The sequence below is a fragment of the Panicum virgatum genome, chromosome 2K (assembly GCF_016808335.1).
Source record: "Panicum virgatum strain AP13 chromosome 2K, P.virgatum_v5, whole genome shotgun sequence".
Taxonomy (NCBI): domain Eukaryota; kingdom Viridiplantae; phylum Streptophyta; class Magnoliopsida; order Poales; family Poaceae; genus Panicum; species Panicum virgatum.
Window position 1 is genome coordinate 17,139,612 of NC_053137.1, and position 144,179 is coordinate 17,283,790.

At 43.2% G+C, this 144,179-nt stretch overlaps 6 protein-coding genes, 3 long non-coding RNA genes and 1 pseudogene across 25 annotated transcripts; all 10 read right to left on the bottom strand.

Annotated features, from left to right (window-relative positions):
- Nucleotides 1–3,041: 3,041 nt before the first annotated feature.
- On the bottom strand, nt 3,042–3,930 carry LOC120669557 (glutathione S-transferase T3-like). Its single transcript, XM_039949336.1, has 2 exons — nt 3,823–3,930; nt 3,042–3,748 (listed from the first exon to the last, which is right to left on the bottom strand). The coding sequence occupies exons 1-2, from the start codon at nt 3,913–3,915 to the stop codon at nt 3,368–3,370; spliced, it is 474 nt and encodes a 157-aa protein (XP_039805270.1). The 5' UTR covers nt 3,916–3,930; the 3' UTR covers nt 3,042–3,367.
- Nucleotides 3,931–7,822: 3,892 nt separating this feature from the next.
- Nucleotides 7,823–15,613, bottom strand: LOC120669541 (sterol 3-beta-glucosyltransferase UGT80A2-like). Its single transcript, XM_039949315.1, has 5 exons — nt 15,359–15,613; nt 15,189–15,265; nt 14,611–14,658; nt 14,375–14,524; nt 7,823–8,355 (listed from the first exon to the last, which is right to left on the bottom strand). Exons 1-5 carry the CDS (start codon nt 15,477–15,479, stop codon nt 8,146–8,148), a joined length of 606 nt encoding a protein of 201 aa, XP_039805249.1. The 5' UTR covers nt 15,480–15,613; the 3' UTR covers nt 7,823–8,145.
- On the bottom strand, nt 9,077–13,448 carry LOC120669532 (zinc finger BED domain-containing protein DAYSLEEPER-like). Its single transcript, XM_039949304.1, has 5 exons — nt 13,260–13,448; nt 12,262–12,429; nt 10,171–12,142; nt 10,042–10,083; nt 9,077–9,353 (listed from the first exon to the last, which is right to left on the bottom strand). Exons 1-5 carry the CDS (start codon nt 13,419–13,421, stop codon nt 9,325–9,327), a joined length of 2,373 nt encoding a protein of 790 aa, XP_039805238.1. The 5' UTR covers nt 13,422–13,448; the 3' UTR covers nt 9,077–9,324.
- Nucleotides 15,614–23,134: 7,521 nt separating the features above from the next.
- On the bottom strand, nt 23,135–45,960 carry LOC120669527 (myosin-8-like). 2 transcript variants are annotated; one of them, XM_039949280.1, is made up of 39 exons: nt 45,590–45,960; nt 44,606–44,734; nt 44,169–44,312; nt 43,632–43,777; nt 43,390–43,546; nt 42,775–42,833; nt 42,498–42,657; nt 39,147–39,296; nt 38,928–39,064; nt 38,712–38,858; nt 38,509–38,610; nt 37,538–37,595; nt 37,328–37,429; nt 36,959–36,996; nt 36,760–36,886; nt 35,364–35,531; nt 35,151–35,282; nt 34,797–34,906; nt 34,664–34,724; nt 33,915–34,092; nt 33,602–33,807; nt 33,178–33,297; nt 32,638–32,736; nt 29,282–29,491; nt 28,092–28,231; nt 27,877–27,985; nt 27,676–27,711; nt 27,508–27,588; nt 27,244–27,414; nt 26,967–27,116; nt 26,473–26,646; nt 26,057–26,209; nt 25,911–25,981; nt 25,717–25,816; nt 25,104–25,160; nt 24,249–24,305; nt 24,096–24,176; nt 23,713–23,798; nt 23,135–23,638 (listed from the first exon to the last, which is right to left on the bottom strand). In XM_039949280.1, exons 1-39 carry the CDS (start codon nt 45,590–45,592, stop codon nt 23,524–23,526), a joined length of 4,524 nt encoding a protein of 1,507 aa, XP_039805214.1. In that variant the 5' UTR covers nt 45,593–45,960; the 3' UTR covers nt 23,135–23,523. The 2 variants fall into 2 exon arrangements, with proteins under 2 accessions (XP_039805214.1, XP_039805225.1); XM_039949291.1 differs by lacking the exon at nt 27,244–27,414 and having other exon boundaries at nt 45,590–45,941.
- A 1,370-nt stretch (nt 45,961–47,330) lies between these two features.
- On the bottom strand, nt 47,331–47,812 carry LOC120669582. The gene is made up of 2 exons (XR_005672711.1): nt 47,735–47,812; nt 47,331–47,663 (listed from the first exon to the last, which is right to left on the bottom strand). It is a non-coding gene; the product is annotated as an uncharacterized LOC120669582 (long non-coding RNA).
- Nucleotides 47,813–49,124: 1,312 nt separating this feature from the next.
- On the bottom strand, nt 49,125–49,850 carry LOC120669549 (protein MAIN-LIKE 2-like). Its single transcript, XM_039949325.1, has 2 exons — nt 49,618–49,850; nt 49,125–49,524 (listed from the first exon to the last, which is right to left on the bottom strand). The coding sequence occupies exons 1-2, from the start codon at nt 49,819–49,821 to the stop codon at nt 49,174–49,176; spliced, it is 555 nt and encodes a 184-aa protein (XP_039805259.1). The 5' UTR covers nt 49,822–49,850; the 3' UTR covers nt 49,125–49,173.
- A 208-nt stretch (nt 49,851–50,058) lies between these two features.
- Nucleotides 50,059–54,557, bottom strand: LOC120669561. 7 transcript variants are annotated; one of them, XR_005672707.1, is made up of 6 exons: nt 53,939–54,557; nt 53,506–53,559; nt 52,676–53,425; nt 52,294–52,541; nt 50,806–52,207; nt 50,059–50,201 (listed from the first exon to the last, which is right to left on the bottom strand). It is a non-coding gene; the product is annotated as an uncharacterized LOC120669561 (long non-coding RNA). The 7 variants fall into 7 exon arrangements; XR_005672706.1 differs by having other exon boundaries at nt 50,060–50,201; nt 53,520–53,559; XR_005672702.1 differs by lacking the exon at nt 53,506–53,559 and having other exon boundaries at nt 50,061–50,201; nt 50,806–51,696; nt 52,136–52,207; nt 53,939–54,556.
- Nucleotides 54,558–58,123: 3,566 nt separating this feature from the next.
- On the bottom strand, nt 58,124–59,609 carry LOC120669588 (annotated as a pseudogene).
- A 22,648-nt stretch (nt 59,610–82,257) lies between these two features.
- On the bottom strand, nt 82,258–83,789 carry LOC120669598. Its single transcript, XR_005672712.1, has 2 exons — nt 82,791–83,789; nt 82,258–82,597 (listed from the first exon to the last, which is right to left on the bottom strand). It is a non-coding gene; the product is annotated as an uncharacterized LOC120669598 (long non-coding RNA).
- A 10,165-nt stretch (nt 83,790–93,954) lies between these two features.
- LOC120669603 lies at nt 93,955–102,186 on the bottom strand. Of its 10 annotated transcripts, none has more exons than XR_005672724.1 (10): nt 101,090–102,186; nt 100,269–100,293; nt 100,096–100,166; nt 99,461–99,543; nt 99,262–99,329; nt 99,085–99,174; nt 98,826–98,996; nt 97,998–98,384; nt 96,871–97,888; nt 93,955–94,389 (listed from the first exon to the last, which is right to left on the bottom strand). XR_005672724.1 is itself a non-coding variant. In XM_039949425.1 (8 exons), the coding sequence occupies exons 1-7, from the start codon at nt 101,250–101,252 to the stop codon at nt 98,864–98,866; spliced, it is 633 nt and encodes a 210-aa protein (XP_039805359.1). In that variant the 5' UTR covers nt 101,253–102,186; the 3' UTR covers nt 97,997–98,384; nt 98,826–98,863. The 10 variants fall into 10 exon arrangements, 3 of the variants coding, with proteins under 3 accessions (XP_039805359.1, XP_039805366.1, XP_039805372.1); XR_005672715.1 differs by having other exon boundaries at nt 96,871–97,891; XR_005672719.1 differs by having other exon boundaries at nt 93,955–94,392; nt 96,871–97,891.
- Nucleotides 102,187–144,179: the final 41,993 nt, after the last annotated feature.

Consider the following 144,179-nt stretch of genomic DNA (forward strand, 5'->3'; position numbering starts at 1 on the left):
TCTATACACCGGTTTAACCGGCGCTCTCATTTTTCTATACGTCGGTTAAACGAAGTCACAAGAGTCTGGACAAATTCAATACACCGGTTAAACCGACGTGTTTGAATTTAACGTCGGTGCATTAGTCCAGAGTTGGTTTTTCCAGGGTATTTCAAGTTCTATACACCGGTTAAACCGACGATGTTTGAATCAGGACGTCGGTGTAATTGACCAGTGAGATGGTTTTCTCAATGTAATTCAGAAGTTGTACTCACCGGTTAAACCGACGATAGGTTTGAGTTAACGTCGGTGCAGTTGTCCAGAGACTTGGTTTTTCAGTTGATCAGTGGACAACTACACTCACCGGTTAAACCGATGATACGTCGGTTAATCTGCCCAAGTTGTAACGGCTAGTTTTCAGAAGAGGCAGTTTACATTCACCGGTTAAACCAACGATGACTATTGGAGGGACGTCGGATTAACCGGCGCTACGCAGTTTTCTGGCAGCTTTTCTCCAACGGCTCTATTTGTGTGAGCTGCCTATATATACCCCTCCAATGGGTCATTTCGTCCACTCTTGACACCAGGCAACATCCATACACTCATACTATAGTCAAGAGCCACATTGAGCTTCATCATTCACATACTTGTGCATTCAATCAATCAAGAAGCAAGATTAAGGACTTGAGTAGAGAGAAGCTAGTGTGCATCCGTTCTTGGTGATCGGTTCTTGCTCAAGTGAAGGCCTTAGCTTGTTACTCTTGGTGATTGGCATCACCTAGGCGATCTTGGTGATCGAGGTGTTTCTCGCGGAGCTTGCCAAGGATTGTGGGAGCCCGGAGAAGAAGATTGTACGTGGCTTGAGCTCCACCACGCCGGGATGGTGAACGGAGACTCTTAGTGAGCGCCCAAGTCTCGGTGACATGGGAGGTGACAAGACTCTTTGTGAGTGTCACAACGTGGATTAGGGGTGTGTGCCAACACATCGATACCACGGGAAAAAATCCGGTCGTCTCTTGTCCACTCTCTTTATTCAAGCATTTTCTTTCATGCAATTTATTCATGTGCTTGACTTAGAGATCATAACTTAGCTCTACCTTACTAGGCTTTACTTTGTTTTTATCTCTCTTAGCTTGTGTAGGTAGCTTAGTTATCCGGTTGGTGAATTGGTGCCCTACTAGCATTGCATAGGTTAAGGTTGCTTTACCTTGTTTTAGAAATTGAAAAAGGCCCAATTCACCCCCCCTCTTGGTCCATCGATCCTTACACACGTTGTAGGCAGCGAACGCGACGCGACCATCGGCCAGGAACTGACCGAGGATATGGGCACTACGCACGCTGGCCTTTGTGAGCTGGAAGATGAGGTCCATGTTGCTGGTGGTCTGCTTTTTTTTTCTCCTCAGTGCAAGATTTACTTCGCTTTGACTTTGCTAATCTCAGTCCCACAAATTTTCTTATCTTTTCCCTCAAAAAGAATTTTTTTATCTTTTAGCCATACTGTAAATTCCTAGGAAGAAACAAAGGCCACGCTAATTTGTAGGGGGATTACCATACCAGCATCATATATGCGTTCGTTTTAGAGATGATAATGCTCTCAACCAACAGCATGTAAGATGAACAAAAGGTGTAAAAATTATTCTCTTTTGCCTCTAGACACGGAAAATAAAAGGTTCCAAAATAGAGAACGATATGTGTGAGTGATTCTAGGGTTCCAGAGGTCAATTAGTGACAAATTTGTTTTATTCAAAAATCCATCATTTCATATTTTTCAACAAATCTTGATCCATATAATACTACATTCTCTCTATTGTGTTTTATTTAAATTTTTTTACATCTTTTAGTCATAGTTTATCGAAAAATTCGCTCAAATCCTGCAGCAACACGCGAAAAATCATTTAGTTTTATTAAAAAAAGATCTTGAAGTCTTCTATCGTAGAAGAGCTCTCAGCCATCCGATTGTTGTACCATGAGTTGCTATTCATGAGAGCTGGATAAAAAGCTCGTGGGTGGCTCGGTAGCTTGTTCGGCTCAGCTCGATACGCTAACAGCGAGCTCGAGCTGTCATACCAGCTTGTTTGAATAACGACGAGCGAGCTCGTGCAGCTCGCAAGCCGGATCGCGTGCTTAACGAGCCGGAGTAAATATTAACAGGCCTAGGTTAGACCGGCAATTCCAAAGGGCTCTACTGCTCAAGGCCCAGTATGACCTATTTGGCCTGCTAGCCTCTGCTCGACCAAACATCGGAACCATCTGTGGGATGCGCCGGTGCCGGCGGCGGCACGCCGCCACGGCTCAGTCCGTCTCCGACTAGCCTCGTCCGTCGTCCGCGTCTTCAGCTCCAGCGCGCGCCCCCGCTGCACGTGCCTATCCGCGTGGCCGCACCGGCGTCTGCAACGAAGCCGCTGCCGCCGCGCGAACGAGCAGCTGCCACCCACGCTCGTGGAGTCAGGCGACTGTCGCCGGATGCAGGTGTGTTTAGATAGCGAAAACGTTTGAGTTTTGACATTGTAGTATATTTCGTTGTTACTTGACAAATAATATCAAATCATAGACTAATTAGACTTAAAAGATTCATCTCGTACTAATCAGTGAGACTATGTAATTAGGTTAATCCCAGTGCAAGTTTCATGTTGCAGTTTCCAAGGGTGCCACATCATCTCAGAAGAATGAAACTGGTGAATGAAACTGGGACTCCCAGTGGACAGTTTCATTTCACAATTTCTTAGGCCATCCATGACATTTACTCAAGCACTAGAATACTACTAGAACAATGATTAACAAGCATCATGTTGTTTCACACTACGAAAGAAGAAGAAAACATTCACACTAAAGTGTTATTCACAGTAAGCATGACACAGATCATAGATGGTTAAACAAGGTAACACTGATAGATAGCATGCTTACACAAGCATGACCGATATCAATGATGGTTAAACAAGATACAAGCATACCGTCAATGGTCACACAAGCATGACACAGATCATAGATGGTTAAACAAAGTACAATGATAGATAGCATGCTCACACAAGCATGTTAGATTGACTCTAAAACTAAACCTCATCATTGTTACTGAATAGTTTCTTCTCCATCATCGCCAAAATCTTATCCCTTCTAGCCTTTGATTCTTCTGTCATTTGGCTTATGTCTTGCTGCAGCAATGAATTATAAACTAACAACATATTTGCTTCCTTTTTCTTTTCTGCTGTCTTGAGTTTTATCCTTGAGATTTCAAGGTGCGCACCTGTGGCGTGCTTACGTTCTTGCGTCAATGCAACTATCTTGTTTATATTTTCTCCTAAGATTGCAAGACCTTCAGTAATCTCTTCAGCCTTGCGCTTGCCATTGCGTTGTGCCTTGGCTGAATCTCTCCCCATTGGACGCTCCGAGCCTATGTCATCATTAACAGGTACGGGAACATGTGATTGCTGCTTTTCTTTCTCCAGCTGGGTTGGTTCTTGAGAGTCCTCCACCAATGAATCAGAGTGAAAGGCTTCTTAAATCGGACTTCAAACAATTTAAGTGACTCATCCATCAACTGATCATCAGACGCTCCACTCTTATTCACTCTAGTCGCCTGAGTCCAACATCCATTGAAGTCATTGATAACTGTTTTCAAGCGTGACCAGTGAATCTTCAGCTGATTAGTGTCCCTTTGACGATCTGCCGGTGCGTTGCTGTTAAACTCTGCAGTGATATCCTTCCAAAATGTATCACCCTTCTTGCCATTCCCTTGTATTGAGTCATTAGAATTGTTCAGCCAAGCACTCGCCTATAAAAATGAAATACAGTCAACTTATTGAAAGGGAACACATCTATAATAATTTTTGAACCAAAGATTTTTACCAATCGAACTTCCTCTTCATGTGACCAATGCCTTCTCTTAGCTGTCCGATTTGTCTCGACAGAAATTTGCAGTAGAGATACATTTATAGACATGACTATTCTCACTGCCACTAATTTGACTAATCCCAAATTGGCAACCAATGAACACTTTATTTATCATTTGTTCTGATTTATTTTTGACAAAGTAACCATTGTCGATTTGCTGCTAGAAGCAACGTATCTGAATATTGATAGCGCACAGCCAAATAAAAGTAGCATAATTTGCACACAGGATCTATCTCAAATAAGATGCTAATCCAGACTATGACATTCTAATGATGCTAAATTCTAAATAATTCAAACCATATCCGTGAGCTATCTTGATTTAAGATATTCTTTCGCTTTTCATCAATTGGAGTAGCTATCTGTTCATAACGTATTGTCTACTGCGAAAGTCAAAGAACAGAGACATACCAGGGATGTAGTGGTGACTGCAGTGGCATTCCAGGACCTGGTGTTGGATAGGGCGGCGGCGCGTGTTGATCCACCGGCGGATGCGGCGGCGGCGCAGCACGAGGCACCGGCCTTGGCGGAACAGCAGGAGCCTTCCTCTTGGTCGCACCTCCTTTCTTCTCTCGGCTCAACATCTTGGTGCTCCAGGAGCAATTGGTGGCTGCAGCAGAAAGGAAGGGGAGGTGAAATAAATAAACAGGCAAAAGAAATCGGCGGGAGATGAGCACGGGGGGCGGGAGATGAGCGCGGGAGCGGTGTGCGAGGGCGGGAGAAGACGCGCGGGCGCGAGAGAGAGAGCGCGGGGAGCTCTGCCACCTCGCCACATCCGGGATTTGCGGAGGAAACGAATCCCCCCAGTGCGGTTTCATTCTTTTTCCTAGGACTCGGTAACGGTGCCGGACTCGTTTCGTCTGGATGAAACATGACCTTCTCTTTCTTCTTCTATTCCTTGCTAGGTCATGCTTTTTGTTGATGTGTCACCGCATGAAACACCTGTGAAATGGCCATTGGGACTGGCCTTAGTTATTTTTTCAACTATATTTAATGCTCCATGCATGTGTCTAAAAATTTAATGTGACGGGTATTGTAGGAAAAATTTTGGGAACTATATTCCATGATCCTCCGCGGGGTGTTTGATTCTTTTGTGTTGGTCTTGTGTGTTCCCTCCATTTTTTAATCTTTCTTCCCGAATCAATCGCAAGATTCAGGTACTGCTAGAACTCACAGATTTACTCTATCGTTTCTTTGCCCTTTCTCGTGCGGACAATTTCTTTGGTTGCTGCTCGATTCAGGCTATAACTTTGCTCCAACACGCATTGCTCGCCGGCTCGCTGCATGACATTCCGAAGGCCCTCGCTCGCTCGCAGGCTCGCAGCGCAGCCTATCGGCCTCGCATCCTCCTCACCCTCAGCTCGCGAGCTAAAACGAGCTGGCTCGAGCTAGCAGCGAGTCGAGCCGAGCTGCGTTTGCTGCTTGTTTAGATAACGAGCCGAGCCGAGCCAGCTTGTTACGTGAACGAGCTAGAGCGAGCCGAGCCGGCTCGGCATCCACATGATAGCTGCTCACTTTTTAGTTATGTACTAGAAACCACAGCGCGGCCGTGCCGCCGCGCTAACATTGGAGGGAGCCAGTGTTCTACTGGCGGTGCACTTTGGAGTATATTTGCACTGGGTCCTTCTAGTATAGCAGTATGTATATTGAATATGTTGATAGTCAAGCATTATTCCATCACTTCAAATAATTTCGTTGTGCTTGCTATGATTAATTCATGCTGAGAAGAGAAGCGTTTGCGCGGCGTATATGAGAGGAAGGCCAGCGAGGGAAGCAGCATGAATTGAACTTAAGATAATATAATCCAATTGAACATCTTACTATTTAAGTCTGATCACCCGGCGCTTACTCAAGCAGTATGAAATCCATTTAGATTTAGCATCCAAAGACAATGGTAGCGTGAGCTTGCTGGCCTCACAAATGGTCCCAGGAGTAAAGAATTTGATATTGAACTTAGATATAAACCTAAATTGTAAGTCACTATCCTTGAATTATATTTCAATCACATCCACTATATTGATCATCTTTAATTGTATTTTCCTTGTTACTAATCAAAGTGGCGATAGATAACTGTCTTTGTAGTTTGTACTTACCGACCAATACTTTCAACTTTTTGGCAGCAACACCCCTAGCCATAGGAAAATACAAAGTCTCATGGGTAATTAATCAAACAGGTTTGATAATGCGACCATGTAGGTAAATTGACAAAACTACTAAAGTTCATGGTAATAGCAGCACTCAAGAGGTCAGTGGCAAAAATGGAAAGCAATGCTGTTAATACTACAAGATAAACAAACAGAACATGAAAATATGTTTGTGCGTGATGCAAATAAACATATACTAGCTAATTATTTCTTTTCAAAGATAGAAACATAATTCCTTGTTGAAATGTTGAGCAAATTTCTTAATTTGGGACATTAATCTAAGGACAGCTCCAAGGGGAAAATCGTCAGGATAAATAGGACAAAGAAATGATATCAGAATGACATAACTGGCAGTTGTAACTCTTGATCAGAAGCTACAACTCTCCACATGGATGTTTGTCAGGCAAATAGAATGTTTACACCATGACACGAGGAAATCAATGTATGAAATCCTAAATTTCATTATCCATATAGTAATAACTAATGATTCTTTGCGGATATATTAAGCCTAGAAGTTCAAGCATGAAGCCAATTTGATTATCAACAATCATGAGGATCTTATATGAGTTGCAAGCCAAACTGTAAACTTCTTTCTTTTATATTCCAAATGTAGCAAGTGATTTTATAGGATTCACCTTAAAACGATTCAATAAACACAAAACACAATGGCTGGTGTCTGGTGAACTTCTTGACACAGAGCACTACCTCGAGCTGCCTTACCGATTTATTTGCAGATTTGGCCGCTGCCTTGACAGAGAGTACTATCTCGTCTTGTCATCATCTATTTGCAGATTTGGTTGCTGTTGTTCTGCGAGACCTTGAGTGATGCAACGATATTATCAGACCTGCAATAACTTGAATATGACCTTTGGCAGCCATGAGCATAAGAATTTATGCTCCTTGAGCAAATTTCATCAAACACATGTAAGATATTTTAGTTGACTGTTCTGGTAGCAAAACAATTGGCCAAGTCATCATTAATCAAGCTGCTGCAAGATAATCAAGGACTATGGCATTGGAATCAAAACAAATGAGACAAAAGGATCACAGTTCTGTTTCGTCCAATGCTTTGCTTCTGGTTGTGGTAGGGAAGAAAGACCCGAGCAAGCCTTGGAATCAAAGCATTAGAATCAATTATTCAAAGCAATACCGACGATTCTGCCTACCCTCTTGGAGAGGAAGGCGAGGCTGCTATCATCATTATCAGGGACATGGGAGAGGGGCACAAGGTTGTCCCCATGGTGCCGGTGAGGAAACGAAGGTGCGGCGCCTTAGGAAATTCTGGCCGGTGGAGACGGGTGAGTATGAGCAGGAGGGTCAGGTCGGATCCGGAGTGTGCGAGCCCATCGATGGATGCAGCAGTGAGAGGGGAACGGCGACAGGAGGAAGAGTGAGGCAAGCTTTGGCCCCTGCGCCGTGGCTTGTGTTGTGAGCATTCATTGATTCAAGTACGAGGAACAATGGAGGAGCTGACCTGCTCGCGAAGAGTCGGGAGGATGCCAGAGCGGGACGCCTAGACTAACGGCCCGATTTAACAGAGCAGTAAAACGAACGGCCAATAAATTCAGGTGACGTGGCCCAATCTGTGCTAAAAAACTTCACCGTATTTAGGTCTTTAAAGATTATCTAGAGGTGATAAATAGTATATAAATAATCCATTATTTCAGTTTTGTTGTAACCCTAAAAAGGTGACTATAATACTTGGTGCACTACCTCTTTTGATTTAACCGTCGTTTGCTATAGCAAAGAGGAAAAAAGGAAGAAAAAGACTAAAAGAGGGTGATAACAAACAGCCCGTCAGGACTCAGGAACCATGTCTCAAGTTAGAATACCCTGTACACGCAAATCACAGGCTATACGTACATCAAAAGGGAACATCAAATAATTACAGTATATATGAAGAACGAAATACCCTACACTAGGCAAACGGAACAATTGTAAAGGTTGAAAAAGGGCAGCCGATTGGCCGGTGGTGGTGTCCTTGTTGGTTGTTGTGGTGCCCTGGACATTGTTTCTTTTTTTTAATATAATCGGCAGCTCTCCTGCCTAATTAGTTTCAAAAAGAAAAAGGGCAGCCGATGTTGGTGACTTCCCCATTAGCATGTGGCGCAACAGCAGTTGCTGTAACATCACAGGATCAAAGTATGAAAATGCAGAGATAGGAAGCAATGCCAAAACATCTCTTTACAGGGAGAAGTAAGGGGTGCATGAAGGTTGATGGTTGTTCAGTTGGCATCGTCTCAGAATTTCTTTGTTGTGGAAGATGTTTCAGAAAGGATCTAACAGCCCCATCAACACCGTCCTCTGATTCAATTGCTTTTGCTAGCTCAACAGCTCGTTCCTTTACCTGTCGCCAAATAAAGCGAAATACAAATTGTAACTTTCTAGAGATTTCACCTGTTATCCTGGAACTTCTATGCATCGTCACAAATGCTACTTCTCACAAATGGATGAGTTGTCCTTCTCAATACAGTATAAATGAAGGAGAATTTGACTACTTTCTCAATCTTCGTGCATAAAAGTCTAAACTACCTACTTTTGCAAGAGTGTATTGGATAATGGATAATACATGTTATATCCACTTAGTTTACAGTTTAATGTCGAAGTGCAGACACTGGACTGCAGGTAGCCTATGCATTATTTTCAAGCACAAGGTTGTTTATATGATCCTTAAGCTTCCCATCCTATATCTAGAATTCTAGGTAATGCTAAACTCGCCCTGTTCATGGGCCGGGTTTTCCGGTTTTCGGTTTCTTTCCGGACCAGCCCAAGAGAAGTCTGTTGGTCCGGGATGGGTTGGCTTCACATGGGTCGATGGCGGGTTAAACACTATATCAGGTTGGGTTGGTTTGCGGTTTTACGGTTTGACAGGCCGGATTCAATCCTCTCGAAGCATGCCAGGCTTGTCGGTTGGATGAGCATGTTACTTACGTTCGTTGTTCACACTCAAAGAAAAAAAAAGTTACATTCGTTGCTTCTATACTTGATTTGGCAATAAAACAAGCTGCAAATAAACATATATAAAATATTTTTCAAGTGGAGAAACTCAGGAATATTAACAATAACAATACCAAGTTCAAGGAAAAACACTGATTTAGTCAGAGATGCCAGTAATTTAATTTATACAGAATTTAGCCTAGTGTGGAAAGAAAACATGGCTATGTTCATGTCGTATATGTGAGATATCTGCCAGCTCAATTCACGTTTTCTGATAGCAAAGGGCCCAAACAATGATTTGACATAACCAAAAATAGACAAAACTGAGCTGCCTTTAGACCAGTATAACCAATAATACTCTCATACTTGCATCAAATGGCTATGTGTCCAGCTCAATGAAATCTGTATCTGTAGAATAACAAAGAAAAGAAGCTTTGTCAGTATAACAATCAGCATAACAAAGAAATCTGCAGCTAAATGAAATCTACATAATGCAGCAGGTGTTAAACAACCTTGACTGACCCACCCTGCTAACTGAACCTGACTAAGCTAGCAGACTAACAGACTGACATGAGTATTGCTCACTGAAGAACCAGACATGGAAGAAAAAGAAATCCATCGACACAAGAAGGATAAAAATCAAAGAATGACAACATACATGCAGGCTTTGGTATTGCTCACTGAATAAATACTACTATGAATGTGCAGGATATATGAACCATAATATTGGTATTGCGCCCAAGCTGGACAGGGCATCACCAGCAGCAGTAGGAGGTGTTCCAACAAAATCGGGCAGCTAATGCATTCAAACATGTTGCTTTGCTTTGTTAAAATAGTACTACAATTTTGTGTTAATTCAATAATTAATTCACGACTCCAGACTCAAGAGTTTGTTCTGTACACAAGTGTGGATTAGGTTGAGATGCTGCTGCTATCAGCTACTATCATGATACACATAATTAGCAGCAAAATAAAGTCGCATTACGATTTAAGGCAGGCATGCAGTGGCCACAGTTGTAGTAGTTGCTACAACAATAAATAAATGTTATAGAAAACTGAATCACCACAGTTCAGTTCACTGGTACAAGGGACATACCGATCTGTTGTTGGTTATCTACACAGTCCTTTGAAAGAAATTCTGAATAAAAAGAAAAGAACACTGTTAGCAATTGTGACACACATAAGGCAGCACTTCTACTCAACTACAAGAAGTAAAGAACTATACCTTCTCTAATCTCCTCATAAGTTTGAATGTCTTCAGCAGCCTCTCTTGCACTCACTTTATTTTGAGATGTCTGTAACCAACTTTGTGTGCAAATCAAAGCTTCCACCGTGCTAGTTGATAAACTGCAGCGAAGAGGATCTATGATATGTCCACCCGTGCTAAAAGCTGACTCCGAAGGAACCGTAGAAGCCGGAACAGCAAGCACATCCTTTGCCAACAGGGAGAGTATAGGATACTTATTCGAGCTCACTTTCCAATAATCTAAAATGTCAAACTCTTTAGTTCTCTTCTCTCGCTTATCAGCTAGATATCTTGACAACTCTGAATCATTTGGTTCCGTCTCAACCTCCTCCATGTGTCGCTCAAATTGAGATGCTAGCATATCCCAAGGATTCTCTTCATCCTCCTCATCTACATTGATGTGAACTAGATATTGATTTGAACCTCTATTTCTAGAAGAAGAGGCGTTAACAGATTCAACATAGCAACCAAACAATTCATTAAGAGCTGATTCAATTTTCTCAGCTAGTTCTTTGCCTTCATCTGGTCCATACATAAGTTCCAAGCAAAATACCAAATATTGAAGCTTGTATCTAGGATCCAAAATGACAGCAATAAATAATAAGTAGTTCAGATTGCCTTCTTGTTTCCAGTACTTGTCAAATTTGATTTTCATGAGATATGCCATTGAAGATAATGTTGGATCTTCACCTCCAGCAATCTCAATTAATTTTGAACGCATCAACATTATGTCATGGAAAACAATGCTTGAAGTTACATGTAAAGAGGCTGAGAGACGAGTTGTGACCTTTTCAAATAGTTTCAAGAAACACAATATTCGCCTTGCAGTTTGCCAATCATCTAGATCGGGAGGATCTCTGTTTGGGAAGTATTCTTTGAATGGCTTGCACACTTTTGCTAGTCTTGCAAAAGCTTTCTCAAACCTTTCAGCATGCTCCAACATGAAATAAGTAGCATTCCATCTTGTCTCCAAGTCCAAGGTCAAAAGACTTTTGCTGGATATTTTCTCTAATTCTGCGCATTTCTTGAAGATTTTCAATCTTGATGGTGAAGACCTCACAAATTTAACTGCAGTTCTTATCTTCTCGATAGAGTGATTGTGTTCTTCAAGTCCACTCTTCACAACTAAGTTGACTATATGGGCGCAGCACCTCACATGAAGAAATTTGTTCTTTAACACAACTCCATTCCAGTCTTCGCACACACTCTTCAAGTATTCAATTAGCTTGTCATTGGAGGATGCATTGTCAACCGTGACTGTGAATAGGCGATCAATACCCCAGTCCAGCAAACATTCTTCGACCCGTTTTCCAAGTGTCTCCCCTTTGTGATCTGCAATTGAACAGAAATTGAGGATCCGTTTCTGAAGCTTCCAATGATCATCAATCCAATGGGCTGTTAGACTCATATAATTTATGTTTTGACTTGAGGTCCAAGTGTCTGTTGTTAGACAGATTCTATGGTTCTTCAAAATCTTTTTCAGTTTGGGCTTTTCTTCAATATATCGTTGCATGCAATCCCTTGCTACTGTGATTCTAGAAGGTGGGTCAAACCTTGGCTGTAGCACTTTGGAATACCTTCTGAATCCTTCACCTTCAATAGATCTAAAAGGCATCTCATCAATTATTACCATCTCAGCAAGCGCTTTGCGGCAATCTTCAATACTGTAAGACTGTTTTGGTGTCCCTTGGCCCTTCCTTTGCATGTCCTGACCTTTGAGTGGCTCTTTTGGGCATAAGGATCTTAGATGGTACCATAAGGTGCTAGTTCCATGAGTAGATCTATCACATGCATATATTTGTCCACAATATTTGCACACTGCAACAGGATCTTGCCCCCTCAATCCTGTATCAAAATGCTTCCATACTAGTGATTTTTTTGAACCAACTCTTTTCGTTCTTTTCTGAACTGGGGAGACTCGAGTGGGAGAGCTAGTTAACTGAGTATCCAACTGCAATAATAATAGGAGTAATAAATAAGATATTGTAGTAAATTGATTATCCAGCTGCAATACTAATCTAACTGAATGTTTGTGCTACTCTAAATTCAGATTGGTATAAAAAAGCTTACATGTACAGAATTTGATGTGTGAACCGATGAAATTGATCTCTTTCGCTTCTGTGCTTCCAATAACCTTTTCTGCATAACAATTAACCTATTCATTCTCTCGTTGCTATCTTCTAGGGGATTTGCAACAGCAGGTACTTCCAAAGAATGTTCTTCAGCATCCAGTATAACCTAAAATAATTATAATCAGCATTATCCCAAGAATGCTTTGTGGTGATGAAAAAATTCTGATGAAAGATTTGGTGCTGTAAAATAAACTATCATGTAACTAGATTAACCTCACTATGACTTAAAAAGCTCACTATAAGTTACCTCATCACAGATTCCATGGTTTTGTTCTGTAAAATAAACTATTCAATGTTTTTGTGTATGTACAATTAATTGATGAGGTATGTTTGAGCTATATATATTCATAATTAACTTAATAGCAGAAAGATCAAACATGGCCTTAAGAAATGTATGAATTGTATGAATTCAAACCATGTGCTACAGTGTAAGAAATGTGGTTGCAAATGTGCTCAGAGATGTTGCTATAGGTAGCATGCATATAACACCTACTTGACCACCAAAAGATTATGTGCTACAGTTGTTGTTACGAATAAGCTCTAATAATTCCTGAGTTTCACTCCCATCTAAATGTCAATGATTTTTTGCTTGCTTGGTCAGGTTATTGGGAAAACATCAGTACTTGACGAGATAATTAATTCCCATGCGAGCAATGGAGTTGAAGCATTTCCATCCAAAGATGCAAGTCAACTTTTAAAATTGATGTGAAGTACCAAGATCTGCCTATCGATTCTTCAAAGATACAGTTCTGGAATTTCCACACCCAAATTCCTAACAAGAACTGAGAACGGATTATTATTTCTATGGATGAATCTTGCACTCATCCCTTTCTTGGCAAACTAAACCTAATCTCAATCTGAGCTAGGGTTCATGGCTGAATACAATCGAGGAAAAGAGTAATGGAACAACCGATAGAAGAAGGATAGAAGGGAAACCTGATTAGCAAGGGTCTCCATGGGAAGATGCGGTGGCGAATCCACATCCATGTCCAATGACCCAGCAGCCATGGATGCGACAGCCTCCCTTAGTTCCCATGTTGCCTCCGCAGAGAGCGCAGCCTCCACCTCGAGGCCTCGAGCAAGGCAGTCGCGCGGCATCTTCGTCCTGGCCGCCGGCCGTCGCTGCTGGCCGCCAGCCGTCGCTGCTGGCCGCCGGCCATCGCTGCTGGCCGCCGCCACAGGCCGTCCGTCTCAGCGGCCGCCTCCACCCTTTGTTGTTGTTTCGATCTATACTGGTCTCCGTGGGTTTCACGGCCTGGACCCGTAAACCGGCAGACCGGTCTTCCGTCGCATGGGTCCACAGTGGTCCGGGCTCCAACCCGGGCTAGAGACCGAAACATCGGGTCCATGTGGGTTCGGCGCGGGTTGGTACCCGATTTTGCCGCACCGACGAACAGGGCGATGCTAAACTACAGTAGTTTTGTAGGAGATTCTTTTTTGAAACAAAATAATTTGATAGGAGCCATTAGTAGTAATAGGAACACATACATATTCCAAAACCATCTTACATGGTGTGTGTTGTGAAACTACAACGATAGTTTGTGTCCAAGGTTGGTGAACCGAGGGGTGCATGGGCGAGGCCCCTTAATTTACTTTGAAAAAAACGAGATGAGTAGATGATGTTTTTTTTATTTATTGCAAATTTGTGGTTTCTATGATGTGTATTAAATCCTTGCCGTGCTGGGGTGCCACCATCACCATATGGGGCGGTAAACTCATAAAACTAACCACAGCAAGCTTTTGGTACCACATAAAACCTGTAGTGCAGAACCTGTAGGGTGGTTTATGCAAAAAAAAAACCTTGCAAACAGTTAATGATCAAAACACATATCAAATTTTGCATTTTATCTCTTCAAATTAGTGAGTGCATAGGATTTTTTTTCCTTTTTGAGTAAGAGTGCATAGGATTTTTTTTGAGTAAGAGTGCATAGGATTAAGCAATTAGGTCAAGACAGATGATAGTAGATGTTGCACAAAGGCCTCCCTGTAACAACAACGTTAATGCATAACTTGACATAACAACAAATGCTAATCAGCATTACAATGTTTACCTTTGGATCAATCATAAATTTGATTGCATCAACCAGTGAATTCAATTGTAATTGCTCCACAGGTACAGGTGGTGCTCCCAATCCTCTGGCTTGCACCATGCTGCCCCAAAAGAATTGATCACCAAAGAATGGGATGATGGTAGTGGGACACTGCAAATTAGTGGTAATAAACATCAGAAGAACACAAACAGAGTACCGTGGCAAATTAGTGGTAACTAGTGAGAGGGAGGGAGTACCGCAGCTTTAAGACCTGCTGCAGTGGTTCCAGCACCACCATGGTGTACCTGAAAAGGACAAGATGACTGCATTATTTAAACAGTGTCATATCATAGCACATAAGAAATGTCAAGCACTTTCACTGTCACATGGTATAAAATATTTCAGTCACAAGTGCGCAAAAAATATAAGGAACATTTGACTAACTCTGTGGCTCCATTGAATTAAATGGCCAGAATTCAGATTTTAATCTTTGTGTAATCCCTGATTCAACACATTACAATGCCAAATATGTAGCACATGCATTGTGTTCTTGTGAGTGGGGGTGTTGGGTGGGGTGGGGGGGGGGGGGGGGTGTCCTGACATGACACTCAGCTCCTGTGTCGTTCGAGAAAAGAAAGAATGCCAAATATGAATTCCAACAGAACATAACCTAGCGCCCTAACATGTAACAATGAAGGTATATTATACACATGATTTGCAAACAGTAGAGCTCATCAATAATTCTTCCCCAGCTTCATCTGCATAAGCTTTGCTTCATGTTAAACCACCATACTTGATTTTGGCAAATAAACATACTGAAAAGAACAAGCCTTACCACAGCCTTGCATTGCAAAAAGAGCCAATCATGTGGAACGTTGTCAAGTACATATACAAAATCCTTTGATTCTTCCACTAGAAGAAAGAAACATATATTTATATATGCAAAAGATATGAAACTGTGGAACAAGCTAATATATCAAAAGCCAAGGAACTATTATAACTTACAATTTCCAAGCCCACCCCAACCCTTATTAATGATTCCTCTCTGTCCAGTAATTTCTAGTGCTTGCACAATGATTTTTGTCAACTTATCTGGTTCTGGAATCGGCTGGAAACATGGAGTCATCAGTAATAAACCAGAAGTGACAAAAAAAACATGTAGTAATAATTATCCACAAGGCCAAAGTGTCACAAGATAACGGAAACAAAATAATAACGAGATTTTCTCTTGACATGGAGTAACAAATGATTCCTGGTAGGTATTGTACAGCAACAAATATCCATGATGAAAGCAAATATGGCACGGGAAATTGGTGATTGATTAACGAGAGTACATGGGGTACATTATATAGGCAAGGATCGGTATCTAGGGTTTATAGAACACACCCAATCAACGGAGATCCTTGCCTAATCGAGATCAATTACCATAACCCATCTAAAACCCTAGCCGCCTAGGCTGGGCGCCAAGGCCCAAAGGCCGGCCCACTATAAGCCTCGCTAACACGCCCCCGCAGTCTGATCGTTAGCCACCGCGCACGTTCAGACTGGACCTGAACTCCATGAACACAGAAGAAGGAAGGCCCTTGGTGAAGATATCGGCATACTGTGAGGAAGTTGGCACATGAAGAACTCGAAGATCACCAACGGAAACCCGCTCCCGGACGAAGTGGAGATCAATCTCAATATGCTTGGTTCGCTGATGCTGAACCGGGTTGGAGGACATGTAGACGGCGCTGATGTTGTCACAATACACCAGCGTAGCTCGGCGAAGAGGGGCATGAAGCTCTTGAAGCAGCTGGCGCAGCCAAGTAGCCTCGGCGACACCGTTGGCCACGGCGCGATACTCAGCCTCGGCACTGGATCTGGAGACAGTAGTCTGACGCTTGGAGGACCACGAGATGAGATTGTCCCCGAGAAACACAGCATAGCCCGAGGTGGACTTGCGCGTATCCGGACAACCAGCCCAGTCAGCATCAGTATATACCACAACATCAGTCGAGGAAGACGGTCGCAGCAGAAGGCCGAGGTCGAGAGTGCCACGAACATAGCGAAGGATGCGCTTCAGAGCCGCCAAGTGAGGTGCCCGAGGATCATGCATGTGGAGGCAGACCTGCTGAACATCATAGGCAATGTCTGGCCTTGTGAAGGTCAAATACTGTAAAGCGCCAGCTAGACTACGAAAATCAGAGGCATCGTCCGCAGGAGCACTATCAGCTACGGCCACCTTGGGGTTTGTATCAACTGGAGTTGAGCACGGTTTGCAATCAGCCATGCCAGCCCTGTCCAGAATGTCCAACATATACTGCCGCTGAGAGAGAAGTAAGCCATCACCGCATAGCTGAACATGCATACCAAGGAAGTGATGCAGTTCGCCAAGATCCTTCATGGAGAACTTATGCTGAAGTGCTGCAATAATCCACTGAAGGAGAGCCTGAGAGGAAGCAGTGAGGACAATATCATCAACGTATAGTAGCAAGTAGACAAGATCTGAAGCCCTCTGGTAGACAAAGAGCGACGTGTATGTCTTGGCTTCAACAAAACACAGAGACAAGAGGAATGTGGCAAACCGACTGTACCAAGCACGGGGAGCCTGCTTCAATACATACAGGGACTTGTTGAGGCGGCAAACGAAGTCCGGATGGGCGGAATCCTCGAAACCAGACGGCTGAGCACAATAAACTGTCTCTGACAAGGTGTCATGCAGGAAGGCATTCTTCACATCCAACTGATGAATGGGCCAGCGCCGAGAGAGTGCCAGAGAGAGAATAGTCCGGACAGTGGCGGGCTTGACGACCGGGCTGAAAGTCTATGCAAAATCCACACCAGGATGCTAAGTGAAACCTCGAAGCACCCAACGCGCTTTGTAGCGATCCAGAGTCCCGTCGGCGTTGAACTTGTGCTTGAAGATCCACTTGCCGGTGACGATATTGGCTCACGGAGGATGAGGCACAAGATCCCAAGTGTGGTTCTTCATCAGAGCGTCATGTTCTTCTACCATAGCAGCTCGCCAATTTGGGTCGGCAAGAGCACTATGGTAGGTCTTCGGGATGGCGGAGAGGGGCGCGGCGTGGTACAGTGCAGGCATTCGAAAGCCACTCTTGGCTCTCGTCTGCATGGCGTGCTGATTGGACGGCGGCGGTACCACAACAGCACCAGGCGGCGCCGGACCAGCACCAATGAGGGGCTGCGGTGGCGGTGGCGGTGCCGGCCCAGCACCAGGGGGCGGCTGCGGTGATCCAGCAGGCCGCGGCCGGCGCGTGTACACATGGGTGATCACGCGCTGGGGGGGCACGAACGTCGAAGGAGGCGTCGTGGAATCCAAGCGCGCCAGGACTGTGGGCGCACAATCAGGCGCCGAGGAAGCTGGAGCCGAGCAGGAGGGCAACGACGCAAACCCCGGGGTTGCTGGGATTTAATGAAAGAAAAAGAAAGAGAAAGAAAAAAACATGTACATGAGAAGATAGTAATGCCCCTGTAACCTTATCTCATTTCACCTCCTTTTACCTGAGTTCACTTTGGCCTCGCATCACCACAATCCCGAATTCCCGATAGGGTTTGAAGGGCCACCGCCCCCCTCGACCCCTCCCAGTCGCCCTCAGGGCGTGCCCCGCCAGCGGCGCCCCTCCGGCGGCCATCCACGGTGGAGGTTGCAGCGCAGGACGGCAAGGTCACGGCGGGCCTCCCACACCCCTCCGGTGGCCATCCACGGCGGCGCACCAGCCCGCGTCACGCCCCTTTACTACATATTTTAGTAACTTTACTAACATAATTCTACTATTTTTTCATATAAAGTGCAACTGCATCAGCAAGGCCGCAAGGGGAACAAGGAGCGGAAGAGGAGCAACTTTTGGGAGGCTTGCTACTTTGTTAGGTTTCAATGCTTGATATGTACCTCACTACTAGTTGTTCAGGAAACCCACTACTAGTACCTACTTTTGTTTAACATGTCATTTAGACCTATGTGTTGGTGTTTGACATGTTCTGTGGTGTGACACCTCCGATGTTTAGCACTGTTTAAAACATGCAATCAACATAAAATGACACATTAAACCCCCAAAATTCTCAATTACTTAAAAGCCCGAAATCCATTTAAATGAACCAAAAAGTCAACTCTCACACCTTGGCTCAAATGAACTTTTGCCCAAAACGAAAGTTGTAGAGTTTGACAAGATAAACAACTTTTGTATTCAAAGTTTTTCAAGTTATAACATGAAATTTGGAGTTAACCCCGAAAAACAGTGGGTTCATTAAACTTGAATTCAAATTTTTAAACTTTCAAATCGTTGCTCAAACGAAGTTTTGCCCGAAAGGAAAGTTGTAGGAAATTGAATTTTGAACAACTTTCGTGTTCAAAATTTCTCGAGTTCCCATGGAAAATTTTGAGTTTGGATCAAGTCAAAACGTTGACTCTCTCTTTCTCTCTCTACTCTCTTTCTCTCTCCCCTCTCTCTCTCTCCCTCGCTCTCCCTGTTCCCCCTTGAGCGCGCTGGGCACTCGAGCATGCACGCGCGCGCTCGCTGCGCCGCTGCCGCCCCTTCATTGCGCCTGCTGCCGCCGCGCTGCTGCCTTGCCGAGGGCGCGCCATCAACACGCGCTCGAGTGCGCACGCCCCCGAGCCGTCCTCGCTGCGCCTCTGCTCAGCTCCGCTGACGCTCCGCGAAGCCGCCGTGGCGACAACCGCACACGCCAGGGCGCACGCCGCGGCCGGCCTTCAATGCCACGCCGCCCGCTGCGGCACCCCGCCCCTCCTCTCTGCGCCCCTGAGCCGGCCGTGCTGCTGCTCGGCGAGCACGCCACCGCACGCCGCGCACGCGCCGAGCTCGCTCTTCTACTATGCCCCCCTTCCTGCCGAGCTCCCCCTCCCCATTTGCTTCGCCGAGGGGCGTTCCACCCTCCCGCTCCACTCCCCTTCCCTCACCAAGCTGAGCCGACCCGCCCCGGTGCCAGAACGGCGCCACCACCCCGCCATTGGCGCCGCTGCTCGAGCTCACCATGGAGCCCTTACCTCCGGTACTCCTCGGTCCCAACTGTACCCCGGAACGGGACCTCCTCGCCGCGGTGAAGCTCTGCGGCTAGGACTCACCCATCCCCAACACCGCCGGGCACCGCCGTCGCAGGCAGAGCCGCCGCCGGCCGCCGCCCGCCGCGGAACCCCCTCCTCCGCCCCACCTCGACCCAAATAGACCCCCGAGATAGCTTCCTCATGGCACCGTGAAGCTCCCCGGCCAGCCCTTGCCCTCCCTCTCACGCCGGAGCGCCGCCACCGCAGCTCGGCACCATCGCCGGCCGTGCTGCTACGCTGCCGACCCCGCTCCCAATTCTTTCCAAGGGCCTAGATGCAAGATCTCGTTTCCTTTTTCTTTTGTTTTGAAAAACAGCAAACTTGTAAATTCGTTTAAAACTCGTAGAAAAATAAAAAAAAATGCAAACTCAACTGTTATGGAATCTTTGCAAAGAGATCTACAACTTTTGTTACATGCACTTTTTCTTTTGCTCAATAGTTATTGCTTTGTTTAAAACACAAGGAAAATATAGCTTTTATTAGATCTCAAGTTACATGCATGATCTGTTGGCCATTTTTGGTTAGTGTGTTACATGTTATATTCATAGCCTTGTGTAAAAGTTTCGCAGTCAGTTATCATGCCTAGCTATATATTTACTTAGGTCTTGCTTTATGCCTAGGTTAAATAGTTTTATTTATCCAAGTTGTTCTGATTTGATTCATGAGCTGAAACCTTTACAGTTGCTCTATATAGATGCATGTATTCTTCAGAAAAAGTTTGGTAATTTTTAGCTAAGTCAAACTGGTCCAAATAATTTATGGTGGGAAGAAATGTACTAAATCATGAAAAATAGTTACTGTGACTGGAAAAATCTAATATTTTTAATACAGTCTTTAATTCAGTTTGGAACCATTGTTATAAATTTTAAGGCTCAGAATCTTGGCATAACAGTCTGTGGAATTTAGTTTTGATCCATGCATCTATACATTGTGCTATTTTTCATGCCTTGTGTAATTATTAGTTAAATCTGAAATTTTTACAGTAGACTTACCATAAGTTGAGGAATACTACGTAAAAATTGTAGCATCTTTATTTGTAGGGTTTGCTCTGTATAAATGAATCTTAATCCTAACAGTAGCTGTTTAATGTATTTTTTATAATTAATATGATCAATGAAAATAGTTGAAAATTTTATGGCAAGTTTGTAGTTAATTAATTGACTCTCCATAAAAATTTCATCTTCATAAGCTATACCCATCACCTGTTTGGAATTTTCCATGCTTGCACTTGAAGATAACCTTTCTAAAAATAACAAAACCCTCACTTACTTAATAAGAAATAGTTAATCTAGATAATACTCTATAAATGATTGCCCAAGGAGCTGTAAAGAAAATATTTTACAACTCTATAGTGAATTAAATTAAGTTTGTCACCATCACCACAACTCACGCATATGCATTCATGTAGATTTGACTAATCTCGCTGACGGTATGTACGAGCTGGTGCCGGAGTCCGAGAGTGAGAAGCGTGAAGATCAAGTTAATCTAACTGAAATTACTGAAGACTTGAACCAAGGTTCAAAAGAGCCCAAGGCTAGCTCCGCTCAGGAAGGCAAGCCCCGGAGCATGTCCTACCTAATTTAAATTTATGCAACTGCTTATATTCCTATCTACTTGTGCATTTAAGTTTGTAGGAATTGTTTGGAACCTTAGTTGCATGATCCTAGGTACCTATGCTTGAACCCTAGTATGTGTAGGTCGCTAGTTGGCTATGCTAATGATTCGGTAGAAGTCGAGTGATTTCCTATCACTCGTGAGAATTATAGGAGTTGGATGTTCACTACACACTGCAATATAAGGTTTACGGGCGGGGTTGTTGTACTTGTGATACCCCGTCTGTTTAGTGAAAATGGATAAGGCCGCGGTGTGTGGTGGTGGTGGTTAAGCGTTTGAACGTACTAATCACATGCCGAGAAATATGGTAATCGGTAAGCTTAAGTACCTGATCGGACCGGGGAGTGGACTTTTCCCTCACCCTCTTGGAACGTTGTTTCTCATGCGGCCACATGCAGGTGCAAGCGTGGTCACGACCCGGCGTCGACCGTGGCGTGGGGCTCTTGTAGTCGAAGGGGGTGACCCTGATCCACAAGCCGGAAAGAAAGGGGAAATGTTGCGTGGGGACTCGGTTCCCATGCGTGTGTTTAGGTCTGTCTGGCCAGGTTAACAAATTCGATTCGAATCGTCCGCCTCTCACGGATTTTGGGACTGCTTAACCCTTTTGCCACATAGAGTAAGAAGTGGAACATTGATTATGAGGGATATGGTTGAATGATGAAAAATAATTGTTTTTCACCATGCATGCTATTGGATAGATGCTAATGTAGAATGGTTAATCAAACTAGAACTTGAAAGCTAAAATAGGAAAATAAGGACTTACTCTTTATTGCTTTTCGGCAAAAACAAACCCCTCAAGCCAAAAGCCTTGCATGTCTAGTTAGAGGGCTAAGTATATCCTAGTCGGATAAGCCTTGCTGAGTATTAGTATACTCAGCCTTGCTTGTGGCTCAACTTTGTTTTTAGGTGATACGTTTGAAGATCAGATAGCTAGCTTGACTTGGCCGTGTACTTTACCCCCCTGGTTGGTCGGTGGAGTGGGATTCGACTCCGGCCAACGATGACAATGCCGAGTGATGTCATGTACGGGCTTCATCATGACATCGTGTATCGTCGTTTAGATCTCGCTTTATTTCCGCTGCAGTTGAACCCTGAACTACTTTCAATTTGAACTTCAAGTACCTTTCTGAGTTTTCGAACTTGGTTTGTAATAATTAAGTTAAGACTCGGTAATGTAATATATTGTGAAATATTGTACTCTCTGGACCCACCTTCGTGTGGGTTATATGTAAGCTTTGGGTTCAATCGACGCTCAGGTGGATTCTTCGGGACTTTACCCACAGCCATGCCGGATTACTCCGTTTGAAGTGCGTGTTAGCCGGGATTACCTTTAGGGTGATGGTTAGCGCACTTGAGCCGGATTAATTTGGGAGGTGCTGCCACATGTGGACCTCTATGTTGTCGTCAAACATGATACTAAGATGGCATGTTATATGTATTTGGTTTGTTGTTGTTAATGCAATATTTCTCAAATTAGTTTGTTGTGTAATATTTAATTATATATATATGGAATGTCAGTTGAAATTTCTACAATTATGTATTCAAAATGTCAAGTTGCTGATCTAAAACAGGGGTAAAAACACAATTATCCGAAGAAACAGGGGTAAAAATGCATGGGCAAAGTTGTCCATTTGTCCAAAGATTAACACCGTTAGTGGAACTTCACAGAGTAGGGGTAAAGTCTGCCTTCGTTTTCAAATAGCTGGGGTAAAATCACAAAGTTTAAAAAATAAGGGCGAAATCACCATTTCGATGCAAAACAAGGGTAGAAACGCTTTTGCCTCTCAAAATAACAAGCATCTTGGTAGCAGTTTTTGCTACGTGAGTATGATCCCGAAAAGGCTGTACCAACACAAAGTCAGCAGCCGAAGCTCAATAGACAATAATAACACAGAGGTGATGCGCTGATTGAATATATGAAAATTCATCTGAGATCCAGTAAAAATACAAGTTAAGCTATTAAGGTCACATAAACTTTTTCTCACTTTTCACCACTTAAAAAAGGTTTCAGCTGTTCAAAGCTTGGGGCTATACAAGTAATAATCCGTAGTAAAATCATTCCACCACGTAAAAAAAGTTTTAAGAAAATGAAAACACACAGAACAGACAAGTCCAAAACACATTATTTCCTTCAAAAATAATTTGACTATACAAGTTATTCACATTGTTATGCAGAACCAAATCCGACAAAATTTGGATAAAAGAATGATTTTCAAGGAATTCCTAGCTGCTACCATGAGAAAAATGATGCTTTCAGTCTATGAATACTGCACACATGCATTTCGGGAGGGCAGAACGAAAAAAGCTATTCCCAACCCAGCCAACTAAAACTTGAGAACAGCAAACCAACCTACCTAGACAAAAAAAAAATTACATAGCACAACAGGGGGAAAGGAAACCCTAGGTTGAATTTACATCATCTGATGGAAGAATGCAGATGCCCATGCAGCAACGTATTGTGAGGAAAAGGAAGTGTGTTTGGCCCTTTGAGGGCTCAGCTCTTCAAGAATTGGAAGGCAGGCATTGAAGTAAGTTCTTGTGGCGGGGTGACATTCTGAAATTCTTTGGCATCCATAGAATCTGCTATCTCTTCAAGTGATATGGGCATGCTGCAATGAGTAAAGGTCAAAAGTTAAGTATATTCTCAGAATTTCACAAGCAGCACATTATTTTTTTTACACACCTAATTTCGTCATCCAGTAAAAAGGTGTTCTCCAGATTGTCCAGGTTCGATTCCTTGGTTATCAGTGTTCGCATCTCCTCAAGGACCTACAGTCAAGAAGAGAATCAATCAGTTCCCCTAGTAATTGGCCGCTCTATGTTCTATGAATGAGGAAAAAGCAAATTCAAAGTGCAGAACCAGGAAACAGGTAAAATGGTGAAGAGTTGGAGGTATCAATTAGATTCAAAACTCAAGTGGCATTCCATAATACAAGAGCTGTTGAATCCAGCTAAATTCCCCATTTTGCAGAAATTGTGCTAATGCCATTCCATGTGCATCCAGGGTAAAATGAGACTGAATATGACTATATCTGTGAGCATTAAAAAAATAAATTATCTTATTACCTCTTCTGACACGCTCTCTGTGTTATATTTGTCATCCCAGTACTGAGTGCATATTTTGTAGAGCTGCTGTACACTTAGTACCTGCATGATACCAGAATAGAGTTAGTTGGTTAGTGTGCGCTGTTGTGCGTGTGCAAGGGAGGGAACACTTACTGGGCAGAGATCATTGACTATCTCATCATATGAAATCCTGAACTTTTTGAATATGACCTAGACAACATAAATATCTCATAAGTATTGAAAATTCATATTGCAAGTCCTTTAAGGAGCCATAAAATACAATCATCAACTGCAATAAATGCCTCCATTAAATTTACCAAACGGAAAAGATCAGTTAGGACCATCCTCAAACTTACAATCTATCCTAATAACATCCAACTAATGCGCCAGGGCCACCCACCTGGTGTGATGCACTGCTACTAACAGCCGCACAGGAGTGCCTACTAGGGTTGGTAAAGGGCTCTTATCTCATACAATTTTGAGCTAAAAATACATAAGGGACAAATTGGATTGTGAAGAGATCACGAGGGTCATGATCCATTACCACCCCTAGTGCCTACTGACATGACCCTAAAAAGCAACCAGAACAGGACATAGGTAACTTTCATTTTCTCCAATGCAAAAAAAAAAAAATCCATTCTAGGAAGCTACCATGCTAATTTCCCTCTATCCAGGTATCTTGTAAAAAGTGACATCTTAGACAATCTGGAAACAGTAGAACTACATTAATATCTGTGATAGATTTAGAAACTACATTAAATTCCATGATATATTTTACACTAACCATGAGCAAGTTAAATATTATAGCTTTCTTATAACTACCTCCACTCGGAAAACGATGACACATTTGACAGCCAAAATGATCTAATTGCAAGTCAATTGGGCTGTTGGGGAATACTTGTTTAACAACTTCTGTACTTCAGTTCTCCCAATAGCTAACCATGTTATAGACACCTTGATGACAATCTATAAGCATAGGTGTGAACAAATTGCTCAGGTATCACATACCAAGAAACCAACAGCTTGCCTGATATGCCTGAGTTCATCCAATGCAGATCCTGCATACTGTTAACATTCAATAGTTAGGTACGAGCAAAAGAAACAAAATGCATACTTAATGCTGATAGTTGCACTTCAAAATTCAGCCACAAAAAATACAAAAATATGATAGTCCTGTGAAAAGAAAGCAACATTAGAGGGAAAATAGAGGGGTTTTACATGATGAGCATATAGTGAGTGTTAGATGTATATGTACCTTTTGTAGTTTCCCCATTGTATAAGGGGTTTTGTGCATATTTCCTAATGCATGTACATGTATATATTCGGGCCTAGAGCCCTCATATTGAATACAAGTGCTATTCATAACAGTGAGATGCTAGAGCGTAATGGACAATTTGGCTCCATGTCACAAGAGAGCCCCTCTATAACATAAAATTCCGCAAAAAGATATGCATCAGTTGGGTGCCATAGGAATCCAGAACTCATTTAACTTTTAGCATTACAGCTTTACTGGACTAATGCCGAGTAGAAAAAAAAAGGTTCCAACAATGTGCATCCAAGGAAAATGGTACAAAAAGAACTCAGGTTTTGATATATGGTGCAACTGCGTGTTTAAGATTACCTCTGGCTTGACTTCTCCACACCATGCCTCTAGTTGTGCCAATCCTTGTTTCACATACTCTCCATTACTGAAAGAGCAGCACTCATGACGTACAAGAAGGCTGCAGAGCAATTTAATGACATAGTAAGCAAGCAATTTATGCATTGGTGAAAATGACAAAGCACTAGATAAACTGGAATCAGAACATAATTTACCTATTGAAAAGTTGTGCATTGATAAATGAGAAAACCTGGGTAAATATCTTCCGGATAAAAATAGATGGGACCTAGAATTTCAACAGAATGTTTAGAACAATACCCAGTAGTTATGGGGAAGGTACGTCAAATAAATTTAAACTTACACAATTGTCTTGCAAAATTTTCAAGAGTTCATTCAAATTATCGACCATTGCCTGCCAATAACTAGCTTGATTTGAAAATGAACGTCCCCTTGGCAAACTTGATGATCCAAAAGAACGCCCTCTCACCATACTAGCTTTAACAGTTCTTGGGACCTGAGATCACAACATGATCCAAAAATCAAAACCAATGAAAACACTAAAACACTGTGAGTACATGCAAGTGAAGGCAAGGAAACAGAAAGATAACTGGGAGCAGTAAATGTCAACCTAGTCAATAAAAAATGTGGATTTTTCGAAACAAAGGCGTACATTATAAAAGAACGTTCTTATACATTCATATGCATAGTAACCTAAACAGTGTGTGTGAAATCAACTGACATGAGGTTAGCAAAAATGAAGATCACATGGTATGATACCTGAATAGCATATGATAGCAACGAAGAAAGATCTTTCTTCAAATTGTCACAGATCATTCCATATAAGCCTTCGACAAATGCTGAAAGTTGCTGCTTAAAAAGAAAAGCAGGGTACTTGGCCTCGATTTGGCGCACAAGGTCCATATCAACAGTGATGTTTGAAGAGCGGAATACCTGAAAAATGGACAACAGCAGATGTGATCATCAAGTACTGATAATGTAAAAGAGAACAACTAAACTATGCCATGTCAAATTCAGGACAATTCTTCTCCTACAGATGCAATATGAAGTGTGGATCACAACAAATTATGCCTCCTCCAAACAGAAAAAAAAAATGCACCAGAGCAAGGTGTTCCGAATTATCGTAACCCACACCTCCTTTTCGTTCGACGAAAACTCTTTATTTTGACACAAGTGTACTAAAAAAATTACAATGCAGAATCTTGTTGGGACAGATGTGTGACTCCACTCCAAGAGTAACCGTTGAAACATACCATCCTCCCAAGAAATGATGATTGAGTCTGTGGTCTCTTCAGTGGACTACTTCCTGTTGTGCCAGCTGCTTTTAGGCTCTTTTGAAGCATGATCAATAAAGTCGATGAATTCGATAACCAGTATGCAAGATCCTCATTGCTATCGTGTTTCTGAAATGCACACAATGTCAATTGTTTAAGAGCTAAATCAATGGAGCGATACCAGGAACAAATGTTTGTGGAACATGGGGTCCATGTAAAAAAAAAACATAGAGACTCAACACAAAGCAGAAAATACCTGCATTGCAGAACCAAAAATTTGAATAAGACAATCAAAAACACTTGTTTTTTCTGTTTCAAAGATCTTCCAATGCACAAGACACTTATATATGGTTACTGCAGCAACTGGCTTTCCTTCACTAAAGCCAATATTTTCACTAACACAGTTTATAAGGGCATCAACACTCTCCTGCAGGAAGTATATTGTTAAAGTGAAGCTTCATAGTCCTATAACTTCATTAAATAACTTACAAAACACACAGATATAAACATTTTAACATACATGCTGCCTTTCAAAAAAGGATGCCCTAGGTTGTGCAAAGCTCCCATATTCCTTGGGAGCTGGAGGGGTGCCATGAGGTGTCTGCAGACAACGACTGAATTAGATTCAAACAAATAAAAAACTAGTAATTAGCAATTTAACATATTGTATAAGATAATTGCTTCTGACCATTTGTTCACTACGTGGACTGCCATTAGTCAAATTCTGCAAAGTAGAAAGACAGAAGTATTTCAGAAATAAAAATGTGTAGATTAAAATTTTAACAAGCAAAATGTGCAAAGTAGCAATATAGAAAACAGTGAAGGAAACACCAGTGGACCAATATTTGTACTAAAATGCTATGACATGAGGAATGGAGAGATGACATACATATTTTGGAGATGAATTCTCGGGTATTGTTCTAACAGGAGTACGCAACAGTGCCTGCTGGCGAAGTAATTGATTTTCTGCTTCCATAGTGGTTACCTTTTCTTGAAAACTACTCATCAAGCAGAAGAAACATTTTTCAGAAGGTAATCAGCAAAAGAACAGATGTATACGATGCACCAACACCAAAAGAGATTACATATATAAACAGTGCTGACCTTAGCATTGTGTTGGTTAGTTCATTTATCTTTGACTCGGCATCTGCAGCTTTCTTCATCCACTCTTCCCTAGTTTTCTTCATTTCTTCAAACTTCTGTTCTGTTTCATCAATTTTGGTCTCAAGAGAGCCCACTAAAGCCTAAAAGTATAGAAGAAATACAAAGGATCATGTCAGCATCTTTTGTTCTAATACAAAGGAAAAATAGGAGACGTAAATGGAAGAAAAACGAGTTGATAGGGCCAGATGATATCCCAAGTCTCATTGAAAGAATTAAGATGGATTAGGCTAGGCAGCACTTCCAATCATATGTTAGCTTTTCTAAAAGCATGTTCTACTAGGAAAAGATGACTATCACCATGATCATTTGTTAGAATTTAACAGATAAGTTTGGCAAGCTTTTCTAAGGCCATCTTATGAGTTAAGATGGTTGAAGGCTGTAGTTAGTTTGGTGTTCAAATCATGTTGAGGCACCAAAAATATAGTAGGCTAATAGATGTGTATTACAGAAAAGCACCTGAAGATGGTTATAATGGATTAAAAATCAAAAAATGTTTATCAACATCAACATCAGCATCAACAAAGCCTTTTAATCCCAAGCAAGTTGGGGTAGGCTAGAGTTGAAACCCAACAAAGACCATTATTCAAAATCAAAAAATGTTTATGCTGTAAAAAAATCCAAAATATGTTAACAATTCAAAGTTTAGCTTAAACAATGCTTATGTTCCAAGTTCCGGACCACTGAAGTTACTAGGCTAACTCATATAAACAATATTAAAGCACATTACCACGACTTGTAGCAACATTGTTTTGTTCAAATAATATGGTTCCATACGGTTCAAGCCCCAATCAATACGTGTAAAACTAAATTATCCCCATATCAGGATTAAAGTTTTCGGCCCTGGTCAAGGTAGAAGCATGATCAACCATATGGAGGATCAGATGCTTGGGGGCATAGCTCATTAGCATTTGCTCATAGTTTGAATATTGTGCTCTGTAAACTGTACTTCAATTAATGCAATATAGAGATTAGAGACTCGAAACATCCCTTAATGTAACTATGAACTACCATGATGCATTTAGCTCATCCTGAAGGTTTTGATAATTTTACCACAATAGTTGATAGACAGACTAATGCAACAAATGTAATGCAGTGGACATCAAAATCATTTATCATACTTATGGACTTACCTTTAGATTCTCATTTTCAGCAGTGAGTTTATCAATAAGAGTTGTATCAACTTTGACCTCTGGTACTAAGGCAGCTTTCTCCAGTGCTTCTTTTGCAACTTCTTGTTCCCTTTTCAACAGATCTTTTGTCTCCTTGGATTGTAATTGTAGTTCCTGCAATTGTTGTTGCAACTTCCTATTTTCTTGTGTCTTAGCTTCTTCCATGTCAGTCTGCAAGCAAGGAAATTGCAGATCAGGTACTTGCAACAGCGACACAGCATTAGATGAAGCAAACTAATATGAATGTCCATAGTAACACAGGTTGTACCAACAGTAATAATCCATGTTACAGAGCTACATATCTTATTTATGAATTGAGTTTGCAAGAAAGTGTATTGTTTGCATATTCAGTAAACATTGCATATTCACTTCCTAATTCATATGATGTATTGTTTGCATATTCAGTAAACAAAATGAGATAATGAGAAATTTGACAAACTGAGCCACTTGCATTCCTAGATTACAATTAGCTTCAAACTGGACTGGAACTGGAAAGGAATTAGTTGGGCTTAGAAGTTCATCTCATAGTATAGAATGATAAATAAAAAGGGGCATTTGTGTTCTTGCCCCTACTTTGAAGTGTAATTGTGATTTTGCCCTCATTTTTTTAACTTTGTGATTTTTCCCTTTACTATTCACAAGTCAATGCGATTTCAACCCTAGTTAAGACCAAGGGCAAAATCACATTGAATTGTGAAAAGTAAAGGGCAAAATCACAAAGTTAAAGAAAATGAGGGCAAAACCACATTGCACTTCAAAGCAGAGGCAAGAAAACCAAAATACTAGAGTAACAACTGAAAGCAATGAAAATTGCGTGGAATCGATGTCGCCGGTGTCCAACCAGCACGGGATGACCACTCGTGCAAAGAGTGGGCTTCGCTTCCCGTCCATCTAAACCGCCTCGTCGCTCTCTCCGGTTCCCCGCTCATACCGTGGGGGCCTCACCGACCCCAATTGGCGTGCTGCCATGCAGGAGGAGTACGATACACTGTTGATGAACCACACTTGGGACTTGGTTCCGCGACCGCCGCAGTCCAATGTTGTTAGCGGCAAATGGGTGTTCAAGCACAAGTTCAAGGCAGATGGTACGCTAGAACGGTACAAGGCCCGTTGGGTGCTTCGTGGCTTCACACAACGCCCAGGTATTGATTTTGATGAGACCTTCAGTCCGGTTGTCAAACCTGCTACTGTCCGTACAGTTCTGTCCTTGGCACTCTCTCGTAGCTGGCCGATTCATCAGTTGGATGTCAAAAATGCCTTTCTCCATGGCAATCTGTCCGAGACAGTATACTGCTCCCAGCCTACTGGTTTTGAGGATAGCGCTCATCCAGACTATGTGTGCCGGCTTAATCGATCCCTTTATGGTCTTAAGCAAGCCCCGCGCGCATGGTACAGCCGCTTCGCCTCATACATCATTCATCTTGGTTTTGTAGAAGCCAAGACCGACACCTCATTGTTCGTCTATCACCAGGGCACCGACACTGCTTATCTATTGCTATACGTGGATGACATTGTGCTCACTGCATCGTCTCCTCAGTTGCTTCGCCGTGTCATCAGTGCTTTACAGCAGGAGTTCTCTATGAAGGACCTTGGTGAGCTCCATTATTTCCTGGGGATGCATGTGCAGCGGTCTGGTGCTGGTCTTCTACTCTTTCAGCGGCAGTATATGATGGATATTCTTGAGCGAGCTGGTATGTCTGATTGCAAGCCATGTGCCACTCCAGTTGACATGAATCCGAAGCTTTCTGCCGATGGTGGTGTTCCAGTTGCAGATCCTACGGATTTTCGCAGTCTCGCCGGCGCCTTGCAGTACCTGACCTTCACTCGTCCAGATATTGCATATGCAGTACAGCAGGTTTATCTTCACATGCATGATCCTCGGGAGCCGCTGCTCTCAAGCGGACCTTGCGATACATCCGAGGGACTCTACACCTAGGTCTTCTGTTGCGACCGTCTCGTCAGGCTGATCTTTTGGTCTACTCAGATGTAGATTGGGCTGGTTGTCCTGACACTCGCAAGTCTACCTCAGGTTATGCTGTCTTTCTTGGTGACAATCCCATCTCTTGGTCCTCCAAGCGTCAGACTGCTGTCTCTCGTTCGAGCGCCGAGGCGGAGTATCGAGTTGTTGCCAATGCCGTGGCCGAGGTGTCCTGGTTGCGCCAACTCCTAGTTGAGCTGCATGTTCCTCTCAGTAAGGCTGCCTTGGTTTACTGCGATAATATCAGCACTGTCTACATGTCTGCCAACCCTGTTCAGCATCAGCGCACCAAGCACGTCGAGATTGATCTCCACTTTGTTCGGGAGCGTGTTGCTACAGGAGCTGTCCGCGTTCTTCGTGTTCCTACCAGTTCTCAGTACGCCGACATCTTCACCAAAGGCCTGCCGTCTTTGGTGTTCACGGAGTTTCGGTCCAGTCTGAACGTCCAGGCTGCAGACGATCAGACTGCGGGGGGTGTTAGACATTGTATATGTGTGTGTTGCGTGATGGGCCCTGGCGTGTACTGTACCTAGGCCATGACCGGCCATTGTGGCAAGGCCCGGTTGATTAGGTCGGCAGGAGTCTGCCTTTAGGGTTTAGGCTTCCAGCCTATATATTTGTAACCCTTGCTTTACCCTAATCAACCGGGCCTTGCCACAATGGCCGGCCATGGCCCAAGTACAGTACACGCCAGGGCCCATCACGCAACACACACATATACAATGTCTAACACCCTCCCGGCTCTGATACCATGAAAGCAATGAAGATTGCGTGGAATTGATTGATTGATTAGGATAAAGCAAGGGTTACAAATATATAGGCTAGAAGCCTAAACCCTAAAGGCAGACTCCTGCCGACCTAATCAACCGGGCCTTGCCACAATGGCCGGCCATGGCCCAGGTACAGTACACGCCAGGGCCCATCACGCAACACACACATATACAATGTCTAACAACAACAATATGCAAAAATCCATTTAAATGCATTTATGTGCTTAAGTCACAATATTAAAAGGTTAGTAGGATATTTTTTCTCGAACACCATTACCATATTGATGTTGTCCCTTGCTCTCATTAAATTCATTAGATTATTCAGTTATCCATCACAATCAATCAATAAAGGGACTTGTGTATTGTTGTACATAATTACATGGTTAAAGGACAAAGGTGCACATTTGGAAAATGCAGGTATATTTATTTTTTAAATCTTATTACATGAAATTAAAATTACACTTTTAAAACTCACATTTAGTAAAAAAAATGTGGTAGTATTTATGAAATTAGCAAGTGTATATCAATCATATGCCCATATGCAAAAATAAAATAATACAGAACTTTACCCTGATGCGTTTCTCTAGTTGCAGACGCCAGGTGAGCTCCTCCACTTGCTTCTCTAATTTATTCTTGGCAGCTTGGAGAGCACCAGTTTCTTTAGCAGCCTGAAAATACAAGAAAGCATGAAGATGATAATATTATAACTTAAACAATGACGATTTTACCAAACTCTGGCTAAGCTTTAATTTTTTATCCAGATTTTGGAGTACCAGAAGTGTGAGAGCTAGATTATGGCTGTTAGGTAAACTTGCAAATGGAGTTAGCCATAATGACCATAGCTTTTAACTGACCATAAGGAGTAGACCCAAAAATTAGGGTTGGCACAAAAAAATATGACCTTATTTGTGTGTGAATACCCAGTTGTCAATCAATAACATTTTTTCTCGAAAGCATCAATCAAAAACATCATAAAGAGTACACCTTTGTTGATAATCAACTGATGACTTGTGTTATGCATAGCACTGTAATTAAAAAGATACTGCAATAACATGCCAAAGAAAATTACAGTAAAATATACTCAGGCCATATACACAGGCGGTTCTTACCATTTTAAGTTTCCGGAGTTCTTTTCTGGCAACTCTTCCTCTCCAAGCACATTGTGTAGTAACAGCTGCCTTCTTCAAGCTCGTGTACCGAGAGCGTGCTACATAACTACGCCAGAAACTCTGTGGAGAATAAAATGAATAAAGTGACGTTAAAATATTGTATCATAAATGGAACTAACAGGAGCAAATACACAAAGAGAGATTAGTACGAAATGGATACAGTTGCATAGGCTTGAACTTTAATCTAGTTAGATAAAGATACCTGAAGAAATAAAGCTTGTCAAATTTTTGTAAAAAGAATACCTATTTATAGCTTAGAGTCAACACATAAGAAAGTACTAGAACTTGTATTTAATATGAAAGTATACTCGTAAAGGTAAATACAAACTTGTTCGGGAACTGCAAGGTTCAGAAAAACGTATACCTGAATAATCACCACAGCTTTTGTTTGCCGACGGAAATGGAGTTCGTTGCGAGCAGCCATACCACGTAGACCAGATTGGATAGTAGTTGATGCGGAACAGAGATTTCTGTAGTTCTTCCTTGCAAAGTGCATGCGATAGTAGGCTTGTATTGTTAATGAAGCAGCCTCCCTGCGGAGATCTTCATAATGATGTCTTGCAATTTGTCCTTCAGTTATCACATTTCAACAATCATTATCTCCATTTCAAAATCATAAAGAATACTAAAATATGTTTCTTTTTTTTTAAAAAAATAAGACTAACAAGAAAAGATACCTCTGCAAATAGCCTGAAGATGGGTAGCAGATATTCGAAGTTGAATGAAATTTTTGCGAGCCAGGTAAGACCGAACTTTTCTCTGGATTTTGGTAGCAGAGCGGCCCAACACCTCAGTTCTCAGAGCATCTAACTCAGCCATTTGACCAGCCCGCAGAAACACTTTAGTTTTCCCTATCTGTAAATTGCACATGAGAACATAACATAGTTCGAACTTCAGAAGCAGCAACTTGTCCAGATAAGGATAGAGATTGACTTGCACTTAGTGCTTCTCTAAGTAGTTCCTATAATGCATTTGTAGTGTTTCTCTTACAAGTAATTCCTATAATCCATTTGACAAGATATATACAAGGTTGTCCTAAAGCTTGTCAGGAATTGCAATTTTTTTTTCTCATGATATCAAGACAACAGGTCCACTGACTGGGTTGAAACAGAACAAGTGCTTAGCCATCAATCTATATAACTAATGTAGAACTAACTTCTGTCATCGAATCCTACGTACAGAATACATGACTTTCAATCTTTTTAGAATATTTAAAGCAAAATGTAAAACAAAGTATACACCATTCAACTAAATCTGCTAACCAGAGTGTCCTTTTCAGTTGTTACAAGATTAGGGGAGTGAAGGATATATGCTGTAAGCCTTCATAATAGAGGGAAAGAAAGACAAAATCTAGTACAAGTAAAAAAATTAAAATAGATTTGATTTAAAGACATAAAGACTACATATTTCACCAACCAGCACTAACCTGATAGCCTGTCATATTGGCTTTCTCAAGGAGCATGTTTGTAGCAGTAACTTCATCATAACTGCCAATGTAACAGTAAGGACAAGCTGCAAGGCCAAAATGCAAAATACTAGATCAAGATAGTCTAGATTACCTTTCACCAAGTACTTCAGGTAGTAAGACACCAAAACGATCAACAAATTCATCAAATCTACGCCTCGTTGGATATCCTAGACAGCTTATTCTTATCGCCTCTAATACACCCTGTTTACAAGGTTAGATAACGTATCAATTTAGCATCTCTATCTTCAACAGTTAGTTAATACAAACTACATCAAGAACAAGATTTATCAGCAATTCAGCATAAAAATCCCCGGGCATACCACCACCATGTGTACAACTTACAGTTCTATTTTACCAGTGTAAAGTCTGCCTTAATATTTTGACTCGACCTTTTTATCCATAAAAATATGTACTTCCAGTAAAATGACTCAGCACAATGTCTTACCCCACATCGTAGTTGCTGAAGAACACTACTGTTCTCGAAAATTGCTGGCTTGAGAGCATTATTGGGCTTTATGCAGCGTATATAATGTGGTTCTGTTGCACTCAGTGTTTCCAGCAAAGCTTGTAATTGTTGCTGTGATGTTACCAGAAATGATAAATTTCCTGATACAGAAGCTATACAGGTTTATGTCTGACAAGCAACAAACTCTTTTACCTTAAAGCTCGAACCTATTGATGTAAATTTCGTGGATTTAGTTGATTCTTCAGAAGGTGGGAAAAGACTTGAAACAAATGAACATCTAGAAGCATTTAGTAAAACTTGATGCTCATTCACAGCATAATCAATGTTCTTATCCAAGAACAGATCTGTTTGATATGTAACCTGCAGAAGAAGAAAATGATCATTATAACACATGCACCCCGTACTCTGTCCCAAAATTCCCAATTATAGAAAGATATAATGGCAGTAGGGCACCACAAAACTAATTCATCTCCAGATTAGACAAATGGATCATCTGCAGCAAGTAAATCATCTTGCTATGATGGGAACAAAGCATATGCTGCAAAGTGTGTTACTAACATGCTAGGAAAACAGCAATTCAATTCTAAACTTACATGTGTTCATCAATACCTAACTTGCGTTTATGCACTCATCCACCTTGAAACATTGGTGCATGTACATTTCAAAACATGTATACCTGGAAAAACATCTCCTTATGTGCAGTTGTGCACTATGTAAAAAGAAAAAGAAGAACATGTATGCCACAACTTCTCTTTCATCACCTTTTCTTCTGGTGCAATGCATATCTGATTATATATCGCACAAATTTATGAATATGTTACATGACATGATGTACATGTATATGTTCTTTACTTCTTTCAGAATTATTTTTAAGACGTAAAACATAGGTTTAAAAGAACTTAGGTTCAGAAAAATTGTGTCAATTAGAAAAATGATCACTTAGTTTTCACCAATCAAAAATTCACATATTGATGATCCTTGCATACCCATTTATCCTATCCAATAATGGCAAGTCCATAGACCAGAAATCTTCTTCAGCCATTAAGCTTTTGGGCTTCAAATTGATAAATGTAAAACTCAACGGAAGTTACAGTTGTCAATCCAATTATGGGACAGACCTATCTGTAGTTTTTTGTTCTACTCAATTATATCATCCTCTATGATGCTCCTACTAATATACAACTATTTTTTTTTACAACGAATAATCAAAATTCAGTGAGCAACAACTGGTATGACTGGCTGGAATGTTCATTTCACATAAGGCATCTGTCAAACCCTACTTGTATTTACAGGCTACATGAGTAAAGGTTGACTTATTGAGTTGCGTATATACACCAAGCATGGATTGACATTTTTTGCAGTATATAAGACTGCCAAGTTGTGACCCACTACCAGGGACCAGTATATTATTTGCATTACAACATATAATATAATGCGTGCGACCACATGTGTCAACATGTGTCACTGTCACAAGTTCCTAGTTATTGCATCATGTATCACCAGTGGCAAGCCAAAATACGCTGTACATAGTGTAAAGAATTATTCTTTCAAATGATAGTAGGGCAAACAGAAAAAATGCGCTACTTACATTTCCAGCGTAGTGATGAATAGTGAAATCAGACCGCGCGAATTTTGGCCTACTGAAGTGTGGGTTCCCTTTAAATTTTTGATAAAGCTTTTCAGCAAATATTTCATGGGTTGAATTTCGCAACATGCTGAAGTACAAAACAAGAATGTTATAAAGGGTCAGGACTACAAACAAAACAAGATATTCACGGCTTACTTACCAAGTCTCATCCAGTAGAGCAATTATACCCCCTGGTTTCTGTATTAAAAGAAATCAGAAGTCAAAAATGCAAATCCCATCGCATGGATAAATTGCAATTGAAATTAGTAACTAATATCTCTAGATGGTTAAAATGCTCATGGCACTCAGACCCATTTAGATTATTCAGTAATTCTGAGTACCAGATAATTCTACATTCAATCTTAAAGTTCATTAGTCTAAAAGTAACCAAAAAAGACAATAACTTGCTGAAGGCAGATGAAAGAAAATGTCATGTATTCAAGGTAGTGCTGAAAGCAGATCATATAAGTGCAAAAATGAAATATTGATAATAAAGAAAACACTGCATAGGATACTGTATGTTATTCACCTTCTCAATAAGATCAAGAATCTCTTGGTTATCCACAAACTGGATATAACTCCAATCAATTTCTTCCTTTGTATATTCTTCTTGTTCCATCTTAAACACATGCTGCTCACAGAACATATACAAAGAATGATTAAACACATAATTTTTTTTTGCTTGACCAGCTAAAACATAGATTGCAGAACATTCTCAAGAAATGAGACTTTCTCTGACCTGATTAAAGTGTTGCTGCAGCTTCTCATTAGTTAAGTTGATACAGAACTGCTCGAAACTGAGGCATAGCAAAACATCACCAAATAACATTTATCTTTCATATCATCAAAAGGTAACAAAATAGATCATGAAATACAGTACCAATTACTTCGCATATTGCTATGCATTTACTGTAACTAGTGAAGGCATTTGCTAAAGAAACTACATGCAACAGCTATATAAAGAAGAGAACATATTTCAGCCAAATTTTGTACCAACAGACCCCATTCATGTTGACAGCATGGTAAGAGTTTCCATGAAGGTATTCTTCTTCCTTGGTTAAGTGTTGAGAGTACCATTCCTACAGGTCTTTTTTTTTCCTTTTCAATATATGCAATTACCACGCTTTTTGATATGTGAATTTGATTCAGTATGTTTCAGACATATTTTCACATATATGAAATAAATTGAACTCAACATACATATTGAATGATTCTCACAATGTGCAGTATGGTCATCGTTCATGTATTTGTAGTTCCCGTAAAAATGTTGCAAACGAAAAGTCGACTATAGACAAAAGTACATTGGGAGAAAATTTCCTAAGATATGCTGATATTACAACAAGATTTTTAGTTAAAATGCAGAAAAGTCATGTCTGTTTTCTAAGCACATCAAGATCATTGTTTTCAATAATACGCTGGCATAGTAAGATATACGTGTTGCATAATCAATCATTTCCATTTTGAACAAATTCCCAAGACTTGAGATACACAGTGAAACAAATAATCCTAATACAAGGAAAGCCATTTATATTCAAAATAGATTGATTAGCTCTGTGTTGCAGTAAACAAAGTTGAACATGTTGAGCCCGCTATGAGTGACATACACTATCCAATAAAAAAAATCCTTGCTGCTGTTCTTTTGTTACACTCTATTAAAGCATTGATAAAGATAAACAGATGATTAAATGCAAAGGCATACCAGTTAAGCACCTGTTTGTCTTGAAACTCTCAAAACCATATATATCCAGCACACCAATCAGAAGCTTTGAGCTCAGATCTTGTCCTATTGAAGTATTGATCTTATTTACAAGCCTAAAAAGCAGAAACATAAATGTGAATCATCTTTTTTGCTATGGAAGTAATATAATAGAAAGCAACATGACAATAAACTACTGGCTAATGTCAGAACTTACCAATCAAACAAACGAGAGTAAACAATTCTGGCCAATGCATCTCTACTAAGAGCTGCTGCTCGTGCATCTAAATTTTTCACAATACTTTCACCACGTGTTGCCATAACACGCTTACACAAAGATTCTTCAAGACCCTTTTCATCACACCTGTAAAATGTTGTCAAATGCATGTTCCACCAAAGACAATATCGAGGGAACGCAAGGAAGGACTAATACATGAAAAGCTCTGCAGCTGTCTTAAGATGGAACTGGGATTTTTCATCTTTGGGTACAGAAGAATCTGCTTCACTCCCTTCTGTAAATTCCACATTGCCCAAATGGAGAATAGCAGCTACAACTCTAAATATCGCATCCTGCATGAAATGCCAATGGAAGTTTAAAGCAAATATTTTATCTTTCAACTGAATATTAATTTCAACCATGCCCTTGCGGTACCTGTTCATCAGAATTAATGCCCACAATATCCATCGCCCTCCTAGTTGTGATATATTCTGAGGCATCATCCATCGCATTAAGTTTAATGCAACTGGATTGATTAAGATAGTGAAATGACGCAGCATCTCCTAATTTATATCTCTCACGGTCCTGCAAAAGCAACATTCGAGAACAGATCAATAGGTGTAGACTACAGACTCAAATAGATAAGGGTAAACAAATGGAAACAAAATGTTATGTTAGAGAACAATTACAACAGCCATGACAGGAAGAATACAAGCCAAAAATGCAATGTATTGCATATATTGTGTTTTCCATTGATGGATAAGTCTTTGTGCTGGATGGATAAGGCATAGGGTCCTTGCAAGGACCAGAGCATCTATTCCTTTAGCACATTTCAGTTTGCTAGGACAATCAGTTTGCTAGGACAATCAGTCTGCTAGGACAGCATCGACGAAGGGCGAGGATGGGCGTGGGACAAGGCGGTGGACGATGGCTCGGCTCCGACGTACGACGACTTCACCATCGAGTACGTTCACTTCGAGGGAGCTGGGGGAGTAGGCAGCTCTTCTTCGATGAGCGTGCCTACCCCAGTCCCCGAGCCTCCACCGACTCCGGCGCCCGCAACACCGACAGCACCACGCTCTCTAGCCACGACTCCGGCTGCGACGAGTCCCTCGCCTGCACCACCACAGCCGGCGACGCCACGCACTCTAGTACCGACAGCCACTCCTCCGGGCACGTCTACTCCGACACCTGCTCGTGCTAAGCACAACCCGGTGGAGTTCGCTACTCCGCTCTCTCACGACGAGGAGCGCGTCGACGCATACCACGACGGCGAGCCGTTGCGGTACCGTACGATGGAGGACCTTCTCGGCGATCAGCCGGTGCCGGGACTGGTGCCTCACGACCTGGAGGTGCAGTTGCACCTCGCGTGCGACGACGGCGAGCCTCGGTCTTTCGCAGAGGCCGAGGGACACGCGGCATGGCGTGCCGCGATGCAGTCAGAGATGGACGCGGTTGAGAAGAACCGCACTTGGGAGCTTGCTGATCTCCCTCGTGGTCACCGCGCGATCACCCTTAAGTGGGTGTTCAAGCTGAAGAGGGATGAAGCCGGCACCGTCGTCAAGCACAAGGCTCGCCTGGTGGCACGAGGTTTCGTGCAGCAGGAGGGAGTCGACTTCGACGATGCCTTCGCTCCTGTGGCACGAATGGAGCCCGTGCGACTCCTCCTCGCGCTGGCTGCCCAGGAGGGCTGGTGCGTCCATCACATGGACGTCAAGTCGGCGTTTCTCAACGGCGACTTGAAGGAGGAGGTCTACGTGCACCAGCCGCCGGGATTCGCGATCCCCGGCGGGCAAGGTGCTACGCCTGCGCAAGGCCCTCTATGGCTTGCGGCAGGCACCACGGGCGTAGAATGCCAAGTTGGATTCCACGCTCAAGGGGGATGGGCTTCGAGCAAAGCCCGCACGAGGCGGCCATCTACCGGCGGGGCAATGGAGCAAATGCCCTGCTGGTGGGTGTCTACGTCGACGACTTGGTGATCACCGGCACCAAGGATGCGGAGGTGGCGACGTTCAAGGAAGAGATGAAGGCCACCTTCCAGATGAGCGACCTGGGGCCTCTCTCCTTCTAACTAGGGATCGAGGTGCACCAGGACGACTCCGGGATCACGCTTCGACAGACCGCCTACGCCAAGCGCGTCGTTGAGCTAGCTGGGCTCACCGATTGCAACCCAGCTCTCACTCCGATGGAGGAGAGGCTGAAGCTGAGCCGTGACAGCACGGCGGAGGAGGTGGACGCCACCCAGTACCGGCACCTTGTGGGGAGCCTTCGCTACCTCGCCCACACACAGCCGGACTTGGCGTTCTCCGTCGGCTACGTTAGTCGGTTCATGCAGCGACCGACGACGGAGTACCAGCAGGATGTGAAGAGGATCGTCCGCTACGTTGCGGGGACTCTCGACCACGGCCTCCACTACCCAAGGTGCCCTGGGGCGTTACACTTCATCGGGTACAGCGACAGCGACCACGCCGGCGACATCGACACCAGCAAGAGCACAATCGGGATCCTCTTCTTCCTCGGCGAGTGCCTCGTTAGCTGGCAGTCGGTCAAGCAGCAGGTGGTGGCTCTGTCCAGCTGCGAGGCTAAGTACATAGCGGTCTCCACCGCTTCGACTCAGGCGCTCTGGCTCGCTCGACTGCTTGGTGATCTCCTCAGCAGAGATACTGAAGCGGTGGAGCTCAGGGTGGACAGCAAGTCCGCTCTGGCCCTGGCAAAGAACCCCGTTTTCCATGAACGGAGCAAGCACATCCGGGTGAGGTACCACTTCATCCGAGGCTGCTTGGAGGACGGGAGCATCAAGGTGAGCTACATCAAAACCAAGGACCAGCTTGCGGACCTGCTCACCAAGCCCCTTGGGAGGATCAAGTTCCTTGAGCTTTGCTCCAGGACCGGGATGGTCCAATCTTCCCACAAGACGACGCACAAGACTTAGGGGGAGAATGATGGATAAGTCTTTGTGCTGGATGGATAAGGCATAGGGTCCTTGCAAGGACCAGAGCATCTATTCCTTTAGCACATTTCAATTTGCTAGGACAGTCAGTTTGCTAGGACAATCAGTCTGCTAGGACAGCATCTAGCTTTAGTTCTTTTGACTAGCATCTTAGACTAGCATTCAGCATTTGCTTGACTGCTGCCCCGCAGCAGCTATAAGTATGTATCCCCAGCCCCTTGGGTTGCGGCTTTGAGTTTGTGAATATGAGAAAACCAGAAAATTGCCCCAAGTTCACTGTCATCCTCTCAGCTCAATGAGAGTTAGGATTGAGCTGCTAACATCCATTAGATGTATGAAGCTTTAAACAACAGACAGAGCTAAGTGATAGCTCGGTTGGTAAAGCCTCCAATTGAGAGGCCACCCACCCAGGTTCAAACCTAGGTGCATGCATAGTGTGGTTACCTCCCTTAGAACTGGTTTCAGTAAGTTTCTAGCCATCCAGGTTTCGGTAGTCCCATTATTTAAGATGCAGCCAGCAGCATGATTTCTTCCCATGGTCAAGTTTTTGTCATAATAGAAGGTATAACAATTTACTGAGAATCTGGCATATTTACTGCTAAAGTGGTCAACCAGCAATTATAACATGATAATCTCTAACTGCAGAGATTTTATGTACTAATGTGGGGTTTCATTTACAAAAGGTGTCCATAGATGTGCAGTATTTATTTCGAAGTAATATAGATCCACAATGTTCCGGCTCCAGATACCCAAACTTGATCCTTTTTATGCGTTAAAAAAAATTAGTACTAACATGTTGAAAGCTGGCAAGATAGAATTCCACATATATTAGTTACCTCAGGTGGTGCAGCACAAAGCATGTAAAAGCAGTGATAGTTCCTTTCTGGATCAGATATTTGACAGACACGAGATCTTTCAAGGAGGTAAGTCCTTATGGCAGCTCCTGAAATCTTCCCATTCTGGTCAAACTGGATTTCAACAAATTTGCCGAAACGACTGGATAATAAGATAAAAGAAAGCCGTAAACTATGAGGAAAAATAGAAAGCTGTGATAAATAAGCAAACAATAACTACTGAAACAAAGAAAAGCATAAGTTTCATTGAAGGTCTTACCTCGAATTGTTATTCCTGACTGTTTTTGCATTTCCAAATGCCTCAAGAACAGGATTGGACTGTGTCAAACAAACAGAAAGATTGGATAGCATAAGACACTAGAATGACATCAAGATGATGAAATATGAATTTGATACAATCCAGAGAAATAATCAGCTCGCTTCTTTATGCACATTCCAAGATGACAGCTCATAATCCATGTCTAGTACTTATAGTTGCTCTTATGCCCAAGAGTATACCTGATTATGAGCAACCCGACCCAACCCGCCCCAAAAAACCCGACCTGACCCGCCCCAAAAAACCCAACCCGATTAATGCATGGGCCAGGCTCGGGCCGACATTTTCGACCCGACACAAAAAACAGGCCGGGTATGGGCCGAATTTCTTGACCCAAAACCCGACCCAACCGAATTTTATACACAAAAAATCAGGTTTGACCCAACCCAACCCGAGCACGTGTCAGATTGGGATCAGGCCAAAAAAATCCAGCCCAATGATCAGGTCGGGCCGGGTCCAGGCTGAAGAAAAAAGTACTGGTTTTTTTTTACCCAACCCGATAAATGATCCGGTCTACCCAAGAGTAAGGGCACCAATAGAACAAATGGGAGCCCTCACCTCCAGTACTTGTTGTTGCACTGACCTTCCTCCAGATTGAGCCTTGCCACCCATAAATGCAAGATACTGCATAAGACTTTTAGTGCTTTCTGTCTTACCAGCTCCACTTTCGCCACTCACTAATATGGCTTGGCTTTTACCATAATTAATCATAAGCCTGCATGGCCAATATGTCAGATACATGCACCGTAATTAATGCACAAAACATTCAAAAAAGTTTTCTTGTGTGTGCTGAAACACACCTATATGCACGGTCCGCGATGGCAAAAGGATGTGGACTCAGGTCGCCGAATTCTGCTCCTTTATAAATTCCCATCATGTGATTGTTGTAAAGGTGTGGAAGTCTTTGAAATGGGTTGACAGCTATTAATATGTTACCAGTATAAGTCTACAAGGACAAATAACATTAAGCCATTAGATCAGGCCAAAAAGGTTGTTCAGTACAGTGGAGGATATCATAAAACATATTGTTGCAATGTTGAAACAGTAAACACCATTACAGTAACTTCAGCAATGAAACATAAACACTATAAAGGAAGGTGTACTGTTGAACAAGTAATTGTACTAGCATCCTGAGAGAACGTATTAGAATACGGCAAAGAAACATAAACACTATACAGGAAGGAGGTGTAATTTGAACAAGTAATTGTACTAGCATCCTAGAAAATGTATTAGAATAAAAAATTTAGAGCATCCAAGAACTCATAGGAATGGACCCAATCATGAATGAACAAATAGCACAAAAAATGAGAGCTAATATGCTGAACAACTCAACTTACATATATTTCATTCATTGCATATCTAGACTTCAAGTTTTGTAGAACCCCTGGTTCATTCAGATAAGCCAGCCTTGTCATATCCTCAACACCACAGCGCTTTGCTTCTGCATCCTTAGGATACACACTTGAGACATTGGCAGTAACCTGTAACCAAAATATAAATATGTTTATCTATTATGCAACAATAAAAGGCTATGTTGTTGTTGTATTATGCAACAATAGGACTATATTATGGCACTCATGAATTAACAGTTTCAGACTTAAAAAAGCAATTAACATGAGGACTAAAAAAGAATTTTAGGATAAAAGTGTTGCCAAAGCCCCAGTTAAGCATGAATAGAAAGTGTTGCCCCATTAGTCATTAGGACTACACAAACTACCAAAAGTTCACTTTGGGCGGAAAATAAAAGGAAGCTACCACGGAATTAGTAACTGACCTTCTTCCCAGAACTGCAGTTTATTATTAATTCATCTCCCTGGACCTCCTCCACCAGCCCATCAATCCAAGCCACATCCGCGTCCTCAACCCAAACTTGAGAACCCACTGTAAAACGGACTTTGGATGCCTGCAAGAGAAAACACACAAGCAAATGGCTAATGCCAGTTAACCAGTGCTTGCGGCAAATTGAATAATACGAAGGACTAGCAAAAAAGAGAGTAACAACTGCAACATCTAAATCCGAAAATCACAATCCGGGAGCAACATATACATATACTGATGAAATAATAGTTGAGAAGTTCCTGAATATCAAATCCTTCCACTTGTGTTTGAACTTCAAACACGTGCAATACAAAGATCCACATTTGGTGATAACAAAAACATAGGCTAAGTTTCACTCTCCACAGAACAAAATTCAAACTAAAAGAGAAAAGAAGTTTAGCAAACATCAAAAGACACTGCCCCATGATTTAGGTGTCAATGTCTGCCACTGATTGCAAGTAATGAAACGCCAAGCAGAGTATAAGGCTCCTGATTTCCCTAATTGATGCTGGCTCACCAACATTTACATTCACACAAGCCTATAACAAATTCCACGATATGATCAGACCCCACATCTCCGTAAAGGAGAGCCTTAGTGAGTCAAATTGGACGGAATCTACCATAACACAGAGTTTGAGCCTGAAGCCAGAGCCCCAACCTCGCCACATTGCACAATCACGGCCAGAAGGAAGGACAGCAAACAGCTCCACCGATTCATATCCTACAGGTACCATTCCCTAGAACAACGCCGTTCATCCGAACGATCTCGCCGCACGGCTGCTTCAACTAAACGGGATCACCGGGTGCGAAACGGAAACACCCCGAACCGAGCGGGCATTTCGGCGCCGTCACCTAGCGGCCCATCCCCGGCCAGCACGCACGCTACTCCCCAAACAAACAACCAAGCGCAAATTCCGATCGGGCAAATCGCAGCACGTACCATTCCGATGGCGGGGTCGGATCAGGCCCGGCGGCGCCGAGGGCGAAGAGGCGGCTTCGCTGGCGCGATCGCAGCCGCACCCGCCGCCCTCCTCCCGCGCGCCGCCGCGAAGGGGGGAGGAGGTGGCGCCGGAGTTGCCGACGCGCGCGAGCGCAAGGCGGGATCGCCGCCGCCGCCGCCGCGGGAGTGGTTGGGGGTGAAGGCCGCGAGATCGCGACGCGGGCGCTAGATTTGGATTCGGACCTGCTGTGTGTTTCGTGTCTGTCTGTTTTTCTCTCGTCCACGGGAGGGAGGGAGGCGACGCGAGGAGGCGAGGACCGAGTCGACGGGGGAGGGAAGGGAAGGGAGCTGGGCACCAGTGCGAAGTGGGCAAGGGAGTGGCGAGATTAAACAATTGCCGAGAGGAAGGGAGACTCGCGCGCTGCTGCGGGCTGCGGCACGGCTCGGCTGTCAGTCAAACTGCAGGCGGGCGGGTTGCGGCCGGCCACAAACCCTCACAGCTCGTGCAAACATTTTTTTTGCGGGTTTGAGGCTGCCCACAAGGTTCAGGCGGTTTTTTATTTTTTATTTTCATTTTTTACAAAAATATATTTTCGATATGGAAATTTACAGAAATATACCCCGGCCGCCCCGCTGACGGGCGGCCGGGACCTGCCCGCCCGGCTGCCGGGCGGCAGGGGCTTATCTGCAAAAAAAGAGGAAAACAAATTGCGGACAGGTTCCTGGGAACCGGCCGCCCGGCAGCTGGGCGGCCGGCCCCCCAGGCCGCCCGGCTGCGGGGCGGCCGGCATTTTTTTTTGCAATTTAGCTTTTTTCGCGAAATAATTTCACATATGTGCTATTTTTCTAACTTTTTGCAGAAATAGACCCTAGGGATGGGCACTGTAATATGTGGCGCCGAGATAACACGTCTTGGCGCCACAGATCACGGCGCCGAGGTGCCACGCACGCACAAGCAATCTAGTGAATCTTCGAACTTGCCTTTAATATTTTCGGACATTTTCATGAGACTAGAATACTGTGAACCACACATCAAATATAACGGTAAGAATTAAGAACTAAAAACTGTATTACACAATATAAACCACATGAATTACATCATAATACAACGTTAATGAAACACACATCAGACATGTAGTGGCATGACAGACCCCGTTGCAACTACGGTAAACTTCGGAGTATTTATAGGCGCACAAAGGTCTGATACCCGGAGTGTGGAGTGTAAATGGACCTGAAAAGCCTACATGACAACACAGTGAAGAGGCTAGCTGACCGAACACTGAAAAAAGTTAGATTCAATTATCGAACTGACTACTCGATGCATCTCTGTGCATGTAGAATGACAGTTCCGTCGTCCTCGCCCGAGAGACTGCTTTAAATGTGAGCTGTGGTGGTTGCCGTGTTGTCACATCTTTTTGAAATGGTGAAAGGGCACTACTATTGGGCTGTCGTCTTTTGTCACGTTTGTCTGGACAAACAATGCGAGATATGCGAAACCTGTGATCGCCGTGCTGAGCAGTGGCAACCTGTGATCTCGTACTCGCAGATAGATACACTATGGTCCCTATTTTGAGCTATACGAGCGTGGCACAAAGTTTACTCTGTATGCGGTAGTCGTCATCATCGTCGGCGGGATCTCGGCCGCTAACTCCTCCCGCAACTAACTGTCCTTCATTAAATCACGGAAAAAATTCGCAAAAGATTCCCTTATTTCACGAGCATTATGGAATCCACAAAAACATAACAAGTTCACATCAATAATATCTATAGAAACAAATGACAAGTAAACTAACACAATCATAAACAATCATAATCCGAACAGTCGAAACAGTCCATAATGCCGCCGGAGAAACAAGTGGAAACAACTAACGACCCCTACCATTCCGACCTCTCTTACGTTGTGCGTGTACGTGATCTGTAGGGTAGTTATGACGTTCCAATGGCCCCACGTTTCTGGCAGGACGGCGTAACTGAGCCAGAGGTGTATGCAAGCTAGGATCATCGTCCTGGGCAAGCGTAGCAAACAACCGTGTAAACTCGTCCAAGGAGGCCGCGGTGTTGTCTTCAGGCCACCCTACAGATCACAAAAAAAATTAAGTAACATTCAAAAAGTGAATGCAATTCCGTACAAATTATTGTACGTACCCTGTGTTGGAGGAGGTGGTGGTGGTGGATAGGAAGAAACTCCTTCATATCCTCCTGGTGACGGCATAGGGTGATACGAAGACGGCCCCACTCCGGTGAACTGTTGTGATCCTGAGTATAAATAATAAAGTATGAGCCTTCGACCATAAAACATAAGCAAATAAAATTATGCACCACATATTTACCTAAAGTCCCTCCAGCATGTGGCATAGAGGTAAACTGGGTTCCATGAAATGGAGCCCCGCGAGGCACCTGGCCCTCCATAGGGCTGAGAACCGGGTACCCGTACCCTGTGTGGAGTCGTATTTAAATAATGCATATAAACATACGGATCGGTAAATATCACACCATACCTTCTGCCTGTCGATGGTATAAGGGAGGCTGCTGCCATGCGGGACCACAAGGAACCGACGTCGACGCTTGCGACGATCCGTAGGAATTCTCGTACTCCGTCCGCGTACCAAAGGCCTGAAGCATACCTCGAGCTCTATCACGTTGAGTGGTCCAGGCCTCGAGTTGTGCCGGCACGCTCATCGTAGACCCGCCATGAAGCCTCATTACATTCAGTGAGCAATCTAATTCAAGCAGCCTGCATGCCTCGAACTGCAACCAAAAAAACTTAGTATACAAATATTAAAAGAATGAAAATGCCGTCAAAATTTACTCACCGCCCCAGCTAATGCCTCATCCCTGTGTCGTGCATACCGATCCTGCGAAGTCGCAACATGCGGCTGTGGATGCATGTCAACATACGTCAAACGGCAACGAGTCTTCGGTTCGTACCAGGTCAGGTACGCCCGAAACGAAGGCTCAGTGTGTGGACCGGTATCCTCAGCTAACTGCTCGTCTGCATCATCCCACGCAGCCACCCATGGTTGTAATCTAGTGACCCACATTGTTGAGAAAGGATGCCCAGCCCTTAATAAACTGCACGTTAAATAGAAATTAGTTTCACGTTATTAGTACATGGGTGCTCATACATTTTTGTTACCTATGATCGTGACGCTGAACACGATCCAACGCTGAAGACACAGGGAAAGACTGGCGTCGACCGAACTGCCTCATGACTCTATCCGGGCAGTGGGCCTCAACTGCAACGTCGTACACCAAAGCTGTAGTAGTCATCCATAGGACCTGGTCCTGTGTGCACACCGAAGATATCCCCAGCGGTGCACGTGCGGCTATAGCCGAAGGACTGTATGGCTCCCACACAATGTCTTCTGGGGTCAATCGATCAAATTCGGCAACAAACTCAGGATAAGACCGCCGGGTCTGTACATGTGCCCATGTTTTCTGCAAAAATAAAAATTATGTGTCCATAAGAAAGGTATTGAGTGAACAATGTATGACCATAGTATGCATAGAATATAAATTTTTATCGGGTCCATACCTGTCGAGAGTACCAGAGAGTCCCTATGGTGGGTCTGTCGTCCTCCATGTCACCGTACATACGGTGACTGGTCAATCATGGGACGACCGATCGCAATCCTCTTGTAAGACCAAAGCTGTAGCAGAATTGGGCACCCCGTTAGGACAGCATTCCTATCATTCTGTCGTGATGCCTTGCAGAGTCCATGATATGTGCATGCAAGAGCCGCTGAACCCCAACTATATAAGGGTATGGCATCCTCATCTACATTGGCGATCTCCTGTGCGTATGGCAGAAGCACCCTATCCACACAGTGCCCGTGTGAGTTGTTGAACAGGATGTACTCAAATAACCACAGCAGGTATGCCTCGAGTGATCTAGTCACGCTGTAGTCATCAGCATGGGCTGCCAACAGATCCGGCTGCAATGAAGTACGAACATTGAGAATAAGAAACACATGAGTTATTTCAAAGCCATAAAATACATCAACACATCGTTTTGTACGAAATTGTACCTGAAACTGTAGGAGCCATGACTTGGAAGGGCCTTTTGACTGTGAGTGCTCATTGAAATCTTCAGGATCAATCGTGGTGGCAACACCTGCAAAACGTTCCTCAAAATCCTCCAGCCACGTAGAAGGTACCACGCGGGGCCCGACAGCGTCTCCGGTGATAGGAAGACCAAGCAGCATCGCAACGTCCTGCAGGGTCGGTGCCATCTCCCCACAAGGGAGGTGGAACGTGTGTGTCTCAGGTCTCCATCTGTCTCCATCTGTCAACGAGAGCTGAAAGTAGAGACATGTCTAGCTTCACCAAAGCACTCTCAGCAAGACGAGCCACTGTGAGAAGACCTGCCTCGCTCAGCCTGCATCATACAGTGCTCAAATGTTAATACATTATATAACGAAATGTATAACGGATAAAAACAGAAAATATACGACATATCACCTGGGCACCCATCGTGGGTCTACAGCAACCAACTCTGCAGGTGGACGTGGACGCAGCACATTTAGTTCTTGGTGCTGAAGCTTCGCAAGGAAGGACCGGTGACCCGAGTCTATTGTTGGGTCTAGCAACGCAGGGGTAACCCCGGCCATACCTACCACGTAAGATCAAAACAATACAATACAATCACACACATGTAAATATTTCTAATATTTCCTAAATAATTTATAAGATTTTCTAACCATTAATAATAATTTCTAATATTTTGTAACATTTTAGAAATTTTCTAATATTATCTTGCAATTTTTAAGATTAATTAATTAGATTGCTAATGTACTATATCAACGCTAATCACTACAATTAACTACACCTAAATGTACCACTAATCAGTCCTAATAATAATTAAAATAATTGCTAATCTACTGTTTCAACAAAATAGTTTCTATAATTTTTTTATAATTTTCTAACATTCTCTACAATTTTCTAACATTCTCTACAATTTTCTAGAATTTTCTAACATTTTCTACAATTTTCTAATATTATCTTGCATTTTCTAATACTTCTCTAACAATTTTCTAATATTTTCTAATACTAAATCTAACACTTAATGTACTATATCAATGCTAATCACTATAAGTAAATATACCTAAATGTACCATTAATCACTCCTAACAATAATTGAACTGATTGGTAATCTACTGTTTCAAAAAAGTAATTACAACATAATCTATTTATAAAATGTGGAAAAATTTAGTTACCTAAAGTCGCCGGCTTGAAAATCCGACAAGGCTTCGCCGCTTTGCCTCTCCCTCACCCCTCATCTCCCTCCCTCCCTCTCTTTTCTTTTTTCTGGATTTTTAGCAAGGCAAATGAGGGGGGAGGGGCAGCTAACACCCTTATATAGGGGTGGGGGGCCGGCCTCCCCCCAGCCGGGCGGCTTGGGAGGCTGGCCGCCCGGCTGCCGGTTCCCAGGGACCTGTCTGCAATTTGTTTTCCTCTTTTTTACAGATAAGCCCCTGCCGCCCAGCAGCCGGGCGGCCAGGTCCCGGCCGCCCGGCAGCGGGGCGGCCGGGATATATTTCTGTAAATTTCCATATCGAAAATATATTTTTATAAAAAACAGAAATAAAAAATATAAAAATATAAAAAACCGCCAAGGTTCAGCACGCGGGCAACTAGCAGTTTGTGGGCTTTGCGGCCACAAACTCTAAACCCGCATGTCCCGCATGGACAGACAGCTAGCTCCCTCGCTCCGACAGGCAGCTAGCTTGCTTGCCCAGTACTAGTCCATTTAATCAACTAATAAGTACCGTCTATATTTACTGAAAAACAATATAAAATAGTGAATGAAAACAAAAGCCAAAACAAGGGCATTAATAATTAGAACAACTGGGTCGTCCTATCATCAATCAGATTAGGATTAGATTACATCATTAAAAGTAAACAAAAAATATTAACTCTTCCCAAAAAATATTTGGATAACCAAACTAGGACTTTTTTCAGCAAGTCATATTCATCAATCTGAGTTTAACCACATCTAATTAGCTTCTTTCAGCAAGGGAACACCGTATTTCACAAGGACTTTAAAGTTTAAAAAAATAAAGAGTAACTGCTGCAAAGCTGCTTCTTTCAAGCGGACTCCTTCAAATCTGGAAGCACCTCGAAATGAAAATAAAAATTTAGATAAGAATGTGATGTGAAATCTTAACTACGCACCAATGAAGAAAGTGTACTGGTTACTACTGCTGACATCTGAATATTATTTTCAGAGTTGAGAATATAGACAACAAGATCAATAAAACAAATTATTAACAAGGTTTGACAAAGCCAACTGATTTTCAGTATAAACAAATTACAAATATGACATGAATATTATTTTTAGTAGATTAACTTGCTATGCAGTGAAGACGATTAGAGGTCACGGCAATAGAAAAGTTAACTAACAGCTACAAGGTTTCTCTCATGTTCAAAGTAGGACAACATAAGCAACTCTGCTGCATACATATGTTCATCCATTTACTGTGATCAAGCCAGGTTTTAGACAGTTTTGTAAAAAGTAAATGACAAGAGTATTCAAGAAGAAAATACTTGTTAGCTTTTATACTAACTGACCCTCATCATCGCTAATATCACCTTTTGCAATCTTGAAGTTAGTATGACCTGAAATAAGATGAAGAGGTCAACATATATTTTAGAATTACAATCATGAACAAGTGTGTTACTAAAAACAATTAACATAAGGTTACCTTCTGCTCTCAATCAGTCCTTACTGGGGACTTTCGTCTCAACAATGACTGTATTCTTAACACGCTGCTTGCTGCTGCAGTTGAAGGATCCTGTAGTCCTGTTTGCATACCTATCTGCTGTTCACTTTCTTGACTAACCCGCTCTATTGGCGCAGCCTCATATGGCAGAGTTGATATCTGATTTCCTGCATAACTAGAGATAGACAATACGAGTACTTTGCGCGCGCCTTGGCGCGCCCGTCCTGTCCCTGTTAGTTGAAGAAGACGCACATTAAAAATTACATTAAGATAACATGGAAATAGGGTGATCAGTAAGAAACAGAATCCCAACTGTATTGTAAGAAAAATAACAATGCACGACAATAGTAACAGTCATCCTGACCTTCCTGGGAACTCAATGACATCGAGCCCATAATTAATGAGTGGTTTCAGGCATCTAAAAATAAGGTGGCTGCACAAAGCGAAGTCTTACACGGCCAAGAAATGGCCAGCTCCGAACAAACTTCTCATGGAGGTAAACATTGGTGGATTCCTTCATAAAGTACAATGCTCCTGTACACTTGCTTTGCTCTGTAGAATAACCAGATCAAGTGAGCTATCTGGTATCGACGGATGGTAATGGCTAATTGCAGAAATTAAATGGTCATTGACTTAAAATAAATATTGTTCAAGTGGCAGTATTACGTAAAATATCACAAAATGGAGCACATGAATTATAAAATCAAGACACAAAAAGGGAACTGTACAATCGTCCAAGGTTTGAACTTATTCCAGAACCACGGTACAATAGGCCGTAGAAGTTGTAAAATGATCTTGTCCATACAGACAGGCCACATCTTGTCGATTGCATGGTTTAACCACCATACTGACTTTGCATCAGAAAGGAGGTGATAGATAAAAATAATATGAGCTGAATGTGCATAAGCGGGAAAAGTCATCTAAATCTAAATGGAAACAAAAGGGAGAAAATGGAATTGACAGCCTAGTCAAACAGGTTTATCCTTGCATCATTTTACAAGCGAAAATCTTGGATTGGATCACAGGAAAAGGTGAATACTCTTCGTTGGTAGGTAGATTTCATCTCCTCATGTTGTATCCTCTTTCACAGTTTCATTGCACACCGAGCATTTATCTACAACAAGAAGGAGCATTTTCATTAATCAATTTATCTGGTCGTGATGTAATTGCACATCTTGCATTTTACCTACGAACATTTAGATCATGACCTGTAAGGATTCGGAAGGTAATTTATCCAGAAAGGTAGAACTTGGAATGGGACATAGGTGACGTACGGTAAGTGCAACGACAAGATGAGGAAGTAAATAAACAGGGAAAAAGAAACAGTGTGGTTCGAGAAAAAAATTGAAGCAGCTTGCAGGGTTCGAATTGTCTAGGAAAAATTGCGAACTCCTAGAATCATCCAGAAGATTATACCAAGCGGAGTGAAGAAAAGGCAAGTCCCAATCAGAGCATGTGTGCTCGATCTATGGGCCTTTGCTGGAATTTAGTTGAAAATGAATCGAAAAAAGGTGACAGATGAAAGTGAGGAAATGTAAAAGAGAGGCGGCAGCGAGAGGCGGGGTGGCGAGGGAGGCATGCAGAAGCCGGCGTGCGCGAGGAAGATAGTGGGGGCGGCGAGGCTCACCCACAGCTCGAACGGCGGGAAGCGACGGTGCAGAGGCGGCCCGACGGAGGACGGCAACGGCGGGCGGACGTGGTCGCCGGGAGCTCTGTGCGGCGAAGAAATCGAGGGGGAGACGAGCACCTGGCCTCCAACGACGGCGATGGCCGGCGGCGAGCCCCCAGAGCGTTGGGAGGGCGCTCTCCTCGCCGCGGCTGGCTGGTCGGCCTCACCTCACCTCCACCGCGCTTCCCTGTCCACGGCTTGATCTCGCCTCCCGTGCCGCCTCTGGTGACCCAGCCGGTTCTCGCTCTCCCGGCACAGTTCTCGTCACAGGCCGAGGAGCTCCGCGCGGTGAGTATAAGCTCGGCGCCGACGCACTGGATCTCGGAAGCAGGATAGGCAAGCAAGAGAGGCGAGAGGTATAGCGGGAGGCAGCGTAGTGAACGGCACGGCGGCCGGACGTGGCAGAGGCGACCGGGTTGGAGAGCACGGAGACGACGGGGACAGGGACGGCGAGGAGGCCATGGCGCGGATCCGGCCGGCCGGGCGGCGCGGATCAGAGGCAGCGCCAGGGCGGGCTGCGCGGCGGAGGCAGCGACGCGAGGCGAGGCTCAAGGAAAGTTCTGGGACCGTTCGATGCACATCACGTGGTCCATTTTTTTTTTTTTGCAACGCGAAAAAGCGTGGGTCTTTGACATTTGACATTTAGAAATTTGGTGACCTCATTCTGCTCTTCCTCATTTTTGAAGAGCTGAGTATAAAATGATGCAGATAGGGACACCACAAAAACTACTCTGAACATGCTAACAAGCCAATGCCATATCTGCAACTCTCCATACTAATACTTTTTAGCAAACAGTACTCTGAAATAGGGAATCACACACCAATTTCTAGTGAAGCTAAGAAATTAAACCATTCTACAGTTCTACATACTACACTACAGTTCTACACACCAAGATTGGGTGATCAGTACTAACCATAGAATCTAAACCCTACTGTCAAATGATTTATTGCATACCAACTCTTACTATAAAGTATAAACTAATTCTGGCAAGCAAAAACAATATATGCTACATTGATTAATCAATCTATGCTTACACTTCTTGGTGAGATTGAGTTGGCTGAAGTGGAATTCGAGTTGGGCGAACTCGGCCTCCTGTTTGCGATCCCCGTTGCTGATCCAATCCAGCACCACCCGGTCGAAGGATCCAATTCGTCGAAGCAGGGGTCCCGGTCAGAGCCCTCCTTCCCATCCTCCCCGTCCTCTAGCATCACCATGGAGGAATGCCGGCTGAACAGGTCGGCTCCATCTGCTGCCTCCATCTGGTGCTGTTGGAGTAATAGCGGCGGCGGATGCGGTGATGCGGCGCCGGCGGGCGGGTGGAGATGCGTCGAGCCGAGCTGCGGATGCGGTGGGGATTGCGGTGCGGGAGGGTGGGAAGTCGACGGTGGCGGCGGATGGGGGGTCATCGCACCACTCGCTGTTCCCCTCACCCGACGGTGGCGGGTGGAGACGTCGACGGTGGCGGCGGCGGCTGCCACTAGGTTACGTGAGATGAGAGGAGCCGAGCGTTGCGGGTCTTGCGGGTTTCTTCATTTGTTCACGAGCTTTGGCGGGCTGTGTGATGTTGGGCCACAAAGAATTTGCAGCTGGGCCGCATTGTCCAAGAGACGTAATTTTGCGGGGCGGGTAAGCGGGTTCGTTTAAGAACCCGCCCCGCCTACAACCTGAGCTGTCAGACTGTGGTGCCGCACGCCGCGGCGGCTGGAATGGGTGGGGTCTCAACAGCGACAAGGGTGGCTGACTGGGTGTCGAGCTGGACCCGGCCGTTTCACCATCGCGTCAGCTGTGGCGAGAACCAGCACCGGAGAACCCACATCACGTTAGGCTCTAGCAGAGGTGCAAACAACTGGCCCTGTTTAGTTAAAAAAATTCTACAGTACCCGTCACATCGAATGTTCGGACACATGTATGAAGAATTAAATGCAATTAAAAAAATAACTAATTATATAGTCTAACTGATTATTATGAGATGAATTTTTTAAGTCCAATTAGTCCATGATTAGATATTATTTGTCAAGTAACAACGAAATATGCTACAGTACAAAATCAACAACTTTTTAGCAACTAAACAGCGCCTGAAGACACGATCAGATCGATCTTGGGAATGGATCATTACACATATTAGTTTCCTTGTGTGGATTAAACCGTATGCACCTGTTTTGAAATTAATTTCAATAAGATTCCTAGTTCCCTTTGTAGCTTGATAAGAAGACAAACCGTTTTTACGTTTTTTTCACATCTGTAACAACTTTAGCTGGAGTATGTATTTATTATGCATGATTTCAAACTTTTTTGAAAAATAAATCAACTATTTGCAAAATACTTTAACCGATGGATAGCACATTCGACCCTAACAGAGTTCAGAAATCGGCCCATCTATAAGCCCAGCAAGACATCTATGGGCTTAGAATCAAACATAACACGGTCCAACCAGGAATTTTACCAAGTCATTTGCTACCAAAAAAAATTGCGGCCCAGCCGGCTTTTCACTTGCTGAGCAAAAAGCCGCAGCCGACTCCGAGCGGCCTCCGGAATCCGATCCACCGCCGCCGGAGTCCTAGCTGTAGGCCCATGGCTCTACGCTCTCTGCTCCAACAGATTCCAGGCGAAGAACACAACCAAGTTCACGATGGCGGCTGTGGCTCGTGACGAGGCTAGCAATTTCTTAGGAGTCTGGGCACTGGTGATGAAAGGTATAACTGATTCGGAGATAGCAGAGGTGATGGCATGCCGTGAAGGGATGGCGCTGGCTAGCGATCTAGTGCTCCAGAAATTCAAGCTGGCGTCGAATTGCCTGAACGTGGTTCGAAATTTGCAAGGAACCGCAATGGGAGCTTATGAACATATTATTCGCAAAATCAAGACAAGAGCGGAGGACTTCACTGAGATCAGGTTTACTCATGAAGGTAGGGAAGCTAATGGAGATGCTCATAGATTAGCTAAAAGGTCGGTGCATGAGAATTTTGGTAGATATGTGTGGTTTATCACTCCACCAGATGGAGTTTGTACTGCTGTAAACACTCTTTAATATAAGCAGTATGCCTTTTCAAAAAAAAAAAACAGATTCCAGGCGCTGCCCTCCCGTCGCCATCGGGTCCCCACTTCTCACCGGTGGCGGGGACAGCCTCCGGATTCATGGGGAGCCGATCTGAGGTTCGTCCAATTGATCCCCCGTCTCAGTGTGTGTGAGCAACAGAGTGGTGTATGTTTCTGAGTGCCACCATCGAGAGATAGGCTGGATGCGATAGCAATAGAAATCTGGATTGAGGAGAGAGTACAGAAGGAGGAGGGTTTTAGGAGGATCCAAAAGCTTCTATACAGCGGATTAGGGAGAGGAAGAGTAGTACAGGCGAAAGAGAGGAATAGGTTGCATGGAACATTCCTAGCCGGATTGCTTGCCAAATTTATGGGAAAAATTGGATCTGTTCCGGTATACATGTCTAATTTTGGGATCTTTTAATGATATAGATACAGATCCAATTTTTCCTAATTTATATGACCTTTGATTAGGTGGAACGATTCCTGGATGGATTCCTAAGGAAACTAGCCGTGCCCATGTGCGGCACGCACATGTTTTTAAAAAAATAAAAAAGGCACAATATTGTGTTTTGTGGAATTCTAGAGTATTGTTTTCTTGAACTGATGAGAAATTTTACATAACCTTATATCAATAGGATATAACAGATCCTCCAATATTTCTTTGTGATAAACCTTGCCAACATGCACAGAACATATTAGGATATTAAAAATACAGTCTACCTCTGTCAACAGCTAACATAATAAAGAATTCGTCAGTAAGAAAAAACCATAGAAAGAATGCTCAATTGTATTAAATGTTGCTCATAGCCTTCGGAAGATAATATAGCTCGCAAACAACCCACAATATTGTGTTATGCAGCTCAAAAGTTGAAATATTCTAACGAGGATATCCCAGAAGCATTCAATGCAGACAGGCCACAATATTGTGTTATGCCGCTCGAAAGTTGGAGACAGTTTTTTCAATAGTGTAATGAGTGTTCCTGCAGCTCTAGATGTTATTAATCCCAGAACATTCACCGGGATTTTCATGTTTCCTATGATTCGAAAATCAAATGAAGGATTAGAAGCCCCCATAGGGCTATTCGTCATCATCTCCTAGAACATCTGGAAACAAAGAATGGCCACATTTTTCAGACAAATCAGGACTGCATTACAAAATCGAGAAGTTGAATTCACCAAGCCTCTTTGCAGTTACATAGAATCAGAGCTGTTTCAGACCTATCCTTTTCTTCTTGGCTCAATGCCCTTGTACAGCTGTTACACGCACACACCACCACCATCAAAGGGGTTTAGCTACTATTGTCGCTCAAAAAAAATCAACCACCAAGGTAGTCCCATTTACATATTTTCCTGCAAACAAATTACTAAATATGTCAAATGGCTGAGTTTCAGGTGAATTTAAACCATTCTTTGCTTTATTAATTTTTTTAGACACATGATTACACCTAAACCAGCAAAAATACACAATGTAGACCTAATTAAATCTATTAGCTGTGTGGAAAAGCTCTTCGGTATGACCTTTAGGTAAGCGGTGCACATCACTTATTAGGAAACATACAGAATAGAACCAACCTGCATCAGAAAGCAAGGTAGAGTGAAACCATTGCTATGTCCCGTTTCTCCCCAAACTTGAACAATGGTATCATTTCCCGATTCCCCTTGCTCATTTCCTCAGGCGCAAGCTTCCTCAGTCCCGGTGTACCTTGAATTGGTCCAAGTGCAATCCCGTTGAGTCTAATGTCATAATCAGTTCCCCATTCCATAGCCAGTGATCTTGTGATGCTATCAACACCTGCCTATACAAGCCAATCCATCAGGACAAATATGGTTATTCCAATTATTCTCCTGTCGAGTGGTTCAGAGAAGATCCAGATACCTTAGCAGCAGAGACATGAATTTGGTACCAAGTTGCAGTGTAATGCAGTGTTGCACTTATGTTAATGATTAGGCCACCAGCGGACATGCCTTTTCCTGGCCCACCCTTTTTCAGATACTTGAGGGCTTCAAAGCACATTGTGTATGTACCCACAGTGTCAATGTCGAGAACTGCAGAGAGAAATTTTGGTCAAAACAAACCTCTCTAAAACATAATAAATAATAATTGAAGTAGAACAAACAAGTTTTTTTTTTTGAAGAGCAATTCTGTCATAAACAAACAAGCTTATGACAGAATTGTTCATCTATCAGGTTAGCAAAATTAATCAAACCAAGACTCAGTGCACTGTTGACAATGTGGGAACAATTGGAACAGAGATCTTCCGAATCTGAATGCAAACATGAGCATGCTTTGATGAAGTACCTGTTCGGAATCCCTTGTGCGTTAAATTCTACGGGGAAGCGAGGAAGTTGCCAGCTGCGCCGTTTACTATGTAGACCTCTTGGATGACAGAGTGGGAACCTGAAATACAAGGGCAGGATAATAATCCAAAATCCATGTAACTATTTGTATCCAAAACTGGGCATACATTCTTAATCTGATAGTCCGATGATTGATCAAACACAAAAATGAAGTCCAAAAATACAACCCATGTGTACCATCCAAAAGTCCACTTCAACAGCAGAAAACAAATAAACCGGAGGTGAGTCTTTTTTCACATGATGCTAGCATAAATTAGAAGTTAATAAGATCAAATTATACCTATTGCAGTTACCTAGTTCATTTATGTTCATATCTTAGAGAAGTAAAGCTAGTTTGTATTACACAAGAAATAGATTTATTTGGCAATCATGGACACAACTGAACTCACTGTATAATCTAAGAAGTAGTGTGTCTAGCTAGCATGAAAAAAGGGCGATTGACAAGGAAATCTGCAATTGAATGTTTGTCAGATGAACAAACAAATTAAATTTTGTACCATCAAACTATCTTAATCAAGTAAAAAAAACTGGCTGACAAAGGTAGGTGTACCACCAGGACCACTACACGTTTGTACCATCCTGAAAAAAGAGCCAAAACTTGCTACCAAGCCAACACCTTCAGATTTCAAAAAACTGTGTTATAGCAATTTTCAGCAAAATAATAACAGGCCTAATGCGCGGCTAATTGACCGCTGACTGAATGCAACAAAGAACAAGTTATCTTTACAACGAGTAGGACCTGCATTCCAAATAGTCTGACAAATCAAATGATGGAAATCAACTATCTGAATTCTAAGACCAGCATTGTCTAAAACCAAGTCTACACGTTCCTAGCCAAGCTCATGGTGCAGAAAACGTATTTAACTGCTATGAGCCAACCGTTTCATAATTTAAAAATTATTACAGTAATTTTCAGAAAAACAATAACAGGCCTAATGCAAAGCTAATTGATCACTTGAATGCAACAAAAGATCCACTTGTCTCTACTATGAGAAGGACTTGCAATTATTAGTTCTGATTTTAGTTATTAGCTAGAGAATTAAAATAATTAGATTTCAGTAATTAGATTTTATTTTACAAGCAGTGAGCGTCAAGAGATAAAAAAGTAATAAAGAAACAAATGAACATGCTTGATCGAAAAGAGTAGCAAGTAGGAAACAAACCGAGAATTTGTTATCTGCTTCACTATCGATGATATCTGAGACGACTGAGGAGGGATTCAATTTCCCTTGCCAGCGGCCTCGTGCTCCCCCTGGCATGCCACCACAGAGCACCGCACGGCCGCAAGCAGCAGGTCTAGCACCACCGCTGCTCCCTGCGCGGGAACGGGCTGGAGGACACGCGCAGGGGAAGCTGCTGTGGAGGGAGACGCCGCCAGGAAGGCCGATTTGGGGGAGCTTGGAGGCGGCCGGAGCTCGAGTGAGGGGGAGGCCGGAGGCGCGCGGATCTTGGACCACCCACCGCTCGGGGACCGGGAGTGGCGACGGCGGGGGAGGATATCTGTGCGGAGGAGGAAAGGGCGGCGTGGCGGCGGCGGTCTGGAACCGGAGCGTGGCCGCGATGGTGCAGATCCTCGGAGCGTGGGGGATCCACGGCGGGGAGGACGGCCGCCGTGGTGTCGGGTGTCGCGCTTGTGGGGAATCCATGGCGCGCCCTCGCCATCTCGTCTATGCAGCTTCTTGTGGTGGATCGAGTGAATGGGGAGGAAGGTCGGCGGGAGATGGGGAGGCCGCGGCGAGGCGGTGAGGCAGCATCCCCTCGCGGCATGCCGCCACCTGTCGTGGGCCTCCGCGCTGCATAGAATGGGGAGGAGCGTCGGGGGAGGGTATGGGCACCCGGGGAGTGGAGCTGCTGCGGGGAAGGGGAGGGGACTGGAGAGCAACACCTGGGAGGGAAGGAGAATCGGGGAAGGAGAGATGGGCGCCGTGGTGGGGAAGGGAGGGGAGCAGCGCGTGATTGGCGGGGCGTCCAGCAACGCCGCGTTTGGAAGGCAATCATGCTGAAATTTGGGCGCCGCGTTTGGGCTGGACGACCAATGGGCGGGCGGGTGCGAAGGGAGGGTACAGGATGGCACGGTGCAAAAGAATTTTGGCGATTGGGCGTGCGGCTTAGAAATTAACTAGCGGGGGCATCATTTTGGGTCTGCCAGTCTTCCTGTCAAACATTCTGGTCTTACACGTGGGCCTCAAAGTGGAGTTTGTGAGGTGGGTATAGGGGCTAATCTTGGTGACAATTATTTCAATTATCATGGATCCTTATAGTATAGATAGTATAGATAAACAAGGCATTAGGGTTTTGATTCTCAGTCAAATTGATCGACGCCGCCATTCCCTTGCTGTAGCTGATCAATTCTGTACTTTGTGCTTGGAAACCTCGAACCAGTTACGGCCAACAAGCTGCGAGCTTATAGACGGTCCCTAACATTGCTCACGTTGTATGAAACCCATATTTCCTTGTTGTATGCAGATGCTCAAGTTCAAATGCGGTCACAAGTCCACAAAATTTGACTTGATAATCGGTTCCTTCATGAATATTGCACAAATCTGCATGAATATTGCACTAAAGTTAGTTTTATTTTTCCAATTTTCTATGCCATTTAAACCTATTATTTGAAGACAACACCTCCTCAACTAAATCTATTGCTTTAAGGTGCCAAATTTTTGCTCATGTCCTTCGGTGCTTGAGTGATTTGACCAACACATGAAGGAAGCAAGAAGCACTGCAATGGGCTTGTCAGCCTGAGTTGCACCTGGAGCCAGCCCATAGTCACCAAGTTCCTGGAATGACGACGGGTCGAGGAACGAGGAGCGTGGTACGACACTTGGATGAAATATTACAAGACGGGGATGAAAATGTTCCCACGTTTCCGTCCCCGAACCGCGTTTCCGGAACGAGGGTGTTCCACGTTCCTGGTGACTATGAGCCAGCCCCAAGTCAAACACTGGGTGCACAACATTGCTGACTGGTCCCTGCAGCACTGTGCACAGGGCTGCAGCTGGTGGCTGAGTGTGTCTCTTTGGTTATTGGGCCTTAGGTTGTTAGAGTTTTTGGTCTGTCATATTGGTTTTGAAGAGGTAACAGTCAGTTGAGAGGTGCCCCCCCCATCGCCCTCCGAGGCGGCTCGGGCGGAAACCCTAGCCGCCGCCGCCGGCCCCTCCCCTCCTCCTTCTCCCGCCCTCGCCGCCGCCTGAGCGCGTAGTGGAAGTCCAGGGCGCGTGAGGGCGGCGGCGGCGGGGCTCGCTCCGTCCCGTTGTGACTCTCAGCGGCGCCAGCTTTGGGTTGCAGATTCGGCACCTTCCGGTGTGCCCATGGCCAGATCTGGCCGCAGTGGGTCCGCCTCTGGGGTTGGTGGCGGCGGGCTCGCGGTCCGCGTCGAGGCAGTGTAGTCAGTGGCCGGCGGTAGCGGGCACATGGACAGCGTGGCGCCGCAGCCGGTGGCTGGGGGCGGCTGACACGTGGGTGTTCGTCGCCCCTCCCGGCCTCGCTGCACCGTCGCCGCTTGCACCCCCACCCTGGTGGCGGCGTTTCCTGATTCATGACCGTTGGGGGTGGATCCGGCCTAGCCCATGTGGCTGGCATTGGCAGCTTGCTCGCTGGCGACAGCTTCGGTGGTGGCCTATCTTTTGTGCTGACATGCGGATTTGGCTTATTAGCACAGGGGGAAATCTCAGCAGGCATCATGCCAGCCGACAATGGTGCTGCTTACTGCAGAGTTTTCCTCGTTGGAGGCTTTGTCGTTGTGCTAATCTACTTGTAGGTTCGTGAGTGTCGGGTGATACGGGAAACCGTTCGACGATATTTTGTCCAGCATAGCGCTGGCGTCGGCATTGGTGACACCGTTTGGTGCCATTCCCTCCTTGGAGGCGATGTTGGCATATCCTACTACCCATGCGCCAGACGAAGGTCTATGTGAAGAGAGAAAATGCAGACCATCTGGAAATCAAGCCTCTTAGCAGGCGAGTGATGTGATGGATTGATTCTACAGTGCAAGGTTGAAGCGGGATGAAGAAGAAGTCTGAAGGTTAGTCTTTTAGGTTCCTTTCTTTGTTTTATAGCTTTTTTCTTGTATCTGTGAAATTTCTTGTTTGAGGCTTAGAGTCTAAAAACTCTTGTAACTCTTTTGACTGTAGTCATTCGTTTGCGAATGATCAAGGCCGGAATTTTTCCATAATCTAAAAAACATTGGTTTTGCCACGTGTTAATAGCCGGTTCTGGAGGGTGAGAGAACAGAGCTGTCAAGCATGCGGATTTGTTGTGCAATTCAGAATGGCCAAACATCATCCCATATACAGTTGCTTGTACACAACTATGGGCTACACTATGGATTGTTGTTTCTCATTCGTCAGATCAGCAAGAAGCCTTCGAGACTATATTACTCCAGAAGATGTTGTAAACTGGCAACACTAATATATATTATTGGAACAAGTGGCGCGCCCAAAGGCGTAATGCTGAGTGCTGAGCTGACCCACCGAAATCTCTTGCATCAGGTAAAGACAAATTCTCAATTTTAACCACAATCATTAAGTGATGGTATGCTGCCTTGTGTAAAAAGCACTATTTTGTTTCCTTATCTCGATGTGATGATTTCCTAATTGCTAATCCTTATGATATCAACATAGGCAGTTGTGCTTCACTACTGGAACAACGCACATTCGTCCGCGGCCGTTAGTACCGGTCATGGCTTTGCCCGGTACTAATGTGAAAATTTAGTACCGGGGCAAAGGAACAGTGGCCCCGGGAGCCTATTAGTACCGGCTGGTGGCTCCACCGGTACTAAAGTCCGCCACCGACAGGCCGCCACCGACAGCTAGTGACAGTTTAGTACCGGCTGTAACTACCAGCCGGTACTAAACTGCCGCGAGGAAATTTAGTACCGGCTGGTGGCTCCAGCCGGTACTAAAAGTGGCGCGTTAGTACCGGCTGGAGCCACCAGCCGGTACTAATGCGCCCACTATAAATTGGCACCCTTCTTCCTCCCCGAGCCCGAGCCAGTGCCATTTCACCAGAGAAGCTCGAGCTCGGGGTTGTTCTTCCCTTAGAGAGTTGCCGCCATTTGTTCTAGTTTTAGTGAGTGTTCTAGTTATCCAAGTACGCCAAAGGTTTGCAACTTCATCCTCTCTTCATTGATAGTCTTTATTCTTCGTTTTATGCTCTATAGTTAGATAAATTTGTGACTTTTAGAAATAGTGAGGATGAGTATGATTTCTTTGATTTATGCAATGATTTGAGATATATAGAACCGATGACTTGAATGTGGGAGTAGGTTTATTGGCTAGGTTGAATATGAAAAAATTATAGACATATTTTTCAATCATTTTCTATATATTACAAATGACTGTAGCACATTTTTTATTTTTAGATTCAGATGAGCATTTAGATTCAGATGAGCATGTGGATAGTAGAAATTTTTAGAATGAGTATAGACAAAACATGTGATTGTAGTAGATATAACCATAATGTGGATAGTTAATTTTTTTATAATGAACTAATGAAAGAATTATAATAGATTTTTTTATTATGAATTGATTATTTTGACACTCTAGTGATGTATTTAAATTTATTCAGGCTCATATTGAAACTATCTATAAGCTAAAAAAATCTTTATTTCGAAACAAGTATACGTCGTTAATCTCCATCCAATAGTGATGACATTACCTTTCGGGGAAACACTATGCGCTATATGGACGTCGCGAATCGGTTGGTCGCATCACCAGCACTTCCGATTGATACGAAGACAGCATTTGACGCAGTCAGCGTGGCCGTTGTTGCACTGAGAGCAGATCAACGAGCACGCTGCCTGTGCCTAGTGCTATATTCCTATTAACTGGAAATGTTGGTGCTGCGACTGGCCGATGGAGCCGATTGGTGACATCCTTGTACCGCACCGTGTCTCCCCGAAAGGCATTGTCATCACTGCAGGGTCGATGTTACCGACATATATATTTTCCGAAATAAAGTTTTTTTTCTTCTAGATGGTTTCTGGATATTGAAAAGAGTGTTCTCCTGGAACTGAAGGGTGTCAAAATAATTAGGAGTCATCATCCTCTCTTGTTTGATGGTATTTATTATTTGTTTCATGCTCTGTAGTTCGAAATATTTGTGATTTTTAGAAATATATAGAATGAGCACGATTTCTTTGATTTATGCATGGATTTGAGATGTATAGAATCCATTACTTGAATTTGGAGAAGGTGTATTGGATAGTTTCAATGTGGATAATTTATAGGGATTTTTTAATTTTTTTCAAGTGGCATGGTTAATTAGTTTGGTATTTGTTATGTATTTCGTTGCATTATTTTGGCACTCTAATGATGTATTTATTCGGGCTCATATGGAAACCATCGAGAAGTTTAAAAAATATGTGTTTCGGATCATGAATATGTCGTTAACCTTGATCCTGCAGTGAAAACACTGCTATTCGGGGCTAGCATCGATATCCACGATACAGTGCGGTATATATGAGGACGCGATGAAGGAGTACAGTCTTGGTCTCATTTATGAAATCCACACCTTTTGAGCCAGTTAAGAATGAAATTATCCGGACCAAGGCCGTACTCCTTCATCTGGTCCTATTGTACCGCACTGTGTCGTGGATGTCAATAGTAGCCCCGAATGTCAGTGTTATCACTGCAGGGTCAAGGTTGACGACATAGACATGTTTCGAAACAAATATTTTTTTCTTCTCGATGGTTTTAGAGAAAGTGAGCCTGAAACAAAGCCGCGAACATTGATTGCGCATCCCTTATGGCGTGGAACGACGTGATCGCGTTGAACTGAAGAGTGTCAAAATAATTATAGTTTATAATTTTTGTTTCATTTTAATTCTAATAATTTGTTCATATTTTTTTCAAGTGGCATGGTTAATTAGTTTGGTATTTGTTATGCATTTAGTTGCATTATTTTGTCACTCTAATGATGTATTTATTGGGGCTCATATTGAAAACATCGAGAAGTTTAAAAAATGTATGTTTCGGATCATGAATATGTTGTTAACCTTGATCCTTCGGTGAAAACTTCGCTATTTGGGGGCTAGCATCGATATCCACGATGCGGTGCGGTATATATGAGGACGCGACGAAGGAGTACGGTCTTTGTCCCAATAATGAAATCCTTCAGACGACGGTACGCAATCAATTGGAGCGCACCGGTCATTCGCTTGAGTTCCACCCTGCATAGCGTGTTGGTCTTGTTAGCGGTCGTATTCGTCGTTTGATTAAGAAAGCTTTTTATATATTCTCCCTTGGCAAAGAAAGCCGTAAATTTTTTCGTGAATTTAATGTCGAGTTGCATGGTACTGATGATGATCGTGAGTTGATGGCTCTATATAATGCAAGACGTGAAGAGTCGGGGCTGGCGGAATATGACCGTTCCGTGTCAAGACTTCGCGAGGCAGTTCACGAGGCATTGGTCCAAAGATCTCATGATGAGTAGTTTGTATTAGGTAGCTAGCATGTAGTGTAATGTATATATTAATTTGGACTTCTATTTATCATGTTCTATAATTTAAGCATGTAGTGTAATGTATCTATTAATTTGGACTTCTATTAATTTTGTATTTCAATGTTAAATTTGCAAAAATGGCTTTTGTATTTCATTATGTTATGTGCCAATTTAAATGATATGAATACAAGTAAAATAATGTTGTTACTTAATTCAAAATTGTAGATCGATGGACCGACAATGGATGTATGGCGACCGGTGCACCATGGCGTGGATTAATGGTCTAAAGTCTTTTCTCGATGCGGCGGAGGCCCACAAGTCATCGAAAGGTTTTATGTATTGTCTGTGCCGCGTTTGCCAAAATAAAAAGGAATACTCTAAGAGGAGCACTCTACACGCCCACATTTATGAAAAGGGTTTTATGGATAACTATACTCTTTGGACCAAGCACGGTGAACCTGGAGTTGTGATGCAAGATGGTGAAGAAGATGATGATCATAATATTGCAGACTGGGCTCATCTATATGAAGCGGGAGCCTTTGAAGATGAACCCATGGACGATGCTGAAGAAATGGACGAAGCTGGAGAAAATACAGCAGAAGACCAACCACCTGATGAATTAGGTCAGGTTCTAGTGGATTCACAAAGAGACTGTGAAACTTTAAAGGAGTCAAAGAAGTTTGAGAAGATGTTGGAGGATCACAAAAAATTATTGTATCCAGATTGCAAGCAGGGGCTTAAAAAGTTGGGTAGCACACTTGAAATGCTGCAGTGGAAGACAGCTAATGGTGTCACTGATAAGGGATTTGAGGAGCTACTTGGAATCGTAAAGAACGTGCTTCCAGAGGGAAATGAACTGCCCTCTACAACATACGAAGCAAAGAAGGTTGCTTGCCCTCTTGGATTGGAGGTACAGAAAATTCACGCATGTCCTAACGATTGTATTCTCTATCGAGGCGAAGAATATGAGAAACTGGATGCTTGTCCTGTCTGAGATGCAAAACGGTACAAGATCAGGCAAAATGATCCTGGTGAGGTCGACGGGGAGCCCGTCAAGAAAAAAGTTCCCGCTAAGGTGATGTGGTATTTCCCAGTAATACCATGTTTGAAGCACTTTTTTAGAAATAAATCCAATGCTAAATTGATGCGGTGGCACAAAGAAGAGCGTAAGCAAGATCAGATACTGAGACACCCTGCGGATGGGTCCCAGTGGAGAAACGTGGATAGAGATTTCCCAGATTTTTATAACGACCCAAGGAACATAAGGTTCGGTTTAAGTACGGACGGAATGAATCCATTCGGCGTGTGGGGCAGCAGTCACAGTCCATGGCCTGTGAGCCTCTGTATGTTCAATCTTCCTTCTTGGCTATGCATGAAGCGGAAGTACATGATGATGCCGGTGCTTATCCAAGGCCCAAAACAACCGGGCAATGATATTGACGTGTACCTAAGACCGTTGGTTGATGAACTTTTGCTGCTGTGGAAGGAGGAAGGTGTATGTGTTTGGGACGAGTACAAACAGGAAAATTTTGACCTGCGAGCATTGCTTTTTGTTACCATCAACGATTGGCCTGCACTTAGCAATCTGTCCGGACAGTCGAATAAGGGATACCAGGCATGCACTCATTGTCTAGAAGAAACCGACAGCTTGTATCTAAAAAATTGTAGGAAGGTCGTGTACATGGTTCATCGTCGATTCCTTCCCCTCAACCACCCCTTAAGAAGAAAAGGAAAACATTTTAAAGGAGAACCAGAAACTCGTGCTAAGCCTATATTCCGAAACGGGAAGCGTGTTTTCTCTATGGTGAAGGATGTCCATGTCGTGTTTGGAAAGGGCCGTGGAAGCAAACAAGTTCCGAATGATGAAAACGGCCATGCCCCAATGTGGAAGAAGAAGTCCATACTATGGGAGCTCCCATATTGTAATGTCCTGGAGGTCCGCAACGCAATCGATGTGATGCACTTGACGAAGAATCTTTGCGTGAACCTGCTATGATTCCTTGGTACGTATGGGAAGTCAAAAGATACACTAGAAGCAAGACGTGATTTGAAAGAAACAAAACAACGAGAAGACCTACATCCTGAGAAGAGAGAAAATGGACAACACTACTTATGTCCTGCTAGCTACACTCTTAGCAAAGAGGAGAAGGAAAGCATGTTTGATTGCATAAACAGTATGAAGGTACCGTCCGGTTACTCCTCGAATATGCAGGGAAGAATTAATATGAAAGAGAAAAAGTTCACAAACCTAAAGTCTCATGATTGCCACGTTTTGATGACCCAATTGCTTCCAGTCGCGTTGAGGGGTATTCTACCAGAAAATATAAGATTAGCAGTGGTGAAGCTATGTGCCTTTCTTAATGAAATTTCGCAGAAGGCAATCGATCCAAATAAGCTCACAAGGCTACAGAATGATGTGGTCCAATGTTTTGTCAGTTTTGAGATGGTTTTTCCACCTTCGTTCTTTAATATTATGACCCACCTCCTGGTTCATATTGTGAAAGAGATAAATATTTTAGGCCCTGTATTCCTACACAATATGTTCCCTTTCGAGAGATACATGGCAGTCTTAAAGAAGTACGTTCAGAATCATTCTCGGCCAGAAGGATGTATCGCCAAGGGCTATGGAACATAGGAGGTCATTGAGTTTTGTGTTGATTTCATTGATGAACTTAGTCCGATTGGGGTCCCCATGTCACGCTATGATGGGCGATTGGAAGGAAAGGGCACACTAGGTAAGAAATCTAATATGCACATCCCTGAAAGTGAAATCCGCAAAGCAAATTTCACCGTTCTACAGAATTCATCCCTCGTGGCCCTATATATGGATGAGCACATCAATATTGTCCGATATGAAAACATAGGGAAGTCTGAGGCATGGATTACACATCATCACATAGATAGCTTTGCGGTTTGGCTGAGAAGAAAACTCATAGGTGACAGCACGATTGATGTACAACTACAATGACTTGCTAAGGGACCATCGGCCACAATCATGCAATACCAAGGATACGAGATCAATGGATATACATTTTACACAAGAGCCCAAGATGAAAAGAGCATGAACCAAAATAGTGGTGTGTGTATTGATGCAATAGACCATGATGGAAATAAGGACAGCTACTTTGGTGTCATAGAAGAAATATGGGAGCTTGACTATGGCCCCTTGAAGATTCCTTTGTTTCGATGCCAATGGGTGAACCGAGCAGGTGGCGGTGTAACGATAGACCGGTATGGAATGACAATAGTGGACTACAAAAAGATTGGATATAAAGACGAACCATTCGTCCTCACCAAGAATGTGACGCAGGTTTTCTATGTGATGGACATGGCAAGCAAACTTAAGAAAAATCAAGGCAAGTCCGACGACGAGCCAAAACGCCACATAGTTCTTCCAGAAAAAAGAAAAATTGTTGGAGTTGAAGACATTTCGGACAAGTCAGAAGACTTTAATCAGTTTTACGACCGTCATCCATTCTCTGTCGATGTTGACCCTAGCATCCTGTTGTCCAAAGAGGACGCTCCTTACTTACGTCTCGATCATGATCAAGGGACATTCGTAAAAAGAAAGGTTGTCAACGTTCCATTAAACAATGATGTGTAATCATTATGTTATACTTTCATGTTCATGTAACCAAGTGATTGATGCAATATATGGTGTATGAAATAACTTATATTTTAATTTTTATGCTTTTATATAATAGTTTGCACAGAAATTAAAACAGATATAAAAAAATTTAGACTCAATATGATAAATTAATTAAGTGCATACTGAATGTGATAAACATAATTAAAACAGAAAATCTATTTAATTAAGTGCATGCACATATATGATAAAACACCCAAAAAAACAGAAAATCTATTTAATTAACTGTTTATTTAACATATATGAAATAACTGAGATTTAAATTTTTTATGCATTTATATAATAGTTTGCACAGAAAACACAATTGAAACAAATATAAAAAAAATTGGACTCAATATGATAAATTAAGTGCATACACATTAAATATATCCAACATAGTGACCTATAATAAAGAAATATAATTTTGCATGGTGAAAACAACATATATTTGTATTTATAATTAATTTATTATGAATAAACAATATGTAAAACACTCAAAAAGAAAACAGAAAAGCTATCTAATTAGCTGTTTAGTACCGGACTGAATCTTAGCCCGGTACTAAAGAGCTACATGAAAATTTTCCCGCTAGATGGGGCAGGTTAGTACCGGGCGATGTCCTTGACCGGTATTAAATTTTTAATCATTTATTGAATTTATTACACATAAAACATATTTAAATGAATTGAAATTTGAAATTTAGTGTCAATACTTTGAATTTAGTGCAAAGACTAATACTATTAGGATTAAATAATAATATAATTTTGCATGGTGAAAATAGTACATATATCTATTTTTTAATCGTTTATTAAATTTTATTGCACATAAAACATATTATGAAGAATTACAAAATAATTACAAAACAATTACAAAAGTGAAAAAGACAGAATCATTTTGAGAGTTTAGTACCCGGCCATGGTTGTTGCTGGTACTAAACTGCCGCCCAAAATTTTCCCACCTGTTGGGGACGTTTAGTACCGGCTGGTGCCACGGCCTGGTACTAAACGTCGCATTAGACAGTTTAGTACCGGGCGCAGCCATGGCCCGGTACTAAACTGCCTCTTCTATATAACCGGGGGACTTGGCGTTCGTCGCCATCCCCCCACCCCACGTCGACGCGAGAGACCAAACCGCCGCCGCTCGTCGCCGTCGCCGCCACCGCCGTCCGGCCCCCCGCGTGGCGCTTGAGGTCCTCCGCACCGCACTGCACTGCTCGCGTCGGCCCCGCGCCGCCCTCTCCGGAGCCCTCGTGCGCGCGCCGCCGCCGCCTTTCGTCGCGTCGTCCCCTCCGGCGCCGGCCTCCTCCGCGCTGCGCCGCCACTTGTGCCTCCGCCGCGCCGCCGCCCGTGCCTCCTCCGGCGCCGAGCAGCCTCCTCCGCCCGCGCTTCCCTCCGCCTTGCCTCGTCCCCGCCGCCGCACCGAACCGGCGCCGCCGCCTCGCGCCTCCCCGACGTGAGGCCTCAGGCTGACGTCAGCACGACTATGTGCTGACGTCAGCCATTTTTTTAATTAGTTTAAAGCAGTATTCTATTTTGTAAAAAATTGAAGAAAAATTGTAGAAATTTTAGAAAATTTGTAGAAATTATAGATATTTTTTCAAATTATAGTAAATTTGTTGAAATTTGTTGAAAATTTGTAAGAAATTGGTAGATATATACGTAGAAATAATGAAAATAGTAGGAAAATGTTAGGAATTGATACGCACTAGTGAAAATTGTAGAAATTTGTAGAAAATTATAGATATTTGTTCAAAATGTAGTAAATTTGTTGAAATTTGTAGAAAATGTATGGAAAATTATGGAAAATATAGAGGAATTATGAAAAATTATGGAAAATGTAGATAAATTATGGAAAATGTATGTAAAATTATGAAAAATGTATGTAAAATTATGGAAAATGTAGAGAAATTATGAGAAATTAAGGAAAATGTATGGAAAATCATTGTTTAGGTATATTATACAGAAGTATGTCTTTATATCTTGTAGTAATTATGGATATTGTACAAAAATATTATATATTGTAGAAAACTTCATGTCTTTACGAGCTTCACATTTATTGTTTTATTTGGTATTTTTGAATTGTGTATGTTATGAAATGTATATGATGTAAATTTTGTCTTGTACAGCTTTATCTATTGAACTTCTAATTTTCTTTGTAAATTTTAGTTTGCTATACTATAAACAGTTGTAATTAGTAGAAAATCTTAGAAAATTCAGGGCACATTTTATAAAATTCCAGGGCACATTGTATATAAGATGTATATGCTGTAAATTTTAATAATTTTGTCCATGTATGCGTTGTGCGGCTTTATCGAAGGTGCACTTGTAATTTTTTTATACATTATTAATTAGTACAAAATTGCATATCAAACATATGTGATTCACATAGGAAACAAAATGGAACCATTTCGCCGTGATGACGCCGAGGCCTTTCTTGCGGACATAATTGGTACGGGCACGCACCACAACGAAGAGGATGCTGCCGTGGACGATGGCAGCCAATACCTTAACAATACTGGCGATGGCGATGATAACCAGATAGAACAAACGACTGTGCAAGATGATAGCGCAGAGGTATATACAATTCGTGCTTATATATATATACATACGCATTAATTCTGTATGTAAGTACAATGCGTACTAAATACATATTTTTTAGGCATCTGGATCGACTAAGAAACCAAAACGGAAACGAGGGTCGAAGAAAATCATGGAGGGGCCCACTATTATCACTTCATTGCATTCTGACGGTGAACCAAAGTCTCCGAAGGGTGTGAAGACGACGGTGGTGAATCAATGTGGATGTTATGTCAGGGACCACATTCCCACTAGCTTCAAGCTATGGAAAAAAAGTAAAGCCACAGATATCGATGCTGACGTCATTCCCGAGACCGAGAAAGAAATGTTATGGGCAGATGTCAAACGGCACTTCACCTTTCCGGAGGACAAAGAACAGCTGTTTAAGAATTGGGTCATGAAGAAGATGGCTATTGCTTTTCAGACGTTCAAAAAAAATTTGAACAAAGATTATGTTAAAAAAGGACTCACGCCGGACTTCGAGAAAAACTTCAAGAATCAACATCCTTATTGGGAGGCATTCGTGCAGTACAAGTCGTCCGAGGATAGCGAGAAGAAGACAGCCCAAGCCAAGGAGAATGCGAGCAAAAAGAAGCACTTCCATCATCTTGGGCAAGGAGGATATGCGTTGGCAATTCCGAAATGGCAGAAGATGGAAGATGATCTCGTTGCTAGAGGAATCATACCGGCTACTTTCAACTGGCCGTTGCGAGCAAAACATTACTTCTACGCTCATGGAGGCTCATTGAATATGGAAGATGGGTCGTTCGTCACTAGCGATGCCATAAGAGAAGCGGCTGACAGGCTCGATGTGGCACTAAAGGTCGTGTCCGAAGGCAGCTTCAAGTCAGACAGAGAGAAAGATGCGCTGACGTACGCTCTTGGCACACCGGAACACATAGGACGTGTGCGAGGCATGGGCGTAGTTCCATGGAAGCATGGCTTCAGTGGCGACATAGAGACGTATCGAAGCCGACAGAGAAGAAAGGCTGAAGTAGTAGAGAAGGTGCGTGCCCTAGAAGAATAGGTTGCTTCGATCGAAGGTGCACTTACAGCTAGCCAATAGCAGCCACCGGAAACCAGATCAACGGCTCAGCTGGAGACTAGCCCCGTCGGCTCGCAGCGTCGTAGCAGCGTCGCTTCAACGGAACACCTAGCTGCAGATCGAGAGGAAATGGTTGCGGAACATTACCCCATGGACGACATCGCCGTGAGGACCCCCTGTGAGCTTCTATTTCTGCTAAGGAAAAAATTGAAAGTAGTCGCTCATGGGGTTGCTGAAGTCCCTGTTCAAGGTGGGACAATCCATGGCATGATGATTCTAGAAGGATAAGCTAGAGTCATGGTTGACCGTGTCGAGAAAGGATGGGAAGACCTCGACCTCGAGATCCCTGGAGGCGATGGAGAAGAGGAACTAGGACAGGACCTCCACACTTGGATCTGTTGGAAAAAACAATACATAAAAATTGCAGGAAGGGATCCTAGCCTGTCTCCGAGGTCACCGCCAGCTGCTCAAGGGTCTCCGAGGCCCAGTGTGGATCCACCGTCACCGCCCGCAGCCCAGGACCCCAGCGTTAGTCCATCGCCGTCACCGGCCGCTTCCGGGGAGCCTAGTGTTAGTCCGCCTCCGTCATCTCCTCGCCCCGCAAAGAAGAAGAAATCTGCTTGGGTGCCACCACCGCCACCTCCAAGATATAAGAAGACCCAAGAACGAAAGAAGAAAGAGAAGCCCGCGCCAGAGAAGTCAGGTTACGAAATGACTCCAGAGGAATTGGATGCTTGGGTGCAAGAAGACGTGCGCAAGCAGTTGAAGCCAAAGAAGCCTCCGCCAAAGGAACCAGTGGATCCGGCAGCGAAGAAATTCTATCTATCCATGATGTGCCAACCAAAGTCTCCACTGATGTTGGACTACGACCGCTCGATTACAAAATCATGGGAGAAGAAGAGTAATCGGAGGTACAACCAAGTCCCCCAGCTCGGCGAACAACCCAAACAAAGCGTACCCCCCTCTAGTAGTGCTTTCAAAAGAGGATGAAGCTACTGCTGAGTTTGTCAAGGAAACGAACCTCACAAAAGCTCAGCTTCTAGGTCAGGAAAAAATCCCGGTTCACCAAGGGGCAGGAAGAAAGCCATTTGTACTGGGGGAACCTCTGATGTGGCCAGAGTTGATTGACACCCTACCAACAAGAATGCGTGAGTTACATCAGTGGTACTTGAAAGCATGTGCAGAGGGGTATATAATGCTAGCTGCTCGAATTAAATATACACATTTCTATCGGGGAATGGATGACATTTGGATTGATTTTGACCATTTTTGGTTTCTATTCCATCAAGACGCCCAAGACAAGTCCCTCGTCAGTGTAGTCTATGTAAGTGTTTTCTGTCAATTGTATACCTAGCTCTACAAAGTCGTTTAGATTTCTCATTCCCTGCTTTTATTTGTAATCGTGCAGGATGAAAATGCAAGAATGCCAGAAGAGCGGGATTTACAACGTTGGCTTCATAGATCCGAATGTTATACATGAGGAGTGTGTACGCCAATATCCTAATCGGACCGAGAATAATTTAGTCATGTCCTTGGAAGGGCACCACGATCGCACATTCATTCTGTTGCCGTACAACTTCAAGTGAGTCCTTTCACTTTTTGAGTCACTTCAACTAGCCAATAAGTGTATATATCTAACATTTCTTGTATCCATATGTATGTATCAACAGTTTCCACTGGATCCTACTTGTGATCGAAATCGATCGGTCCCGAGTTACTGTGTGGGACCCAGAATTATATCAAAATCTCGTAGACATCATGCAAAGGGCATGGTCTCGGTTCCTCAAAACACAATTAGGAGTCGCGTCAACACCGACTGAGCTTGAATTCAACTATAACAAGCCGGTACAAATATCGCACATCTACTTTCATTTATTCAAACAACATGAATATTTCATAACATGTATATATGTATATAGTGTTTGAGACAGAAACAAGGAACCAACCTCTGCGGATACTACATATGTGAGCACATGCACTTTTTTTGCAGAGATACCAAGAGGGTGACACAAGAAAACTTCGAAGTACGTATAACATTAGTAACAATTTCTTGTATCTAATTCCATGCAGGTACTAAATTAAACTATTGGTGTTTATTTGTTGTCGACAGATTTGGAGACTGAAAGAGAACCTCATCGAACCGGAAAGAATCAGGGCAATTCAAGAAGCACTCTGTAGATTCCTGTTGGATGAGGTGATAAATCCAAAAGGTGAATTTCATTCCGATCCAAGGATAAGTGTGGCTCGAGCTGATAAACTCAACAAACGCCGCAAGAAGGATGCCGGTGCTGATGACGATGCAGATGGTTAGAATTATTGAAGAATTTGTCGGAAAAAACTTATGAGAATTCATACTTGTAAATATTATTGTCTTTTATCCATGTATGTATATATTTTCTAACATTTCTTTTATCCATGTATGTATATAATTTTTTTTATTTGCTTTGCTCCATATACAAATACGAATTCTAGATACGAGTACGAGTACGAATACACAAACCGCTGCGAGTACGACTACTAATACTAATTAATTGAAATTGAAAGGAAAAGAGAACAAATATAAAACATCAAAAAGAAAAAAAAATCGTTTAGTACCGGTTGGTAACACCAACCGGTACTAAACTACTCGGCCTAGCTGCTGGCGTGGCCAGTAGTTTAGTACCGGTTGGTGTTACCAACCGGCACTAAACGGGCCGTTTAGTACCGGGCCAGCTGACTGGTACTAAGTGCGCGTGCACTTAGTACCGGAGGAGCGGTACCCGTCGGGAAACCGGTACAAACCGGGGGTTCCCGACCGGTACTAATGAGAGATTTTCTAGCAGTGCTTAGTGTTATGTTTTTCCTGGATTTCCTATAAACATAAATATTCAAGCACCCTGTAAATGAATTTCAACCAAACTGTTTAGGTTTTCTGTTTGATATGTTCCCCATTTATACATTTTTTTTTGATAAACACAGTATAGACGCAGATGCTCACAAACACGCACGCACACTCATCCCTATAAATACACGCACACAACACTACTCACATGAGCACCTTCGAGAGACTGAGCCAGCAAATCGTTTATACATTTTGTTGTGCTAATATATTCCACAGATGGAGAATTTGTGGGACATTATACCAGCAGAACCTCGTAATAGGTTCCTAAGCATGCTTCCACCATGGCATGCTTATGAGCGTGCTTGTGAGTACTTCATCTTCACTTACGGTATCCAGCAAGTTTACACTACTGTCAAGTACCCGAAGATACGGTATCCAGAGGAAGGAAGAAGAAGATAACTGATTTCTGAATAATCCTCGATGGCTTCCATTACGTGCGCTGCTAATATATATATATAGTCATTTCTGTCATGGGCCAGCTTGAGTTGAGCCCATAATGAGAAAGCCCATAGTATAGCCCAAGTAGGTACCTGACAGTTCTTTGTGTGGTATTTGCATTGGGCTACTCAAGAAGGTTGAATGTGGCATGTGAAATGGTAAGAATTGCAATGACCTATTATTGTGTTGCTCAAACCTGGATCGAGCTCTGTTGATTGAGTTTTGCCATGTGTCGTACAGATCATACTTCCTTTACCCCATCAAGAACAGTGTATCTAAGAAAAATTGCATGCTAGGGCTTATCCTATTTATAATTTATATTAGAAATTTAATACTAAAATTGTCTAATTTTCAACTAACGCTGCAAATAAAATATTGCTTCATCATAGAGAAAAGACATCGTGTATCATTCTTCCTAGGGAAAAGAAGATGCTAGTTGTTTATGATGAAATAAATAAATCGTTTTCTCTTTATTTAACGTGTGCAATAATGCAAGTGTTTTTTTTCCACATTACTCCTGAACACCATGCTGGCATTGGAGGGGTCGGCGTTGCATCGGAGCTTGCCGAGTATCTCAATATAATGGCTCAATGTTGAGGAGCAGCACGCCGAGGTAAAAGGTCCATTATTATTCTTAGAAAAAGTTTCACTGGGGTCCGTTTGTAAACATTATTTTTTGAAAAGGCCAAAGTGAAAAAACATCGCTATGCAATATGGATTCACATGGCATCGACAACCATGTCCACAAATAAAAGGGACGTTTTTTTTTTGCTTCAGTAATACTTCTTGCCATTCCCATCCACTCTGTAAGACCATAGTAAGAGTTTGCCAAATACTGCAGCTAATAGGCTAGCTTGCATTGTCTCGGTCTACCCACCGCAGATCTGGTCAGGTCAGCAACCCTGCCTATGCAACTTACATGTATGTGGGAACCAACTAGCTAGGGATGGGAGGTATCAGCAAATTTCTGATAACTAGAATGTCTCATCATCTATGCTATCTATCGTCATGAAGCTCTCAGGCCGATCCATAGTGTACATGCGTGTATGGATTTGGGTCGCTGGTGCCGTCAAGTATCCCAAGCATAACATCCAATTCTAGCATCCTAGGCCTAACCACCACTTCGTTCTAGCTGAGAACACATAAAAATATCTATCACCACATCTATGTATGCATCCAAAACAAACCAACAATAACATGGATCTATCTAGAAATAATATCACCAAGTGATACAAAAATTCACATGATTTTCATGCTTCCTTTTGGGATCGAAATTACGATTTCTACTAATTTGGTAAATATATACCGCTTACTTCCTTGCGCCCAGGTGGGATGGTCCAGGGATGGAAGCGGATTGAATATATATGGTTGGATACGGATTCGGACATTACTAGGTTTTCTTAGTTTAACTGGAATACGAATATGGATTTGGATGTCCTTGAATGTGCATTCAAATTGAGTAGTTTGAATTTGGATATGCATTAGGATATCCACCGGATTTGACTGATAACAGTTATTAATAAAGTATCCATTCAATAAATAAATGATTTTGAAAGAACAGAATCATCATAATTCACATGAGTAGAGATAGAAGGACATTACCATTATAGACAGATATTGATTGGATTGAGTTCTGTTGATTTCAATTTTGCTGTGTGCTGCACAGACCCCTCACCCCCCAACCACACACACACACACACACACACACACACACACACACACACACACACACACACACACACACACACACACACACACACACACACACGAGCAAACAAAATACTGGATCCAACTGCTACTAGGTATTTCTTCATTGTAAGAGAAATATATAGCCATTCTGCATAATGTGTTGCACCTGGTCCTATCATTTCACTACTAGAAAAAAAAAGACTATTAGTATGGGGTCATAAGTCCTGTTAATACCGGACATCCGTCACAGTACATAGTAACCGAGACTAAAAATCTCAGTCATCAGTACCGGGTACATGACCCGGTACCAAAAGTCTCTTTAGTACCGGGTGTGGTAACACCAACCGGTACTAAAGCATGACATGCATGTCAAAAAACTTCAAAAAAATATTTCAAATTTAGGAACCAGTGATTTTTTTTTGCGTGATATACACGCATGTGCAATGGATGAGATTTGAACTCGGGACCTCTAGCCTCATGCCTACACAGTTGTAATTGGAAGAGAGAGCCTGATTGGTTTGGTGCTAAAATTTGTCTTGCCAAATCTAGAGCAGGCCAAAACATTGGCAAGACTTTTTTTTGTCAAATTCTTGACGACTACTTTGTGAGGTGGACTACTTTTTTGGATTCTAACCAAATGAGTGCCAAAATTTTGGCACCAAACCAATCAGGCTCAGAGATGCTTTCCTTTTGAACTAACCTGTGGAGGACATTTTAATACCAGGTGGTAAAGATACCAACCAGTACTAAAGATTATATATTAGTACCAGGTGATTTTACCAACTAGTATTAATGTAGGTAGAGACATTGTTTCAAATGGTAACACCAATCGATACTAATGTGGACATTTTAGTACACCAACCGGTAACAAAGGTCTCCATAGACTTTCACCCATCCCAAATATACCAGTATGAATTAAAGGTGTGGACGGATTGCTTGTTTTCTAGTAGTGTTTACAGCATCGGGAATCATGGTTCCTAAGGCGACGGTACTAGTCATTTATGCTTAAATAAACTATTTTCCTCTCCGTTTAACACATGTGCAGCGCAATAAGAATACATGTGGCCTAAACCAACCATCCCATTCAATTCTTTGTGTTCTGCCATACCCATAAACACAAACAGGAACCTTGTGCCGCTCGCTCCCATCCACTTGCTTGTGAGTTGTGACCATATAGTATATATCTGATATGTTGCAGCTAGGTATCATGTCTAGCCTAGCTGCTTTAATTTGTTGCTGCGCACCACACCGCATGTCCGCAAACCCTGCCTTGCAAGTGATAGGAATCAAAACTAGCTAGGAACGGAGGGTATCAGCAAGTTTCCAACCAACGACATGCATTCTCGTCGCACCAACTGATGAACGTAGATGAGGAATCCTTTGTCATCAAGCTCGTGGGCCGTTTCACACTAGATGCTCGGCCGTCCGGGTATGGAGTCTGCCGTGCCGCGAACGCGTGAGGCTTCCAAGAGGAGCTTTTCGGCAAGCTCGCCAGGACCTGCTCGGCACCTGGTGACTTGCTGCTGGTACGTGCCTGCGGCGCTATTGGCCAAATGGCATGACCAATTTATTAGATAATTAGCTGGTCTGCTTACAGTCAGGAACATTTTTACAGCGCTTGGGTGATAGGTATCTCATACCTCCCAATGCTTTTGTCTACTTGAATGAACCTTGTCCGCTGGGTAATCCATGTCTGCATTATCTTGACATTAATTCCAACTGATTCATAAGTCACAGTATAATCTAACTACTCATCTACCATGCAACCGAACAGGCTGTTTTTTGTAGCACGATGGTACTAGTTCAGTAGTCATTTCTTCGGTGATGAACCACCACCGAAAAAATGTGTTTGATCACACTAATCTCCAGTAAACTACAAAGTAGCAGACCACGCACCACTACTACAGAAATAGCCTTTGATCCTTTACATTTGTCCCAGTAAATATTGGACCCGGGACTAGCGATGGTGAAATTATAGCCAGTATATTGAATTAGAACATTGCATTGAAGAGTGTAGCACTCTAAATAAATAGCAAGTATTACAGCCAAATAATGATGGCGCAGGCAATAGCAGATACATACTTTTTGTTGCAAAAATAATTAAGTTCTTCCCTACTTACAGATGAAATCGTCATAGCCCTAATACTTCTTAGCTTGACCGCGCTGTTCCCCGGCTAAATCGCTCGCATGACACATTAATTTGGAGGAGGTCAATGCAAACTGCAGACCAGAAAACACAGCTTGAACTCTTGAATTAGAAAGCTACCCAATAGTTTGAGCATGCCATGTATGTGAATCTGCACATAATTTGGATGGTTTGGACCATGGTTATTAGCAAGTTTGCAGACAAGACGTTCATTTTGGAAGTTCATGGGTATAGATGAGAATATGGATAAGTTAAAGAATCACTGGTGAATTTCACTCTCAAATATGAATATTCTTGTTCACCGTGTAGTAAGACGCGCCGGGTATAGAAGAAGAATTTACATAGAAATGAAGGGATTGTATAATGGAAAGATCTGAGTCCAGTAGGCCAAGTAGCAATACGAGGACTCATGGTGATTGGATCAAGCTCTGCTGATTCAATTTTGTTGTGTGCTGCACAGATCCTACTTCCTTTATTACCTGAACTTGAGGAACACTTATGTGGAGAAAAGTGGATCCAACTGCTACTATGTATATTGCTTAATTGTAGAGAAATATCCATTCTGTATACCTTTGCTCCTGGTCCTAGCATTTTTCGTGAGAGTGAAAAACCATCACGAAAACTATGAATCCCGTCACAGAATTATTTCGTGACGGCCACCCGTCACGCAATAACCCTCACGAATACAACGCCACGAAAATAGAGTTTTCGTGGGAGTAAACCCTCACGAAAATAATTCGTGACGGGGACTCACCGCCACGAAAATGAGCCGTCATTAGGTTTCCAAAATATTTTCATGAGAGTTCTTAACCGCCACGAAAATATTTTCACGAGAGTTCATAACCGCCATGAAAATATATACACTGTCACAAAATACTTCAATTTCGTGAGTGTTGCGTCGCCACGAAAACATGATACCACCAGGAAACCCTTCATTTTCGTGAGTGGTTAAACTGCCACGAAAATTCATATAGATCCAACAGGAAACATTTTTTCAATAAATTAAACATCACACAATAATATAATTTGTAGGGAAAGATAAATGATCAATATCTCGTACAATATATATGTATGATCCAATTGTTATTCCAGAATACATAACCCTCCAGCATAGGTCCATATAGATAGTGCTTCTACATTACTAGGGCATACAAGCCACACGTGCCTAATAAAGGCCACAATGCCATTTTTACATTAGCAACTAGAATAGCACAACATTAGGATCAACTAAGTTCAACCAGAAGTAGTTAGATCAATTCATTCTGAACAAAAGAGCCCAAAAGAATATTAGATTATTATATCCTAGGAGAATGTCCTATTTCCTAAGTCGCAATCTCACACCAGAAGGAAGCAAGCCAATCCACAGGTTCATCGAAAGAATCTGCAATCAAATACAATGGTTAGAATCCAAACTAACATATTTATATGATTCCTAGTGAAGTTCTTTTTAACTCCAAGCATAATTACATAAGAATTCAGAGAAAGCTACTATACTCAATGCTTTAATTAGAAGGGGAAAAAAAGAAGCAGCAGCAAATATTCACGGTAATGCTGCTTGATGTAGGATAACATACTGTAGATCACTGAGCAGATCCAGGTCAAGTGAGTAGAGTTCATCAACCTGATAAGGAAGAAAAATAACATAGCATATCATGCTCTGCCGGCTTTTCTGGATATAAAACAAATAAAAAGTTTCACAAAAGAAAGAAGAAAAGGCAGAACCTCACTCTTATTTCCCAAAACATTACATTTCTGTTCTATATTGCTGCACAATATATGTAGGTTTAGTATTTACTATTTAGCAAAGGTTAAAAACTTGGAAAAAGTACTACAAAAGGCTAGAGGGATTGATAGAAGGAGAAAACAGTGTTAAATGTGAAGTGTAACAGAACATAGCATCTCATCTTGGGAACTCTTCTGTACAACCCCAAGCAATCATTCAAGAAAACTGCTAATACAGTAAGCCTATTGATGAAATAGCATATGATCACTAAAAATGGGTGAGAACAAGTACTTTGAACTTGGAACTTTTATATACTCAGAAGAAACAAGAAGTATGTTTTCTGACTTCAGATCAGTGTGGATAAGCCGCAACTCATGCATATCCGTTTCAAAAACAAAGAAAGATGGTCAATACTGACCCTTTGGAACAATAGAATAATAACGAAGCTGCAGTTGCCAAATTAGCTAATAATTTGTAACCATATCGGGGAACCTTCATGAGCAAAGAAGAAAAAGATTACTATAACTTCTTATTTCCTCATCCCATCCTTCTCTTGACCTCAAGTTGCATCGCCCATGAATGAATCAGAAAAAAACAAGCAAGAGAAAAGGGGATCTAAACCAGTGGTGTGAAGAGATAGAGGAGGGCGCCTCTGCCGGTCCCGTCGTGCTGCGAGGCCTCCGGCCGCCAGCGCGAAGACGGACGGCGCAGCTGGTAGCGGCCTTGGCGAAGAGGCTGCCCGAGAGGGGGGAGGACCTTGGCGATGGCAGCCCTGCTCGACGGGAGGCAGTGGGCGAGCACCAGCAGTAGCGGTGGCGCGAGCACGAGATTCAGAGGGGGGGGGGGGAGGGGCGCGAGCGTGGAGCGGCGGCGGTCTCACGCTTCCGCGAGCAGGAGGGCGGGTGGGGGGCGAGCGGACGGGGGCGAGGAGGGGGCCGAGCGGTTTCTGGGTTGAGGACTTGGGTTGTGGCCGTGGCTTCTGGGAGAGGTGGGATTGCCATGGGTAAAGTTAGGGTTTTTACCATGGATGACAATGGGCCCTCGCCGCTGGGTGAGCGCGCGTATGTGAAAATAAAGAGCGCGTCGACCGAAAAATCGCATGCACGAAAATAGTTTTGGCGCTCAAACTTTTTTTTTGAGGGGAATAGCTTTATTTTCATGAGGGTTTACACAATAACATCACGAAATCAGTTAGTTTTCGTGGCGGTGCATGGAACACCTTCACGAAAATAAAAAAATTTCATGTAGTTTCTTAGTGCCTCCCACGAAAATACATCACCGTCATGAAATTTCAACATTCTGGCGCGATCGAAACCATCGGATCGGAAATGGACGGTCAGAATTAGTTGGGCCCTTTAAGGCTGAAATGAGCTTTGTTTAGTCAATATTTTTCTTTTTTTCTTCTTTTATTTATTGCACTATTATGAAGTAACACATAAAATAATAGTATTATACATACCAATATAATTTTTTACCTGTAATACACAATATGTACGTTGTTACGTAAGAGTTTCAGTAATTATTGAGCAGATCTGATATTTTCCATCATTTAAGTGACTTTGTGTCCTTATCAAAAGTAATTTCAAGTTTAACTACGTGAACCTTCAATAAGATTTGAAAAATTCTGTAAAAATTAAATTTAGACTAATATGTTCCATTACATCTCATATCTTGGAGATAGATCAAAAATACATTTATCTTCTACGAATAATTCGAATACATAAAAAAAGAATACATAAAGAATACATTTATCTTCTACAAATGTTTTTCTATTTTCTAATTAGTTAGAAGAAAAAAGAATACATAAAAATTTTTGGGGAATAATAATTCTATACAAACAAAATCTATTGAATGAAAGTGCTTGATTTTATAAAACTTTTAAAAAAAGAATCATCAAATTTGGATTCTCTATGATAGAGAAATACTATATACAACTTTTAGTTCTAGATTAAAAAGAGAAAGACCAACCATTTCTATGTTCCTCATCACCTCATCTCAATCAGTTAAGGTGGATAGCTTATTTTTGTGAGATTCTACACGATAAGATCACGAAAATAGTACACTCTCGTGACGGTATATGGCACACCTTCACGAAAATAGTACATTTTCATGACGGTGTATGGAACACCTCATGGAGGGTTTTGACGCACCTTCACGAAAATAAAAAATTTCATGACGGTTCCTTAATACCTCCCACGAAAATACTTCACCGTCATGAAATTTCCGTTTTCTGGTAGTGATAGTCATATTTTGTTCCTAAGGTAATTATACTAGTTATTTATGATGAAATAAATCGTTTCCGATCCTGTTTATTTAACAGGTGCAGCGCAATAAGGATTCATCATGTGGCCTCAACCAACCATCCCATCCTGATCTAGTCTGTGTGCTGCAATAATGCCCAGAAATACAGATAAAAAGGGTCCCGACGTGGAGTCTGTTTCTTCAAAACCTTGTGCCACTCCGCGCTCCCATTCACTTGTGAGCATATAGAGTGCAGTTCACATGCTGCGGCTAGAGACTTGCTTGCTTCGTCGTTGCGCACTGCACGCTGCACCGCATATCCGCAGGAATCAACTAGCTATAGGAATTGGAGGTATCGGGGAGTTCCCAGTCACTGGTGGGCAGGTTTTACGAGCATTCTCGTTGCACCATCCGATGAACGTAGATGAGGAATCCTCCATCTTATTGTTTGAATGAGGCTTCCAAAAGATGCTCACCACCTCCTGCTGGGCGCCTGGCCACCTGCAGCCTGGCCGCTGCCGCCCTGGTAGAGGGTAGGCTACATGCTACCCTAGCCGCTCGGGATCAACTTCCGACTGTCCATGTTGTTGAGATTGAGAAACTAGAGAGATGAATTGGAACGAAGGGACAGAGGAATGGAGGTGGGCTAGATTGTCGCGAGCTGTTAGGGATGCAAGTGGTACAACAAACTAACTTTAATTTGTTAGTTCAGTCTTCTTCTTCTTGTTCTTTTTGCAGCAGCAACGTGTACAAATTTATGCATGCTATCAATTAGAGCTAACAAATACCACCTCTATTGGATGAGATGGGAATCAGGGTGGTAATGGGCCATGGCTCTAGTGGACTCTTCACAGCCTAACAAGGCCATTAAATTATTTAGTTCAAAATTACATAAGATTAGAGCAACTCCAGCAGGGCCTCTATTTGGGTGACTAAACCCATATTTTAGTAATTTTGCTCAAATTTCCATCTCTAGTAGGGCCTCTATTTGGGTGACTAAAATGAGGGGGTGACTAAATTTCCTCTCCCACCCCCTCAATTTGGTCACCCTCTACTTATGCTACCAAAAGTAAGTCCCACCATTTTTTAGTCTATTTAGTCGGTGCTGCTGGAGTATAGACTACATTTTGAGTGACTAAACTTGAAAAGTGGGTGACTAAAATGAGTTTTAGTCACTCCACTGGAGTTGCTTTTAGAGCCCGGCTTTTTTAAAGTCCGGTCCTTAGATTTTTTAGTTCAAAATTTTGGACCCTTTACCACCCCTAGATGGGATAGGTTGTGCGATGAGCTACTTGCAGGACCTGAGATATATTTATTAATTAAGCCATCCTTGTCAAGGACAATCAGAAAACGAGAATTGGTTGTACATGCAAAGATGTAAGTTTCAAAGATCGAGAGTTTGTTTGGATCACATGAAACTCAAAAAAAATAGGAGGCAATATAACAATTAAAAATTTAAAATAAACCAACCATGTTGCAAAGCATATTTTAGTGTCTCTTTGGGTCGGACGTACTGCATGGATGTGCTGCTCGTGGGATCGCACAAAGCTCCAATTTTCTGGGAACACCCCCCTCCTAATTTCTCTGCAGGATCGGATCAGGCCCAACAATCATTGACCAGCCCAAACTCAACCTGCCGGCGGGCGGAGGCGCACCCTGTCGGTCGTAGTGTCCCGTCCCCTAGCCAAAAGGCCGAGCCGCAGACGCCGAGGAGCAAGGCTTGCGATCTATTTTGTTCACGTTGTTCGGCGCGTACACTGGTCCGTGCGTACTCGCATGATCGCTTCGTAAGATCGGCGAACTAGGAGCATGACGCGGTGATGACGACATGGCCTGGGAGCCTGGGGCCGGGGAGTGCACGTCTGCAACTGCAAGCACTTAGGCTAATCAGGTCATAACATCGACAGGCCTCGAGACACGGGAAGGGAAGTAGTTTTTTTTACTCCAGTTGTATTGATCTAATTTCACACTTCACTGCAGTCACCTGTACTGGTATTATTTGAATCTTTAATAGATTAATTTCAATTTTGTTCTTTTCACCTAATGTATTACAATGTCGAAGCCATGTCATCTGCAGATCGATCCAGAAAATATATATGATTCCGGCCAAAAGCGTAAAAACAATGAATAGACGACTTAACTCAGGGGTTGTTTTGTTTCAGAGGCTAAACTTTAGTCTATGTCATATAAAAAAGAATCTTAATATTTAAAAGTATTAAATAAAAGTTAATTATAGAACTAACTGTAGAACCATAGGGCTAAACTGCGAGACGAATCTAATGCGTATATTAATCCATAATTAGTGGATGGTTACTGTAGCATCACTGTAACAAAATTATGGATTAATTAGGCTCATTAGATTCGTCTCGCGAATTAGCACTCAGCTGTCAAAAAAATTTTATAAACACATTTTATTTGATACTTTAAAATAGTAAGATCCCTTTTAATGTGACAGGCACTTAAAAAAGTCCAAGAAAACAAACAATGCCTCCGTCTTAGAAAGGAGATAGGGGTAGATTTACTATAAAAGACCCTGTACTTGACTATAATAATGTTGACAACTAGTGACTTGCTCGTGCCTGCCTTTGCGCACGTAAGGCTACCATGTTTACATGTTAAAATGATTTTATCAATGTAGAGAGCATTCTATAATAGAATTGTGGAAGCATTGTAATGTTCTAAAAGGTACAATTTAAATCACAAATTCGGATGCTTGTTTAAAACTTAGCATACTCGTACCATCTCACAACAAAAAAGATTACATTCAATGTTCAAAAAGAATAATGCATCATCTATCAGAGTTTATAGCCAAGCATGGAAGAAAAGAATGTATAGCATCCATGCAAATACATAACTGAACACAGAAGAAAAGGGGAGGTAGAAAGGAAACTTTATCACTTGTTAGCAAGACATTATGACTGGATTATGAGAGATTATCTTCACCAGCAACAGCACTGGGAAGCTCTACCTCTAAATGGCAGCATTTTAGTCACTAAGCCACTTAGTAGAAAAAATCTTTATATATTTTGTCATGTTAATTCCTTTTCCATTAAGAAGCAAATGAGTTTCACGGATCATGACTTTCTGAACTGTGCCAGGCTTCACTAGGCTCAGCAATCAACACATTTCTATATTTGCTGCCTACCTTTAAATGGACATATATCTGGCCTGCACTACTGCAGAAAATGTTTTTAAGGGCGGTTGAAATGGCAATTTTAGGGGTGGACGCCGCACCCGCCCCTGCTTTCCGCAGCTAAAAGTAGCTGTTTGCAGGGGTGGGTGCGTTACCCGCCCTTGAAAATGTATTTCTAGAGGCAGGTTACCTCCTCACCCACCTTGCAAATGCATTTCCAGGGGCGGTTCACCCCCAACCCGTCCTTGGAAATGTTTTTCTAGCCCGCCAAAAAATTCAGCTTGGGCTTGACGACGAAGATCTGATCCAAACTGATATGATGCTCAAAGATTTTGAAGGAACAGTTTCTCCAGCTCGGGGGGGGGGGGGGGCAACCTGCATTGATCTGACGATTGGGAGCAAGACATTACCAACTACCTTTTTCATCATCAATGGCAAGGGATCTTGCAGTACACTGTTGGGCAGAGACGGGATTTATGCAACTGTTGCATAACATCTACCATGCATCAGTGTGTCATCCAGTAGATCGAGGATTCTGTGGAAGTCGTATACGCTGATTCATCCTTCAACATTGCTACACCCGATCTTGAAGCCTAGTATGGCCTGGGACTGAGATGCATATCAGGAGAAGCTTGGGAAGGAGGATTCCTAAAGATGGCTGGTTTCAAATTGGATGCAGTCCAAGAAATTGGCTCAGAAAAGTCATCTTGAAAGTCTACCAGGATACAAGTCATAGCCGTTATTGTGTATAACCACCTTTAGCATAAAGAATATGTAAACGAAAATATTGCAGAAGCAAGAATCTGCTAGCCGATTGTCGTGGACGTCGGTTTCTTCATGGCCGATATGATATATATCGCCCCTAGTGGAAAGACATCTTACAATGGAGGTTTGTCTGCGTCACCATGGCGATTCCGAGTTGTGAGACTACAAGGCAAGTCCATTACATTGATCATTGTCAAGTTGATAAAGAAGCTGTCAGAATATAAAGGAGCAAAGTTGGAAGCAATCCTCAGATTGAGTGACCAAAGCACGGTATGAGATACAAATGAGAAGTTCAAAGAGTTGAAATATAATTTTTCTTTGATCTTGAGTATAGGTATGTCGTACTATCAAGAGGGATGCATCACAATGATCCTTGATTTAGTCTTAGTGCTCAAGTAACCTAAGTTGAGAGAGACACAAAAAGCCTCACGTGCACATTTGGCCTGTCTGCCAGGGCCAATCCAGAAGTTTTGGATTTGGTAATCCAGAAGTTCTAGATTTGGTACATGTGGCACTAATGGCTAGTTGGTTTGAAAACCGGCAAGTTGGTTTGAAAATCCTGGAAGTTTCGGGTTGTTGAATCCGGAAGTTCCGGGCTCTGACTGTCACCTAACGGCTAGTTTCTTTGGGATCGGCTATTTATACCCCTTAGCCCCTCCTTAGTGGGCTACTGTTCCATGCGTGTCTCTATTGCTTGCTGGTTGTCCCAAGAAGCTTGGTAGACATGGTTGAGCTCTCCCTATCCTCTCTTTATGGGATTGTGCGATTCTTGCTAAACCTTTGAGTTGGGTTTGAGAGAGTGACTGTTTGAGAGCGCTAAAGAGCACAACACAACCTTGAGCACTTGAGCTTAGTCAAAATCATGTGTTTCACATTTGTTACTCTTGGAGCTTGGCTCCTAGATGGCTAGGTGTTGCCCATGAACATCCAACGGTTGTGGTGTTCCCTGAGAAGTTTGTACCACTTCTACATTGAGAAAGAACCCTTAGTGATTCGAGTTACTAAGGCGAGGCTAGACAGCTCAAGAAGGAAGTGTTCTTCTTGGGTGCCTCAATGGAAACTAGGATTCACACGAGATGAATCTGATCTTCAGTGAAACAAATACTTATATCTCCATTGTTCCACTTCTCTTTACTCTGTTTGTGAGTTTTGTGATTTTGGTTGATCTTTGTGATTTTTATTGATCTACTCGGTTGGTAGTGTTTCTGTGTGCAGGAACTTCGTGAACCTGCTCGAGAAGCTTCATTGAGCCTAGTCTACACTTGGGGTTTGAACTTACATTCATTTACTTGCACTAGATTTATTTTGTTCACTTTGCTCTGAGTGAACTCTAAGTTTCGGGTTTGGCGGCCAGTGTAATTAATCCGTCCGTTGCATTTGAGTGAAAATTTGTAGATGCACCTATTCGCCCCCTCTAGGTGACATCACAAGCCTTTCAGATTGCTGGTTACTGCATTTAAGATTACTGACTAAAGATATTGTGGACTGTTGAGCATATGGTCTCTTGGATGCACTCTTTATGCAATCAAGTAATATAGTACTACTAATGAACAATACCACAATATGCAACTGATAAAATTCGTTCGTTTGGGGAGTAATAAACCATAATTCCTAGCATATCAACATGGTATTAATTGAATAAAAGAGTTAAGAGATTATGTGTAGAGTTAATTCACAATCTAAATCTGAATTTTAGGAGTAGAGATTCATGAAAATGGTTCTTGTGCTTAGCTTTTGTTACTGTTGAATATAGGTAGTTTACTGGCAACCTCCTGAGTCCATAGCTATGGTTCTGTTAATGGACTTCATGAACTTTGAGAAGCATTTCCTGAAAAGTTAAATCATTTTCATTATGGTTTACATAATTCATTTCCTCCATACGTTGGAACAAGGTGACCATGCTATTAGCATCGATCAATCATCAATAATTCATTATGTTTTTTTTGTTATCATCCCATTTGTAATCCCATATGATCTTTATTAGAGATATGATGAAGATTTCATTCTAACCGTGTCATGTATGCTTTTCTATTGCAGTTGCACATTGCAAATACCAGGTGATTTAAATTTTTTTGGAAATTATGAATGCACTAACAAATCATGTCTTTTTTTTCAGTTGTGCAAATTTAGGCTTTTTTACATACTTCGTAGTTTAGAGAATGGACAATGGGATGAATGCTTCCCAAGACAAATTAAATAAGTTAGGTTCTCTAGGTATTATGCTTCTTTTTTTCTTGTCAAGTATGTCAAAAAATCCATGTAATGAAATTTTCTCAATAATGATATATTTCATGATGATATGTGCTTTAGGAGCATGTTTGAGTAAAATTTGTTATTATGAATCATGCAACAGTTGAACAGCTTATATTTATAGTTAACTTAAATTACTACTACAAAAACGATTTATAGCAACACCTTGAATTTTTTTAGGGGCGGACCAAAAAGTCATCCGTTCCTACAAATGGTGCATAGTTACTGTAGTAACCGACCTGCGTCTAAAAATACATTTGTAGGGGCGGGTCACCCCCTCACCCGCCCCTAAAAGTGGTTCATTTTTAGGGGTGGTTGAGGGGGTGACCCGCCCCTACGAATGGCACTTTTAGGGGTGGGTCATCCCCTCACCCGCCACTAAAAATGATTTTCAAATTTATTTAAAAAATTTATAGGGGCGGGTTAGCAGAATACTTCGGAGTATCCGAACATATATCTGGAGTATCCGGGTATCCGTTCGGACGTCCGAACATAAGGTCGGAGTATCCGGACGCATATCCGTAGTTTCCAGGTATTTTCTATGAATTAATCAATTTTTAGTATAAATTGGGAAATCATTTGTAGGGGCGGGTGGGGGCCTCACCCGCCCCTGCGAACTGATTTTTAGGGGCAGGTGGGGCTCCCACCGGCCCCAAAAAAATGATTTTTCAACTTCTACCAAAAATGTATTTAAGTCAAGAAAAATAGCAAAACACATAAAAAAGTAATTTTTACCATAAGCCTCTTTTGATCTATAGAACAAGAAATAAATATAAAAGTATATTTCAGTGTATATAATGATTATGAGTGTGGAAACACAAAGTAAGTCTTCAGTTGTATGAGAGAGTAGAGTGAGTGAGTTATACATTATGGTTTCAACACTCTTAATCATTATATACGCCTGAAATCTAGTTTTAGTATATTCTTTAAGTTCTACATATCGCAATAAGGCTTATGGTCAAAATTTCATTTTTTTGATGTATTTTGCTATATGAATTCAATTAAATGGAATTTCAAAATATAAAAAAATTATTTGTAGGGGTGGATGGGGGCATCACCCACTCCTACAAGTAGATTTGTAGGGGCAGGTGATGCCCTCACCCGCCCATAAAATCAATTTGTAGGGCGTGTGCTGCCCCCACCCGCCCCTGAAAATGTTGGCGAATTTGTAGAGCGGTGGTGATCCGTGTGCTTTGTAGTGTCAAATTGTAGGCGATTGGAGTGGCAAATTTGATGCCATCATGAAAAATAGGGTTCGTACACACTACTATCTGATCCACCCCTAGGAAAGCATTTTTAGGAGCGGGTGACGCCATGAACCGTCTCTAAAAATGGTGGCATTGAAGGGGCGGGTCATGGCCTCACTTGTTTCTATAAATGCATTTTTAGGGTCAGATGATGGCATGGCCTGCCCCTACAAATGGTTCTATAAAAAAATTCATAACTTTTTCATACGATTTCGGATGAAGTCAAATTTTTTCATATCTAAAGCTTTGTAGTTGATAACTTTTTCATTTAAAGTCATCTAATGGTCCAAAAAATTATTATAAGTTCTGTAATAGCTATAACTATATAGTATCTTATATAACTCAAATCATATTTTGAGGTTTCTACAATTTTAACCTTTATATGCACTGAAATATACTAGGCATTTTTTTTGTTTCTATAGTTCACAATAACCATAGTGTAGGAATTTCACATTTTTTAATTTGTTTGGCTATATGTAAACAAATTAAATTAATTTTCAAATAAAATAGAAAAATATTTTTAGGGGCGGGTGATGCCATCACCTATCCCTACAAATGCATTTGTAAGGGCGGGTGATGGCGTCATCCACCCCTACAAATATATTTTCAGTTTAGTCTGAAAAATCATTTAATTTAAAGTAAATAGCAAATAATCTTGAAAAACTTGAAATTTGTACAATAAAACTATTTTGATATACAAAAATAGGAAAAATATGACAAATGTATTTCATTGTACCAAATAATTAAATATTTGAAAAACATATAGTTAGCCTTAACTTATATGAGATAAGTTAGTGTGGGTGCTACTCATCGTGGTTTCCGCCTGCCCGCCTGCCCGCCTGCCCGCTCAATTTCCCGCACGGACCAGCTTTGGCGCCCGCCTCATCCTCCATGGCGTCTAGAGGACGCCTTTCGACGCCTAGGCGGACGCCTTGCGACTGAGGCGGACGCCACACGCATGCAGGTAAGGCGAGGGGGACGCCTACCACCCCAAGGGCGCCTTGACGCCTATTCGTCGCCTAGGCGACGCCTTAAGAACATTGGTATTGATGCACAACTTACAATTGTTTTAGATAAGGCGCAAGGCCTCCTGTAGGGATCTGGCTGACTGGGGACTGCATCCTGAATCTTTCCCTCCAAATCTTGGTCGTCCTGCACTTAGGGGAAAACAATAAGTACAAGATATTTTGCTATAGTTCTTAAATTTGCTGGCAAAGCAATGCCCTTTTACCTTGTCTAGTGGTGAGACAAAGATTCTTTTCAAACCATTCACAGATTCATCATTCATGCATTTCATGAAAAATATCATAAGATTCCTAGCACCCTCACCTCCCTGGAGGGACTGTTCTAATTGAGAACCAGTCATTGACATCTTTCCAAAAGTCAATATAACTTGATCCTTACTTTTCGAATTGAAAACATGACACATATCAGTATAGCAAGTTTTACAAGAATATAATCATAAGGTTTTCAGAAACAGATAATCATTAACAAGCTTATGAACCTTTTCAAGTATTTCATCTTTATAAGCCATATGCGTCCCATATTAAGCATCTTATACAAGTCAGGACACCGTTGTTGCCTCCCGCAAGCTGATGGTATCGTTTCTGGGAATCTGGCTTCGGCTTCGAATTCTGCCTCTTCCTCTTATTTTTTGCCACCCTTTTGGCTAGTCCGCTCCTCTTTACCACGATCCTTCAAACCAATGCCTATAGCCTCGGGGATGTCTATTCCTAGCGCGCGTGAGGGCCAGCTCTGCTATCGCAGAAGGATTGCAGCAGGCTCCCCCACCAGCCACGGAGCCACCTTGGCACCTGCTGCATGCACATCACTTTCTTCTTACATACCAGTATTGAAAAATTATGAATACATTATATTTGGATGAATTGTTTAATTGGAGTAACTTGATGGTGAAACTAGAAAAAAATTGGTGTTCCACCCTAAAAAATATAAATTATTCTAGAACAAATAAAAATGTTCATAAAAAGTAGAAATTGTTTTGAGAAGAAAACAAAATGTTCCAAAACAAAACAAGTTGTTCTAGAACAAATAAAAATGTTTTATAAAAAATATCATCTAAACATAGTCAAATGTGGTCTAGTTTTGAAGATCTTACCGAAAAAACATAACGGTGCAATCAGAACTTAATTTGAATAATTGGTTTGTGATGTAGCGCATTTTTTATTTGAGTATTGGTATTGTACGGAGTCCAAGGCACATCAGCTCTGCGGCAAAGTGCTTTCTGCGATGGATCGGCGCCCGCTCGCATATGCGACAAATAGAAATTTCCTATAGCCTCAGCATTTTCTCTAGAGGCTGTTTTGGTGCCTCCGGTTTTGGTGTTTTCCTGCTTGTGTTCATCACCCGCAGCCTCGGCATTTTTTCCAGAGGCTGTTTTGGTGCCTACAGTTTTGGTGTTTTCCTGCTTGAACTCATCACCCGGAGTCTTATAGTCATCAATTTCAACAATAACAAGGTAGTATGCTGCAGTCAACAATTGATGTTATAATTGTTGTAATGTCGAGAAGCATAACTATTGTAATTGATGACTGTAAGACTCCGGGTGAGGAACACAAATAGTAAAACACCAAAACTGTAGGCACCAAAATAGCCTCTGGAAAAAATGCCGAGGCTGCGGGTGATGAACACAAGCAGGAAACCACCAAAAACCGGAGACACCAAACCGGAACACATATTTGTTTTTACATACTGCCCAGTTTTCTTCTCCGGAGAATGAATTGTTTTATGTTTCATGCTTAGAAAGGCGCCAAACTAGATCCATGTTTTTTGCCACAAGGATTCCTTCCGCAAGGTTATAGCTTTCTGTTGGTCCTTGGGAGCAAAACTAAACAAAGACTTCAAAAGATGCGGATACAAATGGTAGACTTTGGAGCCAAATTGGCACCCACTTCTTCCGCCATAGAGCTCAATGCAAGTGCCTTCGCGTCCATGTTTTTTATTGAAAAATTCAAAGGTTCTCAAGACTCAAATTTTCAGAAGTTCACCTAGAAGGAAGATGAGGTCTGTTGAAAGAACTTCCCTTTTAACCTTCTATGATGTTCTGAAAATACTGTATAACATCATTTCTCTCTGTTTGTTTTTCAATTTGCAGCATCGGTATGAATTCATTAAAGTTTACAAGTTAGGGCTTTTGCCGTACTTAATGAACCACAAGAAAAACGCTGCAACCATGCCTGATGCAATTGCTGAACTACTGATCACAAAGACAAGAAAAAACCAGAGGAAGGCAGAGCACTTGGAGGCAACTATTGAACTGATCACTAAGCCAAAGAAAAATCAAAGAAATGCAGAGCACTCGGAGGAACTAATTTCAGGCTCATCGGTAGAGCACTCGGAGAAACTAATCTTAGATTAGATGAATAAAACGGATTGGTACAGACCTACCAACCTTGGTTGCAATGATAACTTCCTGCTGGTGCTCTTTGTGATGTCTGTTGTGTTTTTCTTCTTGTGATGCTTGTTAGTCGAGTGATGAAACTTGATTATAATAATGTAGGTCCAATTGTAAACTTGAATTGTGTGGTGATGCGTTACATCTAGTAGTAGTGAACTTGTGGGCAGTGGCTGGCCACTGCCCAGTACTATTTTATGATTAAGTTCTACTTGAACAATGGCCTTTAGTTACTATAATTGTGTGTTTGGTATTTGTGTTCAATCCTGCTGTGAACATGTGAGCTTTGTGACTTGTGATGACTTATATATATAGATAGAAGAAAAGGAACATCTAGATCAAAACTGAATGTTGCTGGGGTGCTCCTTTTGCTCTACGTGCTGCTTAGGATGTTTTTGAGGAGTTGGTGGTCAGGCAAATGGAGCAAGTGTCGGTGAAATGGAGCAGATCGGGCAAATGGAGCATCTCACGGTGAAATGGAGCACGTCAGACAAATGGATCATGTCGCGTGAAATGGAGCAGATGAGAAAAATGGAGTAGGCGCGGTGAAATGGAGCATGTCAGGTGACAGTGAAATGGAGCATGTCAGGAAAATGGAGCATATGCCGGTGAAATGGAACAGATGAGGTAAATGGAGCATGTGCCGGGCATTTCACTGTTGTTGCTCTATTTCCCTGAGGTGCTCCATTTCACTGATCTGCTCCATTTCACCACAAAACCCCTCCTCCCGGTCTTTTATCTGGGTCAAAAGAACAATCTAAGTTTATTTTGTAAATGTTCTCTAGGGAAGTTTACATGAACTTTGAGTTCTAGAAATTGTTTTCTTTTCAGGCTCATGTAGTTTTTCAAATTGCATGAGGAAGAAAGTGACAGAACCACAAACCTCAGCTGCTGTTAGCATCTTCTCACCATCATTAGCCTTATTTCTTGCTAACCAACATCTCCATAGGAAAACAAATACCTTTAACTGCATATTCTTCTGTAGCTCCCAGATCTTAGCAAGTACCTCTAATCCAGATTGGCAGCACACCAATACAGACCTGATATTTTCCATGTTCAGAAGACGCCAATATATTCTTGCTAATTTACATTTAAAAAAGATACGGCCAGAGTCCTCATCCAGTCTTTTGCAAACAGGATAGATAGTATCTAATTGTACCCCACGTCTGGCCACATTCCTTCTAACAGGAAGGCTGTTATGTGCACAACGCCATACAAACATTTTAACTTTATTAGGGACTGAGTTGCCAAATCTTGATCACTCTCAGATCGAATTGCACATACAGAACTAGAAGCATTCTGTGCTGTTTGAGCATCTTTTCTCGCCACAACAAGCTTATAAGCTGATTTCACTGAAAATCGCCCTTTTGCATCAAAATGCCAGGGAGGCCAATCCTCCATATGTTCATTAATTGGAAGAATTCGTAATATCTATCAGCATCTTGTGGCTAAAATATATCACGTATTAGTTGTTCATCCCATTCTTATTGGGTCTATAAGCTCACTGACTCTAGTCAGCGCACAGGACCTTGATGGTTTTCTTGTCGATGGGTTTTCTTGTTGAGCTTTTGGGCAGCCATTGGTCTTGCCATATCTTCACTTTCTTTCCATTCTCAATTCTCCATATAACTCCTTTCAAAAGATCAGCCCCTCTCCAAATGCTTCTCAAGGAATATGAAATCCCATCCCGAGGAACACAATGGAGAATATCCGAGTTTGGAAAATATCTTGCCTTTAGGACTTGGCCACAGAGAGTGTAAGGGATGGTAAGCAATCTCCATGCTTGCCTACTTAGCATTGCTAAATTGAAAAGATGCAGATCCTGAAAGCCTAGAACACCATTCTTCTTGGATCTAGTTAATTCCTCCCAACTCAGCCCAGTGAATTTTATTTGTTTTGTCCTGCTGGCTCCACCAATATATCGCACACAAAAATCTTTTGTAAGGTCAAAGCATGACACAACATAAGTGGGAATAGATTGTGCAACAGCCTTAATAAGAATTTCCTTACCAGCTTTTGATAGAAGTTTTTCCTGCCAGCCCTGAATCCTGCTCCAGACTTACTTTTTCCCAATGAAGATTGGTAATCCTAAATACCGTTCACTCGTTGCTTCAGATACAATAGAAAGGCCAGATTTGATCTGATTCCTAATTTCCTGACTTGTATTTGGGCTGAACATAATTGATGATTTATCTCTGTTAACTTTCTGACCAGCAGCTTGTTCATACAATTCCATAATATGTTTAAGTTCCTATGCGTCATTCTCCCTTGCTCTCATCAATATTAAGGAATCATCAGCAAAAAATAGATGGTTTATTCTTGGTGCTTGCTGACAGATCTTAATGCCTTCAATTCTGCCACTTTGTTCCGCTTTATGTAACATTACTGATAGGCCTTCTGCACATAAAGTAAATAAATAAGGGGACAGCAGATCACCCTGTCTTAAACCTCTTTGAGGAAAAATACGATGGGTATACCCTCCATTAACTTTGATTTTGTAAGTGCCAGAAGTGACACAATTCATAATAAGACGAACCCATCATATATTAAACCCCATTCGACTCAATATATTTTCAAAGAAAGTCCACTCCACTCTGTTTAATGCTTTGCTCATATCTAATTTGATTACAGCCAGCCGAACTTTACATTTCCTTTTGGCTTTTAAATAATGTGTTAACTCATAAGATAAAAGGATATTGTCAGTAATTAATCTTCCATAGCCTACTTGAAAATTGACAAGAAATCCACATCATCTAGGAAACGAAGCATGCACTAGCTCACACCTCCAGCACAAGTGCTCATACAAGAATATCTTTAGAATGGTCCAGGATAGTCAACCTTAAAGCTGCAACATTCCATCTCCAGCAGGTGTTGCATCAAGCTGTAAGTACTTGGGATTCAAACTTATCAGCAATGGACAAGACTTCATCAAAAGATTCAGAACCAATTGCAACTGCAATCATTTGCCTCCCTAAATCCAGCACTTCTGATGGTACCATTTGCAATAGACTCAAACGAAATAGGAAGGTACAAAAGATTATCAATGATTAATCCTTCCAATTATAGGAAAATAGATAAATCTGTAAGGTTCATTTACTCGTCTATAGCTCCAACCGCAGCATCAATTTTGTTTCCAACTGCTTCAGCACATTCATTTTCCCAATAGATGTCAATCTCTTTTGTAGCTCTGAGGAACAGAAGGAATTCACAAGTCATAAGTTGGACAATTAACTAAACAAAAGTGCATCTGAAAGATAAGTCATGATGTATTTACTGCTTGTAAATGGCCACAGCATTATAGGGAGCTTCACCTTGACCATTGCGGTCAGCATATTCGACAACCTGCATAGGAGGATAAAAAATATGCTCAGGTGCATAATTTGAAATGGGAAGTTTGGGCTTGAGGGTCATAAGGCCAAGAATTTGTATGCACTGCATAAAGAATGACAAATGTTTGCCAGAATGGAACTCACTTGTTGAATATGAATATTCATAATCGATGCAAAATGACCATGAAGTAGTGGCCAGACCTCACTATAACATGTCAAGCTCTTATCTGCAATGAAATGCTTGTTAGTTTATCATGTACAAGGATGTAACACACAAAGACAAGTTCTGGGTCAAGGTTCAAGGCATAAATGTGCACGTGTCACTGTGTCAGCCTAAGGTGGTGCTTGGATATAGGTAAATGAGTGGGGTATAGGATGGTTTGGATAAAACTTTTCAACATTTGGATTCTGAGTTTGGGAAAAGAACGCGCTCTAGGATAGGGATACGATGGCTCATACATATCCCACCATTCATACCTGAGGTAGAGGGGTTATGGTGGGGGGGCTTGGGTCATACCAAATAAATGCTCATGCACATAAGAAAAGGGTACTTTAGTCATTTTTCAATAATTTCCCAAACCCAACCCCTGACATCCAAACATGGGAATGGGCTAATTTTTTTATTTCCCAATCCATAATCCACATAATCATTTTACATCATTATCCCTTTCCACCCTGTATCCAAATGCCACCTAAGTGATCACTTGTGCCCATGTGTGATCAGCAACCTAGATTGCGTGAAATATAGCAGCTCAAGAAGCATACTAGTTAGTAGTTACCAAATTTCCTGAACAGGTGTTGAACCACCAGTATAGAGGTAACGCAGAAAACGAATGGTAGCTGGTCTCCCCTGATCATAAAAAAACATCAAGCAGTTAGGTGCCAAGCAAATGTTGTCACCTGCAACACGTAAAAATAGCATTGCAGTTATTCCGTAACAATAGCAACATACTTGCTGGTACTCTCCATCAATACCCCTGCATCAATTCACACAGAACAGCAAAAATCAGTTAGGCAACTAAATGGGGAACATCGATATGCATGCAGTAATGTAAATATTGCATAAAATGGTTGCTAAATTGGTGACCCATATAGCAATGCACAATAGAGGTGCCAGTGTTCGAGGCCATTTGGATGGCTGCTAAGCTGGGCTGATCAGAGGTAGAACCTACTAGATGCAAAATAATCCCACTGTGGGTGGAGCGCAGAAGGCTACAGCTGACTGCAGACACAGAGGACCAGGACATTGGACACCACTCAAGTTATCTCTGTTGGACCCTTATGCACAAGTGCCGCATAATGTTTCAGTACTTTTCGTTGATAGACTTGAGAACAAAAAGAACTATTAAGCATAAAATGGAATACCATAGTAATTATTTTACCTAGAACCGACTACCACAACATGTTGCATATGCAGGTATGCACGAATGCAAGTGTTCACACACTGATTTGAGTTTATCATGCCTTAAGGTGGAGGCTATTTTTTCTGTTTCAAATAGCTTTGATGCATTTCACCATTAATGCACACACTCATGACAAATTTTCCATTTTAAATTGATAAATGCATCTGACCCAAACAAGGTTTAATGAACAATATAATTCCTCTCTTTCAAGAAGGAACTATACAATGCCAATTGTTTCAGAGCAAATACATATTGTTAAGAGTATAAGTAATATTAATTAAAGATGTATCACAATACCTGATAATCTAGTTAAAGATGTGTTTTCCTGCAATTAATTGTGAAAGGCATGATAGTGTTTTATTAAACTTACCTGGAGCCTTGCTGAGGTGCTTGGAGAAGGCACATTGCAGGTAAAAGCGATGGAAATACAACCTTTCAGCAGAGAAGGACCTCACTTGTTCCAGTTTTTTGCTTTTGGTGTTGACAGCAAGCACCCAACCGTTTGGATCTCTTGGCTTCTGCTTGGCAATCATGTAGGCAAAATCTCATCAGAGTTGACAGTGCAGAACCGCTCCCAGTTAGAACTGACCGTCCTCTCAAACACGGTGGCCCTCCATCGTGGCTGAAAGGTGTCGGTGTCAGCAAACTCCAGAAATTCCATCTCGATGAACCTGAACCGACTGTTTCTGAAGGTAACATCCCGAATCGGATCCAAAGCAGGACTGCAACAATCACCATAACAATGACCATATTTCTCCTTGTTGGCGGCCAGCAGTGTGGGGAGTTGGATCAGCAGCATCTCAGGGTCCTCGTCAACCTTTTTTCACAGCAGAATACCGAACTGGAGATCAACCCAGGCCAGCGAGTCTCCTGAGACGGAGAACACTTTGGTGGGAGCAAACTCGTAACACAAATCCGCGCCACACGACACCCGGGGTCCTTGGGACTCCATGACTTCGTCTTGGTCGAGAAGACTTGGAGATCATACCTCACCCGATTATTGGCCCCCAATTGCCGTTCCGGAACGACAACCAAGCAGTGCTCGCCGGCGACGCCACAGGACAAGACGCCAACATACTTGGAACCAAGGCGAACCGGATAGGGTTGCGGTAGACGGCAGAGCGACGGCGTTCCTGGGCCGGCCTTGTAGACGAAGACGTCCTCGAACGCCTGTCTGCCGCCGCGCTCGGGGAAGAGCACGCGCATGAGGAGGAAGGCGCCATCCGCGCCGCTGACGTAGGCCGTGAGTTCGCCCTCCGTCAGGTCGGGGCAGTCGATGACGCAGTGGGAGAGGCCTGGAGGATCGACGACCTCGAAGGACATGTTGATGGGTCGGCCAGCACTGTTCGTGCCATGGGCGGTGGTCTTGTTCTCGCAGCGGCGGACTTGCACTATCGTGTCGAGGAGGACCCAGGGTGGAAACTCGGAGCACCGAGAGGGGGAAGCCTCGTGTTCCGTCATGGCGGATCGGCGAGACGAGGCGGACGGCAGCTTGGAACGCGAGGCGGCGGCGGCGCAGGCTAATATTGGATTGGATTTGGGGATTAGAGTTTTCCTCTAGAGTTGCTGGGACTCGTGTGGGGTCTGTGGGGTTCGGGACTGGTTGGTGGAGACTGGAGAGGGACTCGGGTGGGGTTCGGGACTGGTTGGTGGAGACTGGAGAGGGACTCGGGTGGGGTTCGGGACTGTTCGAGCACGAATCGGCGCCGAGGGAAAAATTCTCCCGCCCGCATTTTTATATATATCCCGCCCGTTTCGGTATGAGAAATTGAGAAGTTGGAAGGAATGTATCATGTCCATATTTGCGGGATCCTGTTTTTAGCCGAGATGATCCTAAATTAATTTTATATTTAGAAAATTTAGAAAAAAATTTAATAGGCACATCATATATCCTCTCTTGTTTCTCAACATCAATCGGTGTATTTCATGATTTAATCATAGGAAACATGAAATATTGGTCATATTTTTAAAAAATAGCTTGTGCAAAAGAGTATATAGTGTTATATTTTATGGAAGGGAATGTACATTGCTACATATCAGCGGTCTTATAGATCATCTCATGTAAATCCATGTAGGATTTTTGATTAGGTAGAAGAAAGAGAGGATGATAGAGAACGACCTCATAGGCTAAAACTTAGGACTTGAGACCACTTTCTTATCATTGTACAAGTTTGTTGTTGCCATGCAACTCACAATATTTTCTTTTTCAATGCATAAATTATGAAATTATGTAATATTATGAGATAGCTTATAAGACAACTCCTTATACGTATTGCCTTTTAGATAGTCTCAAGATGATGTGGCAATGCATGAGACCGCCTATTAGATTAGACAAATGTACTTACTCTAAGGTGAATGATGATTAAATAATAATGTATTCCGGTAAATTTTCGGACTCCTGCCCATTTCCGTAAACCGTATATCCCGTTTCCGCTTCCACTCCCGTTTCCTGTAATAAAATACGAAAACGAAAACAGTTGAGGTATTTTCCCGCCCGTTCCTATCTCGTGGTACGAATCTCCACCGCGTCATTTATTTGTTTCTTCTCTTCTTCACTACAAGAAAAGTAGTCATTCATCCCTCAGTCTTTGTACCGGTCATAGGAAGGACCGGTACTAAATGGCCTCGGGGCCATTTAGTACCGGTTCTAAATTTTAACACTTTTTGAAATCATTTAGTACCGGGTCATACCTCCGTCCGGTACTAAATGTCACCTTTTAGTACCGGTCGGTGTCATTGCCCGGTACTAAAATGGCTATGACACCGACCGGTACTAAAAGGTGATATTTAGTACCAGTCGGTGTCTTGGTCCGGTACTAAATGATACTTTACGGGTTATTCAAAAGAAGCTAGGTGCAAAACTAGAGGTTGTGGGTTCGAATCCTTGTGAGCACGCAGATGGTGTATTTAGTACCGGTCACCACAGCCGGTACTAAATGGTGGACCACTTAGTACTCATAGGCGTATCCAATGGGTGGCACCGGTATGGTGCGGCATACCCTAGGTTAGTACACGTACTCCCTTCATTCCACACTAAATCAATTTCTAGATCTTAAATTTACCCAAAATAAGTGTACATCTACAAATAGGATAAACTAACTCTAGTTTTTTTTACTTTCTCTTCACTCGAGGTACAAGGATTACATCTTGATAGGGGTACATACATATATTTACACTAACATTGATCTCTTCCCTAAAACTTTAGAAGTGCACTTATTTTGGGACGGAGGAGTAGCTGTCTGTCGCCTCCTCCGACCGGGCTTGTACCCTAATCCCTTTGTCTTGGACGTTAGAGTCTTGCACGACACACCCGCTTCACAACTCGTCCACTCCCCTACCCCCAGGCACTCCTCGACGTCTGGGCGGCGGTGCCATCGTGGCTTTGCCTTGACGCGTCCCAACCCTAGACGGGCAAACAACCATACATGTCAAAACCTGGCCCCGCTCCTAGCCGGCCACCGGCGCCCAGTCTATGGTGTCATGGCCGGTGGCCTACTTCAACCCTCCTATGTGCTGGTAAAGTGGTGAGCAGCTTTATCATCTGTTTGTTCTGTGTATCCCCCCAAATCTCTAACCTTAACTTTTCTTTGATGCAATCTAATTTGTTAGCTAGTTGTTGTTAGATTTTACCATTTAGTAGTTGTGTATCGTATTGCAGCATAATTTTATGAAACTTTACAGTTGCTAAATGGATTTTACCGGTTCGCATATGAAAATTTTGGTTCGGCATACCCCATGTATACATTCTGGCTATGCCACTGTTAGTACTGGCTATGGTGGGCCCAGGTCGGTTGCTTAGCTATAAACCACTACCAAGCTGTAATTTATTTGTATATCCCTGGAATATTTTAAAAATCTAGCAGTTGAGGAGCATTATGATGTAATTTGACAGGTGGGTAGGTGAAGCACCGCCTATAAATACCAGTGTAATAGTCATTGACCAGACATTGAATATAGATTTATTGATCCCACCGTCTTCAGTGCTCAGTATTTCCTCGGAGTGTTTGGGTCTTCGTCTCCCATTTTATTGCTGTTGTGAAACCTCTTGGCCCGTAGGGTTCCATTCGCCAACACTGCTCCTCGCCTTCAGTTGGGTGTCAGCCGCCCCGCCCTAGCCACGTGGTATCCAATCCGGTGGTTGGGTTGGAAATGGGGTTGGCGCCGGTGCTGCTGGCTGGCTGCTGTCGGAGATACTCCCTCCTTCCCCGTTTATAAGGCATGGTGGAACATGACACGGTCTTCTAAACAACACTTTGACCATTTATTTATCATATATTATATCACTTTTGATTATAAACTTATAATCATTGTAAAATATATTTGATTATGAATCCAATCATATGAAATTTGCATTATAAAAATAAAAATTTAATAGTCAAATTATTGGTCAAAGATGACAAGGTTTGAATCTTGATATACGTGTATGCCTTATAAACAGGGAAGGAGGGAGTACTACCCTATGGCACTCCTACCCACCCTTGTCGCGAGCCGTCAGATAGTGTGCTGCGATTCGTGCAGGACGCGCGGCATTAAAATGAAAATTTAGATAACAAGGTTAGGAACAGCAAAGACGTCATTACTCTCGGCGCGTCGGTTCACACCGACAACCGGTTCGGCTACAGTGCTTTTATATGGTTACCTGGTATTGACGGTGAAAAGCCTGTCGGCTACAGCGAAAGTTCTCCTCTTCGTCTACCTCTGCGAGCAGAGCGATAGGGAATAGCAACCGCATCTCCGCAGAAATGTCGGCGCACTTGAATCCTAAATATTTTCGGTTCAATCCTTTTGTGGGTTATAGATTACATTCGCGCCGCCTTCTTCTGAATCGTCACTACGGGACATTGGCGCTTTGCTGAGTGTCCAAAACACTCGGCAAAGCCCCTTTTCCACTCGGCGAAGGGTTTGCCGAGTGTGACACTTGGTAAACCGCACACGGCAAAAAAAGTGACGGCGAAACCATCTTTGCCAAGTGTCTTTTTTTGAGAACTCGGCAAAGCTTTGCCGTGTGCTGGTATGCTCTCGGCAAAACAAAGCATAGAGGCCGGTGCCGGTACGCTCTCGGCAAAATAAAGCACAAAGGCCGGCGAAGTGAGGGTTAACGGATGCTTTGCCGGGTGCCAAACGGAAGGCAAGTGCCTTTGCCGAGTGCCACTACAATTACACTCGGTGAAACCGGGATCTTTGCCGAGTGCCAAGGTAAATGCACTCGGCAAAGTTGCCCTTTCTTTTAATTTTTCTGTTTTCTCACTTATATGTGCCCCACTTTTTGAAACAACAAATATAGCATTATATATACATCACAGGCAGTTAATATCACATATTCTCATGGCACATCCATCACAAACATCGCACGTATAGCACAAATATCACATAATGTTCAAATTTAGTCCACAAATCCGAGTTGAACATCCACATGTACTAGTCCAACAACGACAAGTCTAATGAACAAGCGGACCTCCAGATTTCGGTTGCTTGTTAAGCTCGCCAAGTTGGCGCTCCTGCCCGCAGCTCAAAATGGATGTTAGTTGAACTATCATGTGAACCTTTATTAAAGAGGAAATCTCAATCAATTGATAAAATAAAAAATCTAGTAGATGCAATATGTAGTGTTGCCAAGATGTAGTTCAGCATCTTGAATCATGGTGCTGTAGAAGTAATGATCTGATAAGCATGCATGGTTGGTACAATTACTTGTAATAAACTAAGCTGGCAATTCCGAACAATACCTTAATCATCTCTGGTCAGATCCGCTAGCTGGCCACTGCGACGCCGGCGACTGCTCGTCCGGAGGCTCATTCGATGCCACCCCCGATTGATTCTGCAAAAAGGAGGAGAAACAAGATTACATTCCCGAATCAATATTTAATGTAAGCGCAGTTGCAAGCAATATGTAGTGGGGTTTCCGGTAGTGCGTCCCGTATATGGAACTGATACACAGATCTGATTTGCAAGCGTTAGAAGGTCCGCAGCCATTGGAGGCAGCTCGATGAAAATCTGCTCTAGATCAGGTTTAAATACGTACGGGGAAATCAACCATCAATCCATCATGCCAATCTCTGGAGGTGATGAGATCCAGCTGGTGTCGTTGTTGCGCATCTCAAATATCTGCTGCTTCAAGACTGCAAAAATAGTAAGTGTACTAACATTTTGTTACCCCATGAAGTGATTTTCTAACGTAATTTGAGGCTTGAGTTCTTTCTAGGTGCCTTGCTCATGGTACCATGAAGTAATTACTGAATGGAATTTGTTACTCCAGATTTCCATTTAACTAGATAAATCTCCTTTTGCAGCTTGCTCCTTGGACATTACCAAGCTGCTACCAAGGAACAAACTGATTGTAAATCCAGATTACTGCCCATGGATCGAGAAGTAGCAACGGAGGAATGATGGAGTCGACAAATTTCATATTCAGTTTTGCAGCTCGACCATATATGTTCTGCGGCTGTTGGAACTCAGGGGTTTTTTCAGACATATATACACAACTTGTGAACGTAAAAGGTGCACCAAATTTTATGTTTTCTTAGTTGGTGGGAAATGTAGCCAAACTCATACACTCTGTAATTTGTTTAGTCCATTCAATCAATGAAATGGACCCAGGTCGCTCTATCCATTTATGTAATGAGGAATGTGGAGTACTCACTCCTGGCTGTGATGAGTGAATTGTCAACCGTGCGGTGTGATCGTGTGCTTGGTCATTGGTTGCAGGTACACGAGCATCGAGTGTCGACGGAGAGCTGCCGTGGAGGTGCTGTGGCTGATGGACCGTGTGGTGGACGGCGGTGAAGGGCAGCCGGGACCGGAGCTCGGGCCGGGCGGCAGCTGTGGCGTCCACTCCTGGATCGAGGGCGCAAGCACCGGTGGATGGCGGGTTTCTTGGTTTGCGCCACAAAACCAAGTTGGCGGACGACGGTTGAAGACGCCAAGTCGTGGAGGCACGGGCGTCGGTCTCGGGACTGGCGGAGGAACGGGCGTCGACGGCGTCTAGGGCCTCGCTGCGGGCAAGGAGGTGACGGGCGTCGGGCGGCGTCTAGGGCCGTCAGAAGGCCGAGGCGGAAACGGCGTCCAGGGCCACGATGTGGAGGCGGGAATCTTCCCGCGCGTGGAGTTTTGACGGTTTTGTCAAAACCGGCCACCTACCCGGGTTTCGCGGACCCTCCAAAACCGCGGACCGGATCTTTATCCCCACGGCGGCATCGCAGAGAAGACTTCGACTCGAAGAAAGAACCTCGGCCGTCGGATGAGTCCTTGTATCTCTTTCCAGTTTTGCCCCTACGAGCATTTTTAGTCTCTAGTTTAAGCCTGAGGGTATTTTGGACCCCTGCGTGGGCACTACAAATACCCCCTCACCCTCTCTCTCTCGGCGCGCCCGGCCAAGCAGAAGCATCCGCCCCCTTCTCCTGGCGCCGCCCTCTTCTCTCCCTGTCTCTTTGTTCCTTCTCTCCTCTCTAGGATTTGAGCCATGGATCTTGATACTTTGTACTGAATTTGTTTGGGAAAGGAGGCCCTTCCCTCCTTGTGCCCTCGGGGCTTTTGATTTTCGATTCGAGTTCCTACGTCTTGTGCTTTCTTTGAATAGAATTTCGATTTCGTTTGTCGATTCTTGTGCACGAGATGAGAGGTTGTTTCTTGATGATCACATGGCTCTTTGAAGTGATTCTAATCCATAGCCTAGTGCTAAAACCCCAGGAATCACGAGTCTTCTCGAATCGAAGTTTTTGTGTTCTTGAGAAAACTCCATTCTTGCTCGGGAATTCCTCGATTCCTCCCAAACCATGGAGTGATTTGTCAATTCCTTTCGTGGACATGTTCACAAGTCCTTTGTGATCATGCCTACAAAATTTGGTGAGGTTTGGACTTGATTTGGCCCTTCGATCATCGAGTTATTCAAGAACCGTGGGCTGAAAAATTCGTTTCTGGGCTCGGGCTGAAAAATTGTAAGCACCGGTTAAACCGGTGACTGAGCGTCGGTTTAACTGGTGATCAGGGTTTTGCTCAGATTCGCGTTTTAGGGTTTCAGGCGTATTGCACCGGTGTTGTTTGTGAACGCTGTGTTACTTCATCATCGGTTCATCCGGCGTTATCATTTTTGCGTTCACCGGTGCATTGAGCGTTGAGCTTTTCTACATCGGATCAACCGGTGCTCTCTGAGTTCGTTTTCGTGCCGCTCTGGACAACTGCACCGACGTCGTTTTCGATTTTGTCGGATCATCCGGTGTACTAACACCGGTTGAATCGACGCTGTTCAAATCTGAACGTCGGATCAACCGGTGATTGTCTTTCGCTGCTGCAGGCTCTGCGCGTCGGTTAAACCGACGAGGTGCCCTCTGTGCACGTCGGTTTTACCTGTGTGTATACCGTGCGTATTTTCAGCTGCTACTTCTCGCTGTTTGCTTCCACGCTACTTCTCACTTGTTCCTAGGGTTGTTTCGTGTTGGTCTAGCTCTTCGATAGCTACTCCACACTTCCCCTAGGATTCTAGGGTTGGATGTGCGCTTGAGATCTTAAGCCGAGCTTCCGATTGCGATAAAATTTTATCGGCTCACATTCACCCCCCTCTGGTCGCCTTTTCGGTCCCTCATGTAATAACTCGTGTTATGCATGTGTGCAATGTTTGCATGTGCTACCAAAAGGTTTGATGAGCATGACTACTGAACAATTCACATATAAAGCATACAAGATGGAATTAACAGTGCTTGAAAGTGTTCTGAAATCTGAATAATTGTCTCTCGTTTTTTAAGGGGGATATAATTGTCTCTTTCAGCAAGAAAATATGATCTTTTGCACCATAGTTCAAACATCACAAACTTTCTTTATAATGTATGAGCCTAGTGCCAGTACTTAACAAAAAAGAGACAGGCAAAACTGAGTTGTATCTGTTGGATTGATCTCTTTCCTAATAGAGCCAACGGTCTATTAGGCCCTTGATTTGCGCCCTGATCGGGGGCGCCCAACCCTTAATGGTTGGTGGGCCCCCGCTGCACAGCGCTAACATAAAAAGGGGGTGAAGGGGCCGGGGCACGGGGTACGAAGTTCATCGCCCGCCAGCACCTTCTCCCACATCCTAAACCCTAGCCGATCTAGAGGGGCGCTGGAGCAGCGGGAATCCCCACCATTGCCATCGACGCTGGTTCATCTGCGTCGACGTCACCGTTCTCGACTCCGACGCCACGTCCGAGACGCCTCTGCACTGCTCGTCGCCGCCTTTGAGCGGATCTCCATCAACAAACCTGTGATGGCCGGACCAAGCTCTTCTGCAGGCACCGAAGGTCCTCAATCTCGCTCCTCTCTCTCTTTTCACTGTGTTAGTGTTGTAGATCTAGAACATTGTTGCACTCAAATCAAGGAAAGAAAGAGAAATCCTCACTGATCCGTGCTCTAGTGTGATCCTAATCCTAACAATGGTATCAGTCGCCTTGCTAGCGCATAGATCTAGTAGGGGAAAGCATGATTCAACCTTGAATCGAAAGCAAATCAAAAGAAAAGGTCGATTTCGAATCAAATCGCACAGCAAACCCTAACCCTAGAGTATAGGGCGGTGGGTACTCACCTGCATCGCCCCACAGCCAGCCGTCCTCGTGCGGAACAGACCTGCGCAGCCCGCTTCGTCGGGGCGCGGCACAGGATGCTCCGCCGCTCGCCGCCGGGGCGCCGGGGCGCACGCGCGCGGGCTCGAAAGCGAGGCGCCATCCATGGCGAGCTCGACGGCGGCGCGCTCACCCACCGGCGAGCGCCCGCGCCGGCGAGCAAGCCGCGGTGGCGCCACTCTGCCCGGCCACCATGGCCAGTGGCCGTCGCCTCCATTGCGTGGAGAGAGAAGGGGGAGCGAAAGAATGAACTAGGGTTTGAGGGACGCCGCGTCGTCGTCGGTTTTGATCCGGCGAACCGCGCGGGCGACCATCCGATCAAGATCGACGGTCGAGATCGCGCCTCGCCTCCTGGGCTGGCAGGCGGCCCATGCGGGCGGGGGAGGGGACGCCGCGGTGGGCCGATTCGGCGGCCCGGCCGTTGGTTGTCGGGCCTCGGGCCCAAGGAAAGGTGGCCGAGCAGGCCGCGGGCCGGTTTGCTTCTGGGCCGCTTGAACAGTGCCTAGTTTTATTGTTTTTTCTATTTTTCCAGAAGCAATTTCAATAGTTTTTTGAATGGTTTTGATTATAGTTTGATCTCTATTCAATTTTGCACCAACGTGTTTATTGTTTAGAGATAAAAGTTTATAGTTTTGCTTCTGGAAATAGAAATTCCTACATGTTTCCGCTGCTAAGATCATATAGTTGCTTTTATACTTTAATTCGAACCAACGAGACAATTAAAGTTTAAGAGCATGGTTAAAAGCTTATTTTAAGGATTATGGTATTGTTAATTTTCTGACCAACGTTGTTAATTACAATACTATAATTTCATAGTTTTTGTGTATTTATTTCTATTTCTGCCCAACGGTGATATAGATTTAATTGCATAAACAGTTGTATGTTCTATTTTTGACCAACGTTGGAATTATTACATACAATTGTTATTATTATGTTCTCACTATTTTTTGAAATTTTCAGCGGGGATGAACTTGATGGGATTCATCAGTCACATCCCGACTCTAAAAGGAGACAAGTATGGCGAATGGATCAAGAAGGTTGATCTTGCCTTCGTCTGTGGAGAGGTGGATGAGATGATCACCACTCCAAAGCCCACTGAGCCACCGGCTCCAGTGAGAGGGGAATCTGACACTGATGCTGAGTGGCAGGAAAAGCAAAGGGACTATGCTCCCATAAAGATGGCTTATGATCTCCAAAAGATAAAATGGAATAATGCCAACAAGAAATGTGTGGCAGTGATAAAGAACACAATTGATCCTAACATTTTGGGTTCAATTGGAGAGTGTGATTCAGCTGCAGAGTACCTTGAAAAGATAAAGAACCAGTTTACTGGTTCTTCAAAGACATATGCCACACAGATCATAGAGCAGTTGGTCACAAAGAGGTACTATGGCAATGCCGGTACTATAAGAGATCATATCATGGGGATGTGCCCCTTGAACACCAAGCTCAAACCAATGAACTTGGATCTCAAGGAAGAGTTTATGGTGCACCTGGTGTTCGCTTCTCTGCCAAAAGAGTTTGCAACATTCGTTGTAAACTATAACTCACAGCCAGAGAAGTGGAACATGGAAAAGGCTATTGCCATGTGTGCACAAGAAGAAGATAGACTCAATAAATAGAATGGTGGGTCTGTCAATTTTGTGCATAATAACAAGAAAAGGCCTTTCCATGCTGCTTCTTTCTCTAAAGCTAAAGACAAAGCCCATATGCCACAAAAGTATCAGCAACAGCGTCAGCAACAGCGCACTCCAGCACAAGATGAGTGCTTCCACTGCTTTGACAAGGGGCATCGTAAAGCAGATTGTCCCGCTTACTTAAAGATGATAATGGCAAAGAATGGTGAGAATGTAATTTCATTTGTTAATGAATCCCTGTATTTAAAGTTTTCTAAATCTACTTGGTGGATTGATTCTGGTGCAACTGTGCATGTTGCAAATTCTTTACAGGGATTCCGTTCGACAAGGACTACGCAAAGAAGCGAAAGACACATTAAAGTCGCGAACGGAGTACAAGCAGATGTTGAAGCTGTTGGCGATGTCTCCATCGAGCTAGTTAATGGTTTCATGCTTGTATTAAAAGATGTTTTATTTGTTCCTTCGCTTCAAAGAAATTTGATATGTGTATCACGCTTAGACACAGATGGTTTTGGTTGTCATTTTGCGAATGGCAAATGTGAACTATGGTTTGATAATAATTGTATTGGTGATGCTGTCCTTTACAATGATCTTTATTTATTGTCTATGTGTGATAAAGTGCATTCTGTATGTAATGTGAATGTGAATGAATCCTTGTCAGAGAAAGAAACAAAGAAACGAAAGAGAACTCAAGATACTTCATCGAAATTATGGCACTGTCGTTTAGGCCATATTTCGAGGGGGAGAATTGAAAGATTAGTGAAGAGTGAAATTCTTCCACAGTTAGAGTTCTCTGATCTTGAATAATGCGTCGAATGCATTAAAGGAAAATTTGTAAAGCAAATTAAAAAGGGTGCCAAACGAAGTGCAGGAATGTTAGAAATAATTCACACTGATATATGTGGACCGTTTCCTGTGAAAAGTGTGGATGGCTATGATTCGTTCATAACATTCACAGACGATTACTCCTGCTATGGTTATATTTATCCAATTAAAGAAAGATCTGAAGCATTGGATAAATTTAAAATATTCAAAGCTGAGGTTGAAAATCAGCTTGACAAAAGAATTAAAATAGTAAGATCAGGCCGTGGAGGGGAGTACTACGGTCGACATACCCCTTATGGACAAGTTCCTGGACCTTTTGCGAGGTTTTTACAGAAAAATGGTATAGTTGCCCAATACTCTACACCGGGGGAGCCTCAGCAAAATGGAGTAGCTTAAAGGCGCAACCGTACACTAATGGATATGGTGCGCAGTATGATGAGTTATTCCTCATTGCCATTGAGTCTGTGGATGGAGGCGTTGAAAACCGTCATCCATATTCTCAACAGAGTGCCAAGCAAATCGGTGCCCAAAACGCCGTATGAGCTATGGACAGGAAGAGAACCCTCACCGACTCACCTACGGGTCTGGGGGAGCCCAGCTGAGGCTAAAGTGTTTAATCCAAATATTGGAAAACTGGATCCCAAAACTGTAAGCTGCCATTTCATAGGCTATCCTGAAAAGTCGAAAGGTTTTCGTTTCTACTGCCCAAACAGACATACAAAGTTTGTAGAAACGAGACATGCTGTCTTTCTAGAAAGTGAAATGATCAGGGGAGCATGGTACCTAGAGAAATTGACCTTGAGGAGAAGCGGGTGTATGTGCCTACTCCTATGATTCAAGAGCCATTTTTCTCACTACCTGTTGATGCTGCACCAAAAGTTCCTGAAATAGTGACGTCAGTACCTTCTTCGGTTGTTGCTGCGCCAACTATTCCAGTTATTACGGTGTCAACACCTGTCGCAACTCCACCCATACCAACAGTGAGCGAAGATTTGGAACCTGTCATCCAGGAACCGCCTGAACCCGCGGTTGGACATGAGGAGGAGGTGCTACAGCCCCCTATGGAAAATATGCCAGAAGTTGAGGCACAAAATGTGCCACAAGCAGTGGCCCTTAGAAGGTCACAAAGAGAAAGAAGGTCGGCTATTTCTAGCGACTATGAAGTTTATAATACAGAAGAGGTTCATATGGAGGGTGATCCCACTTCATATGAAGAAGCCATGAGAAGTATTCACTCATCTAAATGGCTGGAAGCTATGAAGGATGAGATGAAATCAATGAGTTCCAATGGTGTTTGGGACTTAGAGGAAATTCCTAAAGGAGCCAAAACAGTAGGCTGTAAATGGGTTTATAAGATAAAACATGACTCCAAAGGGAATGTAGAAAGGTTCAAAGCACGACTAGTGGCAAAAGGCTTTACGCAAAGAGAAGGGATAGACTATAACGAAACCTTTTCTCCGGTTTCGTGTAAAGATTCCTTCAGGATTATAATGGCATTGGTGGCACATTATGACTTAGAGTTACATCAGATGGATGTAAAGACGTCATTCCTTAACGGGGATTTGTATGAAAATGTTTACATGGCACAACCAAAAGGTTTTGTCATGAAAGGAAAAGAACATATGGGGTGTCGCTTAAAGAAATCCATTTATGGATTAAAGCAAGCCTCTAGGCAGTGGTATTTAAAGTTTGATGAAACCATAAGAAAATTTGGGTTTAAAGAAAATGAGGAGGACAATTGCATTTATGCAAAGTTCAGAAGTGGAAAATTTATTTTCCTGATCCTATATGTGGATGACATTCTACTTGCTAGTAGTGATGTTGGTCTGCTACTGGAGACAAAGAAATTCTTGTCCTCAAACTTTGATATGAAAGATCTTGGTGAAGCTTCATTTGTTTTGGGAATTGAAATTCACCGAGATAGAACAAAGGGGGTATTGGGACTGTCACAAAAGGCATACTTAGAAAAGGTTCTAAAGAAATACAGTATGCATATGTGCAAGCCTTCACCTGCTCCAATAGTCAAGGGCGATAGATTTGGGAAATTTCAATGTCCCAGGAACCAGTATGAGATCGATCAAATGAAAGCGGTTCCATATGCTTCAGCTGTAGGAAGCATACAGTATGCTCAAGTTTGTACACGCCCTGACTTAGCTTTTGTTACCGGGATACTTGGCAGATATCAAAGTAATCCAGGACAGGTACACTGGATTATGGTAAAGAAAACATTACGTTATGTGCAAGGCACAAAAGGCCTCATGCTAACATACAGAAAATCCGATTCCCTAGAGATAGAAGGGTACTCAGATGCGGATTTTGCGGGGGACATTGATGACCGAAAGTCCACGTCCGGTTATGTGTTCACACTCGCAGGGGGAGCTATATCGTGGAAAAGCTCCAAACAAAGCGTCACTGCATCATCGACGATGTACGCTGAATTTGTAGCATGTTATGAGGCTTCGGGGCAGGTTGAATGGTTAAATAAATTTATACCCGGTTTAAGAGTGGTAGACAGCATTCAAAGACCACTCAGAATGTACTGCGACAATGAACTAGCAGTGTTTTATGCTCACAACAATAAATCAAGTGGTGCTGCCAAACACATTGACATAAAATTTTATGTTGTGAAGGAGAAAATCCAGAATCACTCTATTACACTCGAGCATATAAGTACAAATAAAATGCTTGCGGATCCGCTCACTAAAGTCTTACCACCCAATGTGTTCATAGAACACATAGCCGGCATGGGTTTAAGGGAAAGCCTGTGATTTCTGGAAGAAAAACAAAAGGGCCCAAAAGATAAAGAATTTGTTTCAAAAACAGTGATGTGTGTGGTAGCTGTTGAGTCTATCGGCCTTGGACCGTGATGATAAAGCATGCTCTATTCACTAATCTGTGATGGAACAACTAAAGGTAAAGTTTCAGGCAAAAGTATAAAGTTAAAGTGCAAAGTGAGATCAAGGGGGAGAATGTTGGATTGATCTCTTTCCTAATAGACCCAACGGTCTATTAGGCCCTTGATTTGCGCCCTGATCGGGGGCGCCCAACCCTTAATGGTTGGTGGGCCCCCGCTGCACAACGCTAACATAAAAAGGGGGTGAAGGGGCCGGGGCACGGGGTACGAAGTTCATCGCGCCGCCAGCACCTTCTCCCACATCCTAAACCCTAGCCGATCTAGAGGGGCGCTGGAGCAGCGGGAATCCCCACCACTGCCATCGACGCTGGTTCATCTGCGTCGACGTCACCGTTCTCGACTCCGACGCCACGTCCGCGACGCCTCTGCACTGCTCGTCGCCGCCTTTGAGCGGATCTCCATCAACGAACCTGTGATGGGCGGACCAAGCTCTTCTGCAGGCACCGAAGGTCCTCAATCTCGCTCCTCTCTCTCTTTTCTCTGTGTTAGTGTTGTAGATCTAGAACATTGTTGCACTCAGATCAAGGAAAGAAAGAGAAATCCTCACTGATCCGTGCTCTAGTGTGATCCTAATCCTAACAGTATCATGTAGCCTTTTTTCTTTTTTTTGAAGGAACTTTGCGTTCCATTAACTCAAAGAATCAGGCAAAACTGGGTTGTATATCATGTAGCCTTTCTTTAGCTAAAAAGAAAGAAAGGAAAATGGAGAAACCAGGTCGTCTCCTACCTCTTGCGGCTATATGCCCTATAACTGCCAGGTTGGTTCAAAACCACGTAACACATTAACTAAGCTATTTGCCTTTGCAACAAGGCCTGCAGGAGCACGCCCAGTTTAATTTGTTCACCACCTCTTACGGCTCCTACCAGCAGATCCATCACCTGTCGTAGCACGACGCTGCGCTCTGCACTGAACGAGGACTGGGCTTCCTCTCATCCCCTGCTACTACGGCACTGATCAGCAAGAGCGGAGTTCGACATGGACGAGGTAGAGCAGCGAGCTCAGATTACGCGAGCGCTTCCAAGGTCACCATGGTTAGTCACTGCCGGGATCGCGGCCAAGGAGTCGAGTGCTGAGCAGGGCCGATCTGAATCCCCGGTGGCGAGCGGCGGGGTATGTGTAGGCCGACTCCCCGGTGGTGGCGTGCGCGGAGGATTCACCAGTGGTGATTCCTCCGGGCGCAGGAAACCTAGGCGTCGTCGCTTGCACCAGATGGAAAGGAGAAGATGAGAACAGGAGAAATGAATGGATGCAAAAAAGTTATAAAAAAGAATGATAATTAAAAAGAAATAAGAATATTAATCTTTCCCATATTACCCTTATACTATCTAGCTATACTATCTCATACCACTAATCAATGTTTCAGTAGTATAGAATAAATCTAGAACATACGATATTTATTATATACAAGTTTTTTTAGATAGTAGTATATGGTAGTATTGTGCGCCGTAAAAATCCTCCAATGTTAAGAAGCAGCAGCACGCTGAGGTACAAGGTCCATTATTATTCTTAGAAAAAGTTTCGCTGGGGTCCATTTGTAAGTATTATTTTTCTAAAAGGCCAAAAGTGAAAAAAACATCGCTATGCAATATGGATTCACATGGCCTCGACAACCATGTCCACAGATAAAAGGGACGGCTTTTTTTTTTGTTGCTTCAATAATACCTCTTGCCGTTCCCATTAGCTCTCTAAGATCAGTTTTAATGGAGGTTTCATAAAGAGTTTCATGACATATCAGTTTTGCTTACATGACAAGGAGAGACAATGATGAGATTTCATGGAATGTGAGGAGCGTTTTATCACCATAAAACTCATCTGGGCAAATTCACCTAATTCTCAATTTAGGTAATTGTGCCCATAAAACTCCCACTGAGACTGGCCCAAGACCGTAGTAATAATAGTTTGCCAAATACTGCAGCTAATAGGCTAGCTTGCATTGTCGTCGGTCTATCCACCGCAGATCAGGTCAGGTCAGCAACCCTGCCTATGCAACTTACATATATGTGGGAACCAACTAGGTAGTGATGGGAGGTATCAGCGACTTTCTGATAACGAGCATATCTCATCATCTATGCTATTTACCATCGTGAAGCTCTCAGGCCGATTCGTAGTGGACGTGTGTCTGTATGGATTTGGTCGCTAGTGCCGTCAAGTATCCCAAGCACCACATCCAATTTTACCATCCTAGTACCTCAAAAAAAGAAAAAAAATTCTACCATCCTAGGCTTAACCACCATTTGTTTGCCTAAACGGTCGTTTAGCCCGTTTACACACTGTTTAAATACTACACGATGGTACACCGTTTCTGTTTAATCGGTTGTTTTGACCGTTTAAATGGCCATTTTCCCGTTTAAGCACCCGTTTTGCCCGAATAATGGGCTAAACGGCAGGTGACCGACTGTTTACCATTTAGCGTTTAGGATATGATAAATATCTATCATCACAACTATGTATGCATCCAAAACAAACCAACAATAACACAGATCTAGAAATAAATATCACCAAGTGATACAAAAATTCACATGATTTTCTTGCTTACTCTTGAGATCAAAATTAGGATTTCTACTAATTCGGCAAATATATACCGCTTACTTCCGTGTGCCATGGTGGATGGTCCAGGGATGGAAGCGGATCGAATATATATGGTTGGATACAGATTTAGACATATTACTACTTTTTCTCAGTTCGACTGGAATACGAATATGGATTTGGATGCTCTTGAATGTGGAATTCAAATTGAGTAGTTTGACTTTGGATCTGCATTCTGATATCCACTGGAGTTCGCTGATAACAGTTATTAAGTATCCATTCAATATATCAATGATTTTGAAAGAACAAAATCATCATAAAACACATGAGCAGATCAAACGATGTTACCAATGTAGGCACATGTTGATTGGATCGAGTTATGCTGATTCCAATTTTGCCGTGTGCTGCACAGACAACCCCCCCCCCCCCCCTCACACACACCACACACACACACAAAACATGAGCAAATTAAAGTATGAGCAAAGAAAATACTGGATCCAACTGCTACCAGGTATTGCTGCATTATTGTAAGATAAATATATATAGCCATTCTGCATTGTGCTGCACCTGGTCCTATCATTTTTCACTACTAGAAAAAAGACTATTATATTAGTATGTGGCTAGGATTCGAACTCGGGACCTCTAGCCTTGCCCGTACTTTTTTACTATCTCATCTACAGTTGTGATTGTAAGAGACACTTTCCTTTTGAACTAATTTGTAGAGGATCCTTTAATACTACTAGGTGGTAAAAATTATACATTAGTACAAGATGATATTACCAACTGGTACCAATGTGGGTAGAGACATTAGTTTCGAATGGTAACACCAATAACTACATGTGCAGTGCAACAAGAATACATGTGGCCTCAACCAACCATCCCATTCTAGTCTTGTGTTCTGCAATACCCACAAACACAAATAAAAAGGAATCGTGCACATAGCCGTTGCTTCAGTACGCGCCGCTCCCATCCACTTGTGAGTTGCGACTAGGTATCATGTCTAGCCTAGCTGCTTTGTCGCTGTGCACCGCACCGCATGTCTGCAGACACGTGATAGGAATCAAAACTAGTTAGGAACGGGAGGTATCAGCAAGTTCCCAATCACCTGCATGGTCTTTGTCCGAGGATTCTCATTGCACCATCTAACGAACGCAGGTGAGCAATCCTCCACCATCAAGCTTTCAAGCCGTTTCGCTTTAGATGCGCGGGTATGGAGTCTGTCGTGCCCAAAATGGGTGTGTGGCTTCCTAGAGGAGCCTTTCGGCAAGCTCGCGAGGACCTGTTCTGCACCTGGCGACTTGCTGCCTGTACGTGCCTGCAGGCTCTATTGGCCAAATAGCATGAACAATTTATTGGATAATCAGCTGGTCCGCGGACAGTCAGGAACCTTGATACAACGCTTGGATGCATGGAAGGTGTCTCATAACCCCCAATGCTTTTGTCTACTTGAACGTACCTTGTTGGCCGGGTAATCCATGTGTCTGCATTGTCTTGACATTCCAACTGACACTATGTAAGAAACAGACAAAGGAGACACAATATTCGGAGACGCGTCTCCTATTTGTAATAGGAGACGCGTCCAGAAACAACGCGTCTACTATTGGTGCGCTCCCAGCGCCAATGGACAATCCGCGTCTCCTATGTCTCAAGATAGGAGATGCGGGTGTACAAGCCGCATCTCCTGCAAAAAAAAGGAGACGCGTTTAGAGAAGCCGCGTCTCCTATATGTCCGACAATGGAGACGTGTTCATAGAAGCTGCGTCTTCTATAAAAACCCGCGTCTCCCATACCTCTTTTTATAGGAGACTCCTGTTTGTACCCACGTCTCCTATGTACTCATATAAAAGGAGTCGCGGCTTGGTGATCCCCGTCTCCCATAATTTTGTTGAACTGAGACATTGCTTAACTGCCCGCGTCTCCTATCGCCTTTCATCTCGGACAGGGCATTCAGTTCCTGTTCATGTCCGGCCGCACGCCCGCACGTCCGCGCATCGCCACTCGCGATCGTAAGCTAAGCTGGCCGGACGCTTACACCAGAGCCTCCGGCACTGGTTGGGAGCTGCGCTCGCGTTGCCGGCCGGCTGGCATCGCCACCACTGGCCGGCCTGGCACAAACCAGCAGCCACGCCCACGGCCAGCCGCCCGCCACGGGCACGCCTCGCCCGCCGGCCGGTGGTGAGCTGTGATCAGGATCGTTAACCACCGTCGCGCGTGCACCACGCCTCGCCTACTCGCCCTCCGGCCCGCGCCACTGCCGCGTGCATGCCACATCGGCCTCGCCGCGCGCGGCCAGCCGCCCGCGCGCCACGTGCATGCCTCGCCCGGCCGGTGGTGAGCAGCGAAGATCAGTGTCGTTCGGGCACTACTAGAAATCAGGCTATGGGAACCGGTTGGAAAAGGCCTTAGGCATCGGTTTTCCAACCGGTTTCCGCAAACCGAGACCAATGGCCTCGCCTTAAGACACCGGTTTTTTCAACCGGTGCCTTAGACTTTCATTGGTACCGGTTGGAAAGACCAACCGGTACCAAAGAGGCTGCCACACTGACGCAAGGTGGCAGCCCCTTTGGTACCGGTTGGTCTTTCTAATCAGTACCAATGATCTTTTCTCTTTTTTTCCCAAATCCAGTTTTGTTTGTTATATTGATTACTGTTTATTCTTTTATAATTGCTAAACGCACTCGAGCTCTACAGTACTATAAGTTCATTGGTCGTTCGTGTTCGTTTTCAGAGAATATTTGAAACTAACTAAAAGTGAAATGCAAGCATATAATTAAGCTAATTAGATGAACTAATATATTTACAAATATACAAACATCAAGGCATCACGTTTAGAAATATTTTCAAATGTACAAGTCATGTTTGTAGTCCAACTACTGGTCCCCTCAGGAGCTCGATGGAAATCCTCTATGGATGTGACCTTCGTGGTAGAACTCGCCTCTAGGATCCAAGATCTCATTCAAAATGAATCCGGCGAGCTGCTCGCACACGGCGTTGATCCGATCAATAGAGTAACATTCATCCCCCATTTGAGACATCTATCATTTAGGAAAAAAAGGATTAACATCATGTGCGTTAGTACAAATATGAAAATATACTAGTGAACGGTTTGGATGTACTCTCATGTCCTCATCAGTAGTCTTCTCGCTTGGAGTCATGATGTGCAAGTAGTCGCATACGTAGTACCCGCACCAATCAGTTCCTTGTTGTTGTCTCGCACACTTAAGGAGAAACAAATAAATTACTTAATTTAAAATAATTTGGGATTATATACTTAACTAGACAAATCTTTATGAATCAACATACCGGATAATCCATTTCAACGTTTAGTTCGGGCCTCCATTGACCACATCCTTTGTTATTTTTCACAAATTTTTTCCAAACCTTGCACTCAAAGTTAAGTTTGATATTCAGGAATTGTTATTAACAGAAAAAGGATTTGATTGTGCAAACTGAACTTACCTATTCAAGGGGTCTATGATATGTTCGATTGCGGACTTTGGATTTCTCATTGAGTCAAAGATTATAAGATTGCCGATCTCTACGGAAAGTATGAAAAAAATCCAATGATAACTGCAGATATAGATAGGATATATACATACATGCATTAGACGACTTAGTATTTATTTAGTAATATAACAGAAGATTGAGTCGACCAAGGCTTACCCAAAGTTGTATGGTATGAATATATAGGATTTGTAATTTTGCCTAGTCAACGAATCTTACATGTTTTGGCACGTTCCCTTGTAATTTTTGTTGAGCACTTTCTGGTTGACTAACAAAGGAGACATGAAGCCAATCTGATGGTGCCATCCATGTTTTCGGCTTCTTTGGGTCTCCTGTCTAAATGATACAATAGAAATTTTATAATGCACACATATAATTATGTTCTTGTTTACAAAAAGTATTAATGTAGAGGTATGTGATACTTACAAAAACCAAATGGTGATGATAGAGACGTGAGGGCTTGTCGATGGTAAATGTGATATAAATTTTCGAAGTACACCCAGAAGTCGTCCTCCCCGCGGAAGAAATCATGGTCACGATACTTGACTCCCAACATTTTCCCTTCGTCATTCGACATTCGCAGGTACCATCTATGCAAATTGAACATCTGCGTGCCTAGACTTTTCTCCTCTTCCTCAGTGACAAAAGGTTTTCCATGCTGGAATGGAGTAAGAACGGGAGCGACAGGGATTTCTGCCTCCACTTGCCCCGTTGCCTCCTCTAGCGTTAATCCTGTTTCAGAAAGAAATATCGCGGCCTGTAGGTCCGCCTGGAGTTGTACGTCCGTCGGGTGTAGGAGTGGCAATCCTGGCACCTGGAGGGGCTCGAGTTCTTTTTGTTGTGTGCCAAGCTGAGCAATGGTCCTGCCACATTTTTTCTTCACATTTCTCACCTTGTGTGCCTTTGTCAAAGTATGTTCATAGTCCGAGGGTAAGGTTTTCGGTTGTGGTGGGTTGTCTAGGCTCGCGAGAAGCTTTTTCCCTAATTCTAGAGTTACCTTTTCCCTCGACGGGGGGACTTTAGGCTTCAACTGTTCTTTTATATATCGAGCAGTGTCCTCTTCCAACTCCTCAGCGGTCTTCTCGTAGGTCAATTTTCTTTCGACCGTTTTCTGCTTCTTCTTTGAGGGTCCAGCCGCTGGAGAGGGATGCTGTCTTTTTCTTTCCTTTTTCTGGTGCAGGAGGAGTTGGAGTACTCGTGGCCCTTTGCGCCGGCAGAGATGGTGTTGAAGGAGCTGGTTGTGGGGACGACGGTGAGGGAGGCCGCGGAGATGGGCGATCGGTCTGCACGGGAGCCGTTGTGCTTACAGTAAGTTTGATGTCGGCCTTGCGCCATAGAATGACCCCGTGTAGTGCATCTCCCAATGTCTTCTCTCCATCCCCTCCAACGAAGTCGAGCTAAAGATCCTCATTGTTTCCAACTATCTGCTCGACTGTGATGGAGGTGTAGCTAGGGGGTATCGACCTTCTATGAATTGTAGTAGAAGGATTTAGGGGTAGTGCTGACCCGTATGCGACATGAATGGATATATTCCTTGCTCGCACATGAAGCTCGCACGGTGTTGGCATGGTGACATCATCCACTAGATACCTTTGGTCATCTACCGCCGTTGGCTCAATCTGGGGTTGCTGTTCAGCTTGTACGTCGGGCGCTGCCGTGGATGCACAGCTGCTGCATCGCTGAGAGGCCGGGCTTATCACAACATCCGGGTGCGACCCAGTAGTGTCCCTTTGGCTTAGAGCTAGCTGCACTGCCTCATTGAATGGCACGGAGTTTCTCTTCCTGTTCGGCTTTGCTCTTTCGGTGAGTCTTGTAAGAGGAATCTCCGGCCCAAGCAACTTTCCATGGGACCACGCCGATGCCGCGGCCTCATCCAGGGTGTTCCGGATTCTTTAATGCCCTTGTCAACTTATCATTCTCCCTATGAGGCTGGAATGTTCGTTGTTGGGCCTCATCTACTGCAGCAACTAGATCGCGGGACACTTCTTGCATATGCTCGGGCATGACCAAACTTCCATCCAACTGGTTTATTATCACGCCATTAGCAAATAACCACCACTTGGATCTATCCGGCCAATCCCAAGTCGTCGGCCTAATGCCTCTATCCATAAGGTCCTGCTCCATCTTCTGCCATTTTTTGACCGACTTCTTGTACCCGGCAGCCCCAAGGTGGTGGCTGTACTTCTTATTTGCTGCATTCACCTTGGCATGTTCGGATTTTTCTTAGGTTTCCACTGATAGTTTGTATTGTTTGAACTCCTCCCAGTATGGTTTAACCTGAGGAAGATCGTCCCAGATCGGCTCTTTATCCTTCTTGATGTAATTGATGTACAATTTCTTCTTGAAAGTTGCAAAGGCAAGGGCCATCTTTTTCAAGGCACATTTCTTCACAAGTTCTTGGTTAACTCCTTCAGGAAGAGTGAACATATCCTTGAGTTCTGCCCATAGCATTTCCTTCTGATGTGCAGACACGGCGTGTTGCTGTTCTTCGGGTTTGCTCGTTTTCCATAGTCTTGTGGTGATCGGAATTCTTGCCCGAACAATAACCCCACATTGGTTGACAAATTTTGTGCTAGCAGCCTCTGGAGCACTTGGACAGCCCTCTGTGTCCACTTCTGTGACGATCTGTCTTCCCTCCAATCTCTTGGTTGGCTGGCGTCTCCCTTTTGACTGGCCCAACGAAGTCGATGCGGAGGTCGACTAAATTACAGAAAAGATATGTTAATCGCAAAACTAAGCTACCGAAGTCACCATGCATATAGTTTTAAGGTTCGTACTAGAACATACTGCTGTTGATTGGGCGGCAGCGCAAAGTCATCATCTTCTTCATCGGCATCTCCAGACATATTCAGGAACGAATTAGCTGTCCGAGCATCTTCTTCACCGATTGGCTGGGTGGTGTTGGCCCTCGTATCTTCTTTTATTGTGTCCAACATGTATTGCCTGGCGGTCTCGTCATCACCGAAGGGGTCCATCCTTAATTGAAACCATAAAAATGTATTAGAGTATGTGTCCATCCTTAAATGAAGCAGGAGAATTCAATTCTTTGAACGAATATGCGTGTTTGAAAGAGAGAGAGAGAGAGTGTGTGTGTGTGTGAGAGAGAGTGTGTGTGTATGTTAGAGGGAGAGAGAGAGAGAGTGTGTGTGTATGTTAGAGGGACAGAGAAAGAGAGAGAGTTAGTGAGTGAGTGAGTGTGTGTGTGTGTGAGAGAGAGAGAGTGTGTGAGAGTGTGTGTGTGTATATGTTAGAGGGAGAGAGAGAGAGTGTGTGTGTATGTTAGAGGGACAGATAAAGAGAGAGAGAGAGTTAGTGTGTGAGTCAGTGTGAGTGTGTGTGAGTGTTAGTGTGAGTGTGTGTGTGTATTCGAGGGTCGAGGGTCGATAGTTTATACAATTGTGGTACGAACGGGGTCGAGGAACGGGGTCGAGGGATGGCGAATGCGTTAGTGAGTGTGTGTGTGTGTTAGTGTGAGTGTGTGTATTCGAGGGTCGAGGGTCGATAATTTATACAATTGTGGTACGAACGGGGTCGAGGGTCGAGGGACGGCGAATGCATTAGTGAGTGTGTGTGAGTGAGTGTGTGTGTGTGAGAGAGAGTGTGTGTGTGTGTTGTGAGTGTGTGTATTCGAGGGTCGAGGGTCGACGGTCGATAGTTTATACAATTATGGTACGAACGGGGTCGAGGAACAGTGTCGAGGGTCGAGGGACGGCGAATGCGTTAGTGAGTTAGAGAGCGAATACGAACAGGTTCGAACTCGAGAATTAATTTAACTCAATCTAAATTACACATGCAATACAAGTACATCTAAATTACACATGTAAAGATAAAGTAATAAAATTTACATGCGTCGTCATTTCTCGTCGTCGTCATATTTACTATCCGTCATTATACATTGCAAAAAAATTATACATGAAAATTCTCTAAATTCTCTAAAATTATACATGAAATTCTCTAAAATTATATACTATATACATATATACATATATAATAAAAACTAATTATACAAAAATTATTTAAATTCTATCTAATTATACATTATATAGTATATACATATATAACAAACTAATTATACTAATTATACATGAAACTAATATACATAAATTATATACTATCTAGTTATCACTAAAACAATTAAATTTTAAACTAAATAAAACTATACTATCTAGTTACCACTAAAACAATTAAATTTTAAACTAAATAAAACTAAACTATCTAGTAATCATTTAAATAAATAAATTTTAAACTAAATAAAACTAAACTATCTACTTAACAATAAAACTAAATTCTAGTGTATATATATAAGCTAAAAAACTTAAAAATGAGATGTAATGAGTTACAGAGGAGCTTCATAAATTGAAGTCTTTGAATACATGTCCATTTACAATAGATTTAAGTCTTTAAATATATGTATATTTACAATAAATTGAAGTCTTTGAATACATGTACATCTAAATTACACTTGTAAAAAAAAACAAATAATTGACATTGACATGTACATTATTCACTGCAAAAATTAAATAGAAATTATTTCTTTTTCATTATACTAAATTCTCTACATTCTCTCTATCTAAATTCTTCTCTCTATACAAAATTATTCACTACATAATTAAATAGTACAAACAGAAATTACAAACTAGAAAATTACACATTATTCACTACATAATTAAATACTTGAAATAGTAGAAAAACGTTAGATATAATAATTAAGAAAAAAAGGAAAAAGCAAGAGCCGGCGGCGGCGGCGGCAGCGCCATTGCTTACGTCGATGGGGGGAGGTCGGTGGCAGTGGTGGAGGGGGAGCAGCTCGGCGCGGCGCGGTGGAGGCCGCGGTGGAGGAGTCCGCGGTGGAGTCGGCGCGCGACGCGTAGGAGGGGGCCGGCGTCGCATTGGAGAGGGCCGCGCGTGCGGCGTCGAGGAGGGGCACGAGGGAAGGGCGGCGGCGCGCCGGGGGCGTCGAGGGCGGGGGCGTGGAGGCCGATGCCGGGCGCTCGATGTCGGCGCGGCGTGGACGTGGCCGGGGCGCTCGAGGTCGGCGCGGCGTGGAGGCCGATTCCGGGGGCACTCGGGGGAGGAGGCGAGTTGGCTCGCGGCATCGAGGAGGGCCGGCGACAGCGATCGAGGACGGCTCGACCACCGAAGATGTCGAGGAGGTCGACGTCGACGACGAGGTTGGCGCGTGGAGGTCGCCGGAGTCGACGTCCACGACGACCAGGTTGGCGCGGGCTAGGGCGCGTGGAGGAGGGCCACTGGCGTGGGCGGACGTCGCCGATTGAACACAGAGAAGAAGCGGCGGCGGCAGCGCACGATGAGGCGGCGGCGGCACGACGATGCGGCTGCAGCGGCACGACGATGCGAGGGCGCGCGACGGCGGTCGACCGGATGAGGCGATGAGCAGTGGAGAATTAGGAGGAAGAAGCAGAGGAGACGGATTTATACCCCAGGCCAAAGGTATCGGGTAAAAAACACAACCGGTACCTATGTAAGCCTGAGGTACCGGTTGTGTCTCCACCCGGTGCCTTAGGCTAGACCTTAGGCACCGGTTGTTGACCCACCTATGCTACCGGGTGGACTTCTAGAACTGGTACCTTAGGCCTTTTGAAGTTAACTTTTCCCTCTACTTTGACCGACTTTGAACGGAATTCTTCAGTATCTCAATGGTAACACGATGTAATTTGGGCTCCACGACCACAGTTCGAACCCCGCGCGACGCCCCATTTTTTTATCCAAATAGGACGCTAAGGTATCGGTTGGAAAATCCAACCGGTACCAAAGGTTCTATTTTCTTTTCGCCTTTCTTTTTTCTCTTATAAATCTATTAATTGGCTAATAATTCATAATAAATCTGATAAATGTCTAGTAAATCACTTAATTGCCCTATAATTATATTAATTGCCTAGAAATTCAGTTAATTACTCAATAATTAAAATAATTGACTAATAATCAAAATAATTGTCTAATAATTTTGTTAATTCTCAATAAATCATTTAACTGTCAATTAAATCATTTAATTGCCTAATAAATCTGATAAATGCCTAGCAAATTATTTAATTGCCTAGAAATTCAGTTAATTACCCAATAATTAAAATAATTGACTAATAATTAAAATAATTGTCTAATAATTTTGTTAATTGCTCAATAAATCATTTAATTGACTAATAAATCTAATAAATGCCTAGTAAATCATTTAATTGCCCAAAAATTATATTAATTGTGTAATTAATCATTTAATCATCTAATAAATCATTTAATTGCCTAATAAATTTGATAAATGCCTAGTAAATCATTTAATTGCACACTAAATTTAATAATGTTCATGAAAACTATTACAAGAGATAATCATTCAACTAATGGAATATTAACGATTGTTCGCTTTATAATCGTCCCTTCATTGTGATCATGACGTACATAGGGAGCCTCCTCTTGGGCTAAAAGAATACATGTGTCAACCTCTACTGCGAACAGAGTAATGTCTTCGACCTTGTTGTATTCTTCTTCATCTGTGACATCGTCGAGTCCCACAATTTTTCTTTTGCATGCCAGAACTATGTGGCACTTTGGCTCATCTCCCGCACCTACAAAACTTGATTTATTTCTAGTCTTGTCCTTTTTTGGTTTGCTAGACATGTCCTGCACTTAGAAAACTTGAGTGACATCTTTAGCTAGGACGAATGGTTCGTCTCGATAGCCAAGCTCTTTGAGGTCTACCGTTGTCATTCCGTACTCGTTGATATCGACATCTTTTCCTGTCAGTTTAACCCATTGGTAACGAAACAGAGGGATCTTCAGTGGCCCATAGTTGAGTTCCCAGATCTCTTCAATGTAACCAAAATATGAGTTCGTTTGGCCACTAGAGTCAGTGGCATCAATACGGACACCACTATTTTGATTGGTGCTCTTGTTATCTTGGGCTCTTGTATAAAATATATAACCATTAATTTCATATCTTTGATACATCAGGATTGAATTTGCCGGACCCCTGGCCAGCCAAGCTAGCTGCTCATGAATTTGATCATTGGCCATGACTTCCTTCTGCAACCAGGTGGCGAATGTGTCGTTATGATGTTTTGTAATCCATGTCTCAGACTTGAAAGGGTACATGCTTCGCATAATTTGCATGTGCTCCTCCATATATGGAGCCACCAAGGCTGATTGTTGCAGAACTGTGAGATGTGCTTTGCTCAATGTGGCATGATCCGTGGCATTTACTGATTTTCTTCCAAGTGTGCCCTTTCCAATCAACCGCCCCTCATGACGTGATACTGGAATCCCAATTGAGCAGAGTTCTTCCACATAGTCAACACAAAACTCAATGACCTCCTCTATGACGTAACCCTTCGCAATGCTTCCTTCTGGACGAGCCCGATTACGAACGTATTTCTTTAGGACTGCAAAGTATCATTCAAAAGGGAACATATTATGAAGGAAAAGAGGACCGAGAATACCAATCTCTTTGACCAGGTGAACTAGAAGATGTGTCATAATATTGAAGAATGATGGAGGAAATATCATTTCAAGACTGACTAAACTTTGGACAACATCCTCTTATAGCCTACTTAAACTCGATGGATCGATTGCCTTCTGAGAAATTGTGTTGAGAAAGGCACATAGCTTTATGATTGTTGCTCGAACATTAGCTGGTAGAATACCTCTAAGTGCAACTGGAATCAATTGCGTCATCAACACGTGACAGTCATGCGACTTTACGTGTGCGAATTTCTTCTCTTTCAAGTTCAGTAGCCTCTTTATATTCAAAGAGTAGCCTGATAGGACCTTGATACTGGTCAAACAGTCGAAAATACTTTGCTTCTCTTCCTTACTAAGAGTGTAGCACGCAGGACCTAGGTAATGACGTCCTTTATCCCTTTATTCTGGATGTAGGGCGGCCCGTTGTTTCATACGTTGAAGATCTTGCCGCGCTTCCAATGTATCCTTTGGCTTACTGTAGCCACCAAGGAAGCCTAGAAGGTTCACACAAAGATTCTTTGTTAGGTGCATCACATCAATTGCGTGGCGGACGTCTAAAACTTCCCAATAAGGTAACTCCCAAAAAATACTCTTCTTCTTCCACATAGGTGCACGTCCGTCATCACTCTGCACTGATCTGCTGCCGGGTCCTTTTCTGAATACTACTTTTATATCTTTGACCATTTCAAACACTATTTTCCCACAACGGTGCCTAGGCTTGGTACGATGATCTGTCTTTCCATCGTAGTGAGCATGCCTCCTCCTTAATGGGTGCTTGATCGGAAGAAATCGACGATGAACCATATACACGATCTTCCTACAGTGCTTGAGGTACGTGCTGTCGGTTTCTTCTAAACAATGGGTGCATGCCCTATAACCCTTATTGGAATGTCCGGAGAGGTTGCTTAGTGCTGGCCAATCGTTGGTGGTTACGAAAAGCAATGCATGAAGGTTAAAATGTTCCTCTGTGTGCACATCCCATATATGAACACCCTCCTCTTTCCATAACAATAGAAGATCCTCAATCAGTGGTTTCAGATACACATCTATATCATTACCAGGTTGCTTCGGGCCGGGGATAAGCACCGGCATCAAAATAAATTTCCGCTTCATACACAACCAGGGAGGAAGGTTGTATATACAGAGTGTCACAGGCCAGGTACTCTGGCCACTGCTCTGTTCACCGAAAGGATTCATGCCATACGTACTTAAGCCGAAACTTATATTCCTCGCATCATTTGCAAATGTTGGGAATGTTCTGTCCATCAGCGGGGTGTCTCAACATATTGTCTTGCTTACGTTCTTCTTTGTGCCATCGCATCATTTTAGCATTCGTTTTGTTCATGAACAAACATTTCAGACATGGTATTACAGGGAAATACCACATCACCTTGGCAGGCACCCTCTTCTTGACACGCATCCCCTCAACGTCGCCTGGATCATCTCGAGGGATCTTATACCGGCATGGGTTGCATACAGGGCATGAATCCAAATTTTCATACTCATCTCGATATAGGATGCAGTCATTAGGACAAACATGTATCTTCTGTGCCTCTAATTCTAAAGGACAAACAACTTTTTTGCCTCGTATGTTGTCTCCGGCAAGGTGTTACCCTCAGAGAGTAAGTTTTTTATAAGTTTCAGCAACTCCTCGAATCCCTTGTCAGACAAACCATTTGATGCCTTCCATTGCAATAATTCCAATGTGCTACCCAACTTCTTTTGGCCTTGTTTGCAATCTGGGTACAACAATATTCTATAGTCCTCCAACATACGCTTCAGATCTCTCGATTCCTTTTCTGTTTGGCAAACTTCCTCAACTTCGCGCAGCATCTGACCAAGATCATCTTCCACAACATATCCTTCAGTATCTTTTTCAGGCTCACCCATTGCAGTGTCATTGAAAATGACATTATAATTGGCTGCAAAGTCAGGAATCCTGTCCTCTTCTTCTACATTATTATCCAGCATAATTCCTCTTTCTCCATGCTTGGTCCAAACATAGTAGTTCGGCATGAAACCACTATTGAACAAGTGACTGTGGATGGTTCTTGATGATGAGTAATCCTTCTCATTCTTACAGAATTTGTATGGACAACGAACGGAACTGCCATATTCGTGTTTCTCGGCCGCTTCTATGAATTCATGCACGCCATCAATGAACTCCTTTGAACGCCAGTCGGCCATGTACATCCATTACCGACTCATCTGGGTCCACAATACATTTATATACATTATTGTAGTGTACAAATAGTTCATTCATACTACCAATTTATAACTAACATTGAATACGCTATTAATAAAACTTAACTACAAAATTATAACGATGCATATGGCCTTCTGACTGCATGACTGTGTAAAAACTTTGTTTCTCTATATGGAACTTTATATTTTTGTACAAGAAACGACGCATGTGGCCTCCTGGCTGCATGACTGGGTAAAAAACTTTATTTCTATATATGGACCTTGGTTTGTTTACCTAGAGCCTTGATGATTTGGGATCATCGTCTGTGCAATGATTCTCTTTGGCACGGTAATTCTGGCTGTATTAATGGCAGTGGCACGATAATATTTTTTTCTTGTAGGCGCTCACATTGCAGCACAACAGCGTTAGGCCTAGCTGAGCTGCGGGTCTCGAATTGGCACAGCATGCATCTCGAATGTGGAATCTTGTAAAGTTTTGGAATTTTGAAGGGAACTAAATAAAGCCCCCTTCATATGTAATTGATAATATTTCCATATAAAATTTGAATTCAAATATATAATTGATAATGCATATAACTATAATAAATAGATACTATTCACTTATCAAATAAATTGATAAAACATATAAATACAATAATTTGATAGTATTCACATATCAAATAAATTGATAACGCATATAACTATAATAAGATGCTACCAATAAAAATAATTATCACATGTATAAACTAAATTAAGTGATAACTGCTTCTAAAAACCAATTGCTAAGTTATGGAGAAAAATAACTAACCCTTTTAAAAAAAACAAAAAATCGCCTCCCCTCCCCTCACTCAGCTGCCATGAATAGTGAGTTCACGGCAGCTTGGAGGGGGGAGGGGTTGGGGTATTTATAGGCGTGGGCCAAAGGCACCGGTTGGTGCTCAACAACCGGTGCCAAAAATAGGCTTAGGCACCAGTTGAAGTTACCAACCGGTGCCTTTGTGGTGGGCACGTGGCGGCACCGGGTCATGGCAAAACCCGGTGCCATTGTCCGCTCTTTAGGCACCGGTTGCTGCCACAAACTGGTACATATTCCTTGTTGTTCTTTTGGTATCGGTTGGTGGCACTAACTGGTGCCTATACTGGGGTTTTGGTACCGGGTGATGCTTTAACCCGGTACCAAACCCCTTACCTTTGATCACCGCTGGCCAAAGATACTAGCTGCTTTTGCAGCCGGTACTGATGCGTGGCATCAGTACCGGTTGCAACAGCAGCTGGTACCTTTGGCCAGGACCTTTGGCCCGTTTTCTAGTAGTGGGGGCCATGCAAATGCCTCTCCGTACACGCCCTCCGGCCCGCGCCACCGTCCGGCCCGCGCCACCGTCCAGCCCGGCCATCCTGCTCCGCCATGGGTGGTTTCCAAAAGGTGAGCTTTGTGCTATAGCTCTCTATGATGCTTGACAATGCATCTTTTTTGTGTGTGCGTGCTAAATTTCATTCCTTTGTGTGTGCGTGCAGAGAGATATTGATGATCCATTGAGCGTATTTTGAGCCCACTGGCCAGCAGGTGCTTTGGAGGCCAAAGGTGAGGCTTTTCTTGTCTTAATGGAGGTCCAAATGCAGTTTTAGGCTAGTCATTAATTTAATTGTTCATGTTTTTGTATGTCTTTGAGTGTTGTTATTAGTATTTCAATATTGTCATGACTTGTATTCATTTTGCTTGGATATTGATAATTTTCTTGCTTAACAATGCAGATGGCAGACAGGAGGTGGATGTATCTGGAGAACCATCTCTGTGAAGAGTATTTAAGTGGTATAAAGGCATTCATTGCCGTAGCAGATGCGGACAAGTTGGATCGGCGCATGTCTGCCATTTGTTGCCCATGCATTGTTGTCAGAATTTGAGAAAGTTCCCAAGTTATTGCATGTGCAGGCTCATCTGATCATTCGAGGATTCATGAGTGACTACTTGTGTTGGAACCAGCATGGAGAGGATGGTGTTAATGATCGAGATCTGCAGTGTGGTGATCTTCTGGGTGAAGAAATCTCTACCAGTCAGCAAACCGCTAGCCTGGATGGCGATGAAAGGCTCCCTGACAATCCAACCTACCAGAATGATGAAGCAGACTGTGACAATAATGAGACAGCAATGGGACATGATATGAGTGAGGATGAGCTTCTTGATATTGGTGACAATTATGCTAGCATAGCTGACAAAATGGAGGAGATGGTGCGTGATGCAATGTCATATGATGGGTACAGTATTGGGGAGTTTGGGAAATTGGAAAATATGGTGTGAGATATGAAGACCCCACTCTATCCAGGCTGCAAGGAGAAGTGGTCAAAACTCTTCACATCACTTAAACTTCTACAGCTAAAGGCCACACATCAATGGACTGATCGCGGCTTCAAGGCATTGTTAGATTTGCTAAGCGACATGCTTCAGGAGGGGAATGAGATACCCAAGACCACTTATGAGGCGAAGCAGACTATTTGCCCTTTGGGGATGGAAGTTGAGAAAATCCATGCTTGTAAGAACGACTGCGTCCTATTCCATTGTGACCATGCAGATCTCACTGAATGCCCAGAGTGTGGAGCTCCTCGTTACAAATGAAGGAATGATGGGGGTGATGAGGGAAGGGTGCATGGAGCTCTTCAGAAGGTAGCATGGTATTTTCCATTAATACCTCACCTAAGGCGTTTGTTTGCATCAAGCAAGGATGCAAAGCTGTTGCGTTGGCACATGGAAGGGCGCAAGACAGATACTAATATACGCCACCCGGCGGATTCAACACAGTGGCACCTCATTGATTGGAAGTATAAACAATTTGGTGATGACTCGAGGAGTCTTAGGTTTGCACTAAGCACAGATGGAATGAACCCATTTGGTTAGATGAGCAGCTCGCATAGCGTTTGGCCGGTGTTGTTATCGATCTACAATCTTCCACCATGGTTGTGTAACAAAAGGAAATACATGATGATGTCGATTCTCATCTTAGGTCCACGTCAGCCTAGGATTGACATCGATGTGTGTCTAAGACTTGTTGTGGATGATCTCAAAACACTGTGGTCACATGGTTTTGATGCGTACGATGGGTACAAGAGGGAACCCTGCACCGTACGTGGTTTGTTGTTCTGCATGATTACTGATCTACCAGGTGGCCGTTCTGTCTCTCGACAGTGTAAAGGTGAAAAGGAATGTGCTCATTGCCTAGATGACACAGAGACAATTTGGTTGAACAACTCAAAGAAACGGGTGCATGTGCGTCATCGGCGTTTTCTTCCCAAGTCCCATGCGTACCGAAACATGAAACGCCAATTTGATGGCACAAGGGAGATGGAAAATGCTCCAAGGAATTTCAATGGTTATCATGAGTACGACCAGGTCAAGGATCTCCCCATTGCCCATGGGAAGAAAGGCAAGACCACCCTTGGAAAACGCAAGTGAAAAAAAGAATGAATTACCTGAGCCGAAGCAATGGTGGAAAAAGATGTCAATTTTATGGGAGCTACCTTACTAGCCATTCTTACGTGTCCGCCATAGTATTGATGCCATGCATGTGAAAAAGAATGTCTGTGGCAGCTTACTTGGTACACTAATGAATGACAAACATAAAACCAAGGACCATGAAGATGCAAGAAAAGATCTAGAAGAGTTGGGCATAAGACCTGAGCTCCGTCGCGACGGCACCGGAGGACAACTCCCAGCATCTGCCATAACTCTAACTGTGAAAGAGAAGAAGGAATTGTGTGATTTTCTTCGTAGTGTCAAAGTTCCTTTCGGCTATTCATCAAACATCCGAAAACTTGTGCACACAAAGGAGCAGAAATTTCTTCCCATGAAAGCTCATGATTGCGATGTCATGCCCACCTCAATGCTTCCTATTGCTATCAGGAACATATTGTCAGAAAAAGTACAAATGACTATCATGATCTTGTGTTTCTTTTTCAACGCAATATCTCATAAGGTGATTGATGAGGAGTCACTCGATGAGCTAGAGAAGAGACTGTTTGAGACAATTGTTCTCTTTGAAGCATTCTTCCCACCATCATTCTTTGACGTATCAGTGCATATCATTGTCCACCTGATTAAGGAGATAAGATATCTTGGGCCGGTGTTCTTACATCATATGTATCCATATGAGAGATTCATGAGCACTCTGAACAAGTATACAAAGACCCGGGTTCATCCCGAGGGTAGTATGGTTCAGGGGTACTCTGTTGAGGAGGTGGTTGACTGGTGCCTAGATTTCATTGACCCTACAAATCCAATTGGCATATCGAAGGCTCTCCACGAGGGAAGGTTAGCAGGGACGGGTATACTTGGGGAGAAGACACTCAATCCAGACGCAGATGCATTTCGACAAGCTCATTTTCTTGTGTTGCAACACACAACGGAAGTGTTCCCATACATTGATGAGCACAAAACGCACCTGCGAATGGAAAATCCAGACCGGAGCAAAGCTTGGCTAGCGAGGGCACATATGATGGGATTCAATATTTGGTTCAGAGACCGAATACAAAACTCAGACTCTAGCACAGACGATGCTCTTAGAAGTTTGGCGGTCGGTCCTCCGTTCACAATAACTAGCTACCAAGGTTATGATATTAATGGTTACACTTTCTACACCACCAGCCAAGACAACAAGAGCACTTATCAAAACAGCGGAGTGTGAATAGAGGTTGTTAACAACGACAACGAGAAGACAACATACTATGGACAAATAGATGATATATGGGAGCTTAATTATTCGGACTTTAAGGTGCCAGTTTTGAGGTGCCGCTGGGTTCAGGGTGCAAAGGGTGTCATAAAAGACCCGTATGGGTTCACAACTGTTGACCTGGGGAAAGTTGGGTATAAGGAAGAGCCATTTGTACTTGCGGATCAAGTATCCCAAGTCTTTTATGTTCCTGACACGAGAAACAAGAAAAGACACATGGTGCTCCCTAGAAAAAGATAGGTAGTGGGTGTTGAAAATGTTGTGGATGAGGAGGAGTACAATCAGTTCAATGAAGTCCCTCCATTTGGTACTTGCAATTGCAACCTCCCCGTGCTCCTGGATAGTGAAAAAAACCCCTTACTTGCGGAGCAGCCACAAGGATAAAGGAGTCACCAAGGCAAAAGGCAGAAAAAGGTGAAAACGGCAAGTCAAAAATGGGAGATAAATTGTAATATAAGTTGTAATAAGTTTGGTCTCATATTTGTAATATAAGTTGTAAGATAAGTTAGGTCTCATATTTGTAAGATAATTTATATATAAATTCTATTTAAGTTAGGTCTCATATTGTAATTTGGCACATCCCAAAGATTGTAAGGTAATTTATGTATAATTTATATGTGCAATATGATGCTTGTATGAGTTATGTGTCAATTTTATGTGTAATGTATCTTCTATTCATTTGTGTCCAAAACTGAAACTGTTGTCCATATAGGAGACGCGGATTTGTTGACCCGCATCTCCTATGAGACATAGGAGACGCGGTTTTGTTGACCCGCGTCTCCTATTTGTTTTGTTCTGAACAGGCCCATAATATACTCATTCAGATAGGAGAGACTGATAGGCACATAATATGTTCATATTGCAAATATCATTCAGATAGACACACAAATATATAGGCATATTTACACAGATAGGAGACAGATATATAGGCATATTTACACAGATAGGTACATTACATAACTAGCAGTACATAACTAGAGAATAACCAGCAGTACATAATTCAGGCACATAACTAGCAGTATCATTAACCTACTTATTTACAAACCAAAAGAGATATCATAGTGCATCATCTAGGCACATAAACAGTGCATCTACAAAATCCCTATCCTGCATGAAGTCCATTGATCTTGTTGACTTCCTGGATATCTTCAGCTGTTATCACCTGTTGGTGTAGTCCCACTAGTGATAGCAATCATCCACGTTACCACCTTCCACTTCTTGGATATCTTCAGCTGTTCTTGCTTCAGCTCTTGTTCAATCATGTTCTTCTGTGCTTGTTCCTTTGCAAGCTGGTTGACTAGTCCATTGATCTTGTTGACTTGTGTTTGTAGTCCATTGTGCAAGGCAGAGATTTTCTTAGCATTCTCAGAAGGGATTGCCTACATATCAAATTCAGAATGTTAGTTTCTTTATGGGATAGCTCTGCTGCATATAATTTTCTGAAAAAAAAGAACACCAACTTTGACCAAGATTTAAATGCTATCATCAATAAAGGTAAAGTTACCCAAATATAGCATTCTATTAGATTTCGGGTGCAGCTGACTTAACTTGGACATATATATACCCCCAAACCATTTTTTTCACATCAAAACATGCACATCACATAAGTAAGAAGCTCAGGGCTAATGCTTGCACCATTTCAGCAAAAGAACATTATCAATGGCAACATATGCACCGAAAATTACCAACCATAACTAGGGCTTCATGTTAACACATCCAAAAGCCAACAGATTGACACATCCATATCAAGTAAAAAGAAAGTGCTAGAGTCCTTATTTCAGAATACTATCACTACAAGAACTAGAGTCCAGATTACAAATTACAATTATAAAGTGCTAGTGTCCTTCTTAGCATTTTAGTGCCTTAGCTCATTGGGAAACGAAGAAAGAGTAACACATTTTGACAACATTAATGGACAAAAAGTAAGGATATGGTAGGTTACTGACTAGATAGTAATAATATGTATCACTGCATAAGTCCAAAGCCTCAGGTTGCAAGGGCAAACCATCACTACATTTATTCGGAATTAATAAAATGGCATTGTTGACATGGACATATGCTCGGATTGAAATTATCATGCTACTCGAGAGCAACATCCTACTCGAGAGCAAAACCTTCTACATAATCCAAAAAAGTAAAGGCAGAGATCGAGAGCAGAACCTGCTTCTTGCAGTGTCGCGTAGTGTGCATCTCGGGGCCCTCCATGGCTGGAACCGGCTGCTTTCCATTTCCCTTGTCATCATCTTGGGTCAAGTCGATGATGACCTTGGGGTGTTCTCTGGTGCGGGAGCTCGGGCCACCAGTTGGAGCAACCGTGGTCGGCTTTACATCACCGTCAGAGCCATCGCTTGAGGAGGGGGGAGCGCGCCGGAATCCATGGCCCTCCATGGCTGGAACCGAGCATGCGTGTCTGCTCGCCGAAGCCTCACCGTTGTGGGCGCCGCCCCATGAGGGGGAAGCGCGGTGGAGTCGCCATCCCGCCGTCTTCTTCCCAGCGCCACCGGTCTTCTTCCCGATCTTCTTCCCAGCGCTGCCGGCGGAGCAGAAGCGGCCATCGCCATCGCCTGGTTGTGCGCGAGCTGCTGCAGAACGGCAGAAGAAGCCGCCGTGCGCCGCCGGTCAGTGGAAGGGGAGGACAAGCGCCGCCGCAAGTGGAGGGGGATGGCAATGTGGAGATGGCGATGGGGAGCGGAGATTGCGATGGTGATGGGGAGATGGTGATTGCGATGGGGCGCGGAGGGGGCACGGGTAAGGTTTTTATTAACAAGTGCGATAAGTTTAGTACAAAATAACAGGATTTGGCTCTTGAACTGAAATTCTTGAGTAGTGCTATGGTATAGCTGTTCGTTCGGGTGTGCCAGGTCGCAGGTTCGATACCGAACTGGCGCACATTTTTTTGCTCATTAAATAATTCATAGGAGACGCGGTTTTGTTGACCCGTGTCTCCCATATATTTTGGGCTTTCGAGACAAGAGGCCCAAGAGGCCCAAGAACTTATCGTGTTTTGTGTTCTGGGCATAGGAGACGCGTTTAGAGCACCCCACGTCTCCTATGTGTTTTGGGCCCAACAGGCCCAAGAGGCAGTATAACCAACCCTACCAGTGGCTAGCGCACTCATCCTCCCCTCTCTCCCCGCCGCACTCCTCCTCCCTGCCGCGCCACACCCCTCCTCCCCTCTCTCCTCGCCGCGCCGCCTCGCGCTCCTCTGCCCCGCCGCGCCCCTAGGCCCACCAGATCTGGTGCAGGCGTCCAAGATCGAGCATGACCCACTCATCCTCCTGTTCCGCCGCACCGCACTGATCCTCCCCTCCCGCCGTGCAGGCGCAGGCGTCCAAGATCCGATCGGAGTGCTCCATCTCCACTCGCAGGAGCAGGCGTCCAAGATCCAAGCACCGCTCCGCCGCCGCAGGGCAACTCGTGGACGGCCGAAGGAGCTTGTGCGGAGTGGAGCTCACGGGTGGAGATCCATGGCCAAGCTCCATGGCTGAAGCTATCCTTGCGGTGTCCATGGCGGCGGCGTTGAGGAGACGGCCACCAAGCTCCTGATAAAGGTCAGTGGCACCGTCGTCCCTTCTCCCTCTGCTAGTCTAGGGCTAGGCCAAGTATCTAGGGTTAGGCCAGTAGTCTAGGGTTTACACTGATGATTAGGCCATGAAATTCTTGCTGTTGGTTAGGCCAGTATTAGGTCCTCTTGCTGTTGAGATTCTGAGAACACTAGTGACTAGCTTCTAGTTGGTTGAACTGAGAATACTGCATGTTGAACTGAGAATACCTTAGCTTCTAGTTGCATATGAACTTTTTTAGGGCATTTATTTGCATATGAACTCAGAATCTGTGATTAGCATTCCACATATTCAGTATGCTTGTGGTGTCTATTTGTCACATGATCACAAAAAATTGCACAAGTCTATTCGAGTTCATTTACTTTATTATGTGGTGGGTGCTGAATGCATAAGTCTTTATTTGGGGTCGACAAAAATTCAACAGAGCAGGCTTGAGGTATTCATTGCACTCTGGATACCCTGTAATCCCGGTTTGGTGGCTCCCTCGATGCATGCAACCTCAGCACCTACCACTATTTGCATCCTAGCTTGATTAGTAGACTTCATAGTATTTTTTTGGATGTGGCACTCATAATTCATGGTCTTCTTACATGTACACATTATATGTGTTTTGTTGTTGTTGAAGTTGACAATATCTGCATCGACCGCAAAATCTGCAAACCTCTACTTTTCAATGCATAAGTCTGTTCAAGTTCATTTACTTTATTATGTGGTGGGTGCTGAATGCATAAGTCTTTATTTGGGGTCGATGAAAATCCAACAGAGCAGGCTTGTGGTATTCATTGCACTCTGGATACCCTGTAATCCCAGTTTGGTGGCCCCTCGATGCATGCAATCTCAGCACCTACCACTGTTTGCACCCTAGCTTGATTAGTAGACTTCATAGTTTTTTTTGGCTGTGCCACTCATAATTCATGGTCTTCTTGCAAGCAAGAATTCTATGTGTTTTGTTGTTGTTGAAGTTGACAATATCTGCATGGACCGGTGAATCTGCAAACCTCTACTTTTCAATGCATAAGTCTGTTCAAGTTCATTTACTTTATTATGTGGTGGGTGCTGAATGCATAAGTCTTTATTTGGGGTTGACGAAAATCCAACAGAGCAGGCTTGTGGTATTCATTGCACTCTGGATACCCTGTAATCCCAGTTTGGTGGCCCCCTCGATGCATGCAACCTCAGCACCTACCACTGTTTGCACCCTAGCTTGATTAGTAGACTTCATAGTTTTTTTTTGGCTGTGGCACTCATAATTCATGGTCTTCTTGCAAGCAAGAATTCTATGTGTTTTGTTGTTGTTGAAGTTGACAATATCTGCATGGACCGGTGAATATATAAATCTCTATTTGTCAAAATGGTATGTTGCTGGTCCAAATCTGCATAAGTTACTGGAGTTTCTTAATATTATGTTGCTGGTCTAATTTGATTTCCTGAATGTAATTAACAGGCCTCATCTGATGAATGGACAAATTCTGGCAAAGACGGTGCTGAAACAGAGGAGGAATATGATGTTTGCAACAGCAATGAAGAAGATTTGCTGGGTGATGGGTCTGGGGGTCAACAGAAGAGAGCTAGGACATCAACAAAGTGGCCAAAGGACATGATTGTAGTAACTGGGATTGATCGAGGGGGGATGCCAATAGAAAGGAACCAGAAGTTTAGGTTACGGACGCTGGCTGGTCTCATTGCAAGATAGAGGCTATCTCTAGTTATGCCAGGTTTCAAATCCCTAAGTGACAAACAGAAGTGGTTTTTGTTCGATAAATATGTGCAGCCTTTTTTAGAGTTCCCGCTAGAGATGAAGCCATTTGGGTTTAGGCAGGTCATGAAGTCAACAGCGAAGGCATGGAGAACCCACAAAAGCAAGCTTAAGGCACAATTTATCAAGAAAGGACTGACTCCATATCAGAAGCACCCATATATCAAACCGGAAGACTGGAAAGAGTTCGTCCAGTTCACAGAATCTGAAGAAGCCAAAAAAGACAGTGAAAGATACAAGTTGCTTCGAGAACAGTACAAGCATGAGCACTGCATGAATCTGTGCGGTTATGAAGGGATGCAAGCACAATGGGATGAAGAGGACGCAAAGTTGGCTGCTCTAGGGATCCCCAATCCATATGAGGAGTACCCTGAAGGTCGGACTAGGAATTGGCTGCGAGCAAGGAGTAAGCTGGTGATATCAGAAGGTGTTGCTACTATTGAGTGGAAGATAGATGCAACTTGGAGACTTTCAGAAGAAATCAAAGAAAAGAAAGCAAATGCAGAATCTTCAGGTCTCACTTGGATCAGGGAGAATGATGTGCTTACTCAATACTTGGGCCCCGAGCAACCTGGACGCGTGCGGGGTGTCTCCAGCTACAATGGCTGGAAGGAAGCATGGCCTGAGCACTCGGATATGTAGAGGAAGAGAAGAAAGATCAGCTCAGCAGACTTGCTGGCAATGAAGGAGGCAATAAAGGAAGAACTCAAGGCTGAGCTAACCAAGGACATCCTCTCCATGCTTGCAGCACAGGGTATGCATATTGTGCCACTTTCTAGGAACACAAGCCCCGCACCCGGATTGAGGAGCAGCTGTGTGTCTGCCTCTGAGGCTACTAAACAACACAATGGTGGTCCTTCAGACCAGGAAGATGGAGATGGAAATGGAAATGAACATGAAGATGAAATTCCAACGGGGATGGACATAGACCATGATACTATAAGTGGCTTGAGTGATCCCACACCATGTGCCCTAATGCATACTGTTGGTGGTCACCGATATGAGGTTGCATGGGGTACGGTTTATCCAAGACAACTTGAGCTACATACAGTTCCGATTAATGTAGAATGTGCAGTGGTCAAAGTCGAGTTTGTAGCCGAGTGGCCTGATATTGTGCTTCCATTCCCTCCTAATGATGAGATCTCAACTATTGGAGAAGTTGTCTTCCAAAGGATACAGTGGCTCCGGCGTGATATTGTGCTAAGGTCAAAGCAAATTTATTCACAAACTGTGGCAAAGGGAAACAAAAGGAGTGCATCAGATGCAGCCAAGACCATTATGCCATCAAAAGAAGCTGAGGAACCTGCTGGTGCTCCCAAGACTGCTCTGATCGCTGCTACAACCAATAATGCTCCCAAGGCTGACACAGCTAAAGCCGAAGCAAAGAATGTGCCTGCCAAGAGTGTTCCCAACACTGCTGCAACCAAGGGTCACTACTAGAAAACAAGCCTTAGGTCCATCCAAAAGTACCAGTACAGAGATGAACCAGTACCTTAGGGTGGATGGAATCTATGAATGAGCCTTAGGTACCGGGTGGTAACTTTTATATTAGTACCGGGTGGTACCACCAACTGGTACCTATAGACGAGCCTTAGGTACCGGTTGATAACACCAACCGGTACCTTAGGACCAACCGGTACCTAAGGCTCTCCATGGGTTACTTCAAAAGGAAAATATCTCCTTCTCAATCAGAACTACTATGTAGGTGAGATGGTAAAGTAGCAACGCGCGAGGCTAGAGGTCGCAAGTTCAAATCCCAGCCAAAGTATATTTTAGCCATAGGTACCGGTTGTTTTACCCAGAGCCTTTGGTACCGCTTTCGGTGTACCGGTTCAAGAAACCGGTACCAAAGGGCACTTTCAACTTGTACCCAAGGGCATTTTTCTAGTAGTGGGTGCAGCAGAAAATGCAGCTACTACAGACAAGAATGTGGCTGCCAAGAGTGCTCCCAACACTGCTGCAGCCAAGGGTGCAACAGGAAATGCAGCTGGTGCAGACAAGAAAGAGGCTGCCAAGAGTGCTCCCAACACTGCTGCAGCCAAGAGTGCAGCAGGAAATGCAGCTAGTGGAGAAAAGAAGGTTGCTGCCAACACTAGGGCAGAGAAAAAGAAAATGACTAAGAATAAGAAGCAACCTAAGCAGAAAGGTATAGCACCGACATGGACTAAGGCTAACCCACATTACAAATATGGGCAGCTAATGTTGACAACTGCTCAACTTGAGAGCGCCGTACCTGCAACCAATGCACTTCATAAGTACTACATGAAAGGTTGTGTGGTAAAACAGATAGATGTAGTGGTCCAATACAAGCGTAACCATTTTCAGCGACAAGATGGCAATGAGTATTTTCTTCTGTGTTTCAATGACTTCTCTTCAATCTCGATGGGCTGGATGTGTCTTTACTCCATATCTTCACGCTGTAAGTTACTCTAATCTAATTCTCACAAATTTTTAGTTCATTAGTTCATTTGTTGTCTAGGCACTAATTTTTTCTTGACTAGGAACATGATTGTGGAAACAAGGGAAAAGTCCGTGCCCGTGGGCTTCCTCGATCCGAAGCTGATGAGCATGAGTACCATGGATCAAGATCGATCTTATGTGGTGGAGTATTTGGGAAAGGCCTTGCACAAATTTGCTAGAAAAAAACTTATAATGTTTGCACATAACACAGGTGGCCACTAGATTCTAGTGGTTATCATTCCAAAGTGGAACAAGACTTTGTACTTTGATTCTCAAAGGTCCAAAGCGCGTGATTACAGTGTGCTTAAAGAGGTCATTAAT

Bases quoted from the DNA above. Each gene is read 5' to 3' on its own strand.
- LOC120669557 (XM_039949336.1), bottom strand. From the start codon at position 3,915: ATGTCTATAAATGTATCTCTACTGCAAATTTCTGTCGAGACAAATCGG. The intron at 3,749-3,822 runs GTAAAAATCTTT...TCATTTTTATAG, and splicing joins ATGAAGAGGAAGTTCGATTG to GCGAGTGCTTGGCTGAACAA.
- LOC120669532 (XM_039949304.1), bottom strand. From the start codon at position 13,421: ATGCCGCGCGACTGCCTTGCTCGAGGCCTCGAGGTGGAGGCTGCGCTC. The intron at 12,430-13,259 runs GTTTCCCTTCTA...TAATTATTTTAG, and splicing joins TGGAGACCCTTGCTAATCAG to GTTATACTGGATGCTGAAGA. The intron at 12,143-12,261 runs GTAAGCTTTTTT...TTATTATTGCAG, and splicing joins ACACATCAAATTCTGTACAT to TTGGATACTCAGTTAACTAG.
- LOC120669541 (XM_039949315.1), bottom strand. From the start codon at position 15,479: ATGACTCCATGTTTCCAGCCGATTCCAGAACCAGATAAGTTGACAAAA. The intron at 14,525-14,610 runs GTACTCCCTCCC...ACTAATTTGCAG, and splicing joins CAGCAGGTCTTAAAGCTGCG to TGTCCCACTACCATCATCCC. The intron at 8,356-14,374 runs GTAAACATTGTA...ATTTGGCGACAG, and splicing joins AATTTATGATTGATCCAAAG to GTAAAGGAACGAGCTGTTGA.
- LOC120669527 (XM_039949280.1), bottom strand. The intron at 38,859-38,927 runs GTATTAGTCCTT...AACATTTTACAG, and splicing joins ACAGCTGCAGAGCTTTTCAT to GTGTGATGAAAAGGGTCTTG. The intron at 26,647-26,966 runs GTATGTTTCAAC...TCCATTTTTCAG, and splicing joins CATCATTTCTTGGGAGGATG to GTATTCCGCTCTTCAAACAT.
- LOC120669549 (XM_039949325.1), bottom strand. From the start codon at position 49,821: ATGGCACCGACCCTGCAGGACGTTGCGATGCTGCTTGGTCTTCCTATC. The intron at 49,525-49,617 runs GTACAATTTCGT...ACTTCATTGCAG, and splicing joins CATGGCTCCTACAGTTTCAG to CCGGATCTGTTGGCAGCCCA.
- LOC120669603 (XM_039949425.1), bottom strand. From the start codon at position 101,252: ATGATTGCCAAGCAGAAGCCAAGAGATCCAAACGGTTGGGTGCTTGCT. The intron at 100,167-100,268 runs GTATGTTGCTAT...TTTTATGATCAG, and splicing joins TTGATGGAGAGTACCAGCAA to GGGAGACCAGCTACCATTCG. The intron at 99,175-99,261 runs GTAAATACATCA...TCTGTTCCTCAG, and splicing joins GCTGTGGCCATTTACAAGCA to AGCTACAAAAGAGATTGACA.